Source organism: Ranitomeya imitator, chromosome 1 (assembly GCF_032444005.1).
Source record: "Ranitomeya imitator isolate aRanImi1 chromosome 1, aRanImi1.pri, whole genome shotgun sequence".
Classification (NCBI taxonomy): domain Eukaryota; kingdom Metazoa; phylum Chordata; class Amphibia; order Anura; family Dendrobatidae; genus Ranitomeya; species Ranitomeya imitator.
Genome location: NC_091282.1, coordinates 1144626564 through 1144770742, shown reverse-complemented (window position 1 = coordinate 1144770742; position 144179 = coordinate 1144626564). Strand labels below are relative to the sequence as shown.

At 45.4% G+C, this 144179-nt stretch overlaps 1 protein-coding gene across 1 annotated transcript; it reads right to left on the bottom strand.

Moving 5' to 3' along the window:
* Positions 1 to 75541: 75541 nt before the first annotated feature.
* On the bottom strand, positions 75542 to 110694 carry SMIM14 (small integral membrane protein 14). Its single transcript, XM_069744579.1, has 5 exons — positions 110570 to 110694; positions 89355 to 89456; positions 89065 to 89113; positions 86030 to 86181; positions 75542 to 82132 (listed from the first exon to the last, which is right to left on the bottom strand). Exons 2-5 carry the CDS (start codon positions 89427 to 89429, stop codon positions 82094 to 82096), a joined length of 315 nt encoding a protein of 104 aa, XP_069600680.1. The 5' UTR covers positions 89430 to 89456; positions 110570 to 110694; the 3' UTR covers positions 75542 to 82093.
* Between the last annotated feature and the right edge of the window lie 33485 nt (positions 110695 to 144179).

Genomic DNA, 144179 nt, shown 5'->3' with positions numbered 1-144179 from the left:
ACGTACCGACCCCATAGTGTACGGAGAGCACGTACCGACCCCATAGCGTACGGAGAGCACGTACCGACCCTATAGTATACGGAGAGCACGTACCGACCCCATAGTGTACGGAGAGCACGTACCGACCGCATAGTATACGGAGAGCACGTACCGACCCCATAGTGTACAGAGAGCACGTACCGACCCCATAGTGTACGGAGAGCACGTACCGACCCCATAGTGTACGGAGAGCACGTACCGACCCTATAGTATACGGAGAGCACGTACCGACCCCATAGTGTACGGAGAGCACGTACCGACCCCATAGTATACGGAGAGCACGTACCGACCCCATAGTGTACGGAGAGCACGTACCGACCCCATAGTGTACGGAGAGCACGTACCGACCTCATAGCGTACGGAGAGCACGTACCGACCCCATAGTGTACGGAGAGCACGTACCGACCTCATAGCGTACGGAGAGCACGTACCGACCCCATAGTGTACGGAGAGCACGTACCGACCCCATAGCGTACGGAGAGCACGTACCGACCCCATAGTGTACGGAGAGCACGTACCGACCCCATAGTATACGGAGAGCACGTACCGACCCCATAGAGTACGGAGAGCACGTACCGACCCCATAGTGTACGGAGAGCACGTACCGACCTCATAGCGTACGGAGAGCACGTACCGACCCCATAGTGTACGGAGAGCACGTACCGACCCCATAGCGTACGGAGAGCACGTACCAACCCCATAGCGTACGGAGAGCACGTACCGACCCCATAGTGTACGGAGAGCACGTACCGACCCCATAGTGTAGGGAGAGCACGTACCGACCCCATAGCGTACGGAGAGCACGTACCGACCCCATAGTGTACGGAGAGCACGTACCGACCCCATAGTATACGGAGAGCACGTACCGACCGCATAGTGTACGGAGAGCACGTACCGACCCCATAGCGTACGGAGAGCACGTACCGACCTCATAGCGTACGGAGAGCACGTACCGACCCCAGAGTGTACGGAGAGCACGTACCGACCCTATAGTATACGGAGTAGGGTTGAGCGAAACGGATCGTTCATTTTCAAAAGTCGCCGACTTTTGGCAAAGTCGGGTTTCATGAAACCCGACCCGATCCCTGTGTGGGGTCGGCCATGCGGTACGCGACTTTCGCGCCAAAGTCGCGTTTCGTATGACGCGCTTGGCGCCATTTTTTTCAGCCAATGAAGGGGCGTGGGCAGAGTGATGACATAGGCGTCCACGCCCCTAAGACCTATCGCCATGTTGTCGCTTGTGCGCTGTAGCGATTTGCAATGGACGGAGGAGAGAGAGAGAGAGAAAAAAAAAAAAAAAATCCCATTGTCTTTGCATTGGGTTTCGTGTTTCGGTCGATCCTCGACTTTTCGCCATAATCGGCCGATTTCACTCGACTCGACTTTTGAGATAGTCGGGTTTCGCGAAACCCGGCTCGACCCTAAAAAAGTCAAGGTCGCTCAACCCTAATACGGAGAGCACGTACCGACCTCATAGCGTACGGAGAGCACGTACCGACCCCATAGTGTACAGAGAGCACGTACCGACCCCATAGTGTACAGAGAGCACGTACCGACCCCATAGCGTACGGAGAGCACGTACCGACCCCATAGTGTACGGAGAGCGCGTACCGACCCCATAGCGTACGGAGAGCACGTACCGACCCCATAGTGTACGGAGAGCACGTACCGACCCCATAGTGTACGGAGAGCACATACCGACCCCATAGTGTACGGAGAGCACGTACCGACCCCATAGTGTATGGAGAGCACGTACCGACCCCATAGTGTACGGAGAGCACGTACCGACCCCATAGTGTACGGAGAGCACGTACCGACCCCATAGTGTACGGAGAGCGCGTACCGACCCCATAGTGTACAGAGAGCACATACCGACCTCATAGTGTACAGAGTAGGGTTGAGCGACCTTGACCTTTTTAGAGTCGAGCCGTGTTTCGCGAAACCCGACAATCTTAGAAGTCGAGTCGAGTGGAATCGGCCGATTATCGCGAAAAGTCGGGTATCGCTCGAAACACGAAACCCAATGCAAGTCAATGGGGGAGCATAGTCGGCAGTGAGTGGAGGCCAGGAAAACACCTACACTGCCCATTTTAATGGCAAAAACATCCATTCTTGTTAAAGAAGCTTGTCAATCGTAATGTACCTTATAATAATTGGAAGGCATTTGAAATTGGGGGTCATTTGGCTAAAGTTGTGGTGGGTAGGGCTGGTTCAAGTAATTAGTGGGCCCAGTAAATCTGGACCACGTCACGGCAGTGGAGCAGGGAGAGGTAAGTATTTCAACTTTGCAAGTACTGTGATCCTGAGCAAGCAGGGGGGGCCCACTCGTTGGCACTGGCACAGGGCCCCTCAAAGTACAGCGGTGTGTTTGCACGGCGGGGGCGCCTCCCACCGGCAGCAACACTTTTGCGTACTATGAGAGGCCCTGTGCCAGTGACGTCGCCAACTAGTATTCCTCCCCCCACCTGATGAAGGAACCTGCACTTTCATCTGCACCTTCCTCTTTGTCCCCATGTAAGGTGGTATGGTATGCGGGAAGAGGAACCTGACTTTCAGCAGGGTCACAATCTTGCTGTGTAGCGTGCACGGGGAATTTTGCGTTATGGGTCAATGTACCAGCAGACTCATCTATCACTGGCTGGGCAATGGGCAGGATGAGGAGGAAACACAGATATAGGCCCAAAGAATAAAGTTGGCTAAATGCAGTTCAAAATTGGTAACACAGGACTAACCAGGGGGCATTGCAGTGGAGGACAACTGGAATGAGAGGCTGACACAGAGAGTAGGCCCAAATCAGTAAGTAGTCGAAATGCAGTTCAAAATTGGCAACCGTAGTAAACAGGCGGCACAGCTTTGTTCAGTGGAGAACAGCAAGGAGTGGCAGACACCGATAGTAGGCCCCAACCCAACTAGTAGGCCAAATGCAGTCTAACATTAACAACTACTTAACGAGAGCCTGAAAATGGAATTTCAGGACAGGAAACCAGGAGAACAGCAAGGAGTGGCAGACACCGATAGTAGGCCCCAAACCAACTAGTACGCCAAATGCAGTTGTTCCATTTAACCACAATTTAATGAGAGCCTGAAGATAGAAGTTCAGGAAAGGCAACCTGGAGAACACCTTGGAGTGGAACACACCATCTCTCTACACCCCATACCCAATTTGTAGGCCTAATGCAGCGTAGTTTCCAAGAACTACTAAACGAGAGCCGGAAGATCGAAGCTCAGGAAAGGCAACCTGGAGAACACCTTGGAGTGGAACACACCATCTCTCTACACCCCATACCCAATTTGTAGGCCTAATGCAGCATAGTTTCCAACAACTACTAAACGAGAGCCGGAAGATCGAAGCTCAGGAAAGGCAACCTGGAGAACACCTTGGAGTGGAACACACCATCTCTCTACACCCCATACCCAATTTGTAGGCCTAATGCAGTGTAGTTTCCAAGTACTACTAAACGAGAGCCGGAAGATCGAAGCTCAGGAAAGGCAACCTGGAGAACACCTTGGAGTGGAACACAACATCTCTCTACACCCCATACCCAATTTAACATAGTAACATAGTAAGGCCGAAAAAAGACATTTGTCCATCCAGTTCAGCCTATATTCCATCATAATAAATCCCCAGATCTACGTCCTTCTACAGAACCTAATAATTGTATGATACAATATTGTTCTGCTCCAGGAAGACATCCAGGCCTCTCTTGAACCCCTCGACTGAGTTTGTAGGCCTAATGCAGTGTAGTTTCCAAGAACTACTAAACGAGAGCCGGAAGATCGAAGCTCAGGAAAGGCAACCTGGAGAACACCTTGTAGTGGAACACACCATCTCTCTACACCCCATACCCAATTTGTAGGCCTAATGCAGCGTAGTTTCCAACAACTACTAAACGAGAGCCGGAAGATCGAAGCTCAGGAAAGGCAACCTGGAGAACACCTTGGAGTGGAACACACCATCTCTCTACACCCCATACCCAATTTGTAGGCCTAATGCAGTGTAGTTTCCAAGAACTACTAAACGAGAGCCGGAAGATCGAAGCTCAGGAAAGGCAACCTGGAGAACACCTTGGAGTGGAACACACCATCTCTCTACACCCCATACCCAATTTGTAGGCCTAATGCAGTGTAGTTTCCAAGAACTACTAAACGAGAGCCGGAAGATCGAAGCTCAGGAAAGGCAACCTGGAGAACACCTTGGAGTGGAACACACCATCTCTCTACACCCCATACCCAATTTGTAGGCCTAATGCAGTGTAGTTTCCAAGAACTACTAAACGAGAGCTGGAAGATCGAAGCTCAGGAAAGGCAACCTGGAGAACACCTTGGAGTGGAACACACCATCTCTCTACACCTCATACCCAATTTGTAGGCCTAATGCAGTGTAGTTTCCAAGAACTACTAAACGAGAGCCGGAAGATCGAAGCTCAGGAAAGGCAACCTGGAGAACACCTTGGAGTGGAACACACCATCTCTCTACACCCCATACCCAATTTGTAGGCCTAATGCAGCGTAGTTTCCAACAACTACTAAACGAGAGCATGAAGATCGAAGCATTGGCGAGGAAACCTGGGGAACACCTTGGAGTGGAACACACCATCTCTCTACACCCCATACCCAATTTGTAGGCCTAATGCAGCGTAGTTTCCAACAACTACTAAACGAGAGCCGGAAGATCGAAGCTCAGGAAAGGCAACCTGGAGAACACCTTGGAGTGGAACACACCATCTCTCTACACCCCATACCCAATTTGTAGGCCTAATGCAGTGTAGTTTCCAAGAACTACTAAACGAGAGCCGGAAGATCGAAGCTCAGGAAAGGCAACCTGGAGAACACCTTGGAGTGGAACACACCATCTCTCTACACCCCATAACCAATTTGTAGGCCTAATGCAGTGTAGTTTCCAAGAACTACTAAACGAGAGCCGGAAGATCGGAGCTCAGGAAAGGCAACCTGGAGAACACCTTGGAGTGGAACACACCATCTCTCTACACCCCATACCCAATTTGTAGGCCTACTGCAGTGTAGTTTCCAAGAACTACTAAACGAGAGCCGGAAGATCGAAGCTCAGGAAAGGCAACCTGGAGAACACCTTGGAGTGGAACACACCATCTCTCTACACCCCATACCCAATTTGTAGGCCTAATGCAGTGTAGTTTCCAAGAACTACTAAACGAGAGCCGGAAGATCGAAGCTCAGGAAAGGCAACCTGGAGAACACCTTGGAGTGGAACACACCATCTCTCTACACCCCATACCCAATTTGTAGGCCTAATGCAGTGTAGTTTCCAAGAACTACTAAACGAGAGCCGGAAGATCGAAGCTCAGGAAAGGCAACCTGGAGAACACCTTGGAGTGGAACACACCATCTCTCTACACCCCATACCCAATTTGTAGGCCTAATGCAGTGTAGTTTCCAAGAACTACTAAACGAGAGCCGGAAGATCGAAGCTCAGGAAAGGCAACCTGGAGAACACCTTGGAGTGGAACACACCATCTCTCTACACCCCATACCCAATTTGTAGGCCTAATGCAGCGTAGTTTCCAACAACTACTAAACGAGAGCATGAAGATCGAAGCATTGGCGAGGAAACCTGGGGAACACCTTGGAGTGGAACACACCATCTCTCTACACCCCATACCCAATTTGTAGGCCTAATGCAGCGTAGTTTCCAACAACTACTAAACGAGAGCCGGAAGATCGAAGCTCAGGAAAGGAAACCTGGAGAACACCTTGGAGTGGAACACACCATCTCTCTACACCCCATACCCAATTTGTAGGCCTAATGCAGCGTAGTTTCCAAGAACTACTAAACGAGAGCCGGAAGATCGAAGCTCAGGAAAGGCAACCTGGAGAACACCTTGGAGTGGAACACACCATCTCTCTACACCCCATACCCAATTTGTAGGCCTAATGCAGTGTAGTTTCCAAGAACTACTAAACGAGAGCCGGAAGATCGGAGCTCAGGAAAGGCAACCTGGAGAACACCTTGGAGTGGAACACACCATCTCTCTACACCCCATACCCAATTTGTAGGCCTACTGCAGTGTAGTTTCCAAGAACTACTAAACGAGAGCCGGAAGATCGAAGCTCAGGAAAGGCAACCTGGAGAACACCTTGGAGTGGAACACACCATCTCTCTACACCCCATACCCAATTTGTAGGCCTAATGCAGTGTAGTTTCCAAGAACTACTAAACGAGAGCCGGAAGATCGGAGCTCAGGAAAGGCAACCTGGAGAACACCTTGGAGTGGAACACACCCTCTCTCTACACCCCATACCCAATTTGTAGGCCTAATGCAGTGTAGTTTCCAACAACTACTAAACGAGAGCATTAAGATCGAAGCAATGGCGAGGAAACCTGGGGCACACCTTGGGGAGGCAGACACCGTTAGTAGGCCCTACCAAAGTTGTACCCCCAATGCAGTTTTAAAATTCCTAGAGGCTGAAAACAAGACTATTGACGCTCAGCTTTTTTCAAAGGAACACAGCTGAATTGAGTGGCGCAGACAGACACAGGTAGTAGGACTTAATCCAAAAATGTGGCTCACTGCAGCTTAAAAAAGTTACAGGGGTACACAAGCAGCAGTGCTCTGGGCAGTGGAGGACAATTTCAATAGTGGACCGCAGACAGACTTTGTACGCCTACTATTAAAAAAAGGATGCTCAATGCAATTAAAAATAGGTTCCAGGGGTCCACGGGCAGCAGTGGTGTGGTCAGTGGACGAGTATTGGAAGGAGGGACCGCAGACAGGTGTAGTAGGCCTAACATAACAAAATTAGGCTGTAGACACTGTAAAATTGGTTCCAGGGGTACACGGGCAGCAGTGGTGTGGTCAGCGGAGGAAAATTGGAATTAGGGACGGCAGACAGACTTTGTAGGCTGTCCCCTGTGGACCATGCATCCAACACATTAACCCAGTGCGCCGTAATGGACACGTAACTTTTTGTGGACATGCTTACTGGTCCATGCGTCTCTTGTCAGGTGCACCTTTCTACTGTTTGATTGCCTGAGTGCTATGACAATGCAGACTTTTTCATGCCGGTGGAGGGCTGGGATGGCTTTTCTCGCAAAAAAAACGTCGACTGGGTAGCTTGAACCGTTGCACAGCGTAGTTCATCTGGGCTTTCTAAATATAAAACAAAGAAAAAAAGGAGGCTACATGCACTTTCAGCTGGGTTCCAGGGGTACATGGCCAGCATTGGTCTGGTCAGTGGAGAACTATTGGAAGGAGTGACCGCAAACAGGCATCGAAGGCCTAACATAATAACACATTGCTGTTGGCAATTTTAAATTGGTTCCAGGGGAACATGGGCAGCAGTGGCCTGGTCAGTGTAGTAGTAGTAGAAAGAACGGACCGCAGACAGGCATCAAAGGCCTAAAATAAAAAAATTGGGCTGGCTGTAGGCAATTTTAAATTGGTTCCAGGGGTACACGGGCAGCAGTGGCCTGGTCAGTGTAGTAGTAGTAGAAAGAACGGACCGCAGACAGGCATCAAAGGCCTAAAATAAAAAAATTGGGCTGGCTGTAGGCAATTTTAAATTGGTTCCAGGGGTACACGGGCAGCAGTGGTGTGGTCAGTGGAGGCATAGTGGAAGGAGTGACCGCAGACAGGCATCGAAGGCCTAAAATAATAACACATGGCTGTAGGCAATTTTAAATTGGTTCCAGGGGTACACGGGCAGCAGTGGTGTGGTCAGTGGAGGCCTAGTGGAAGGAGTGACCGCAGACAGGCATCGAAGGCCTAAAATAATAACACATGGCTGTAGGCAATTTTAAATTGGTTCCAGGGGTACACGGGCAGCAGTGGTGTGGTCAGTGGAGGCCTAGTGGAAGGAGTGACCGCAGACAGGCCTCGAAGGCCTAAAATAAAAAAATTGGGCTGGCTGTAGGCAATTTTAAATTGGTTCCAGGGGTACACGGGCAGCAGTGGCCTGGTCAGTGTAGTAGTAGTAGAAAAAAACGGACCGCATACAGGCATCAAAGGCCTAAAATAAAAAAATTGGGCTGGCTGTAGGCAATTTTAAATTGGTTCCAGGGGTACACGGGCAACAGTGGTGTGGTCAGTGGAGGCCTAGTGGAAGGAGGGAAGGAGTGACCGCAGACAGGCATCGAAGGCCTAAAATAATAACACATGGCTGTAGGCAATTTTAAATTGGTTCCAGGGGTACACGGGCAGCAGTGGTGTGGTCAGTGGAGGCCTAGTGGAAGGAGTGACCGCAGACAGGCATCGAAGGCCTAAAATAATAACACATGGCTGTAGGCAATTTTAAATTGGTTCCAGGGGTACACGGGCAGCAGTGGTGTGGTCAGTGGAGGCCTAGTGGAAGGAGTGACCGCAGACAGGCCTCGAAGGCCTAAAATAAAAAAATTGGGCTGGCTGTAGGCAATTTTAAATTGGTTCCAGGGGTACACGGGCAGCAGTGGCCTGGTCAGTGTAGTAGTAGTAGAAAAAAACGGACCGCATACAGGCATCAAAGGCCTAAAATAAAAAAATTGGGCTGGCTGTAGGCAATTTTAAATTGGTTCCAGGGGTACACGGGCAACAGTGGTGTGGTCAGTGGAGGCATAGTGGAAGGAGTGACCGCAGACAGGCTTCGAAGGCCTAACATAACAAAAATGTCAATACAATGGTATTGTCAGTGGCAGGCATTGAAGGATGTCAGCGCATAGACTAAACATTGGTGGAGCTGTGAGATAATTTTGCAAGTGGTAGAGCACTGTTTGAGCTGGGGGGGGGGGAACTGTCTTGTGGCCGGTGGTACAGGCCCAGGGCCCCTCATATTACAACGGTGTGTCTGACGTTGGGTTCGCACCACCACCGCCAGAGACACTTTATTGTACTAGGAGGGACCCAGTGGCAGTGCCGTCGACCAAAAGCGGGCACACCCACCTCTTCAGACAAACAGCACTCTCACGGGTGCTGTCGCCAAGTGTCGATACCACGGCCCCGTGTGGGGAGTTTGGCCATTTAGTGAGGTGTAAACATGTCGTATGCTGGACAATCAGGTGCAGAAAATTACGAGATTGGAAAAGGCATTCAGAATAGTCCACAGGCAAGACCTTTTCATAGGAAAGCTAGGTGTCAGCCGGGCAAGGTGGGGCAAAAGATTTCGAAATCCAGTTGTGGTTCATTTTAATGAAGGTTAGATCATCTACATTTTGGGTAGCCAGATGAGTCCTTTTTTCTGTTAGTATTGAACCTGCAGCACTGAATACTCTTTCTGATAGGACACTAGCTGCCGGGCAAGCAAGCACCTGCAATGCATATTCTGCCAATTCTGGCCAGGTGTCTAATTTGGATGCCCAGTAATCAAATGGGAATGACGGTTGAGGGAGAACATCGATAAGGGATGAAAAATAGTTTGTAACCATACTGGACAAATGTTGTCTCCTGTCACTTTGAATTGATGCTGCAGTACCTGTCCTGTCTGCGGTCATAGCAAAATCACTCCACAACCTGGTCAGAAAACCCCTCTGGCCAAAGCCACTTCTGATTTCTGCCCCTCTAACTCCTCTGGTCTGCTGGCCCCTGCAGCTCGTGTGAGAACGATCACGGGCGCTGTGTGCAGGGAATGCCAGAAGCAAACGGTCAACAAGAGTTGATTGTTTGGTTGCTAATATTAGTTCCAAGTTCTCATGTGGCATTATATTTTGCAATTTGCCTTTATAGCGAGGATCAAGGAGGCAGGCCAACCAGTAATCGTCATCATTCATCATTTTAGTTATGCGTGTGTCCCTTTTGAGGATACGTAAGGCATAATCCGCCATGTGGGCCAAAGTTCCAGTTCTCAAATCTGCGGTTGTGCTTGGCTGAGGGGCAGTTTCAGGCAAATCCACGTCACTTGTGTCCCTCCAAAAACCAGAACCCGGCCTTGCCGCGCCACCAATTTCCAGTGGCCCCGGAAAAGCTTCCTCATTAAAAATATAATCATCCCCATCATCCTCCTCGTCCTCCTCTTCGCCCGCTAACTCGTCCTGTACACTGCCCTGGCCAGACAATGGCTGACTGTTATCAAGGCTTTCCTCTTCCTCAGCTGCAGACGCCTGATCCTTTATGTGCGTCAAACTTTGCATCAGCAGACGCATTAGGGGGATGGTCATGCTTATTATGGCGTTGTCTGCACTAACCAGCCGTGTGCATTCCTCAAAACACTGAAGGACTTGACACATGTCTTGAATCTTCGACCACTGCACACCTGACAACTCCATGTCTGCCATCCTACTGCCTGCCCGTGTATGTGTATCCTCCCACAAAAACATAACAGCCCGCCTCTGTTCGCACAGTCTCTGAAGCATGTGCAGTGTTGAGTTCCACCTTGTTGCAACGTCTATGATTAGGCGATGCTGGGGAAGGTTCAAAGAACGCTGATAGGTCTGCATACGGCTGGAGTGTACGGGCGAACGGCGGATATGTGAGCAAAGTCCACGCACTTTGAGGAGCAGGTCGGATAACCCCGGATAACTTTTCAGGAAGCACTGCACCACCAGGTTTAAGGTGTGAGCCAGGCAAGGAATGTGTTTCAGTTGGGAAAGGGAGATGGCAGCCATGAAATTCCTTCCGTTATCACTCACTACCTTGCCTGCCTCAAGATCTACAGTGCCCAGCCACGACTGCGTTTCTTTCTGCAAGAACTCGGACAGAACTTCCGCGGTGTGTCTGTTTCCTAGACCGTGGGCTAGGCAGAACTGTCCGAAACTTGCTGTCCCCTGTGGACCCTGCATCCACAACATTCACCCAGTGTGCCGTGATGGACACGTAACGTCCCTGGCCATGCCTACTGGTCCATGCATCTTTTGTCAGGTGCACCTTTGTGCTCACAGATTGCCTGAGTGCATGGACGATGCGCTCTTTAACATGCTGGTGGAGGGCTGGGATGGCTTTTCTGGAAAAAAAGTGTCGACTGGGTAGCTCGTAGCGTGGTACAGCGTAGTCCATCAGGGCTTTGAAAGCTTCGCTTTCAACTAACCGGTAGGGCATCATCTCTAACGAGATTAGTCTAGCTATGTGGGCGTTCAAACCCTGTGTACGCGGATGCAAGGCTAAGTACTTCCTTTTTCTAACCATAGTCTCATGTAGGGTGAGCTGGACTGGAGAGCTGGAGATCGTGGAACTAGCGGGGGTGCCGGTGGACATGGCAGACTGAGAGACGGTGGGAGATGGTATTGTTGCCGCCGGTGCCCTAGATGCAGTGTTTCCTACTACGAAACTGGTGATTCCCTGACCCTGACTGCTTTGGCCTGGCAAAGAAACCTGCACAGATACTGCAGGTGGTGCGGAAAATGGTGGCCCTACACTGCCGGAAGGGATGTTGCGTTGCTGACTAGCTTCATTGGCCGAGGGTGCTACAACCTTAAGGGACGTTTGGTAGTTAGTCCAGGCTTGCAAATGCATGGTGGTTAAATGTCTATGCATGCAACTTGTATTGAGACTTTTCAGATTCTGTCCTCTGCTTAAGGTAGTTGAACATTTTTGACAGATGACTTTGCGCTGATCAATTGGATGTTGTTTAAAAAAAATGCCAGACTGCACTCTTTCTAGCATCGGATACCTTTTCAGGCATTGCAGACTGAGCTTTAACCGGATGGCCACGCTGTCCTCCAACAGGTTTTGGCTTTGCCACGCGTTTTGGGCAAGATACGGGCCCGGCAGATGGAACCTGTTGCGATGTTGATGCCTGCTGCGGCCCCTCCTCCTCCGCTTCAGAACTGCTGCCGCCTGCACCCTGTTCCTCCAATGGCTGCCAATCGGGGTCAAGAACTGGGTCATCTATTACCTCTTCTTGTAGCTCGTGTGCAACTTCGTCTGTGTCACCGTGTCGGTCGGTGGTATAGCGTTCGTGATGGGGCAACATAGTCTCATCAGGGTCTGATTCTTGATCATTACCCTGCGAGGGCAATGTTGTGGTCTGAGTCAAAGGACCAGCATAGTAGTCTGGCTGTGGCTGTGCATCAGTGCACTCCATGTCAGATTCAACTTGTAATGGGCATGGACTGTTAACTGCTTCACTTTCAAAGCCAGGGACGGTATGTGTAAAGAGCTCCATGGAGTAACCCGTTGTGTCGCCTGCTGCATTCATCTCTGTTGTTGTTTTTGCTGAAGAGGACAAGGAAGCGACTTGTCCCTGACCGTGAACATCCACTAACGACGCGCTGCTTTGACATTTACCAGTTTCACGAGAGGAGGCAAAAGAGCTAGAGGCTGAGTCAGCAAGATAAGCCAAAACTTGCTCTTGCTGCTCCGGCTTTAAAAGCGGTTTTCCTACTCCCAGAAAAGGGAGCGTTCGAGGCCTTGTGTAGCCAGACGACGAACCTGGCTCCACAGCTCCAGACTTAGGTGCAATATTTTTTTTCCCACGATCAGCTGATGCTCCACCACTACCACTACCCTCATTACCAGCTGACAATGAACGCCCCCGGCCACGACCTCTTCCACCAGACTTCCTCATTGTTTTAAAAACGTAAACAAACTAATGGTATTTGTTGCTGTCACACAACTTACACGGTGAGCTATAACTTCAGTATGATTTAGCTACCCCTTTACAGGTGAGTGAGACCACAACGAAAATCAGGCACAATGTTACACACTCTGTTGTTGGTGGCAACAAATGAGAGAGATGCCACACACGCTGGACTGTCACTGAAGCACAAATGTAAATATTAATCTCCCACTGATTTTTTTATTTTTTTTTTTTCAGGGAGACTTTAGGAAAAAAAAATAATAGAATAAAATGATTTTTTCAGGAAGAATTTAGAAACCAAATAAAATAAAATGATTTTTTCAGGGAGAATTTAGAAAACAAATAAAACAAAAAAAGGCTTTCTATGGCCCACTGAGTGAGAGATGACGCACACAGGAGTCAGGAGTGGCACACAAGCCCAGAGGCCAATATTTATCTCCCACTGATTGATGTAGTGATTTTTTCAGGTAGATTTTGGAACCCAAATCAAGCTAAAAAAATATTAGGCTTTCTATGGCCCACAATTGGAGAGAGAGAGAGAGATGGCACACCCAGGAGTCAAGACTGGCACACAAGCAGAAAGGGCAATATTAATCTCCCACTGATTTTTTTTTTTTTTTCAGGGAGACTTTAGGAAAAAAAAATAATAGAATACAATGATTTTTTTCAGGAAGAATTTAGAAACCAAATAAAATAAAATGATTTTTTCAGGGACAATTTAGAAAACAAATAAAACAAAAAAAGGCTTTCTATGGCCCACTGAGTGAGAGATGACGCACACAGGAGTCAGGAGTGGCACACAAGCCCAGAGGCCAATATTTATCTCCCACTGATTGATGTAGTGATTTTTTCAGGTAGATTTTGGAACCCAAATCAAGCTAAAAAAATAATAGGCTTTCTATGGCCCACAATTGGAGAGAGAGAGAGAGAGAGAGATGGCACACCCAGGAGTCAAGACTGGCACACAAGCAGAAAGGGCAATATTAATCTCCCACTGATTTATTTTTTATTTTTTTTTTTCAGGGAGACTTTAGGAAAAAAAAATAATAGAATAAAATGATTTTTTCAGGAAGAATTTAGAAACCAAATAAAATAAAATGATTTTTTCAGGGAGAATTTAGAAAACAAATAAAACAAAAAAAGGCTTTCTATGGCCCACTGAGTGAGAGATGACGCACACAGGAGTCAGGAGTGGCACACAAGCCCAGAGGCCAATATTTATCTCCCACTGATTGATGTAGTGATTTTTTCAGGTAGATTTTGGAACCCAAATCAAGCTAAAAAAATAATAGGCTTTCTATGGCCCACAATTGGAGAGAGAGAGAGAGAGATGGCACACCCAGGAGTCAAGACTGGCACACAAGCAGAAAGGGCAATATTAATCTCCCACTGATTTGTTTTTGTTTTTTTTTTCAGGGAGACTTTAGGAAAAAAAAATAATAGAATAAAATGATTTTTTCAGGAAGAATTTAGAAACCAAATAAAATAAAATGATTTTTTCAGGGAGAATTTAGAAAACAAATAAAACAAAAAAAGGCTTTCTATGGCCCACTGAGTGAGAGATGACGCACACAGGAGTCAGGAGTGGCACACAAGCCCAGAGGCCAATATTTATCTCCCACTGATTGATTTATTGATTTTTTCAGGTAGAATTTAGAACCCAAATCAACCAAAAACATAAATAGGCTTTCTATTGCCCACTATTTGTGAGAGAGATGGCACGCTCAGGACTGGCACACAAGCCCAGAGGCCAATATTAATCTCCCACTTTTTTTTTTTTTTCAGGGAAAATTTATAAACCCAATAAAAAAATAAATAAATAGGCTTTCTATAGCCCACTATCTGAGAGAGAGAGATGGCACGCTTAGGACTGGCACACAAGCCCAAAGGCCAATATTAATCTCCCTTTTTTTTTTCAGGGAGAATTTATAAAACAAAAAAATAAAAAATAAATAGGCTTTCTATGGCCCACTATTTGTGAGAGAGATGGCACGCTCAGGACTGGCACACAAGCCCAGAGGCCAATATTAATCTCCCACTTTTTTTTTTTGTTCCAGGGAAAATTTATAAACCCAATAAAAAAAAATAATAAATAGGCTTTCTATGGCCCACTATCTGAGAGAGAGAGATGGCACGCTTAGGACTGGCACACAAGCCCAAAGGCCAATATTAATCTCCCTTTTTTTTTTCAGGGAGAATTTATAAAACCAAAAAAAAAAAAATAAATAGGCTTTTTATGGCCCACTATTTGTGAGAGAGATGGCACGCTCAGGACTGGCACACAAGCCCAGAGGCCAATATTAATCTCCCACTTTTTTTTTTTTTGTTCCAGGGAAAATTTATAAACCCAATAAAAAAAATAATAAATAGGCTTTCTATGGCCCACTATCTGAGAGAGAGAGATGGCACGCTTAGGACTGGCACACAAGCCCAAAGGCCAATATTAATCTCCCACTGTATGATTTATTGATTTTTTCAGGTAGAATTTAGAACCCAAATAAAGCAAAAAAAAAAAAAATGGGCTTTCTATGGCCCACTGAGTGAGTGATGATGCACACAGGAGTCAGGAGTGGCACACAAGACCTGGTACTGGCACACAAGGTTGGTACACAAAATGAGAATGCTTGGTCTGGGGGAAAATGTGTGTAAATGGGTTAGTAACTGGCTTAGTGATAGAAAGCAGAGGGTGGTTATAAATGGTATAGTCTCTAACTGGGTCGCTGTGACCAGTGGGGTACCGCAGGGGTCATTATTGGGACCTGTTCTCTTCAACATATTCATTAATGATCTGGTAGAAGGTTTACACAGTAAAATATCGATATTTGCAGATGATACAAAACTATGTAAAGCAGTTAATACAAGAGAAGATAGTATTCTGCTACAGATGGATCTGGATAAGTTGGAAACTTGGGCTGAAAGGTGGCAGATGAGGTTTAACAATGATAAATGTAAGGTTATACACATGGGAAGAGGGAATCAATATCACCATTACACACTGAACGGGAAACCACTGGGTAAATCTGACAGGGAGAAGGACTTGGGGATCCTAGTTAATGATAAACTTACCTGGAGCAGCCAGTGCCAGGCAGCAGCTGCCAAGGCAAACAGGATCATGGGGTGCATTAAAAGAGGTCTGGATACACATGATGAGAGCATTATACTGCCTCTGTACAAATCCCTAGTTAGACCGCACATGGAGTACTGTGTCCAGTTTTGGGCACCGGTGCTCAGGAAGGATATAATGGAACTAGAGAGAGTACAAAGGAGGGCAACAAAATTAATAAAGGGGATGGGAGAACTACAATACCCAGATAGATTAGCGAAATTAGGATTATTTAGTCTAGAAAAAAGACGACTGAGGGGCGATCTAATAACCATGTATAAGTATATAAGGGGACAATACAAATATCTCGCTGAGGATCTGTTTATACCAAGGATGGTGACGGGCACAAGGGGGCATTCTTTGCGTCTGGAGGAGAGAAGGTTTTTCCACCAACATAGAAGAGGATTCTTTACTGTTAGGGCAGTGAGAATCTGGAATTGCTTGCCTGAGGAGGTGGTGATGGCGAACTCAGTCGAGGGGTTCAAGAGAGGCCTGGATGTCTTCCTGGAGCAGAACAATATTGTATCATACAATTATTAGGTTCTGTAGAAGGACGTAGATCTGGGTATTTATTATGATGGAATATAGGCTGAACTGGATGGACAAATGTCTTTTTTCGGCCTTACTAACTATGTTACTATGTTACCTGAGGCCAATATTTTTCTCCCACTGATTGATGTAGTGATTTTTTCAGGTAGATTTTAGAACCCAAATCAAGCAAAAAAATAAATAGGCTTTCTATGGCCCACTGACTGAGAGATGGCACACACAGGAGTCAAGAGTGGCACACAAGCCCTGAGGCCAATATTTTTCTCCCACTGATTGATGTAGTGATTTTTTCAGGTAGATTTTATAACCCAAATCAAGCAAAAAAATAAATAGGCTTTCTATGGCCCACTGAGTGAGAGATGGCACACACAGGGATGGCACTCTAGCAGAAATGTCAATCTTAATCTCCCACAAAAAAAAAAAAAAAACAGGGAGTGTCCAACAATCACTATCTCCCTGCAGTAATCTCAGCCAGGTATGGCAGGCAGCAATAAGGAGTGGACTGATGCACAAATTAAATAAAAAGTGTGGACAAACAAAAAAGATAGCTGTGCAGAAAGGAAGGAACAAGAGGATTTGTGCTTTGAAAAAAGCAGTTGGTTTGCACAGCGGCGTACACACAGCAATGCAGCTATCAGGGAGCCTTCTAGGGCAGCCCAATGAGCTACAGCGCTGAGGGGAAAAAAAAAATAAAAAATGTAGCTTCCACTGTCCCTGCACACCGAAGGTGGTGTTGGGCAGTGGAAATCGCTACAGCACAAGCGGTTTGGTGGTTAATGGACCCTGCCTAACGCTATCCCTGCTTCTGACGAAGCGGCAGCAACCTCTCCCTAAGCTCAGATCAGCAGCAGTAAGATGGCGGTCGGCGGGAACGCCCCTTTATAGCCCCTGTGACGCCGCAGACAGCAAGCCAATCACTGCAATGCCCTTCTCTAAGATGGTGGGGACCAGGACCTATGTCATCACGCTGCCCACACTCTGCGTTTACCTTCATTGGCTGAGAAATGGCGCTTTTCGCGTCATTGAAACGCGACTTTGGCGCGAAAGTCGCGTACCGCATGGCCGACCCCGCACAGGGGTCGGATCGGGTTTCATGAAACCCGACTTTGCCAAAAGTCGGCGACTTTTGAAAATGAACGACCCGTTTCGCTCAACCCTAGTACAGAGAGCACGTACCGACCCCATAGTGTACGGAGAGCACGTACCGGCCCCATAGTGTACGGAGAGAACGTACCGACCCCATAGGGTACGGAGAGCACGTACTGAGCCCATAGTGTACGGAGAGCGCGTACCGACCCCATAGTGTACAGAGAGCACGTACCGACCCCATAGTGTACGGAGAGCACGTACCGACCCCATAGTGTACAGAGAGCACGTACCGACCCCATAGTGTACGGAGAGCACGTACCGGCCCCATAGTGTACGGAGAGAACGTACCGACCCCATAGGGTACGGAGAGCACGTACCGGCCCCATAGTGTACGGAGAGAACGTACCGACCCCATAGTGTACGGAGAGCACGTACCGAGCCCATAGTGTACAGAGAGCACGTACCGACCCCATAGTGTATGGAGAGAACGTACCGACCCCATAGTGTACGGGGAGCACGTACCGGCCCCATAGTGTACGGAGAGCACGTACCGGCCCCATAGTGTGTGTACCGGCCCCATAGTGTACGGAGAGAACGTACCGACCCCATAGGGTACGGAGAGCACGTACCGAGCCCATAGTGTACGGAGAGCACGTACCGACCCCATAGGGTACGGAGAGCACGTACCGGCCCCATAGTGTACGTACCGGCCCCATAGTGTACGGAGAGAACGTACCGACCCCATAGTGTACGGAGAGCACGTACCGAGCCCATAGTGTACGGAGAGCACGTACCGACCCCATAGGGTACGGAGAGCACGTACCGACCCATAGTGTACGGAGAGCACGTACCGGCCCCATAGTGTACGGAGAGAACGTACCGACCCCATAGGGTACGGAGAGCACGTACCGACCCATAGTGTACGGAGAGCACGTACCGACCCCAGAGTGTACGGAGAACACGTACCGACCCCATAGTGTACGGAGAGCACGTACCGACCCCATAGTGTACGGAGAGCACGTACCGACCCCATAGTGTACGGAGAGCACGTACAGACCCCATAGTGTACGGAAAGCACGTACCGACCCTATAGTGTACGGAGAGCACGTACCGACCCCATAGTGTACGGAGAGCACGTACCGACCCCATAGTGTACGGAGAGCACGTACCGACCCCATAGTGTACGGAGAGCACGTACCGACCCCAGAGTGTACGGAGAGCACGTACCGACCCCATAGTGTACGGAGAGCACGTACCGACCCCATAGTGTACAGAGAGCACGTACCGACCCCATAGTGTACGGAGAGCACGTACCGACCCCATAGTGTACGGAGAGCACGTACCGACCCTATAGTATAGTGTACGGAGAGCACGTACCGACCCCAGAGTGTACGGAGAGCACGTACCGACCCCATAGTGTACGGAGAGCACGTACCGACCCCATAGTCTACGGAGAGTATGTACCGACCCTATAGTATAGTGTACGGAGAGCACGTACCGACCCCATAGCGTACAGAGAGCACGTACCGACCCCATAGCGTACAGAGAGCACGTACCGACCCCATAGTCTACGGAGAGCACGTACCGACCCCATAGTGTACGGAGAGCACGTACCGACCCCATAGTGTACGGAGAGCACGCACCGACCCCAGAGTGTACGGAGAGCACGTACCGACCCCATAGTGTACAAAGAGCACGTACCGACCCTATAGTATAGTGTACGGAGAGCACGTACCGACCCCATAGCGTACAGAGAGCACGTACCGACCCCATAGTCTACGGAGAGCACGTACCGACCCCATAGTGTACGGAGAGCACGTACCGACCCCAGAGTGTACGGAGAGCATGTACCGACCCCATAGTGTACGGAGAGCACGTACCGACCCTATAGTATAGTGTACGGAGAGCACGTACCGACCCCATAGCGTACAGAGAGCACGTACCGACCCCATAGTCTACGGAGAGCACGTACCGACCCCATAGTGTACGGAGAGCACGTACCGACCCTATAGTATAGTGTACGGAGAGCACGTACCGACCCCATAGTGTACGGAGAGCACATACCGACCCCATAGTGTATGGAGAGCACGTACCGACCCCATAGTGTACGGAGAGCACGCACCGACCCCAGAGTGTACGGAGAGCACGTACCGACCCCATAGTGTACAAAGAGCACGTACCGACCCTATAGTATAGTGTACGGAGAGCACGTACCGACCCCATAGCGTACAGAGAGCACGTACCGACCCCATAGTCTACGGAGAGCACGTACCGACCCCATAGTGTACGGAGAGCACGTACCGACCCCATAGTGTACGGAGAGCACGCACCGACCCCAGAGTGTACGGAGAGCACGTACCGACCCCATAGTGTACAAAGAGCACGTACCGACCCTATAGTATAGTGTACGGAGAGCACGTACCGACCCCATAGCGTACAGAGAGCACGTACCGACCCCATAGTCTACGGAGAGCACGTACCGACCCCATAGTGTACGGAGAGCACGTACCGACCCCAGAGTGTACGGAGAGCATGTACCGACCCCATAGTGTACGGAGAGCACGTACCGACCCTATAGTATAGTGTACGGAGAGCACGTACCGACCCCATAGCGTACAGAGAGCACGTACCGACCCCATAGTCTACGGAGAGCACGTACCGACCCCATAGTGTACGGAGAGCACGTACCGACCCTATAGTATAGTGTACGGAGAGCACGTACCGACCCCATAGTGTACGGAGAGCACATACCGACCCCATAGTGTATGGAGAGCACGTACCGACCCCATAGTGTACGGAGAGCACGTACCGACCCCATAGTGTACGGAGAGCACGTACCGACCCCATAGTGTACGGAGAGCACGTACCGACCCCAGAGTGTACGGAGAGCACGTACCGACCCCATAGTGTACAGAGAGCACGTACCGACCCCAGAGTATACAGAGAGCACGTACCGACCCCATAGTGTACAGAGAGCACGTACCGACCCCAGAGTGTACGGAGAGCACGTACCGACCCCATAGTGTACGGAGAGCACGTACCGACCCCAGAGTATACAGAGAGCACGTACCGACCCCATAGTGTACAGAGAGCACGTACCGTTCCGACCCCATAGTGTACGGAGACCCCTGCCCCGGTCACCTCAGTCCCTGGCACTCTCAGTACTGGGTGTCATTGTGGCCCTTGGGCTCTGTGCACACCTTTACTATTCACAGTAGATTTTTCTGCTGCAAAAACCAGAGTGTTGGCGGCAAAAACACCGCATGAAATAAAAGGGTTTCCCTCCCTGAAATGCTGAGAGGGTCTATTCACATGTTCAGTATTTACAGCAGAAAAAAATCCGCGGTTCATAGTGTAGAGTTGGCAGGAAAATCGCTGTAACTGCAGATATCTGAGTGTTTCTGACTTGTTTCTTATCATTCATTTGAACTGGTGAAAATGCTGAAAGACCTGACATGGCGCAAATGTAAAACTGCTTCCCAAATAAGCAACATGTGAATGAGACTTCAGAAATTACTCACTTTGATGGGGCAGGAAAGCTCCTCCATACAGCACATCATGGGCCCCATGTAAGGCTAAGTTCTCATTGCGTTTTAGGGTGAGCACTAACAGCGTTGCACGGTGAAATTAACGCCGTGCAAGGCGTCCGTTGCCAGCAATGCTAAAGTGCATCACTAACGCGTGCCATTTTCGGCACGCGCTAGCGATGTGCCGTTCTTTTGTGGCGCGCCTCGGACGCTGCTTGCAGCGTCCGAGGCGCGCCCGAGGTCCGTTCCCTGCTCTTGCAGATCGGGGATCTGTGCTAGCAGGGACGTTTAACGCGACACCTAAAAAGACATTGCGTTAGCGCTAAACGGATTGCCCTAATGCAATGAGAACCTAGCCTAATGCTCCTCCATACAGCACATCACGGGCCCCATATAATGCTCCTCCATACAGTACATCATGGGCCCCATGTAATGCTCCTCTGTACAGCACATCACGGGCCCCATGTAATGCTCCTCCATACAGCACATCATGGGCCCCATGTAATGCCCCTCCATACAGCACACCATGGGCCCCATGTAATGCCCCTCCATACAGCACATCACAGGCCCCATGTAATGCTCCTCCATACAGTACATCACGGGCCCCATGTAATGCCCCACCATACAGTACATCACGAGCCACATGTAACGCCCCTCCATACAGCACATCATGGGCCACATGTAATGCTCCTCCATACAGCACAAGACAGGCCCCATGTAATGCTCCTCCATACAGCACATCACGGGCCACATGTAATGCCCCTCCATACAGCACATCACAGGCCCCATGTAATGCCCCTCCATACAGTACATCATCGGCCACATGTAATGCCCCTCCATACAGCACATCACAGGCCCCATGTAATACCCCTCCATACAGTACATCACGAGCCACATGTAACGCCCCTCCATACAGCACATCATGGGCCACATGTAATGCTCCTCCATACAGCACAAGACAGGCCCCATGTAATGCTCCTCCATACAGCACATCACGGGCCCCATGTAACGCCCCTCCATACAGCACATCACAGGCCCCATGTAATACCCCTCCATACAGTACATCATCGGCCACATGTAATGCCCCTCCATACAGCACATCATGGGCCACATGTAATGCTCCTCCATACAGCACATCACGGACCCCATGTAATGCTCCTCCATACAGTACATCATGGGCCTCATGTCATGCTCCCACATACAGTACATCATGGGCCCCATGTAATGCCCCTCCATACAGCACATCACGGGCCCCATGTAATGCTACTCCATACAGTACATCATGGGCCACATGTAATGCTCCTCCATACAGTACATCATGGGCCACATGTAACGCCCCTCCATACAGCACATCACAGGCCACATGTAATGCCCCTCCATACAGCACATCATGGGCCACATGCAATGCTGCATGCATAAAAAAATCAAATACCTGTCCCATTCTGGCCGCAGGTCCGGTATATTTAGCAACTCTCCCACCTCTGGACTGCTCAGGACAGAGAGGCTGGGCGCGCAGTGATGATGTCATCGCGCCCTCTGCCCTGAGACGTCTGTCGCAGAGTCAGAGGGTGCTGAAGATACCTCCCCTCTTTCGCGGCAGCTGCAGTATAAGGCTGCCGTCACACTAGCAGTATTTGGTCAGTATTATACATCAGTATTTGTAAGCCAAAACCAGGAGTGGGTGATAAATGCAGAAGTGGTGCATATGTTTCTGTTACACTTTTCCTCTATTTATCACCCACTCCTGGTTTTGGCTTACAAATACTGATGTATAATACTGACCAAATACTGCTAATGTGACGGCAGCCTTAGAGGGAGAGCCCATGCCAGCGCTGGCACTGGGCACCCCCCCATTCGCTGAGGGCCCAAGCACTTACCTGGGTTGGCCGAGTGGTGCCACCAGCCCTGGTGGTGGCAGCGGGTTGAGACCGCGTGCACATGCCTGCCTGTGCTTCCTCCACTTTTTTTTTTTTTTTTTAAATATTTTTATTGAAATTTTGCATAAGAAATGGTAGGGGATAAAGGGAAAGGAAGATGGGGAAGGGGTTAACATTGGAAAAAAAGGGTGAGGGAAAAGGGAATCAATATAATTAGAGAACCAAATATCTATCTCGAATAGACAAGAAAAAAAAGACATTAAATATGATCTTTTGAATAGAATATACTACAATTTTTCTTATGCAATGCATTGGAAAGAGATATAAAGTAACAATCTTTATCCACTTTGCATGACTACAAGAAATTTACTCTTTACAAAACTTGTCATTCCAAATCTTCCATTTTTTCAGATATTTTCTAATACCATTGGTGTTGGCAGCGAATCTCCATTCTAATGCACTATGCTGATAGATTTTATCCAGAATATCTGTAAAGCTGGGTGAATCAGATTTTTTCCACCAGAGTGCTATTGTACTTTTTACTACTAGAAATATATGTATTAGGATGTATTTGACCTGAGGATCAATTCCTTCCATGTCCAGAGAAAGGAGAGCCCTCTGGGGAGTAATCACAAAATTTTTAACAAATAAATTAATATGAAATGAAACTTTTGACCATAGAGGTTTTATTTTCGGGCAGCCCCAAAAAAGATAAAAAAGATTTCCTTGATATCCGCACTTCCTCCAGCACAAAGGAGAGTGATCCTGATATATATGCGCAAGTCTAATTGGTGTGTAGTACCAATGTGTGATCACCTTGAAGTAGGACTCCTGTAGAGCCATTGAAATGGTAGACATGTATGTATCCTTAATGGCCTTGTCCCATTGCTCAACTTGCAAAGAAATGTTGAGGTCCGATTCCCATTTTTTCAGGTATATATTTTTAAAACAAGAGGTATCTCTATTGAAGTGACTGTAGAGGTTATTTAGACTCCATATTATTATTATTATTATTATAGCGCCATTTATTCCATGGCGCTTTACATGTGAGGAGGGGTATACATAATAAAACAAGTACAATAATCTTGAACAATACAAGTCATAACTGGTACAGGAGGAGAGAGGACCCTACCCGCGAGGGCTCACAATCTACAAGGGATGGGTGAGGATACAGTAGGTGAGGATAGAGCTTGTCGTGCAGTGGTTTGGTGAATCGGTGGTTACTGCAGGTTGTTTGTTCTTTACACTACACAGTAATGAAGAAAGAATTTTTAAATTTAATGGTTGGCTAGTCAGTAATTTCTGTATATGCTCTTTTAGGGTTAAAAAGAATATTAATTCAGATGAGGGTAAAGGTACCGTCACACTAGACGATATCGCTAGCGATCCGTGACGTTGCAGCATCCTCGCTAGCGATATCGTCCAGTGTGACAGGCAGCAGCGATCAGGCCCCTGCTGTGCTGTCGCTGGTCGGGGAAGAAAGTCCAGAACTTTATTTCGTCGCTGGACTCCCCGCAGACATCGCTGAATCGGCGTGTGTGACACCGATTCAGCGATGTATTCGCTGGTAACCAGGGTAAACATCGGGTAACTAAGCGCAGGGCCGCGCTTAGTAACCCGATGTTTACCCTGGTTACCATCGTTAAAGTAAAAAAACAAACACTACATACTTACCTACCGCTGTCTGTCCTCGGCGCTCTGCTTCTCTGGTCTGGCTGTGAGCGTCGGGCAGCCGGAAAGCAGAGCGGTGACGTCACCGCTCTGCTTTCCAGCCGCTGTGCTCACAGCCAGACCAGAGAAGCAGAGCGCCGAGGACAGACAGCGGTAGGTAAGTATGTAGTGTTTGTTTTTTTACTTTAACGATGGTAACCAGGGTAAACATCGGGTTACTAAGCGCGGCCCTGTGCTTAGTAACCCGATGTTTACCCTGGTTACCGGGGACCTCGGGATCGTTGGTCACTGGAGAGCTGTCTGTGTGACAGCTCTCCAGCGACCAAACAGCGACGCTGCAGCGATCCGGATCGTTGTCGGTATCGCTGCAGCGTCGCTTAGTGTGACGGTACCTTAAGTTAAATTTAGTCTTAATTTCGCTAAAGGTGAGAAAATTCGTCCTGTTATAGATATGTCCATCTTTTTTAATGCCTGATTTGGCCCAAATTTCTGAAAGTGGAAGATCATATATCAATGCCAATAGATGAAGAAGAAATTTCATAATTTGCTCTGATTTGTCAACATTTTTTCTTGGAGGTTTAAGAAGAGATTTCCAGGCCTGTATTATAGCCTTGAAAATGGGATGAGATGATTCCTTTTTTGGTTTGTGAAATAAGAAACTGAAAAAAGTATCCTGTGCTAAATTAAGATTATTAATGTCACTTTCGATTTGGAACCATGCTGGGTATAGTTTTTTTTTATCAAACCACTGATGGCTTTGTTTTACCAGGGAAGCCAGATAATAAGCATGGACATTTGGGAGGCCAGCCCCGCCATTACGTTTGTGTTTGCACAATAAATCTGAAGACAACCTGGCCCGCTTACCACCCCATATGAATGAGTTTATCATAGTTTGAAGTTCATGCATAAATTGGTAGGGGAAGATCACTGGGAGAGTTCTAAAAAGATAAAGTATCTTGGGTAGAATGATTGTTTTGATAGTCATTGTTCTCCCGAATAAAGAAAGTTCCGATTGAGCAAATTGAGAGATGTCAAGAGAAATTGTTTTAAAAATGTTATCAGCGTTAGTTTTTATTACATTTTGTAGTCTGTTTGTTAAGATTATTCCTAAATACACTACTTTGTCGCCCTCCCCAGCTAGATTTATCTGATCCCTCAATTCTGCAACATGTGATTCATTCATATTAAAAGTTAAATATTTAGATTTATGTGGATTTATCTTAAAATATGATATCTTGGATAATGTGTCTAACTCTGAAGAGAGAGCTTCAATCGAGGCTACTGCATTAAGTAGTGTAAGAAAAATATCATCTGCATACATGCTAATTTTAAATTGACGGGATTGCATATCAACTCCAAGAATATCTATATGGATCTGATTCGCTCCGCCAAAGGTTCCATTGCAAGGACAAACAGCAGAGGTGACAAAGGACACCCCTGACGTGCGCCATTGGAAATGATGAACGGATCTGACATGAAATTATTGGAGTAGATCCTGGCACTAGGTCCCGAATACAGAGCAAAGATAGTGGACGTAAATCCCGAATCAAACCCAAACTTTTCAAGTGTCGCTCTCAAATAAGACCAGTTTATCCTGTCAAAAGCCTTTTCAGCATCTAAGGTTAGAAAGGCTGCTTTTGAATTTGAATTTTGGATAATATTGATTAAATTGATCACCCTCCTGGTCCCATCTGATGCTTGGCGTCCATCAATGACTCCCATCTGGTCATCTACCAGCAAACGTGGGAGAATATTTTTTAATCGATCCGCCAAAATCTTGGAATAAATTTTTGTATCACTATTTATTAGTGAGATTGGACGGTAGTCTCGCATCCTCTCAGGATCCCCCCAGTTTTGGGAATCATAACGATAACTGCTTCTTGCATCTGTTTAGGAAAGGAACCCTGAGAGGAGGCAAGAGCAAAAAGAGAAGCCAAGTGCGGGGCTAGAATTTTTGAAAAAGATTTAAAATATTCATTGGAAAATCGATCTGGGCCCGGTGTTTTTTGACTCTTCGAATTATTAATAGTATCGATTATTTCTTTTTCTGTAAAGGGACTATTAATAGATATTAAGTCAGATGGAGTTATTTTGGGGAGGTTAATACTAGATAGGAATGCATCAATGGAGTCTGGGTCGATACTGGGTGTGCATGGGTCATCTTTCAAATTGTATAATTGACAAAAAAAAGTCTGCGAAAGAGCTAGCAATGTCTTTGGGATGAATCATAACTTCACCTGACGAGGAAATAATTTTGTTAATTCTTCTGTTGATACATTCTTTTTTAATCTTTAGCATAATATATTTGGTAGGCTTGTTTAATGATGTATACCCTTTGAATTTTGAGGCCTTTATAACATAGTCATATTCTTGGAAAATCTTGGATTTCAATTTTCGCCTCAACTCCAAGATTTCCGCCTGTATATTTGAAGATGGTATTTGCAGATTGTTCTGCTGTAATTCTTTTGTATTGATTTGGATCTGTAGAATAGCAATTTTTTCCCTGTTTTTCTTTTTATATCTTGCAGCTAATTGTATGAGACTTCCCCTGAGGACTGCCTTGTGGGCGTTCCACAGTGTAAATGCATTTATATCTTCAGACACATTCTCTTTGAAGTAATTATTTAGTATTGTCTCTATTTCCTGCATATGATATGGGATTTTAAACAATGTAGGATTACATTTCCATAGGTAGTTATTTCCGAGTGGGGGTCCTAGAAGAAAATCTGCTAACACTGCGGCATGATCTGAAATAGTTTTTTTTTTTATTTGAAAACTCTTAAATTTGGAGAGGGTAAAAACATTTGTCAAAATTAAATCTATACGGGAAGATGTTTTATGCACGTCAGAATAGTGAGAATACTCACGGGAAGAAGAATTAAGACATCTGAATATGTCATAGAGTTCATTTTGGATCAACCACTTTTTTTAAAACTGGCGCCTTGTAACGGACTAGAGAGGAGGAATCCATAATACTGTCAGGCACAATGTTAAAGTCTCCTATCCATATGATATCTCCTAATTTAATTTTATTCACTTTTTTATGTAGATTATTTAAAAACTAAATGTGATTTGTGTTTGGAGCATATACATTCACCACTGTACAAGGTTTCTTGTTTAAATAACAAGTAAGGATATGGAACCTGCCCAAATGGTCTGTTACTTCATCAACAGGTTGGAATGGAACATCACTACTTATTAAAGTGACGACACCCCCTTTTTTAGACGAATGTAGCGATTTAAAGATATGTGGAAATTTTTTGTGCTGAAAAGTTGGATGATTGTCTTTCGCTAATTTCACCTCCTGTAGACATTCAATATTGGCACGAGAACGAATAATCTCTTTCCAAATGGTAAATCTTTTATTAGGGCTGTTGATGCCTCTAACATTATAAGAAAGGATTTTCATTATTAATTATGAATGAAACAAAACTGAGCGATAAAGATAAATACAACAAAACTGGTGGTTGGCCTATCTTAAACTAGCCAAAATACACAAGAACTAACTTAGGGGTTCTCCTGGAGGACTCCAAATTTATTGAGTCTCACCTAAAGGCCCCTTCACATTAAGCGACGCTGCAGCGATACCGACAACGATCCGGATCACTGCAGCGTCGCTGTTTGGTCGCTGGAGAGCTGTCACACAGACCGCTCTCCAGCGACCAACGATGCCGGTAACCAGGGTAAACATCGGGTAACTAAGCGCAGGGCCGCGCTTAGTAACCCGATGTTTACCCTGGTTACCATGCTAAAAGTAAAAAAAAACAAACACTAGATACTTACCTACAGCCGTCTGTCCTCCAGCGCTGCGCTCTGCTTCTCTGCACTCCTCCTGTACTGGCTGTGAGCCGGAAAGCAGAGCGGTGACGTCACCGCTCTGCTTTCCGGCTCACAGCCAGTACAGGAGGAGTGCAGAGCACAGCGCTGGAGGACAGACGGCTGTAGGTAAGTATCTAGTGTTTTTTTTTTTTTTTACTTTTAGCATGGTAACCAGGGTAAACATCGGGTTACTAAGCGCGGCCCTGCGCTTAGTTACCCGATGTTTACCCTGGTTACCAGTGAAGACATCGCTGGATCGGTGTCACACACGCCGATCCAGCGATGTCAGCAGGAGTCCAGCGACGAAATAAAGTTCTGGACTTTATTCAGCGACCAACGATCTCCCAGCAGGGGCCTGATCGTTGGTCGCTGTCACACATAACGATTTCATTAACGATATCGTTGCTACGTCACAAATAGCAACGATATCGTTAACAATATCGTTATGTGTGAAGGTACCTTTAGTGTGGGGTATACAAGACTTGTGGCTGAGGCCCACAAAGACACCTCAGAGTTAGAGGTCTAATGAAAGAATGAAATTATGAAAATAATAATAAGCATATTTTCTAATGTTTATCTTTAAAGGCAGGTTCTTCCATGAGGAATTTAATAAATCTCAAGCCTTCTTGATCGGATAATTTTTGCTGTTGTACCACACTAAGAGTTTTGTTGGGAAGCCCCATCTATAGGGCACTTTGAAGTCTCTAAGTTTAGCTGTTATGTCTTTAAAGGATCTACGCGCATCCATCGTCGCTTTGGAGAAGTCTGAGAACAATTTTATGTTCCTATACGGGTCAGGGAAGGAACCTTTTTCCCTGATGCCTTTCAAAATCTTTTCTTTTGTATTGAAGAAATGTACTCTAAGGATAGTATCCCTGAGCTTGTCTTGGGGTATCCGCTTAGGACGTGGCAGGCGATGGATACGGTCAATGTTCAGAGAGATTGGGGACCAGTTTTTTTAATAGATTTTTAGTGTAGTTTGAGAGGTCACCTTGCGGGACGGATTCAGGAATGCCTCTTATCTTTAAGTTATTTCTTCGACTATGATCTTCAAGGTCTGTTAACTTATTTTTGAGGGTAAGGATCTCAGCTTGAAGATTAGAATTCTGTTTGGATAGGTAAATGGTGTCTTTTTCAACAAGAGTTAATCTTTTTTCATTCTTCTCGAATCTTTGAATGAAATTGTTGCAAGTTTCCTGCAGGGTTTTGCTCTGTAATTCAAATCCTATCCTCATAGATTCATTAAATGACCTAAAAAGGCTAGCCAAGAAACCTTCAGTGGCAGGCTTGTTAGAACTAAAGGTACCTTCACACATAACGATATCGTTAACGATATTGTTGCTTTTTGTGACGTAGCAGCGATATCGTTAAGGAAATCGTTCTGTGTGACAGCGACCAACGATCAGGCCCCTGTTGGGAGATCGTTGGTCGCTGAGGAAAGTCCAGAACTTTATTTCGTCGCTGGACTCCCTGCAGACATCGCTGGATCGGCGTGTGACACCGATCCAGCGATGTCTTCACTGGTAACCAGGGTAAACATCGGGTTACTAAGCGCAGGGCCGCGCTTAGTAACCCGATGTTTACCCTGGTTACCAGCGTAAAAGTAAAAAAAACAAACACTACATACTTACCTACCGCTGTCTGTCCCCGGCGCTCAGCTTCTCTGCACTCCTCCTGCACTGACTGTGAGCGTCGGTCAGCCGGAAAGCAGAGCGGTGACGTCACCGCTCTGCTTTTCGGCCGCTGTGCTCACAGTCAGTGCAGGAGGAGTGCAGAGAAGCAGAGCGCCGGGGACAGACAGCGGTAGGTAAGTATGTAGTGTTTTTTTTTTTTTACTTTTACGCTGGTGACCAGGGTAAACATCGGGTTACTAAGCGCGGCCCTGCGCTTAGTAACCCGATGTTTACCCTGGTTACCCGGGGACCTTGGGATCGTTGGTCGCTGGAGAGCTGTCTGTGTGACAGCTCTCCAGCGACCAAACAGCGACGCTGCAGCGATCGACATCGTTGTCGGTATCGCTGCAGCGTCACTGAGTGTGAAGGTACCTTTAGAAATTCATCCAGGTTAATTAAGGATTTGGGATCTCTGCTATTGGTGGCACCTCTATGTGATCTGTTTTAACTCTTTGTCTGGGCTATTGTTCGGTGAATAGTCATCAGACTGATTGTCCAAATCTTCAGTGGAAGGGTCATTTTTACTCCCATGGTCACGAGGACCTTTTCTTTTAAATGATCTGGAAGTATCCATTTCATTAGGTGAGATGGTATTTAGAATTGGAAGTTTGGACACCCCATTGGGTTCTCCTTTACAGGATGACATGCTTATTGGCAATTTGGATGTTGAATTTTTTCGTATAGTCCCTTCCTTTGTAGCTTTACTGTATGTTAGGAATGAGGATTGTTTTATAAATGTAGAACTTGGTTCCCCTGACTTAACGGGGGACCTTGATCTAGTAGGACTAGGTGAGTTGGGGAAATCTTCATAAGATTTAGAGTGAGCCCTTTGTAGAGATTGTCTACTTGTTTGGGATTTATTTTTTGTTTTCCCTGTTCCTGTCTGCATTTTGGTCGGTCTCATTTATTGACACTTGGATAGATATAATAGTATGATACAATTAATTATAGTATATAGCCCTTGGAACTCAATATACAGGTAATTGCATGTAATATTGCTATATGATACAATATATTGATAAAAGAATAGCTGTCAGTCAAACAAATAAAGTTGGTAACCTGAAACACAAGATACTACACACAAAGGATCAGCATGCGAAGCTTACAAGTTAAAGTAGGCAGATAATTACCTCATAGGCCTCTCAAGTTTTGTAAAGAGTAAATAGGGTAATGTACCTTTTAGATCTAGAATCTTTGATGTGGCAGCGTAATGAGATTTATATCCAGCCAAAAAAGAGGTTAAAGATTAAATAAATAGCCTGTGTAACGTACAATGGGAGTATAGGAAGATTCTTGATTCCTTTATCAGGATGAAGAAAAGAATACAATGATTCCTATTCCTCAAATTTGCCCAAACAAACTGTGAGTAAGGCTACGTTCACATTAGCGTTGCGCGCCGCTGCGTCGGCGACGCAACGCACGACGCACAAAAAAACGCGCGCAAACGCACGCAAAAACGCTGAGTTTTACGACGCGTGCGTCATTTTTTGACGAAAATCGGACGCACGAAAAATGCAACTTGTTGCATTTTCTTGCGTCCGACGCTAGCGTCGGAAACGATGCACGTGTCGGAAAACGCAACAAAAAAAACGCACGCGTCCCCCATGTTAAACATAGGGGCGCGTCACCGCTGCGTCGCCGCCGACGCAACAGCGACGCACATTAGCGGAACGCTAATGTGAACGTAGCCTAACAGAGCTGAGCCTATTGATGACAGTAGGATTAGAAGATAAGGGGAGTAAAGTCTCTGACCAGATTGTTATATATTAAAAGAACAAGGCTCTGAGCTGCAGTTAATTAATATTATGTACCATAGGACACTTATAAGTCCCCTAATTAAATATATATGGGGCTTGGATGCCACTAACCAAAATGAAATAGGAACTATCTAATATATAATTGCCTAGAATACTACTTCCTGCAATTTGTGCCAACTTCCGTGGCTTTGTCCGGAGCTAATGTCCGGAGCTAATGTCCGGAGCTAATGTCCGGAGATTAATTGCCTAGAATACTACTTCCTGCAATTTGTGCCAACTTCCGTGACTTTGTCCGGAGCTAATGTCCGGAGCTAATGTCCGGAGCTAATGTGCGGAGATAATGTCCGGAGCTAATGTCCGGAGATAAGTGACGTCAACAGTGTCCAGTGTCTGATTGGTTGCCGTCTGCTGCGAGCGACCAATCAGAAACGTGCCGTACTGTGACACACTCCGCCCGCCATTTTGGTGTGATTTTTGAATTTTTACCTCACAGCAAGTTTCTACTGCGTGGAGGTGGGCCCAGTGACGTTGCTCTTCAAGCTCCTGCCGAATTTCGTCAAAAAAATGATAATACCATTTACCAAAACTATAGATATTTAGTTGTGAAGTGGTTCAGTGACATTTTCACACCAATTTTGAACTTTTGTTTGGTGTTTTCTCCATATACTGCCTATTATTCACTGACTGTTATACTGAGAGACTGCCGTTTATTAACCTCTTCTTTGCCACATTGGGTATATTGCTCTATTATTTGCCACATAAGGACATTGTCCATTATTGCCCAGCAATTTCTCTGCAATATAAACTGCCTATTTATTAATATCTGCATTCCTGCAAAGAACTATTGCCTATTATTAACTGGCTATTTTCATTTGGGTACACAAAAAGGCTTTTATTTCTGTTGTACCTATTAGAATTATTTAAAATGAAGGCTTAGCTAAGCCCAAGAGATGATTAAAAACGTTTCATACCAACCCATCAGATGTAAAATTACTGTGAAAATACCTGATGGGCACACAAGTATGCGCCAGTATGGGTACTAAGAGCCTTTCCACATAATAATGAAATATTTTAACCCCTTACCGGCATCGGACGTACTATACCGTCCGATGCCGGCTCCCCTGCTTTGATGCAGGGCTCCGCGGTGAGCCCGCACCAAAGCCGGGACATGTCAGCTGTTTTGAACAGCTGACATGTGCCCGTAATAGGCGCGGGCAGAATCGCGATCTACCCGCACCTATTAACTAGTTAAATGCCGCTGTCAAACGCAGACAGCGGCATTTAACTACCGCTTCCGGCCGGGCGGCCGGAAATGACGTCATCGCCGACCCCCGTCACATGTCCGGGGGTCGGCGATGCGTCTCCATTGTAGCCATAGAGGTCCTTGAGACCTCTATGGTTACTGATTGCCCGTCGCTGTGAGCGCCACCCTGTGGTCGGCGCTCACAGCACACGTGCAATTCTGCTACATAGCAGCGATCAGCAGATCGCTGCTATGTAGCAGAGCCGATCGTGCTGTGCCTGCTTCTAGCCTCCCATGGAGGCTATTGAAGCATGGCAAAAGTTAAAAAAAAAAGTTTAAAAAAATGTGAAAAAAATAAAAAAAACATAAAAGTTTAAATCACCCCCCTTTCGCCCCAATCAAAATAAATCAATAAAAAAAAATCAAATCTACGCATATTTGGTATCGCCGCGCTCAGAATTGCCCGATCTATCAAATAAAAAAAAGTATTAACCTGATCGCTAAACAGCGTAGCGGGAAAAAAACTCGAAACGCCAGAATTACGTTTTTTTGGTCGCCGCGACATTGCATTAAAATGCAATAACGGGCGATCAAAAGAACGTATCTGCACCGAAATGCTATCATTAAAAACGTCATCTCGGCACGCAAAAAGTAAGCCCTCAACTGACCCCAGATCACGAAAAATGGAGACGCTACGAGTATCGGAAAATGGCGCAATTTTTTTTTTTTTTTTTTAGCAAAGTTTGGAATTTTTTTTCACCACTTAGATAAAAAATAACCTAGTCATGTTTGGTGTCTATGAACTCGTAATGACCTGGAGAATCATAATGGCAGGTCATTTTTAGCATTTAGTGAACCTAGCAAAAAAGCCAAACAAAAAACCAATGTGGGATTGCACTTTTTTTGCAATTTCACCGCACTTGGAATTTTTTTCCCGTTTTCTAGTACACGACATGCTAAAACCAATGATGTCGTTCAAAAGTACAACTCGTACCGCAAAAAATAAGCCCTCACATGGCCAAATTGACGGAAAAATAAAAAAGTTATGGCTCTGGGAAGGAGGGGAGTGAAAAACGAACACGGAAAAATGAAAAATCCCCCGGTCATGAAGGGGTTAAAATGTCATAGAACATACCAATATACATAGTTATTGATACATATTATTTATTATTTACATTATTGTTCTTAAGCAAAGAACCGTTGTTGTGGCATTTGCCACAACACGCAAAGTTGTCGTCTGATGTCTTTCATCCCTCCCCTCATAAGCATGTTCATGGATCCTGTGTAACTGTACCTTAAATAACAAGAATTGTCAAGAGCTGGTGAGTGCAGCCATTTTTTGTTCTTTCTTACTATTATTTATTAATTGTATTATTCTTACATTTGAATAAATAAAGTATATATGGATTCTAGACTCCCGATTCTTTAGAATCGGGCTGCCATCTAGTAAGGTATAAACTTATAAGGCACTATTTATGAGATGGTCTATATACAACCCCTAAATCCTCTCCCTTTGCATTCTAGGTACAAGTAACCTTTAAAGTTCTCTGAAAGCCGTCAATTCCTTATGGGACTGAATCCCAAGACACCACCCAGGCAACCAGAGTCGCCTTTATTGTTTCAAAATGTCTTCACCTTGAGATTCTTATCTGGTTGATAGGGAAACAGGATCCTACAATGATGGGTGCTATTTAAAAAAAAAAAAAACTATCCTCCTCCTTTCTGGTGTTCCAAAATTGCAGTCTCCTTCCGTGTTCTGTCTTCAGACAATTCAGCCCCTTTGATCTTAGATAAGCCATGTATCTGTATTGATGATCGGCGTGGAAGCAAGTGCCTGAAGCGCTCCTGGATCTATAATCTTGCTGAAGCAGGAGCTTGCCACAGAAATGGAGCGGCCGGAACTACTTTCTACCTCAGGTGAAAATGCTGTTAAGCTGTGCGGTATTCCAGCCGGGTTTTACTGGTAAATCTCGGTTGTGCCACGTCTAATCTTTCAGATATATGTGTCAAAATGACAGGATGATAAATCTAAGTTGTCCACTGAGTGAAAACTAGGTGCACTGGTCATCAATTTAATTATATCCTGCAGTGAAAAATATATGAAGTGGGTATGCCTCCGCCTTTACACTGTAGGGAAGAATGCAGTTTCAGTGCACAAGAGACCCAAATAAAAAGAAATCTCAGCAATATGGGCACCCAAATGACAAGGGATAACTGTCCAATTGGCTCTTAGGTGGAAAATGCAAGCACTGACCTTAAAGTTGAATCCTGGTGTGAAAAAAAAAAAATAGGTAAAGGTATCCCTCTGTTTTTCAAAATGTCGTCTTCGGTTTTATCCCCTACATTCTATGAAGTAAAAATTCTTGATTGAAAGCGTTTTTTGACAGTAAAATGTTCCAATTCTGTTGTAGAGGGATAATAACTCAATAAAAATTATAAATAAATGCCTCTTGTGGATTTTTTTTCATCGCTTTTTGGGTTCTTTAGTGGGAGCTCAGAGCTCTTACCTCCTACATCGCCAGAGCTCAGGCCACGCCCCCAGACCTTCATGTTTCTATCTACTCTTGAAGGTTCACAAAAATTTGACTTCACCTCCTGGCAGACCCATAGTTTTCAGAAATGGGGGCCTATGCAAAACCCTAGGTAGGTACCTGGAACATCATCTGAAACCACTTGTAGTGTCACTTCCTTCTTATCTAAAGGACACAGGGGACCTTCTGAGAAAGATAGACAACATCACCCTAGAACCAGACACGTGGATAGTAACATTAGACGTCTATTAGACACCAAGATGGCCTCAAAGCTAGCAGTACTTTTTTATGCATGACCCCAAAGGATCATAGATTTATTCTATTCTTGATGTCTATTCTAGAGTTTGCCCTCACGTATAATTTTTTCATCTTTAAGGAAGCCCTCTACCTACAGGTTCAGACAACGGCTCTGGGGGCGGCTTTTGCCCTCTCATAAGCCAACCTTTTCCTGGAGCTGTGGAAGAAGGGTTTATTCCTTACAGATCCCTCCTCTCTGACTACCAAGATCCCTTCCTGGACTCGTTATATAGACAATGTTTTGGTTATCTGGCAGACCAAACAAGAGCTGCACATGCTGGTAAGACAACCTAATAACACCAATATCCAGTAGACCTATCAATACAGTCAAACCGAGATACTATTTCTAGATATTCGTATTTTTAAAGGCACAAATGGACTTTTACATACAGAAGTCCATAGGAAAGAAACAGCAGTGAACGCCTTGCTATATGTCTCATCATCTCACCCACAGAGCTTGAAGAACAGTATCCCCATTGGGCAATTTTTCTGAACTCAATGCATCTGCTCTGATGATTCTTCCTTTGACCAACAGGCTCAGGATTTAGCTGTAAGCAAAGGTGAAAAAGGCCGATGCGAGCAAGGCGACCTACAAACCTGGATCAGTTACACCAGTTTTGTCAGGCGGAATGGGCCCAAATTCCGACCAACTATTGAGAGAAGCTTGTGGAAGGAGATCCCAAACGTGTGACCCAAGTCATTCAATTTAAGGGCAATGGTACCAAATACTAAAGAAATATATGTAATCTTTTGACTTTGCAAGAAGTAATAAAAATGCCCTAAAACATTCTCCCTCTCTTTCACTATTCTGGCATTTGGCAAATATTAATAATTATGGTAATCCTAATTGACCTAAAACCGGAAACATTTATTTTGATTTCATGTCAGATATTGAGAAAAACATGCAGATGTGACTTTTTATATAGTGTATGTAAACTTCTGGTTTCACCTGTATATAACTAACCTTTTTAAACCAGTTACACCCTTTGTATTATTCTTACATTTCTTCTGCTCACGGCTCTTTTAAACATCTGCTCTAAACCAATTTTTTAACACAATATGTGTTCTAATAACATTTTGGTGGTGGTTTGTCTCACACAGTGTTTTGCACCTTTTGCATGTGTGTGCATGTGCTCGCATCCCCGTCACTGCCCCATTGTCACTCATCACTTCTGTGTATGGTGTATGTCTTCCCCGTACTCCCAGTTCCCACATCCTATTACATATCCACATCTACCGTTCTCCCACTGTCCTTATCCAGCGCAACTATTAGATTATTGTTACCACATTATTTATTATATATGTATTTAAGACCTGATGTTTTCTATATACCCATCAATCCCTCAATGTCTGTCCGCTATTTCATTCTTCTCTGCTAGATTTCTAAAACTTAACATGGACAAAACAGAATTCATTGTCTTTCCCCCATCTCACGCGACCCCCCCCCCCCAACGAACCTATCCATTACAGTAAACGGCTGCCCACTCTCCCCAGTCCCACAAGCTCGCTGTCTCGGGGTAATCCTTGATGGTGATCTCTCCTTCAAACCGCATATCCAAGCCCTTTCCACTACCTGCCACCTTCAACTCAAAAATATTTCACAGATCCGTATATTCCTAAACCAAGAATCTGCAAAAACCCTAGTCCTAGCCCTCATCATCTCCCGCCTCGACTACTGTAACCTCTTGCTCTGTGGCCTCCCCTCTAACACTCTCGCACCCCTCCAATCTATTCTAAACTCTGCTGCCCGACTAATCCACCTGTCCCCCCGCTATTCCCCGGCCTCTCCCCTCTGTCAAATCCTTCACTGGCTCCCCATTACCCAGAGACTCCAGTACAAAAGCCTAACTATGACATACAAAGCCATCCACAACCTGTCTCCTCCATACATCTGTGACCTCGTCTCCCGGTACTTTCCTGCATGCAACCTCCGATCCTCACAAGATCTCTTTTTCTCTTCTCCCCTCTTATCTCCTCTTCCCACAATCGTATACAAGATTTCTCTAGCGCATCACCCCTACTCTGGAACTCTCTACCACAACATATCAGACACTCACCTACCAAACGTGCAGCTGTCTCCGTGTATGTGCGTCCTGCTAAATATACTCACCGGCTTCCTTATCACACTTGATGCATATTTTCTCCTTCAGTCTAACGCTGTGCACGCAAACTCTGCATCTCACGCATGTGATGTACATTCCTATGGGTTGACCCTTATGCGGTTGTCATGGCAACACGTTCACACAGCGTCACACTCCCCATCTCCTTGGCCGACGCCTTGTGATGTGGTACGCCGACCCCATGACTTCCAGTCCGGTGTGGCCTCAGGAAGAGCCGCTTTCACCGCATAATTCCTTCCCACAGGCGTGTGCCTATATATGAAAAAAAAAAAAAGCTCCAGCAGGTCCCCTATGTATCCCTTCCACCCCCCCCCCCCCCCCCGAAGAATCTGACGCAAAACGCGCATTGGGGAAACCGTACCCCACTACTTCAAGTCTGTATGGATTAGTAATTTCTGCAGATATTCATAACACTTGTCTACATTAGCTTGTATGTACTTCTGTACCTGAGTACAATACCTCATATCCACTCTACCTTTATTCTTAAGAGGTCTCATTCATTCCTATACTTATGTCCCACTTGGGTATATGACTGTTCATTCATACTGATTTTTTTATACCAACTACTCTTCTTGCCAACCCCTTGTATACGAGACTTGCTCTGCCTTGGTTATACCTGACATACCTATATCTACTCCACAGACCTTGTTATTGGGCCTCTTTGTCACTTCCCATTGTTCACTTTTAATGACTTTTATTGTGTTTGTATATGTTGTGTGTGTGCGTATGCTTCCATGCTTTTTTGGTTTCTCTCATTTTGGAAGTGCTTCCCCAGTAGGCTGGGCTTACTCGGATTATCCTATACTTTCCTTGTATACCAACTTCTGCTCCGGCTCATATCTTAGGTTTTGCTACTGGTATGGGGAAGTCTGTGGCAGGCTCAGCATTGGATTCATACTGACCTAGGTGAGAATTTATGGACATTGAAATATCGCTTTAAATCTGATGACATTGTTTCTGCATTCTCTGAACTTTACCTATATTGCACATATTATATGTGAAAAGACACTAACTGCCATTACTTTTTTTCCAACAGATGTCATCATCAACTCAGCAAGTTTTTATGTTAAAAGCCTAAAAAATAACCCAGACAGGACCAAAGTGTAATCATTGTTTATTAAAGGGAACCTGTCACCCTGGTTTTTCAGTACGAGATAAAAATACTGTTAAATAGGGCCTGAGCTGTGCGTTACTATAGTGTATTTTGTGTACCAGATTCCACCCCTAAGCTGCCGAAATAACTTACCAAAGTCGCCGTTTTCGCCTGTCAATCAGGCTGGTCAGGTCAGATGGACGTGGCGACATCGCTGTATCTTCCCCCAGATCTTGCATGTATTTCCGTTGGTGGCGTAGTGGTTTGCGCATGCCCATCTTCTGAATCCACTGGGCAGGAGAAGAAAAAATGCGCGATCGGCGCTATTTCCCTCGTGATCTGTGGGGGTGGCCATCTTCCTGAGGCTGCGCGTGCGCATATGGAGTCTTCTGCTGCCCGGGGCTTCAGGAAAATGGCTGTGGGATGCCGCGCGTGCGCAGATGAAGGTCGCGGCGGCCATTTTCCTGAAGCCGAGTTCGCATCTCAACTTCAGGAAAATGGCCGCCGCGATCTCCATCTGCACACGCGCGGCATCCCGCGGACATTTTCCTGAAGCCCCGGGCAGCAGAGGATTCCATATGCGCACGCGCGGCCTCAGGAAGATGGCCGCCCCCACAGATCACCAGGGAAATAGCGCCAATCGCGCGTTTTTTCTTCTCCTGCCCAGTGGATTCAAAAGATGGGCATGCGCAAACCACTATGCCACCAACGGAAATATATGCAAGATCTGGGGGAAGAACCAGCGATGTCGCCACGCCCATCTGACCTGACCAGCCTGATTGACAGGCGAAAACGGCGACTTTGGTAAGTTATTTCGGCAGCTTAGGGGTGGAATCAGGGTACACAAAATACACTATAGTAACGCACAGCTCAGGCCCTATTTAACAGTATTTTTATCTTGTACTGAAAAACCGGGGTGACAGGTTCCCTTTAAGTCAATAGAAAGTGCATAGTACAAGCCCTTTACTCTGAATGATTTGTAATCCTCATGGCACAATCAGCAGCTTTTTGTTTGGCGTAATTACTATAAGCAACTGGAATAATTTCGATATTATTAACAAGGATAAATAATAAATGTAACACAGCATATAGTTCCTACATATAAGGTGAGAAGGCAGGGCTGGAACTGGAAGAGGACAATGAGAGCGACTCATCGGTCGTAGGTCTCCATAGACAGCAATCGAAATGTGATGATATGTCAGAGGTGAGTCACTGTAGCAGTATCAGACTAGTGATGAGCAAGCGTGATAGGACAAGGTGTTATCTGAGTATGCTCATAATAATATTAATAATTTTTATTTATATAGCGCCAACATATTCCGCAGCGCTTTACAAATTATAGAGGGGACTTGTACAGACAATAGACATTACAGCATAACAGAAATACAGTTCAAAACAGATACCAGGAGGAATGAGGGCCCTGCTCGCAAGCTTACAGACTATGAGGAAAAGGGGAGACACGAGAGGTGGATGGTAACAATTGCTTTAGTTATTCGGACCGGCCATAGTGTAAGGCTCGGGTGTTCATGTAAAGCTGCATGAACCAGTTAACTGCCTAAGTATGTAGCAGTACAGACACAGAGGGCTATTAACTGCATAAAGTGAATGAGAACATGATGCGAGGAACCTGAACAGGGATCGTTAGGTTAATGCATTGAGGCGGTAGGCCAGTCTGAACAAATGTCCTCGTTGAGTATTTTCGGTGTGCTTGAAAGGCATGATTGAGTCGCCACGGGTGCAGGTCTCAAGCCTGTCCGGCAGTGCACACCAGAGCAAGGGTGGGGTGGCTCGAGTCAGCCCCAACAAACTAATTGATATCTGATTTTTAGGGATAAGCCAAAAATATGAAAGTCCCACAAAACGTTCTAAGCTGTGTTACCATTCTTATGGTCGTTTTTAACTCAGGTCCCAAAGCTGGGGCTTCTCCATTTGACCCAAGACTACAACTCTCACCATGCAGCAACAGCTGGAGAGATACAAGGTTGGGACCGATGCTATAGAGACTGTACAGGCTTGGAGTACAGTAAAGTGTCCTACATTTTACAAGACACTTAAGGTACCTTCACACTCAGCGACGCTGCAGCGATACTGACAACGATGACGATCGCTGCAGCATCGCTGTGTGGTTGCTGGAGAGCTGTCACACAGACAGCTCTCCAGCGACCAACGATCCTGAAGTCCCCTGGTAACCAGGGTAAATATCGGGTTACTAAGCGCAGGTCCGCGCTTAGTAACCCAATGTTTACCCTGGTTACCAGAGTAAACGTAAAAAAAACCCAAACACTACATACTTACCTTCCGCTGTCTGTCCCCGGCGCTGTGCTTTCCTGCACTGACTGTGAGCACAGCGGCCGGAAAGCAGAGCAGTGACGTCACCGCTGTGCTTTCCGGCTGGCCGGCGCTCACAGCCAGAGCAGAGAAGCAGAGCGCCGGGGACAGACAGCGGAAGGTAAGTATGTAGTGTTTGTTTTTTTTACGCTTACGCTGGTAATCAGGGTAAACATCGGGTTACTAAGCGTGGCCCTGCGCTTAGTAACCCGATGTTTACCCTGGTTACCAGTGAAGACATCGCTGAATCGGCGTCACACACGCCGATTCAGCGATGTCTGCAGGAAGTCCAGCGACGAAATAAAGTTCTGGACTTTCTGCAGCGACCAACGACATCACAGCAGGATCCTGATCGCTGCTGCCTGTCAAACTGAACGATATCGCTAGCCAGGACGCTGCAACGTCACAGATCGCTAGCGATATCGTTCAGTGTGAAGGTACCTTTATACTGTTAGGTTGATATTGGCCTCTTGGGCAGATTTCTATTGTATTGAGATGATGCCATATGGAAATATTCCAAGACAAGACAGATATCTTATGAAGTGTTGGTCAAGTACATTAAGGCCATGTTCACACGTAGCGTTGGTTCCCTGCGGGTTCTCCCGCAGCGGATTTGATAAATCTGCAGGGCAAAACCGCTGCGGTTATCCCTGCAGATTTATCACGTTTTGTCCTGCGGTTTCCGCTGCGGGATTTCCTACTATTGATGCTGCATATGCGTGAGCCCCATCGCAGACAGTGATGATAATGTGTGCAAAACTGTAAAGCGCTGCGGAACATGTTAGCGCTATATAAAAATAAAGATTATTATTTATATGGTATTTTATTAATTGATTCACCATGTATCAGGATCACTTCATTTAGGGTCTTTTCTGTGCACAAGTCCGTTTATCTTATTAGTTTTTCTGTTCCATCTAAAACAAACAGAACTGGGATCCCTTGGTTTCCTATGGAAATAGAGGGGCCCCATTCATTCCTATAGAGTCCATCTGGTTTCCATTTATTTTTTTGAGCAGAAGCAAAAGCTTCTGATTCAGGACAGACACCCGATGGAAACCAGACAGACCCCATATAAAGGAACGATGGAAACCAGAAGGACCCCATATAAAGGAACGGGGCCCCTCTGCTTCAGTATGAAAGATAAACGCACAGAAATCCCAATTCTGTCTTCTTAATGGACTAACGGACATGTGAACAGGGCCTTACTGCCTCCATCACAGACTAGTCCGCTAAATTTGATGATAGCCTAATGTTTATGGGGGCTGACACCTCTCTCCCCCACTCCTTCTAATGATGTTGGGGGAGCAAAGTCTCCAGCCATTGGAATTTCAAGAGCTGATCCTTTTGTTCTTCCTGGAGATAAAGTGCTGGCAGAGTTGTCTGCAGCCATTGTCATACAGAAAGCAGGAGGAGTCGGGAGAGATAGCTGTCTAATGTGTATGGGGTGCTATCACTGTGAGCTCGGCATGATAAGATGAACCACCATAGTTTGTAATCTGTGGATAAGACCTGCAGGGGGTGGTCTGTGGCGTCCGGTCTTATCCTGATAATATCACTACACTGAGAAAAGCTGCCGCAAGGTGACGGGCTGCGGTGGTCTACCCCTACCATTGAGACACACACACTGGGCTGAACTGGCCTCTGGATATTGAGAAACTTCTCCTGGCTCTGTTTCGGTACTGACAAAACCTAAGATAGAAACAAAATGAGCATATACCCTTTAGTAAGTGAATAGTAACAGTATATATAAATAAGTCTACGTTCACATTGGCGTTCCGCCAATGTGCGTCGCTGTTGCGCCGGCGACGCAGCGGCGACGCAGCGGCGACGCGCCCCTATGTTTAACATAGGGGACGCGTGCGTTTTTTGTGCGGCGTTCTTCGACACTTGCGTCGTTTCCGACGCTAGCGTCGGACGCAAGAAAATGCAACAAGTTGCATTTTCTGTGCGTCCGATTTTGGTAAAAAAACGACGCACGCGTCGCAAAACGCGCGCGTTTTTGCGTGCGTCGCGCGTTGCGTCGCCGACGCAGGGCGGCTCAACGCTAGTGTGAACGTAGCCTAACAAAGGGTACTTAGTAAAAACACTATTTTTGATTAAAAAAAAAATGAAAAAGCCATCCTACTGTGACTAGGTGTACCCAATTAGGACGCAATTAGGACGGGTTCTATCCTGTACTATCAAAATTTTGCCTTGTGTCAGATGACCTCAATGTAGATTGGGGCAGAGCAGGATAGGGGCCCGACTGTTTCAGACACTTTCCCGAGGGAAGCTATATAGATGAAATGTCTAGCTCAAAAAAAGGGGGAGACACGTCACTGTTTGCACAAAGTAAAAGAAATTACAGCAAAACCAAAGAAATGAGCCGCAGCATAGGTTGGTATACCCACAAATAGGAGCATGCTCACATTGTGGCTATTTGACAAAACCTGGGCCAGTCACAATTGGGGTACATCTTGTCACAGTGGGATGGCTTTTTTTTTTTAGTGTTTACTAAGTATCCCATGTAATTTACATGTACTATTACAATTTACTTACTTTCGACAGGGTATATTCTCCTTTTGTTTCGATCTTAGGTTTCGTCTGTTAAATGGCCATTGTGTGAACATGCTCTTATACTCGCTCTAACGCTGTGCACGCAGACTCTGCATCTCACACATGTGATGTGATCTCCTGTGGTCTGACCATTATGCGAAGCCGGGAGGAGGGCCGTGTGACATGTTATGCCGACCCTGTTACTACCGATCTGGTGTGGCCTCCGGAAGCGCCGCTTTCACTGCGTCATTCCTCCTCATTGGTGCATGCCTACATAAAAAAGCTCCTGCTGGGCCCCTATGTACCCCCCTGAAGAAGCTGACGCGAAACGCGCTTTGGAGAACCCGTACCCACTACTTCAAGGTTGTATGGATTAATAATTATTGCAGCTATTCATGACACTTGTCTACGTTAACTCACATGTACTTCTGTACCGGAGTACAATACCTCATATCCACTCTACCTTTATTTTTGCTGATCTGTACACTTTATAAATGTCTCTGAATAACTGATTTGTAAGGCAGAGGTTCTCTCAATTCAAGAGGTCGCATTCATACCCATACTTATATCCCATTTGGGTATTTAACTGTTCACTCATACTGATTTTTTTTTATACCATCTACTCTTCTTGCCAACCCCTTGTATATGAGATTTGCTCTGCCTTGGTTATACCTGACATATCTAGATCTACTCCACAGACCTTGATGTATGAGGCCTCTTTGTCACTTCCCATTGTTCACTTTTAATGACTTATTGTGTATTTAATAAAATTACAGTTGTGCTCAAATGTTTACATACCCCGGCAGAATTTTTGCTATCTTGGCCTTTTTTCAGAGAATATGAATGATAACACCAACGCCAACACCAACGCCTCAGCAAATACCATGAGTGGAGAAAAACTTTTGGTGTTATCATTCATATTCTTTGAAAAAAGGCCAGGAAAGCAAAAATTCTGCCGGGATATGTAAACTTTTGAGCACAACTGTATACCCGTTTACATTTATTACTGTGTATGCTTCCGTGTTTTTTTTGGTTTCTCTCATTTTGGAAATGCTGCCTCTATAGGCCGGGCTTACTCGGATTATCTGATTTCCTGCTGTTTGTTGTTACAGTGTTATTTCAGTCATGGATATAAGAGGAAGGGATCAAGCTTGGCTTGCTCATGTTGACATGATTTTTAACGGTGAAGTGGCATCGAGTGTGGATGGAGAAAATGGGCCCTCGATTGATTTTAAGAACTCTCAAATTTCTTTTAAAAAAATGTGCACGTGCTGGAATAAAGCCTCCCTAGAGAACTATCTGGCCAAAAGTATGATTCCAAGAGGCCTAAGGATCCATATTCCCCCTTCTTCCCTGTGGAACATACCTTCTTCAAAAAAAATCGGTAGGAAGAGGCATGTATCATTTGCTGTAGATCCCTCACAGAGTTACTAATTGCCCTCAACAAGAAAAGCCCCGAGTCCCTGGAAACTGAAATTGAGATTACCCAGAACAAACTGAAAGACATACTCCCCTCTGCCCAAATGGACTCCTTCCGGAAGGATTTGGACAAACAATTTCTGATTTGGGAGAAAGAGGTACAGGACACTAAGACAAAGAAATTTTCTCATGATCTACAAGATTGTTTTTATAATCATGTCTACATAGATATGGCACCAAATGCAAGTCCGACATAGATCATCCTCTCCATACCTCAATGGAGGATTCCACTTCAGATAACCAAACGCCCCTACCCACATACCAGGTGCAAGAGGAAGGAATAGGGACCAGCTAAGAATAAAGGTACCGTCACATTTAGCGACGCTGCAGCGATCTAGACAACGATCCCGATCGCTGCAGCGTCGCTGTGTGGTCGCTGGAGAGCTGTCACACAGACAGCTCTCCAGCGACTAACTATGCGAAGTCCCCTGGTAACCAGGGTAAACATCGGGTTACTAAGCGCAGGGCCGCGCTTAGTAACCCGATGTTTACCCTGGTTACCAGCGTAAACGTAAAAAAAAAAAAACACTACATACTTACATTCCGGTGTCTGTCCCCCGGCGCTGTGCTTCTCTGCACTGACTGTGAGCGCCGGCCAGAAAGCACAGCAGTGACGTCACCGCTGTGCTCTGCTTTCTTGCCAGCGCTTACACAGTGCAGAGAAGCACAGCGCCGGGGGACAGACACCGGATTGTAAGTATGTAGTGTTTGTTTTTTTTTACGTTTACGCTGGTAACCAAGGTAAACATCGGGTTACTAAGCGCGGCCCTGCGCTTAGTAACCCGATGTTTACCCTGGTTACCAGTGAAGACATCGCTGAATCGGCGTCACACACGCCGATTCAGCGATGTCTGCGGGAGTCCAGCGACGAAATATAGTTCTGGACTTTCTGCTCCGACCAACGATGGCACAGCAGGATCCTGATCGCTGCTGCCTGTCAAACTCAACGATATCGCTAGCCAAGACGCTGCAACGTCACGGATCGCTAGCGATATCGTTCAGAAGTTAACTCTTCCAACAAAAGGACACCTGGACCTGTGAGCGGACAATCAAGACTCCAGGTGATCAATTTATCCAAAGTGGTACTTACTCATGTACAGATTGAAATTCTGAGTCTAGGCCTCACTTTCTCTCCGGTCTCTCCCTTTGATTTGTAGCCGTAAAAGACCTCCACCTGTTCGCACAGAAGTTGGTACTGAAGAAGTTGAATGAAAAAACATCAACTGAAGACTACTGGACCCCCAAAGAAAAGGAGTCCATAGCGATTCTTGAAGAGCTGAGTGGTGAAAGGGAACAGACACCTGATAAAGGTAAGTTTGAGATTAGCAAACCCAAGAAATCCCCCCCCCCCCCACAATCTGTTCCCAAATGTAGATCTCCTTCTCAGATTCGTCACAGACCAACTTAAGGTACCGTCACATTTAGCGACATTGCAGCGATCTAGACAACGCTGCAGCATCGCTGTGTGGTCGCTGGAGAGCTGTCACACAGACAGCTCTCCAGCGACCAACGATGTCGAAGTCCCCGGGTAACCAGGGTAAACATCGGGTTACTAAGCGCAGTGCCGCGCCTAGTAACCCGATGTTTACCCTGGTTACCAGTGTAAATGTAAAAAAAAAAAACACTACATACTTACATTCCGGTGTCTGTTGCGTCCCCCGGCGTTCTGCTTCCCTGCACTGTGTAAGCGCCGGCCGTAAAGCAGAGCGGTGACGTCACCGCTGTGCTCTGCTTTATGGCCAGCCGGTGCTGACACAGTGCAGGGAAGCAGAACGCCGGGGGACGCGACAGACACCGGAATGTAAGTATGTAGTGTTTGTTTTTTTTACATTTACACTGGTAACCAGGGTAAATATCGGGTTACTAAGGGCGGCCCTGCGCTTAGTAACCCGATGTTTACCCTGGTTACCAGTGAAGACATCGCTGAATCGGCGTCACACACGCCGATTCAGCGATGTCTACGGGAGATCCAGCGATGAAATAAAGTTCTGGCCTTCTAGCTCCGACCAGCGATGTCACAGCAAGATCCAGATCGCTGCTGCGTGTCAAACACAACGATATCGCTATCCAGGACGCTGCAACGGATCGCTATCGTTATCATTGTTAAGTTGTTCAGTGTGAAGGTACCTTTAAGCAAATCCCTAAAGGCATCTAAAATGACAATCTGACAAGGGAACAAAGGAAAGATTTACGTGATTTAAAACAACTTAAAGGTGTCATCGTAAAACCTGCCGACAAAGGGTTGTCATTAGAGTTGAGCGACCTTGACCTTTTTAGAGTCGAGCCGGGTTTCGCGAAACCCGACTATCTCAAAAGTCGGGTCGAGTGAAATCGGCCGATTATGACGTAAATTCGGGATCGACCGAAACACGAAACCCAATGCAAGTCAATGGGGCAGCATAGTCGGCAGTGAGTGGGGGCCAGGAAAACACCTAGAGTGCCCATTTTAATGTCAAAACCATCCATTCTTCTTAATGAAGCTTGTCAAGCGTAATTTACCTTATAATAATTGGAAGGCATTTGAAATTGGGGGTCATTTGGCTAAAGTTGTGGTGGGTAGGGCTGGTTCAAGTAATTAGTGGGCCCAGGAAATCTGGACCACGTCACGGCAGTGGAGCAGGGAGAGGTAAGTATTTCAACTTTGCAAGTGCTGTGAACCTGAGCAAGCAGGGGGGGCCCACTCGTTGGCATTGTCACTGGCACAGGGCCCCTCAAAGTACAGCGGTGTGTTTGCACGGCGGGGGCGCCTCCCACCGGCAGCAACACTTTTGCGTACCATGAGAGGCCCTGTGCCAGTGACGTCGCCAACTAGTATTCCTCCCCCCACCTGATGAAGGAACCTGCACTTTCATCTGCACCTTCCTGTTTGTCCCCGTGTAAGGTGGTATGGTATGCGGGAAGGGGGACCTGACTTTCAGCAGGGTCACAATCTTGCAGTGTAGCGTGCACGGGAAATGTTGCGTTATGGGTCAATGTACCAGCAGACTCATCTATCACTGGCTGGGCAATGGGCAGGATGAGGAGGAAACACAGATATAGGCCCAAAGAATAAAGTGGGCTAAATGCAGTTCAAAATTGGTAACACAGGACTAATCAGGGGGCATTGCAGTGGAGGACAACTGGAATGAGAGGCTGACACAGAGAGTAGGCCCAAATCAGTAAGTAGTCGAAATGCAGTTCAAAATTGGCAACAGTAGTAAACAGGCGGCACAGCTTTGTTCAGTGGAGGAGAACAGCAAGGAGTGGCAGACACCGATAGTAGGCCCCAACCCAACTAGTAGGCCAAATGCAGTCTAACATTAACAACTACTTAACGAGCGCCTGAAAACGGAATTTCAGGACAGGAAACCAGGAGAACAGCAAGGAGCGGCAGACACCGATAGTAGGCCCCAAACCAACTAGTACGCCAAATGCAGTTGTTCCGTTTAACCACAATTTAATGAGAGCCTGAAGATAGAAGTTCAGGAAAGGCAACCTGGAGAACACCTTGGAGTGGAACACACCATCTCTCTACACCCCATACCCAATTTGTAGGTCTAATGCAGCGTAGTTTCCAACAACTACTAAACGAGAGCATGATGATCGAAGCATTGGCGAGGAAACCTGGGGAACACCTTGGAGTGGAACACACCATCTCTCTACAGTGGAACACACCATCTCTCTACACCCTATACCCAATTTGTAGGCCTAATGCAGCGTAGTTTCCAACAACTACTAAACGAGAGCCGGAAGATCGAAGCAATGGAGAGGAAACCTGGGGAACACCTTGGAGTGTAACACACCATCTCTCTACACCCCATACCCAATTTGTAGGCCTAATGCAGCGTAGTTTCCAACAACTACTAAACGAGAGCCGGAAGATCGAAGCAATGGAGAGGAAACCTGGGGAACACCTTGGAGTGTAACACACCATCTCTCTACACCCCATACCCAATTTGTAGGCCTAATGCAGCGTAGTTTCCAACAACTACTAAACGAGAGCCGGAAGATCGAAGCAATGGAGAGGAAACCTGGGGAACACCTTGGAGTGTAACACACCATCTCTCTACACCCCATACCCAATTTGTAGGCCTAATGCAGCGTAGTTTCCAACAACTACTAAACGAGAGCCGGAAGATCGAAGCTCAGGAAAGGCAACCTGGGGAACACCTTGGAGTGTAACAAACCCTCTCTCTACACCACGGAAGGGCTGATTCTTAGGAAGGAAGGCTGTCGGAAAGAAGCAGGGCGCGTCCGAGGGTGATTATATTCTTATTAGGTATATACTCACCCTCGGACGCGCCCTGCTTCTTTATTTGTAATGAATGTTTATTTCCAATGTGGTTTTGACTTACTCTATTTTTTTGGTAAATAATGATTTTATTATTTTCATTGTTTTGCATCTTCTTGGCAATAATATAAAGAAGACGCGACAGGACAACACTCGGTGGATGCCATATCTGTGTTTAAAATTGAAAAAACCTTTCAGTTAACTACTTGCAGGAGAAAGTTATTGTAGCTGGTGGCCATTTTTAATACTGTACCAGATTTTTGTTGTATGTGTTTGTTTTTAATGTTAAAATGTCTGCATTTGATATCTCTCCAGTATTTTCTTTTTTATAAGCAAAATACTTATTTTTATATTTTCTGATGTTGGTTCCAGGGGTACACGGGCAGCAGTGGTGTGGTCAGTGGAGGCCTAGTGGAAGGAGTCACCGCAGACAGGCATCGAAGGCCTAAAATAATAACACATGGCTGTAGGCAATTTTAAATTGGTTCCAGGGGTACACTGGCAGCAGTGGTGTGGTCAGTGGAGGCCTAGTGGAAGGAGTGACCGCAGACAGGCATCGAAGGCCTAAAATAATAACACATGGCTGTAGGCAATTTTAAATTGGTTCCAGGGGTACACGGGCAGCAGTGGTGTGGTCAGTGGAGGCCTAGTGGAAGGAGTGACCGCAGACAGGCATCGAAGGCCTAAAATAATAACACATGGCTGTAGGCAATTTTAAATTGGTTCCAGGGGTACACAGGCAGCAGTGGTGTGGTCAGTGGAGGCCTAGTGGAAGGAGTGACCGCAGACAGGCATCGAAGGCCTAAAATAATAACACATGGCTGTAGGCAATTTTAAATTGGTTCCAGGGGTACACGGGCAGCAGTGGTGTGGTCAGTGGAGGCCTAGTGGAAGGAGTGACCGCAGACAGGCATCGAAGGCCTAAAATAATAACACATGGCTGTAGGCAATTTTAAATTGGTTACAGGGGTACACGGGCAGCAGTGGTGTGGACAGTGGAGGCCTAGTGGAAGGAGTCACCGCAGACAGGCATCGAAGGCCTAAAATAATAACACATGGCTGTAGGCAATTTTAAATTGGTTCCAGGGGTACACGGGCAGCAGTGGTGTGGTCAGTGGAGGCCTAGTGGAAGGAGTGACCGCAGACAGGCATCGAAGGCCTAAAATAATAACACATGGCTGTAGGCAATTTTAAATTGGTTCCAGGGGTACACGGGCAGCAGTGGTGTGGTCAGTGGAGGCCTAGTGGAAGGAGTGACCGCAGACAGGCATCGAAGGCCTAAAATAATAACACATGGCTGTAGGCAATTTTAAATTGGTTACAGGGGTACACGGGCAGCAGTGGTGTGGTCAGTGGAGGCCTAGTGGAAGGAGTGACCACAGACAGGCATCGAAGACCTAACATAACAAAAATGTCAATACAATGGTATTGTCAGTGGCAGGCATTGAAGGATGTCAGCGCATAGACTAAACATTGGTGGAGCTGTGAGATAATTTTGCAAGTGGTAGAGCACTGTTTGAGCTGGGGTGGGGGGAAACTGTCTTGTGGCCGGCGGTACAGGCCCAGGGCCCCTCATATTACAACGGTGTGTCTGACGTTGGGTGCGCACCACCACCGCCAGAGACACTTTATTGTACTAGGAGGGACCCAGTGGCAGCGCCGTCGACCAAAAGCGGGCTCACCCACCTCTTCAGACAAACTGCACTCTCACGGGTGCTGTCGCCAAGTGTCGATACCACGGCCCCGTGTGGGGAGTTTGGCCATTTAGTGAGGTGTAAACATGTCGTATGCTGGACAATCAGGTGCAGAAAATTACGAGATTGGAAAAGGCATTCAGAATAGTCCACAGGCAAGACCTTTTCATAGGAAAGCTAGGTGTCAGCCGGGCAAGGTGGGGCAAAAGATTTCGAAATCCAGTTGTGGTTCATTTTAATGAAGGTTAGATCATCTACATTTTGGGTAGCCAGACGAGTCCTTTTTTCTGTTAGTATTGAACCTGCAGCACTGAATACTATTTCTGATAGGACACTAGCTGCCGGGCAAGCAAGCTCCTGCAATGCATATTCTGCCAATTCTGGCCAGGTGTCTAATTTTGATGACCAGTAATCAAATGGGAATGACGGTTGAGGGAGAACATCGATAAGGGATGAATAATAGTTTGTAACCATACTGGACAAATGTTGTCTCCTGTCACTTTGAATTGATGCTGCAGTACCTGTCCTGTCTGCGGTCATAGCAAAATCACTCCACAACCTGGTCAGAAAACCCCTCTGGCCAACGCCACTTCTGATTTCTGCCCCTCTAACTCCTCTGGTCTGCTGGCCCCTGCAGCTCGTGTGAGAACGATCACGGGCGCTGTGTGCAGGGAATGCCAGAAGCAAACGGTCAACAAGAGTTGATTGTTTGGTTGCTAATATTAGTTCCAAGTTCTCATGTGGCATTATATTTTGCAATTTGCCTTTATAGCGAGGATCAAGGAGGCAGGCCAACCAGTAATCGTCATCATTCATCATTTTAGTTATGCGTGTGTCCCTTTTGAGGATACGTAAGGCATAATCCGCCATGTGGGCCAAAGTTCCAGTTCTCAAATCTGCGGTTGTGCTTGGTTGAGGGGCAGTTTCAGGCAAATCCACGTCACTTGTGTCCCTCAAAAAACCAGAACCCGGCCTTGCCGCGCCACCAATTTCCAGTGGCCCCGGAAAAGCTTCCTCATTAAAAATATAATCATCCCCATCATCCTCCTCGTCCTCCTCCTCCTCTTCGCCCGCTACCTCGTCCTGTACACTGCCCTGGCCAGACAATGGCTGACTGTCATCATGGCTTTCCTCTTCCTCAGCTGCAGACGCCTGATCCTTTATGTGCGTCAAACTTTGCATCAGCAGACGCATTAGGGGGATGCTCATGCTTATTATGGCGTTGTCTGCACTAACCAGCCGTGTGCATTCCTCAAAACACTGAAGGACTTGGCACATGTCTTGAATCTTCGACCACTGCACACCTGACAACTCCATGTCTGCCATCCTACTGCCTGCCCGTGTATGTGTATCCTCCCACAAAAACATAACAGCCCGCCTCTGTTCACACAGTCTCTGAAGCATGTGCAGTGTTGAGTTCCACCTTGTTGCAACGTCTATGATTAGGCGATGCTGGGGAAGGTTCAAAGAACGCTGATAGGTCTGCATACGGCTGGAGTGTACGGGCGAACGGCGGATATGTGAGCAAAGTCCACGCACTTTGAGGAGCAGGTCGGATAACCCCGGATAACTTTTCAGGAAGCACTGCACCACCAGGTTTAAGGTGTGAGCCAGGCAAGGAATGTGTTTCAGTTGGGAAAGGGAGATGGCAGCCATGAAATTCCTTCCGTTATCACTCACTACCTTGCCTGCCTCAAGATCTACAGTGCCCAGCCACGACTGCGTTTCTTTCTGCAAGAACTCGGACAGAACTTCCGCGGTGTGTCTGTTGTCGCCCAAACACTTCATAGCCAATACAGCCTGCTGACGTTTGCCAGTAGCTGCCCCATAATGGGAGACCTGGTGTGCAACAGTGGCAGCTGCGGATGGAGTGGTTGTGCGACTGCGGTCTGTGGACGAGCTCTCGCTTCTGCAGGAGGACGAAGAGGAGGAGGAGGGGGTGCGAACGGCTACAGCCAATTGTTTCCTAGACCGTGGGCTAGGCAGAACTGTCCCAAACTTGCTGTCCCCTGTGGACCCTGCATCCACCACATTTACCCAGTGTGCCGTGATGGACACGTAACGTCCCTGGCCATGCCTACTGGTCCATGCATCTGTTGTCAGGTGCACCTTTGTGCTCACAGATTGCCTGAGTGCATGGACGATGCGCTCTTTAACATGCTGGTGGAGGGCTGGGATGGCTTTTCTGGAAAAAAAGTGTCGACTGGGTAGCTCGTAGCGTGGTACAGCGTAGTCCATCAGGGCTTTGATAGCTTCGCTTTCAACTAACCGGTAGGGCATCATCTCTAACGAGATTAGTCTAGCTATGTGTGCGTTCAAACCCTGTGTACGCGGATGCGAGGCTAAGTACTTCCTTTTTCTAACCATAGTCTCATGTAGGGTGAGCTGGACTGGAGAGCTGGAGATCGTGGAACTAGCGGGGGTGCCGGTGGACATGGCAGACTGAGAGACGGTGGGAGATGGTATTGTTGCCACCGGTGCCCTAGATGCAGTGTTTCCTACTACGAAACTGGTGATTCCCTGACCCTGACTGCTTTGGCCTGGCAACGAAACCTGCACAGATACTGCAGGTGGTGCGGAAAATGGTGGCCCTACACTGCCGGAAGGGATGTTGCGTTGCTGACTAGCTTCATTGGCCGAGGGTGCTACAACCTTAAGGGACGTTTGGTAGTTAGTCCAGGCTTGCAAATGCATGGTGGTTAAATGTCTATGCATGCAACTTGTATTGAGACTTTTCAGATTCTGTCCTCTGCTTAAGGTAGTTGAACATTTTTGACAGATGACTTTGCGCTGATCAATTGGATGTTGTTTAAAAAAATGCCAGACTGCACTCTTTCTAGCATCGGATACCTTTTCAGGCATTGCAGACTGAGCTTTAACCGGATGGCCACGCTGTCCTCCAACAGGTTTTGGCTTTGCCACGCGTTTTGGGCAAGATACGGGCCCGGCAGATGGAACCTGTTGCGATGTTGATGCCTGCTGCGGCCCCTCCTCCTCCGCTTCAGAACTGCTGCCGCCTGCACCCTGTTCCCCCAATGGCTGCCAATCGGGGTCAAGAACTGGGTCATCTATTACCTCTTCTTGTAGCTCGTGTGCAACTTCGTCTGTGTCACCGTGTCGGTCGGTGGTATAGCGTTCGTGATGGGGCAACATAGTCCCATCAGGGTCTGATTCTTGATCAGCACCCTGCGAGGGCAATGTTGTGGTCTGAGTCAAAGGACCAGCATAGTAGTCTGGCTGTGGCTGTGCATCAGTGCACTCCATGTCAGATTCAACTTGTAATGGGCATGGACTGTTAACTGCTTCACTTTCTAAGCCAGGGACGGTATGTGTAAAGAGCTCCATGGAGTAACCCGTTGTGTCGCCTGCTGCATTCTTCTCTGTTGTTGTTTTTGCTGAAGAGGACAAGGAAGCGACTTGTCCCTGACCGTGAACATCCACTAACGACGCGCTGCTTTGACATTTACCAGTTTCACGAGAGGAGGCAAAAGAGCTAGAGGCTGAGTCAGCAAGATAAGCCAAAACTTGCTCTTGCTGCTCCGGCTTTAAAAGCGGTTTTCCTACTCCCAGAAAAGGGAGCGTTCGAGGCCTTGTGTAGCCAGACGACGAACCTGGCTCCACAGCTCCAGACTTAGGTGCAATATTTTTTTTCCCACGACCAGCTGATGCTCCACCACTACCACTACCCTCATTACCAGCTGACAATGAACGCCCCCGGCCACGACCTCTTCCACCATACTTCCTCATTGTTTTAAAAACGTAAACAAACTAACGGTATTTGTTGCTGTCACACAAATTACACGGTGAGCTATAACTTCAGTATGATTTAGCTACCCCTTTACAGGTGAGTGAGACCACAACGAAAATCAGGCACAATGTTACACACTCTGTTGTTGGTGGCAACAAATGAGAGAGATGCCACACACGCAGGACTGTCACTGAAGCACAAATGTAAATATTAATCTCCCACTGATTTGATTTTTTTTTTTTTTTAAGGGAGAATTTATAAAAAAAAAAATAAAAAAAAAATAGGCTTTCTATGGCCCACTATTTGTGAGAGAGATGGCACGCTCAGGACTGGCACACAAGCCCAGAGGCCAATATTAATCTCCCACTTTTTTTTTTTTTTTCCAGGGAAAATTTATAAACCCATTAAAAAAAAATAAAAATAAATAGGCTTTCTATGACCCACTATCTGAGAGAGAGAGATGGCACGCTTAGGACTGGCACACAAGCCCAAAGGCCAATATTAATCTCCCTTTTTTTTTAAGGGAGAATTTATAAAACCAAAAAAAAATAAATAAATAGGCTTTCTATGGCCCACTATTTGTGAGAGAGATGGCACGCTCAGGACTGGCACACAAGCCCAGAGGCCAATATTAATCTCCCACTGATTGATTTATTGATTTTTTCAGGTAGAATTTAGAACCCAAATAAAGCAAAAAAAAAAAAAAAAAAAAGGGCTTTCTATGGCCCACTGAGTGAGTGATGATGCACACAGGAGTCAGGAGTGGCACACAAGCCCTGAGGCCAATATTTTTCTCCCACTGATTGATGTAGTGATTTTTTCAGGTAGATTTTAGAACCAAAATCAAGCAAAAAAATAAATAGGCTTTCTATGGCCCACTGAGTGAGAGATGGCACACACAGGAGTAAGGAGTGGCACACAAGCCCTGAGGCCAATATTTTTCTCCCACTGATTGATGTAGTGATTTTTTCAGGTAGATTTTATAACCCAAATCAAGCAAAAAAATAAATAGGCTTTCTATGGCCCACTGAGTGAGAGATGACACAGACAGGGATGGCACTCTAGCAGAAATGTCAATCTTAATCTCCCACAAAAAAAAAAAAAAAACAGGGAGTGTCCTTCAATTACTATCTCCCTGCAGTAATCTCAGCCAGGTATGGCAGGCAGCAATAAGGAGTGGACTGATGCACAAATTAAATAAAAAGTGTGTACAAACCAAAAAGATAGCTGTGCAGAAAGGAAGGAACAAGAGGATTTGTGCTTTGAAAAAAGCAGTTGGTTTGCACAGCGGCGTACACACAGCAATGCAGCTATCAGGGAGCCTTCTAGGGCAGCCCAATGAGCTACAGCGCTGAGGGAAAAAAAAAAAAAAATGTAGCTTCCACTGTCCCTGCACACCGAAGGTGGTGTTGGGCAGTGGAAATCGCTACAGCACAAGCGGTTTTGTGGTTAATGGACCCTGCCTAACGCTATCCCTGCTTCTGACGAAGCGGCAGCAACCTCTCCCTAAGCTCAGATCAGCAGCAGTAACATGGCGGTCGGCGGGAACGCCCCTTTATAGCCCCTGTGACGCCGCAGACAGCAAGCCAATCACTGCAATGCCCTTCTCTAAGATGGTGGGGACCAGGACCTATGTCATCACGCTGCCCACACTCTGCGTTTACCTTCATTGGCTGAGAAATGGCGCTTTTCGCGTCATTGAAACGCGACTTTGGCGCGAAAGTCGCGTACCGCATGGCCGACCCCGCACAGGGGTCGGATCGGGTTTCATGAAACCCGACTTTGCCAAAAGTCGGCGACTTTTGAAAATGAACGACCCGTTTCGCTCAACCCTAGTTGTCATTGTATGGCCAGTTTCCTTGTATGAAAAAGAGGCTTTTCAACAGCTAATAGAAACCTCTTGTTGTAAAAGGTTGACATTCAATCCTACATCTCTCTTCCAGGGACAATTACAAGACCTACAGGACGAAGCCATTTGGGACAGCCTCATACCAAAAGATGTGAAGGATGGATTAATACTACAGTACCCCAGAACTCCATGTTTCTATCTACTCTTGAAGGTTCACAAAAATTTGACTTCACCTCCTGGCAGACACATAGTTTTCAGAAATGGGGGCCTATGCAAAACCCTAGGTAGGTACCTGGAACATCATCTGAAACCACTTGTAGTGTCACTTCCTTCTTATCTAAAGGACACGGGGGACCTTCTGAGAAAGATAGACATCACCCTAGAACCAGACACGTGGATAGTAACATTAGACGTCTATTAGACACCAAGATGGCCTCAAAGCTAGCAGGACTTTTTTATGCATGACCCCAAAGGATCATAGATTTATTCTATTCTTGATGTCTATTCTAGAGTTTGCCCTCACGTATAATTTTTTCATCTTTAAGGAAGCCCTCTACCTACAGGGTCAGAGAACGGCTCTGGGGGCGGCTTTTGCCCTCTCATAAGCCAACCTTTTCCTGGAGCTGTGGGAGAGGGGTTTGTTCCTTACAGATCCCACCTCTCTGACTACCAAGATCCCTTCCTGGACTCGTTATATAGACAATGTTTTGGTTATCTGGCAGACCAAACAAGAGCTACACATGCTGGTAAGACAACCTAATAACACCAATATCCAGTAGACCTATCAATACAGTCAAACCGAGATACTATTTCTAGATACTCGTATTTTTAAAGGCACAAATGGACTTTTACATACAGAAGTCCATAGGAAAGAAACAGCAGTGAACGCCTTGCTATATGTCTCATCATCTCACCCACAGAGCTTGAAGAACAGTATCCTCATTGGACAATTTTTATGAACTCAACGCATCTGCTCTGATGATTCTTCCTTTGACCAACAGGCTCAGGATTTAGCTGTAAGCAAAGGTGAAAAAGGCCGATGCGAGCAAGGCGACCTACAAACCTGGATCAGTTACACCAGTTTTGTCAGGCGGAATGGGCCCAAATTCCGACCAACTATTGAGAGAAGCTTGTGGAAGGAGATCCCAAACATGTGACCCAAGTCATTCAATTTAAGGGCAATGGTACCAAATACTAAGGAAATGTATGTAGTCTTTTGACTTTGCAATAAGTAATAAAAATGCCCTAAAACTTCAGGAACTATTCCCGGAGGAGGAAGCACCCTCCGCCGATTGGTTTTTCTACGAACAACTTAAAAGCTTTATTTACACGATCTCTAAACAAACCAATATTGGCAGACCGCTAACTCCTTTTGAGACGCTTTGTACATCACCGAACCCTCCGGATCATACTGTCTCGCTGTTATACAAAATATTCCAGGGGGGAGGGGCTCCACTGCAGGGTTCACCAGTATTCTTTTCAAAATGGGAGGGCGACCTAGGAAGGCAACTACTGCCTGAGGATAGAGAGAAAATTCTTCTCTTCACGTTTAGATCGTCACTATGTGCGGTGTCGCAGGAGAGGAGCTACAAGATCTTGACAAGATGGTACAGATGTCCCTCTATGGTGCATGCGGTGTTCCCCACGACTCCTGACACTTGTTGGAGATGCTTAAAGGAGACTGGTTCTTATATCCACATTTGGTGGGACTGCCCCCCCCATAAAAGCCTTATGGTTGGCCGTCTTTGAGCTCCACAACAAGATGTCTATCTCACAGATTCAACCCTCTTCAAGCCTAGCATTACTATCCCTATGTGATTTGTCGATTTCTCGATATAAGAAGGGCATCCTCAGACACTTTCTTACCGCAGTTAGGAACTTGATCCCACGCTTTTGGAAACAAGAAAAATTTCCTTCACGTGCGGAGTTCGTGGCAGAGCTCAACGACATCTATAGAATGGAACAACTAATAAATCAATCCCCAGGTAGTGTAGATAAAACCTATACTACATGGGCCCCCTGGATAGCTTTCAGGGAAACCCCTGACCTGGATCTCTGGATTTCTGGAGCCTGATGCAGTACATGGCTCGCTCTTGTTTATTACTAGTTCATTCTTCGGCTCGCGCTCTGACCGCTGGGATGGGATGGTAGCCATATTTCTACCCAACCTACCCCATTACCCTATCCAATCCTCTCCTCTTCTTTGTACACCCCTTTCTCTTCTTAATCTTAATCTTTTTGTTTGTCTCCCTCCCCTTCTTTAGTTTGAATAAACATTGCGATTGTTGAATAATCATAATGAGAATTATATTGGTTATTAACCACTCAAGTGGTTCTTAATTGTTAATATTTTATAATACCAATCAGTAGTATTATTCATCAGCTTGTTAAAGCGCAAGATACATGATGTTGTTGTAACGCATTTCTTGATTAACATGTAACTCTACTTGGTATCCTGTTGATCTACTTGATTGTACCTTTCACTTTTACTCTTTTTGCTTCACTCAATAAACATGATTTATACAAAAATGCCCTAAAACATTATCCCTCTCTTTCACTATTCTGGCATTTGGCAAATATTAATAATTATGGTAATCCTAATTGACCTAAAACCGGAAACATTTATTTTGATTTCATGTCAGATATTGAGAAAAACATGCAGATGTGACTTTTTATATAGTGTATGTAAACTTCTGGTTTCACCTGTATATAACTAACCTTTTTAAACCAGTTACATCCTTTGTCTTATCCTTAAATTTCTTCTGCTCACGGCTCTTTTTAAACATCTGCTCTAAACCAATTTTTTAACACAATATGTGTTCTAATAACATTTTGGTGGTGGTTTGTCTCACACAGTGTTTTTGTATGTGTGTGCATGTGCTCGCATCCCCGTCACTGCCCCATGTCACTCATCACTTCTGTGTATGGTGTATGTCTTCCCCGTACTCCCAGTTCCCACATCCTATTACATATTCACATCTACCGTTCTCCCACTGTCCTTATCCAGTGCAACTATTAGATTATTGTTACCACATTATTTATTATATATGTATTTAAGACCTGATGTTTTCTATATACCCATCAATCACTCAATGTCTGTCCGCTATTTAATTCTTCTCTGCTAGATTTCTAAAACTTAACATGGACAAAACAGAATTCATTGTATTTCCCCCATCTCACGCGACCACCCCCCCCCCCCAACGAACCTATCCATTACAGTAAACGGCTGCCCACTCTCCCCAGTCCCACAAGCTCGCTGTCTCGGGGTAATCCTTGATGGTGATCTCTCCTTCAAACCGCATATCCAAGCCCTTTCTACAACCTGCCGCCTTCAACTCAAAAATATTTCATGGATCCGTATATTCCTAAACCAAGAATCTGCAAAAACCCTAGTGCATGCCTTCATCATCTCCCGCCTCGACTACTGTAACCTCTTGCTCTGTGGCCTCCCCTCTAACACTCTCGCACCCCTACAATCTATTCTAAACTCTGCTGCCTGACTAATCCACCTGTCCCCCCGCTATTCCCCGGCCTCTCCCCTCTGTCAAATCCTTCACTGGCTCCCCATTACCCAGAGACTCCAGTACAAAAGCCTAACTATGAAATACAAAGCCATCCACAACCTGTCTCCTCCATACATCTGTGACCTCGTCTCCCGGTACTTTCCTGCACGCAACCTCCGATCCTCACAAGATCTCCTTCTCTACTCCTCGCTTATCTCCTCTTCCCACGATCGCATACAAGATTTCTCTCGCGCATCACCCCAACTCTGGAACTCTCTACCACAATATATCAGACACTCACCTACCACACGTGCAGCTGTCTCCGTGTATGTGCGTCCTGCTAAATATACTCACCGGCTTCCTTATCACACTTGATGCATATTTTCTCCTTCAGTCTAACGCTGTGCACGCAGACTCTGCATCTCACGCATGTGATGTACATTCCTATGGGTTGATCCTTATGCGGTTGTCATGGCAACACGTCCCCACAGCGTCGCACTCCCCATCTCCTTGGCCGACGCCTTGTGATGTGGTACGCCGATCCCATGACTTCCAGTCCGTGTGGCCTCAGGAAGAGCCGCCTTCACCGCGTAATTCCTTCTCACTGGCATGTGCCTATATATGAAAAAAAAAGCTCCAGCAGGTCCGCTATGTATCCCCCCTGAAGAAGTTAACGCAAAACGCACGTTGGGGAAACCGTACCCCACTACTTCAAGTTTGTATGGATTAGTAATTTTTGCAGCTATTCGTGACATGTGTCTACATTAACTTGTATGTACTTCTGTACCTGAGTACAATACCTCATATCCACTCTACCTTTATTCTTAAGAGGTCTCATTCATTCCCATACTTATATCCCACTTGGGTATTTGACTGTTCATTCATACTGATTTTTTTATACCAACTACCCTTCTTGCCAGCCCCTTGTATACGAGACTTTCTCTGCCTTGGTTATACCCGACATATCTATATCTACTCCACAGACCTTGTTATTGGGCCTCTTTGTCACTTCCCATTGTTCACTTTTAATGACTTTTATTGTGTTTGTATATGTTGTGTGTGTGCGCGTATGCTTCCATGCTTTTTTGGTTTCTCTCATTTTGGAAGTGCTGCCCCTATAGGCTGGGCTTTCTCGGATTATCCTATACTTTCCTTGTATACCAACTTCTGCTCCGGCTCATGTCTTAGGTTATGGGGAAGTCTGTGGCAGGCTGAGAATTGGATTCATACTGACCTAAGTGAGAATTTATGGACATTGAAATATCGCTTTAAATCTGATGACATTGTTTCTGCATTCTCTGAACTTTACCTATATTGCACATATTATATGTGAAAAGACACTAACTGCCATTACTTTTTTTGAACAGATGTCATCATGAACTCAGCAAGTTTTTATGTTAAAAGCCTAAAAAATAACCCAGACAGGACCAAAGTGTAATCATTGTTTATTAAGTCAATAGAAAGTGCATAGTACAAGCCCTTTACTCTGAATGATTTGTAATCCTCATGGCACAATCAGCAGCTTTTTGTTTGGCGTAATTACTATAAGCAACTGGAATCATTTCGATATTATTAACAAGGATAATTAATAAATGTAACACAGCATATAGTTCCTACATATAAGGTGAGAAGGCAGTGCTGGAACTGGAAGAGGACAATGAGAGCGAATCATCGGTTGTAGGTCTCCATAGACAGCAATAGAAATGTGATGATACGTCAGAGGTGAGTCACTGTAGCAGTATCAGACTAGTGATGAGCGAGCGTGATAGGACAAGGTGTTATCAGAGTATGCTCATGTCCTCGTTGAGTATTTTCGCGGTATGCTTGAAAAGCATGATCGAGTCGCCGCGGGTGCAGGTCTCGAGTCTGTCCGGCAGTGCACACCAGAGCAAGGGTGGGGTGGCTCGAGTCAGCCCCAACAAACTAATTGATATCTGATTTTTAGGGATAAGCCAAAAATATGAAAGTCCCACAAAACGCTCTAAGCTGTGTTACCATTCTTATGGTCGTTTTTAACTCAGGTCCCAAAGCTGTGGCTTCTCCATTTGACCCAAGACTACAACTCTCACCATGCAGCAACAGCTGGAGAGATACAAGGTTGGGACCGATGCTATAGAGACTGTACAGGCCTGGAGTACAGTAAAGTGTCCTACATTTTACAAGACACTTATACTGTTAGGTTGATATTGGCCATTTGGGCAGATTTCTATTGTATTGAGATGATGCCATATGGAAATATTCCAAGACAAGACAGATACCTTATGAATAGTGTTGAGCGATACCGTCCGTTATTTGAAAGTATCGGTATCGGATGGTATCGGCTGATATCCGAAAAATATCGGATATCGCCAATACCGATATCCGATACCAATACAAGTCAATGGGACACAAATATCGGAAGGTATCCTCCATGGTTCCCAGGGTCTGAAGGAGAGGAAACTCTCCTTCAGGCCCTGGGATCCATATTCATGTGTAAAATAAAGAATAAAAATAAAAAATATTGATATACTCACCCTCGGACGCGCCCTGGTTGTAACCACTGCAACCGCCATGATTCCCTTCCTAAGAATAAGCGCGTTAAGGACCTTCGATGACGTCGCGGCTTGTGATTGGTCGCGTGAGCGGTCATGTGACCGCGACGTCACCGCAGGCCCTGCTCGCATAGCAAACCTGAGACCGGACGGCCGCGTGCAGCGCTGAGAGGTGAGTATATCATTATTTTTTATTTTAATTATTTTTTTAACCACAAATATGGTTCCTGGGGCCTGGAGGAGAGTCTCCTCTCCTCCACCCCGGGTACCACCCGCACATTATCCGCTTACTTCCCGCATGGTGGGCACAGCCCCATGCGGGAAGTAAGCGGATGAATGCATTTCTATGGGTGCAGAATCGCTGCGATTCTGCACAAAGTGACATGCTGCGGGTTGTAAACCACTGCATTTCTGCATGGTTTTTCCCGCAGCATGTGCACAGCGGTTTCCTATTGGTTTACATGTTACTGTAAACGCAATGGAAACTGCTGCGGACCCGCAGCATCAAAATCGCCGCGGTTCCGTGGTAAGTGCGCACATAGCCGGAGTGTACCTTCACACATAACGATATCGTTAAGGATATCGTTGCAACGTCACGCTTTTTGTGACGTTGCAACGATCCCGCTAACGATATCTTTATGTGTGACAGCGACCAACGATCAGGCCCCTGCTGGGAGATCGTTGGTCATGGGGAATGATCAGGACCTTTTTTTGGTCGCAGATCACCCCGCTGTCATCGCTAGATCGGCGTGTGTGACGCCGAACTAGCGATGTGTTTACCTGTAACCAGGGTAAACATCGGGTTACTAAGTGCAGGGCCGCGCTTAGTAATCCGATATTTACCCTGTTTACCATTGTAAAAGTAAAAAAAAAAAAAAACAGTACATACTCACATTCCGATGGCTGTCACGTCCCCCGCCGTCAGCTTCCCTGCACTGTGTCAGCGCTGGCCATAAAGCAGAGCACAGCGGTGACGTCACCGCTCTGCTTTACGGCCGGCGCTGACACTTTTTTTTACTTTTACAATGGTAACCAAGGTAAATATCGGGTTACTAAGCGCGACCCTGCACTTAGTAACCCGATGTTTACCCTGGTTACCCGGGGACTTCGGCATCGTTGAAGACAGTTTCAACAATGTCGAAGTAGTTCCCCTGATCGTTGGTCGCTGGAGAGAGCTGTCTGTGTGACAGCTCCCCAGCGACCACACAACGACTTACCAACGATCACGGCCAGGTCGTATCGCTGGTCGTGATCGTTGGTAAGTCGTTTAGTGTAACGGTACCTTAAGGCCCACCATCCACCAGCTATTTACTGGGAATGGCCAGCTTTATCCTTTACCCACTGGCTCCTACAACATTAGATTGTCTTTGGATTTAAGGTACCGTCACACTGAGCAACTTTTGAACGAGAACGATAGCGATCCGTGACGTTGCAGCGTCCTGGATAGCGATCTCATTATGTTTGACACGCAGCAGCGATCAGGATCCTGCTGTGACATCGCTTGTCGGAGCTAGAAGGCTAGAACTTTATTTTGTCGTCAGGTCACCCGCTGTCATCTCTGGATCGGCGTGTGTGACGCCGATCCAGCGATGAGTCCCTGGGTAACTAGGGTAAACATCGGGTTACTAAGCGCAGGGCCGCGCTTAGTAACCCGATGTTTACCCTGGCTACCATTGTAAAAGTAAAAAAAAAAAAACACTACATACTTACATTCCGGTGTAGCGGCGTCACCGCTGTGCTCTGCTTTACGGCCGGCGCTCACACAGTCAGTGCGGGAAGCTGACGGCGAGGGACGTGACAGACACCGGAATGTAAGTATGTAGTGTTTTTTTTTTTTACTTTTACAATGGTAACCAGGGTAAACATCGGGTTACTAAGCGCAGCCCTGCGGTTAGTAACCCGATGTTTACCCTGGTTACCCGGGGACTTCGGCATCGTTGGTCGCTGGAGAGCTGTCTGTGTGACAGCTCCCCAGCGACCACACAAGGACTTTCCAAAGATCACGGCCAGGTCGTATCTCTGGTCGTGATCGTTGGAAAGTTGATCAGTGTGAAGGTACCTTTATGCAGATCATTTTGTTGGCAAAAGGCTTTTATAATCACAGGTAAAAGAGATGCCATGAATTGTATCAGATGCCCAATTTACATGTCGTTAGCCATTGATTTGTTCTAAGAGATGGTTATCCATTTAACACAATTGGACACTTTTAATGTGCAAATGAGCATGATAGAGCAGTCTTGTTTCCAGAATTCAGTGTGAAGGTACCTTAACACTACCCTGCAAACAACTTAGGCTACGTTCACACTAGCGTTGTGCGCCGCTGTGTCGGCGATGCAACGCACAACGCACGCAAAAACGCAGCAAAACGCACGCAAAAACGCTGCGTTTTGCGACGCATGCGTCGGTTTTTGCCGAAATTTGGACGCAAGAAAAATGCAAGTTGTTGCGTTTTCTTGGTCCGACGCTAGCGGCAAAAAAGACGCATGCGTCGCACAACGCAACAAAAAAAAACGCATGCGTCCCCCATGTTAAATATAGGGGCGCATGACGCATGCGTCGCCGCTGCGTCGCCCGACGCAAACTAGCATAACGCTAGTGTGAACGTTACCTAAGCCACTATTGTTTTTTATTCTTGTTTCATCAGCAAATTTGTCTTTCTAAGGGTATGTTTCCACGTGCAGGAAACGCTGCGTGTCTGACGCTGCATAGAGCCGCAGCGTCAGACACGCAGCGTCCAGATGTTACAGTATAGTGGAGGGGATTTAATGAAATCATGTCTCCACTATGCGTGGTAACACGCACGCGGCGGCCCTGCGACTCCGGACATGCTGCGCGTCTTTTCAGATCGCAGCATGTCCGTATATCTTGCGGCGACGCTGTGTCGCCGCAAGATATAGCACAGGGCCCTATGCGATGGGTGCGATGATGCCAGATGTGTGCTGTGAACACATCCGGCATCATCGCGTCCCAGAAGGGGGCGGGGCTTAGCGCAGAGCCGCAAAGCCGCTCCGACGATACCGCCGGCCATCCTGATCGTGGAAACATACCCTTATAGTGACCTCCCACTTCAGACCCTAAATATACTCGCTTGTATCCATGTTCTCAATATTTGCAAGCTCCTTTTGTCATAACGACTCTACAACGTTACCGCATCGAATCATAGAACGTTAATTACCTAATAGATTACATATATATTAGATCTAGATATCATCATGCATATTTTTGTAAAATAGTATTCTGTTAATATGACTTGTATATTCTTTATACAAGGGCAGCACGGTGTCGCAGTGGTTAGCACAGCAGCCTTGCAGCGCTGGGGTCCTGGGTTCTAATCCCACCCAGGACAACATCTGCAAAGAGTTTGTATGTTCTCTCCGTGTTTGCGTAGGTTTCCTCCCTCATTCCAAAGACATACTGATAGGGATTCTAGATTGTGAGCCCCATCGCAGACAGTGATGATAATGTGTGCAAAACTGTAAAGCGCTGCGGAACATGTTAGCGCTATATAAAAATAAAGATTATTATTTATATGGTATTTTATTAATTGATTCACCATGTATCAGGATCACTTCATTTAGGGTATTTTCTGTGCACAAGTCCGTTTATCTTATTAGTTTTTCTGTTCCATCTAGAACAAACAGAATTAGGATCCGTTGTTTCCTATGGAAATAGAGGGGCCCCATTCATTCCTATAGAGTCCATCTGGTTTCCATTTATTTTTTTGAGCAGAAGCAAAAGCTTCTGATTCAGGACAGACACCCGATGGAAACCAGACAGACCCCATATAAAGGAACGATGGAAACCAGACGGACCCCATATAAAGGAACGGGGCCCCTCTGCTTCAGTATGAAAGAGAAACGCACAGAAATCCCAATTCTGTCTTCTTAATGGACTAACGGACATGTGAACAGGGCCTTACTGCCTCCATCACAGACTAGTCCGCTAAATTTGATGATAGCCTAATGTTTATGGGGGCTGACACCTCTCTCCCCCACTCCTTCTAATGATGTTGGGGGAGCAAAGTCTCCAGCCATTGGAATTTCAAGGGCTGATCCTTTTGTTCTTCCCCAAGATAAAGTGCTGGCAGAGTTGTCTGCAGCCATTGTCATACAGAAAGCAGGAGGAGTCGGGAGAGATAGCTGTCTAATGTGTATGGGGCGCTATCACTGTGAGCGCGGCATGATAAGATGAACCACCATAGTCTGTAATCTGTGGATAAGACCTGCAGGGGGTGGTCTGTGGGGTCCAGACTTATCCTGATAATATCACTACATTAGGTGAGTGATTTAAAAAAAAAAAATTGCATGGAAATCAATATGTAGCCCTGAAGCAGGGTATACTCACATGTGAGCGGCAAAAAATAACTTTTGGAAAATGTAACGGGAAAAATGAGGTAAGAATATGTATTGGAGAACTGTGGCAAAGGGAAAAGTAGTCTTTGGGTATGTTGGATTTCAGTATGCCCGCTGTGAGAAAAGCTGCCGCAAGGTGACGGGCTGCGGTGGTCTACCCCTACCATTGAGACACACACACTGGGCTGAACTGGCCTTTGGATATTGAGAAACTTCTCCTGGCTCTGTTTCGGTACTGACAGAACCTAAGATAGAAACAAAATGAGCATATACTCTTTAGTAAGTGAATAGTAACAGTATATATTAATAACAAAGGGTACTTAGTAAACACTGTTTTTGATTAAAAAAAAAATGTAAAAGCCATCCTACTGTGACTAGGTGTACCCAATCAGGACGGGTTCTATCCTGTACAATCAAAATTTTGCCTTGTGTCAGATGACCTCAATGTAGATTGGGGCAGAGCAGGACAGGGGCCCGACTGTTTCAGACACTTTCCCGAGCGAAGCTATATAGATGAAATGTCTAGCTCAAAAAAAAGGGGGAGACACGTCACTGTTTGCACAAAGTAAAAGAAATTACAGCAAAACCAAAGAAATGAGCCGCAGCATAGGTTGGTACACCCACAAATAGGAGCATGCTCACATTGTGGCTATTTGACAAAACCTGGACCAGTCACAATTGGGGTACATCTTGTCACAGTGGGATGGCTTTTTTTTTAGTGTTTACTAAGTATCCCATGTTATTTACATGTACTATTACAATTTACTTACTTTTGACAGGGTATATTCTCCTTTTGTTTCGATCTTCGGTTTCGTCTGTTAAATGGCCATTGTGTGAACATGCTCTTATACGCGCTCCAACGCTGTGCACACAGACTCTGCATCTCACACACGTGATGTGATCTCCTGTGGTCTGACCATTATGTGAAGTTGGGAGGAGGGCCTTGTGACATGGTATGCCGACCCTGTTACTACCGATCCGGTGTGGCTTCCGGAAGCGCCGCTTTCACTGCGTCATTCCTTTTCATTGGCGTATGCCTATATAAAAAAAGCTCCTGCTGGGCCCCTATGTACCCCCCTGAAGAAGCTGACGCGAAACGCGCTATGGAGAACCCGTACCCACTACTTCAAAGTTGTATGGATTAATAATTATTGCAGCTATTCATGACACTTGTCTATGTTAACTTACATGTACTTCTGTACCGGAGTACAATACCTCATATCCACTCTAGCTTTATTTTTGCTGATCTGTACATTTTATAAATGTCTCTGAGTAACTGATTTGTAAGGCAGATGTTCTCTCAATTCAAGAGGTCTCATTCATTCCCATACTTATATCCCATTTGGGTATTTAACTGTTCATTCATACTGATTTTTTTTTATACCATCTACTCTTCTTGCCAACCCCTTGTATATGAGATTTGCTCTGCCTTGGTTATATCTGACATATCTATATCTACTCCACAGACCTTGATGTATGAGGCCTCTTTGTCACTTCCCGTTGTTCACTTTTAATGACTTATTGTGTTTGTATTTAATAAAGTTACAGTTGTGCTCAAAAGTTTACATACCCCGGCATAATTTTTTGCTTTCTTGGCCTTTTTTCAGAGAGTATGAATGATAACACCAACGCCTCAGCAAATACCATGAGTGGAGAAAAACCTTTGGCGTTATAATTCATATTCTTTGAAAAAAGGCCAGGAAAGCAAAAAATCTTCCGGGGTATGTAAACTTTTGAGCACAACTGTATACCCATTTACATTTATTACTGCATATGCTTCCGTGTTTTTTTTTGGCTTCTCTCATTTTGGAAATGCTGCCTCTATAGGCCGGGCTTACTCGGATTATCTGATTTCCTGCTGTTTGTTGTTACAGTGTTATTTTGGTCATGGATATAATAGGAAGGGATCAAGCTTGGCTTGCTCATGTTGACACGATTTTTAACGGTGAAGTGGCATCGAGTCGATGCAGAAAATGGGCCCTCGATTGATTTTAAGAACTCTCAAATTTCTTTTAAAAAAATGTGCACGTGCTGGAATAAAGCCTCCCTAGAAAACTATCTGGCCAAAAGTATGATTCCAAGAGGCCTAAGGATCTATATTCCCCCTTCTTCCCTGCGGAAGATACCTTCTTCAAAAAATCGGTAGGAAGAGGCATGTATCATTTGCTGTAGATCCCTCACAGAGTTACTAATTGGCCTCAACAAGAAAAGCCCCAAGTCCCTGGAAACTGAAATTGAGATTACCCAGAACAAACTGACTGACATACTCCCCTCTGCCCAAATGGACTCCTTCCGGAAGGATTTGGACAAACAATTTCTGATTTAGGAGAAAGAGCTACAGGACACTAAGACAAAGAAATTTTCTCATGATCTACAAGATTGTTTTTATAATCATGTCTACATATGGCACCAAATTCAAGTCCAACATAGATCATCCTCTCCATACCTCAATGGAGGATTCCACTTCAGATAACCAAACGCCCGTACCCACATACCAGGTGCAAGAGGAAGGAATAGGGACCAGCTAAGAATAACTCTTCCAACAAAAGGACACCTGGACCTGTGAGCGGACAATCAAGACTCCAGGTGATCAATTTATCCAAAGTGGTACTTACTCATGTACAGATTGAAATTCTGAGTCTAGGCCTCACTTTCCCCGGTCTCTCCCTTTGATTTGTAGCCGTAAAGACCTCCACCTGTTCGCACAGAAGTTGGTACTGAAGAAGTTGAATGAAAAAACATCAATTGAAGACTACTGGACCCCCAAAGAAAAGGAGTCCATAGTAATTCTTGAAGAGCTGGATGGTGAAAGGGAACAGACACCTGATCAAGGTAAGTTTCAGATTAGCAAACCCAAGAAATCCCCCACCCAATCTGTTCCCAAATGTAGATCTCCTTCTCAGATTCGTCACAGACAAATTTAAGCAAATCCCTAAAGGCATCTATAATGACAATCTGACAAGGGAACAAAGGAAAGATTTACGTGATTTGAAACAACTTAAAGGTGTCATCGTAAAACCTGCCGACAAAGGGTTGTCATTGTATGGCCAGTTTCCATGTATGAAATAGAGGCTTTTCGACAGCTAATAGAAACCTCTTGTTGTAAAAGATTGACATTCAATCCTACATCTCTCTTCCAGGGTCAATTACAAGACCTACAGTTAGGGCCAGAAATATTTGGACAGTGACACAAGTTTTGTTATTTTAGCTGTTTACAAAAACATGTTCAGAAATACAATTATATATGTAATATGGGCTGAAAGTGCACACTCCCAGCTGTAATATGATAGTTTCCACATCCAAATCGGAGAAAGGGTTTAGGAATCATAGCTCTGTAATGCATAGCGTCCTCTTTTTCAAGGGACCAAAAGTAATTGGACAATGGACTCTAAGGGCTGCAATTAACTCTGAAGGCGTCTCCCTCGTTAACCTGTAATCAATGAAGTAGTTAAAAGGTCAGGGGTGGATTACAGGTGTGTGGTTTTGCATTTGGAAGCTGTTGCTGTGAGCAGACAACATGCGGTCAAAGGAACTCTCAATTGAGGTGAAGCAGAACATCCTGAGGCTGAAAAAAAAGAAAAAATCCATCAGAGAGATAGCAGACATGCTTGGAGTAGCAAAATCAACAGTTGGGTGCATTCTGAGAAAAAAGGAATTGACTGGTGAGCTTGGGAACTCAAAAAGGCCTGGGCGTCCACGGATGACAACAGTGGTGGATGATCGCCGCATACTTAATTTGGTGAAGAAGAACCCGTTCACAACATCAACTGAAGTCCAGAACACTCTCAGTGAAGTAGGTGTATCTGTCTCTAAGTCAACAGTAAAGAGAAGACTCCATGACAGTAAATACAAAGGGTTCACATCTAGATGCAAACCATTCATCAATACCAAAAATAGACAGGCCAGAGTTAAATTTGCAGAAAAACACCTCAAGAAGCCAGCTCAGTTCTGGAAAAGTATTCTATGGACAGATGAGACAAAGATCAACCTGTACCAGAATGATGGGAAGAAAAAAGTTTGGAGAAGAAAGGGAACGGCACATGATCCAAGGCACACCACATCCTCTGTAAAACATGGTGGAGGCAACGTGATGGCATGGGCAAGCATGGCTTTCAATGGCACTGGGTCACTTGTGTTTATTGATGATATAAGAGCAGACAAGAGTAGCCGGATGAATTCTGAAGTGTACCGGGATATACTTTCAGCCCAGATTCAGCCAAATGCTGCAAAGTTGATTGGACGGCGCTTGATAGTACAGATGGACAATGACCCCAAGCATACAGCCAAAGCTACCCAGGAGTTCATGAGTGCCAAAAAGTGGAACATTCTGCAATGGCCAAGTCAATCTCCAGATCTAAACCCAATTGAGCATGCATTTCACTTGCTCAAATCCAGACTTAAGACCGAAAGACCCACAAACAAGCAAGACCTGAAGGCTGCGGCTGTAAAGGCCTGGCAAAGCATTAAGAAGGAGGAAACCCAGCGTTTGGTGATGTCCATGGGTTCCAGACTTAAGGCAGTGATTGCCTCCAAAGGATTTGCAACAAAATATTGAAAATAAAAATATTTTGTTTGGGTTATGTTTATTTGTCCAATTACTTTTGACCTCCTAAAATGTGGAGTGTTTGTAAAGAAATGTGTACAATTCCTACATTTTCTATCAGATATTTTTGTTCAACCCTTCAAATTAAACGTTACAATCTGCACTTGAATTCTGTTGTAGAGGTTTCATTTCAAATCCAATGTGGTGGCATGCAGAGCCCAACTCGTGAAAATTGTGTCACTGTCCAAATATTTCTGGCCCTAACTGTACATGACGAAGCCATTTGGGACAGCCTCATACCAAAAGATGTGAAGGATGGAATAATACTACAGTACCCCAGAACTCCATGTTTCTATCTACTCTTGAAGGTTCGCAAAAAATTGACTTCACCTCCTGGCAGACCCATAGTTTTCAGAAATGGGGGCCTATGCAAAACCCTAGGTAGGTACCTGGAACATCATCTGAAACCACTTGCAGTGTCACTTCCTTCTTATCTAAAGGACACGGGGGACCTTCTGAGAAAGATAGACATCACCCTAGAACCAGACATGTGGATAGTAACAGACGTGGAATCTCATTATACGTCTATTAGACACCAAGATGGCCTCAAAGCTACCAGGACTTTTTTATGCATGACCCCAAAGGATCATAGATTTATTCTATTCTTGATGTCCATTCTAGAGTTTGCCCTCACATATCATTTTTTCATCTTTAAGGAAGCCCTCTACCTACAGGGTCAGAGAATGGCTCTGGGGGCGGCTTTTGCCCTCTCATAAGCCAACCTTTTCCTGGGGCTGTGTGAGAGGGGTTTATTCCTTACAGATCTCACCTCTCTGACTACCAAGATCCCTTCCTAGACTCGTTATAGGGACAATGTTTTCGTTCTCTGACAGGAGACCAAACAAGAGCTACACATGCTGGTAAGACAACCTAATAACAACACCAATATCCAGTAGACCTATCAATACAGTCAAACCGAGATACTATTTCTAGATACTCATATTTTTAAAGGCACAGATGGACTTTTACATACAGAAGTCCATAGGAAAGAAACAGCAGTGAACGCCTTGCTATATGTCTCATCATCTCACCCACAGAGCTTGAAGAACAGTATCCCCATTGGACAATTTTTCTGAACTCAATGCATCTGCTCTGATGATTCTTCCTTTGACCAACAGGCTCAGGCTTTAGCTGTAAGCAAAAGGTGAAAAAGGCCGATGCGAGCAAGGCGACCTACAAACCTGGATTAGTTACACTAGTTTTGTCAGGCGGAATGGGCCCAAATTCCGACCAACTATTGAGAGAAGCTTGTGGAAGGAGATCCCAAACGTGTGACCCAAGTCATTCAATTTAAGGGCAATGATACCAAATACTAATGAAATGCATGTAATCTTTTGACTTTGCAATACGTAATAAAAATGCCCTAAAACATTCTCCGTCTCTTTCACTATTCTGGCATTTGGTAATTAATAATTATGGTAATCCTATATTACCTAAAACCAGAAAGGTTTATTTTGATTTCATGTCAGATATTGAGAAAAACAAGCAGAAGTGTATTTTTATATAGTAACATAGTTAGTAAGGCCGAAAAAAGACATTTGTCCATCCAGTTCAGCCTATATTCCATCATAATAAATCCCCAGATCTACGTCCTTCTACAGAACCTAATAATTGTATGATACAATATTGTTCTGCTCCAGGAAGACATCCAGTCCTCTCTTGAACCCCTCGACTGAGTTCGCCATCACCACCTCCTTAGGCAAGCAATTCCAGATTCTCACTGCCCTAACAGTAAAGAATCCTCTTCTATGTTGGTGGAAAAACCTTCTCTCCTCCAGACGCAAAGAATGCCCCCTTGTGCCCGTCACCTTTCTTGGTATAAACAGATCCTCAGAGAGATATTTGTATTGTCCCCTTATATACTTATACATGGTTATTAGATCGCCCCTCAGTCATCTTTTATCTAGACTAAATAATCCTAATTTCGCTAATCTATCTGGGTATTGTAGTTCTCCCATCCCCTTTATTAATTTTGTTGCCCTCCTTTGTACTCTCTCTAGTTCCATTATATCCTTACTGAGCACCGGTGCCCAAAACTGGACACAGTACTCCATGTGCGGTCTAACTAGGGATTTGTACAGAGGCAGTATAATGCTCTCATCATGTGTATCCAGACCTCTTTTAATGCACCCCATGATCCTGTTTGCCTTGGCAGCTGCTGCCTGGCACTGGCTGCTCCAGGTAGTGTATGGAAACTTCTGGTTTCACCTGTATATAACTAACCTTTTGAAACCAGTTACACCCTTTGTATTATTCTTACATTTCTTCTGCTCACGGCTCTTTTTAAACATCTGCTCTAAACCAATTTTTTAACACAATATGTGTTCTAATAACATTTTGGTGGTGGTTTGTCTCACACAGTGTTTTTGTATGTGTGTGCATGTGCTCGCATCCCCGTCACTGCCCCATGTCACTCATCACTTCTGTGTATGGTGTATGTCTTCCCCGTACTCCCAGTTCCCACATCCTATTACATATCCACATCTACCGTTCTCCCACTGTCCTTATCCAGCGCAACTATTAGATTATTGTTACAGTATTTATTATATATGTATGTAAGACCTGATGTTTTCTATATACCTATGACACCCCTCATCGTTTTGTGCACTGTTACTTTAAATCTGTGTATGTCCCTTCCCCTCATTTGTCTTTCTGCACCCACATATGCATATATCAAGAGGAGGCCGGTTCCGCTGTGCATACGAGCCACACGTGCAGCTGTCTCCGTGTATGTGCGTCCTGCTAAATATGCCCACCGGCTTCCTTATCACTCTTGATGCATATTTTTTACTTCAGTCTAACGATGTGCACGCAGACTCTGCATCTCACGCATGTGATGTGCATTCCTGTGGGCTGATCCGTATGCGGTTGTCATGGCAACACGTCCAAACAGCGTCACACTCTCCATCTCCTTGGCCGACCCCGTGACTTCCAGTCCGTGTGGCCTCAGGAAGAGCTGCTTTCACCACGTAATTCCTTCTCACTGCCATTTGCCTATATAAAAAAAAGCTCCTGCAGGTCCCCTATGTATCCCCCCCTGAAGAAGCTGACGCGAAACGCGCGTTGGGGAACCGTACCCCACTACTTCAAGTTTGCATGGATTAATTTTTAAAGCTATTCATGACACGTGTCTACATTAACTTGTATGTACTTCTGTACCTGAGTACAATACCTCATATCCACTCTACCTTTATTCTTAAGAGTTCTCATTCATTCCCATACTTATATCCCACTTGGGTATTTGACTGTTCATTCATACTGATTTTTTTATACCAACTACTCTTCTTGCCAGCCCCTTGTATACGAGACTTGCTCTGCCTTGGTTATACCCGACATATCTAGATCTACTCCACAGACCTTGTTATTGGGCCTCTTTGTCACTTCCCATTGTTCACTTTTAATGACTTTTATTGTGTTTGTATATGTTGTGTGTGTGTGCGCGTATGCTTCCGTGCTTTTTTGATTTCTCTCATTTTGGAAGTGCTGCCCCTATAGGATGGGCTTACTCGGATTATCCTATACTTTCCTTGTATACCAACTTCTGCTCCGGCTCATGTCTTAGGTTATGGGGAAGTCTGTGGCAGGCTGAGAATTGGATTCATACTGACCTAAGTGAGAATTTATGGACATTGAAATATCGCTTTAAATCTGATGACATTGTTTCTGCATTCTCTGAACTTTACCTATATTGCACATATTATATGTGAAAAGACACTAACTGCCATTACTTTTTTTGAACAGATGTCATCATGAACTCAGCAAGTTTTTATGTTAAAAGTCTAAAAAATAACCCAGACAGGACCAAAGTGTAATCATTGTTTATTAAGTCAATAGAAAGTGCATAGTACAAGCCCTTTACTCTGAATGATTTGTAATCCTCATGGCACAATCAGCAGCTTTTTGTTTGGCGTAATTACTATAAGCAACTGGAATCATTTCGATATTATTAACAAGGATAAATAATAAATGTAACACAGCATATAGTTCCTACATATAAGGTGAGAAGGCAGTGCTGGAACTGGAAGAGGACAATGAGAGCGAATCATCGGTTGTAGGTCTCCATAGACAGCAATAGAAATGCGATGATACGTTAGAGGTGAGTCACTGTAGCAGTATCAGACTAGTGATGAGCGAGCGTGATAGGACAAGGTGTTATCGGAGTATGCTCATGTCCTCGTTGAGTATTTTCGCGGTATGCTTGAAAAGCATGATCGAGTCGCCGCGGGTGCAGGTCTCGAGCCTGTCCGGCAGTGCACACCAGAGCAAGGGTGGGGTGGCTCGAGTCAGCCCCAACAACCTAATTGATATCTGATTTTTAGGGATAAGCCAAAAATATGAAAGTCCCACAAAACGCTCTAAGCTGTGTTACCATTCTTATGGTCGTTTTTAACTCAGGTCCCAAAGCTGTGGCTTCTCCATTTGACCCAAGACTACAACTCTCACCATGCAGCAACAGCTGGAGAGATACAAGGTTGGGACCGATGCTATAGAGACTGTACAGGCCTGGAGTACAGTAAAGTGTCCTACATTTTACAAGACACTTATACTGTTAGGTTGATATTGGCCATTTGGGCAGATTTCTATTGTATTGAGATGATGCCATATGGAAATATTCCAAGACAAGACAGATACCTTAGGAAATGTTGGTCAAGTACAGGCTAGGCTCACATTGCGTTAGCGTATGCGCAAAACGGATTGCACTAACGGATTGCGCTAACGCAATGTCCAAAAAGGGATTGCGTTTGGCAATCCCGCTAGCGCAGATGCCCGATTTGCGCTAGCGCAGAACGGACCCTGAACGCTGCAAGCAGCGTTCGAGGTCCGTCCAAAACTAACGGCACATCGCTGATGCATGCCGAAAAAGGCATACGTTAGTGATCCGTAAGCACATTGCAGTCAATGGGTGCGCTAACAGATCTGTTACATAGAATTGCGCCAATTTCGCCATGTAACGGATTCCGTTAGCGGACACCCACTAACGCAATGTGAACCTAGCCTAAAAAGGCCCACCATCCACCAGCTATTTACTGGGAATGGCCAGCTTTATCCTTCACCCACTGGCTCCTACATTAGATTGTCTTTGGATTTATGCAGATCATTTTGTTGGCAAAGGGCTTTTATAATCACAGGTAAAAGAGATGCCATGAATTGTATCAGATGCCCAATTTACATGTCGTTAGCCATTGATTTGTTCAAAGAGATGGTTATCCACTTAACAGAATTGGACACTTTTAATGTGCAAATGAGCATGATAGAGCAGTCTTGTTTCCAGAATTCAAAGAGGTTGTCCTCTATTTTAAAACTGATGTCTGATCTGTGGGGGTAGGACACCCGACACCACCCCCCAACCTATCCTATGGACAGACCATCAATGTTAAAAGTAGAGGATAACCTCTAAAGGTACCGTCACACTGAACGATATCGCTAGCGATCCGTGACGTTGCAGCGTCCTGGCTAGCGATATCGTTGAGTTTGACACGCAGCAGCGATCAGGATCCTGCTGTGCCATCGTTGGTCGGAGCAGAAAGTCCAGAACTTTATTTTGTCGCTGGACCTCCTGCAGACATCGCTGAATCGGCGTGTGTGACCAGCGCTGGGGGACAGACACCGGAAGCACAGCGCCGGGGGACAGACACTGGAATGTAAGTATGTAGTGTTTTTTTTTTTTTACAGTTATACTGGTAACCAGGGTAAACATCGTGTTACTAAGCGCGGCCCTGCGCTTAGTAACCCGATGTTTACCCTAGTTACGCGGGGACTTCAGCATCGTTGGTCGCTGGAGAGCTGTCTGTGTGACAGCTCTCCAGCGACCACACAGCGACACTGCAGCGATCGGGATCGTTGTCTAGATCGCTGCAGCGTCACTAAATGTGACGGTACCTTAAGATAATCAGACATAAAATATGTCATTACTGATCACTGGATTTTACCTGCCCTATACTACATTACTGTCCAGTGCTACATTGTTTAGACTTGATTATCAGTAATCTCGGCTTTTCCGACTCTCATGACCGCATAGGAGCCGTATTTTACAGTCTTGTTATGACCTGACTGTGGGTCTCCTGAGACTTTTAGGGTGGATTTCCAGCGGCTGTTAATCGAGAATCCTAGGAATGCTCATTCACAAATATCAGAAGATCTAAACAGGCTGCCAACCAAGAGACAAACAAGAAAAACACTCATTGAATGGGTAAAATGATTAGCAAGCTTTCATTAAAAATAAAATCGTTCTCGGCAGCACATTGCCCTTTGTAAACAGATGTGCTGCAGAGACAAATGATACGATATGGGCACAGGACAATCGGTCACTAACAGCTGCTCCTGGCCAGTGTGAGGGTATGTGCACACGTTCAGGTTTTTTCGCGATAAAAACGCTAGAAAAACTCATTAAAAACGCATACATTATTATCATTTAGAATGCATTCTGCATGTTTGGTGCACATGATGCGTTTTTTTCCGCAAAAAAAACACATCGCGGTAAAAAAAGCAGCATGTTCATTAATTTTGCGGATTTTCTGCGTTTTCCCCACTATTCTATGCATTTGGAAAAAAAACGCGTCAAAAACACATGAAAAAACGCATGTGGATTTCTGGCAGAAATGTCCGGTTTTTGTCAGAAAAATTTCTGCAAGAAATCCTGACGTGCGCACATAGCCTAAATGTACAGGTGTCGCTGTTAGTTTGTGTTAGGAGACCCATGATCAGGCAGGCCGGGGATTGTGGCTGCTTTGCAGGTGTGTGGGTCTAGTGTTATTGGAATTGCTCACATTTTGTACCAGGACTCCGCATTCAGCATTTTGGCAGGTATCATTTTGCTGGTGTGTAATATTTAGTCAACCTAATGGTTACAGACAATGACCCATAATGGCGTACATCCAAGACACAACATGACCGGCACACAAGGACAGATTGGTACAGATATCACCCTATCCCCCATCAAAGGGCTCGTCTAAGTTCACATTGCGTTAGCGTATGTGCTGAACGGGCTGCTGCTAGCGCAAGTGCAGACACTACATCGCGCTAGCGGAGATGGAGCATCTGCTAGCTCTATCTGCACTAGCAGTGACGGACCCGGAAACGCTGCAGCCCGCGTCTCGGGTCCGTCACTCAAATGACGGCACATCGCTAGCGCACGCCCATTGTGGGCGTGCGCTAGCGATGCGTCCAACATTGCATTCAATGGCGGCGTTAACGGACTACGTTACACCGCGTTATGCCGCGGTGTAACGTAGTGTGTTTAACGTAGTCACTGAACGCAGTGTGAACTATACCCCTCACAACTAAGAACTTATAGGTTTCACTGCCATACAGATTAAGCTGAACGTGCTCAGCCGACAATCTAATGTGTATGGGGGTCTCCAGACTCTTCCCAACAGATGATGGTGGAGGAAGAGAAGATCCGATAACTTCCTAGAGATAAGCACCAGTCGGTGGGGTCTGCTCTCATGGAGGACACAGGAGCGCTCCGCCAAGCATTCCTTTGTATGGGAGAGCTGTCGAGATAGCGGTTTGTCACAATCGTTTAGCAGATAGCCATCTAATATTAGTATGGGGGATTAGGATAAAAGAAGCAGCTCTCGCATGTAGGAATTGTTACTTAGGTAATAATATCGTTAAAGCCTAATTCAGACCAGCCAAGAATGAAAAATCATATCATAAAGTAACATTAGATCTCGGCATTAATGGAATGTTCCACAGTCTCTTAATGATTCGGAATGTCACATAGAATTAGTACAAGTAATAGGGGTCAGGTTTACCAGCCACAACCAACACAATCTCGAAAATAGACTATTCTATGGAAGATCACAAAATCTTCATATCAACACATCAATTGTATTCAGTTAAAGGGATTGTCCAGGAATTCTATCCCAGGGATAGGTCATCAATATCAGAATATCAAACAGCACTCCATAATCAGCTGGTTGCCACAAAACATCATTACTGCATCTTTATGGATCCAAAAAGACACTACACTCATAAATATACCTTCTTGTGAATGCAACATTTTGGGTCACAGACCCTTCTCCAGGCTGGATGGAATGTCAGGAGATATCCGATGATCATGGTGGTCTCAATGAGATGACATAGTGGGTGGTGCAGTGTGCCAGTCCCTGAGATAGATTATCAATATCAGATCGGTGGGGGTCCGCCATTTTGCAGCTCTTTCAGTAGCCCAATGTATACAGTGTATGGTGCTGGCACAGAACAGCTTCATATACCGTAGATTAGATCTCATTCTATCTAACACTGATTTTTTTCATCGACAGAGCTGAATGACCATTTTGTGGTCTTGTGGTCCACAAGTCGTGTGATAGGTTTTAGGTTTTTTTTTTTGGGGGGGGGGCGACTGAAATTGTAATTGTACTGGTTTTTTTTTTCGCTCATTATGGCATTTTAAAATTGGGTTTATTAATTTTATATATTGCTACATTGGGCTTTTATGAACACAGCGATGCAAAATATGTATTTTTTTAATTTCTTAATTTTTAACGAGGGAAAAGGGGGTTGTGATTCATTTCTTTTTTATTTATTGTTTAGACTTGAACCCATGATTGTTAGCTCATAGTATATTCTGCAATAACACAATATTGCAATATATAGTGTAAACCAGAGTCTCCTCTGAAACTCAGCATACAGCTTCAGCGGGGTAGTAAGATGGCAGCAACAGGTACAGTTGTCATAGTAAGCCATTAGTGACCCGTGATCATATTGCGGGAAACTGATGAGACAGTGGGGGAAAATCCTGTCTGTGACGTCAATTAAATCCAGCTGTCAGATATTGACGAGACATCTAGCTGGCTAGCAGCCGTGGCCGTAGAGATATGCTGGCCATTTAATATAGCTAGCTTTACCCTGTATAGGGGAGCCCCCCACACACAGTCACCCCAGTGCAGGATGTAGTTACTCCATATGTGGGGTTTATAGGAGCTGAGCTGCAGTACCTGGCACTGGCCACTACACAGTATGTGGCGCTGTACTGTTCCAGCTCCTCACTGTGTACATCAGACTTCTGCAGAACCTGTAATTGACCAATCGGCGTGGATGTTGGACCCCCACAGTCTGAGGATATATTTAATCAATGTACAAGTGCTGGACGATCCCCTTTACCAGACAAAGATAACAATCTACAGTATATTACAATATACAGTACCATTAGTAAATTTACCACCCTCTATGAGCGTCTAGATTTGAAGGTGACAGTATATAATCGGTTAATGTAAACATTACGTTAAGGAAGATGCGTAACAATTTGACATTGATGGCTATGACAGTACAAAGGTCTACACAGAGAAATGTATAGATCATGGGAATGGTTCTATATTTTGCAGGAGGCTGGTTGCAGACTTCCCTAATCCGGGAGCTAACACTGCAGTTATTTTCAAACAACCCTCGGTGTCAGGTCCAGGGTCTACGAGGGGCTTGGCACCCCAAGATGTCAGGCCGAAGCGGTCTCATCTCGGTATGATCTCGTAACCTCCATGTTTGAAGGACCTTCTAATGGAGACCATATGTGACCACTTATGGCCTCACCAACCTGTCTGGTCATGGTAATTATCATTTACCATTTCATGTCTTCAGTTTCAATGACCGTTGTTTGTGTTCTTGGGGTAACATAGAATAGGCATCTTCAGCAGGGGGCCACAAATGCAACTTTGTGTTGAGATACACCCTACCGGGTAATGGATCCTCTATGGATAGGATGGTCATCGCCCAGTAACGTGACACTTCAGCTACCGGTATGTAGGTGGGATTACACGGATATAGTAAAGACTCACGAGATAGGGTGTAAGAAAGCAACCGTGAAGTAATAAAAAGCAATGCCGTATACTGTCATGAATCCGAACGATATTTGTATGCTAATCGCATAATCCTGGAGGATACCACAAGTCAGGAATACGGGCCCGGAGCTACATGTCCGGCCGCTAGGACATGGTTAAATATCGTGGTCTTTTAGGAAATGTGTAACCACCAATTATAGGGGAATTCATTAAAATCAGACAAACTCACACGGCAGTAAACATTGACATATATGATGCGAAATGACAAAACCCAAACTCTAAAGGTTATAGTAAGGCTGAAAAGTCCAGACAAGGGATTACTTAAAAAAAAAAGAGTTTACAGTGCTGCGTTCGGTCTAGATTTACAAGAAAAGAGTTATCCTACTGCAAGGAAATCTGGAACAAGACGACATGCTCCAAACATCCCAGATCCGCCATGTATCTCAGGATATGCAATGCCCAATATCGATAGGCGTTAGTAGAAAGGAAATGAAAGAATAATCATCCGCTTCAGAGTAGTCTGGCCAGTCATGATTCATTTGGTCGTGCAAATCTTCTATGAGATGCCCGGGGTGCTAGTCTACTGGTGGAGCTGGAGGTTCATGGCTGCGGTCCTGTGAATAAAAAGATACAGTTATACTAGATTTTTTTTTTTTAGCGTTCTCCCTATGAACCAGTTCTTCAATCATGGCTAGTATACTCATTTTCTACTGTAGGTTGAATATGTACTGGAAACCCTATTTGCATATTTATTGTATGTAAAGCACCCTGATATTAAGAAGAATTAAAAAAAAAATTTAAATTGATAGTATTAATAATTATAAAGGTGATTATTTTCGTGCAGATGTAGCAGGACTGGAGCTTATGTTTGTGAAAAAAGTAGACCTGTATTTTGAATATATATTATTTTGTGCAATTATGATGTGAAATTACTGAAAACGTGGAAGGAATCACTGGGATGTGTCACTAACAAACAATCTTTACTAAATCACTAAGGCAATGGTCACATGGAGCTGATCCACTGCCTGGGAAAATCCAAGCCTGAAGATGGAAGCTCTCGCCCTTTAGCACCGGAGGATGGCGCTTATACCTTAAGGTACCTTCACACATAACGATATTGTTAACGATATCGTTGCTTTTTGTGACGTAGCAACGATATCGTTAAGGAAATCGTTATGTGTGACAGCGACCAACGATCAGGCCCCTGCTGGGAGATCGTTGGTCGCTGAAGAAAGTCCAGAACTTTATTTCGTCGCTGGATCTCCCGCGGACATCGCTGGATCGGCGTGTGTGACACCGATCCAGCGATGTCTTCACTGGTAACCAGGGTAAACATCGGGTTACTAAGCGCAGGGCCGCGCTTAGTAACCCGATGTTTACCCTGGTTACCATCCTAAAAGTAAAAAAAAAAAACAAAACACTACATACTTACCTACCGCTGTCTGTCCCCGGTGCTCAGCTTCTCTGCACTCCTCCTGCTCTGACTGTGAGCGTCGGTCAGCCGGAAAGCAGAGCGGTGACGTCACCGCTCTGCTTTCCGGCCGCTGTGCTCACAGCCAGTACAGGAGGAGTGCAGAGAAGCTGAGCGCCGTGTGACAGCTCTCCAGCGACCAAACAGCGACGCTGCAGCGATCCGGATCGATGTCGGTATCGCTACAGCGTCGCTTAATGTGAAGGGGCCTTTAGAGGCATGTAGTCAGTGACCATGCTGGAGACACATTGTGATCTAAAGCCCCCGTCACACATAGCGAGATCGCTGCTGAGTCACAAGTTTTGTGACGCAACAGCGACCTCAGTAGCGATCTCGCTATGTGTGACACGTAGCAGCGACCAGGCCCCTGCTGTGAGATCGCTGGTCGTGTCGGAATGGCCTGGACCGTTTTTTGATCGTTGAGGTCCCGCTGGGTAGCACACATCGCTGTGTTTGACACCTTACCAACGACCTCGTTGACAGGACGTCCCATTGAATCATCATGAAATAGCATCGTTGTACAGGTCGCCGCATCCCTGACAGGTCGTATCGTTGTCGGGATCGCTTAAGCGTCGCTATGTGTGACGGGGCCTTAAACTCTGCCAGATGTCTCAAAGACCAGCTTTGTCAGACAGATAAATGTTCCACTCAACGCCTGCCATACATTTATTACCATACACACATTTTTTTCTCATAAATTGGTATTTTTTCCCTAATCAGAAGTCTTCTTGCATCTATGGGGCTCAATAGACACAAAATGTTCTTTATTAAAATTCTGCTCAGTCACAGCTACATGCCAGCATCTACTTCATGAATAATTATTCATCAGCCCCGAGGACCAAGCGTGACCTCCCTTTACAGTGTTGCCAATAAAAATAGGCGTTTTGTACATTATGAAAACCCAGTCCTGGTTCTGAATAAATTGTCAAAGTGTCAGATTTCCTGTAGTTGTAAAGTCTGAGGAAGGACATATCTGTAGGAATATTGGAGTATACAAAATAGAAGATATAATGTTGCATCTCATACTGGGCAATTAATCAGACCTTACTCAAGAGGATAATGATCTTTTTAAAAAGGATCTGCCGGGCAGTCCGTACACAATTGAGGTCATCACAGCCTTGTGTGCTTCCCTTGCATCAGTCACTGTTAGGAGAGGTTGATGGTAAAAAGTGCTACATACATCAGAGGAAATATGGCTGCTCGTATGTAACTTTACTGATAGAGGGCCCACAAAAAGAATGGGGACGACACGTGATCAAGGTTGGAGAGAAAGCCCTCCTCCCGCCGGCCAGCCAGGCAGGCCGAGACGAGAGGGAGCCCTCCTCCCGCCAGGCAGGCCGAGACGAGAGGGAGCCCTCCTCCCGCCAAGCAGGCCGAGACGAGAGGGAGCCCTCCTTCCGCCAGGCAGGCCGAGACGAGAGGGAGCCCTCCTCCCGCCAGGCAGGCCGAGACGAGAGGGAGCCCTCCTCCCGCCAGGCAGGCCGAGACGAGAGGGAGCCCTCCTCCCGCCAGGCAGCCAGCCAGGCAGGCGGGCCGAGACGAGAGGGAGCCCTCCTCCCGCCGGCCAGCCAGCCAGGCAGGCAGGCCGAGACGAGAGGGAGCCCTCCTCCCGCCGGCGAGCCAGCCAGGCAGGCCGAGACGAGAGGAAGCCCTCCTCCCGCCGGCCAGCCAGGCAGGCCGAGACGAGAGGGAGCCCTCCTCCCGCCGGCCAGCCCGAGACGAGAGGGAGCCCTCCTCCCGCCAGCCAGCCAGGCAGGCCGAGACGAGAGGAAGCCCTCCTCCCGCCAGCCAGGCAGGCCGAGACGAGAGGGAGCCCTCCTCCCGCCAGCCAGCCAGACCGAGACGAGAGGAAGCCCTCCCACCGACCAGGCCAAACCGAGACGAGAGGAAGCCCTCCTGCCGGACAGGCCAGGCCAGACCAGACCGAGACGAAAGGAAGCCCTCCCGCCGGCCAGGCCGAGAGGGAGCCCTCCATCCAACCAGGCCGAGACGAGAGGGAGCCCTCCTCCTGCCAGCCAGCCAGGCAGGCCAAGACAAGAGGGAGCCCTCCCGCCATCCAGGCCAGACCAAGACGAGAGGGAGCCCCCCCCTGGCAGCCAGGCCAGACGGAGACAAGAGGGAGCCTTCCCACAGGCCAGACCAAGAAGAGAGGGAGCCATCACGCTGGCCAGACCGAGAAAACCTTACCAGGGGTGCCAAGTTAGCAGTCACAGTAGGTTTCTAAGCTTAAGAAGATCCAAAAGGTCCGTTTATCATTCATGAGATGAGTAATACTATTAAAGACCCATGATAGTTGTGGGCATTGTTGGAGATTTTGCTTTGGGATTCACAAACATTAAGTCACGTCACCGAGTCCTTTCATGACATTTGTGTGTGCACAACCATCCTGTTACCTGACTGGAACATGGTGTAAGTCGTTAGATAGATGAATAGACTCTAGATAAAGGCAGAGAAACTTTAAGAAACATCACAATTCCTATTTTGAATGACTCCTGGAGTTACAGCTGGCATTTGGCTACCATTAGGTGCCGCACACATTTTACACCAGCAATTTTGCTAAAGATTTTACCATTTGGCCTTGTAAAGTGTGAGTTGCAAAACAAAAGCATAACATATAGGGCATGCTGTGGATTTTAGAAAATCTACTTTCTGAGTGAGGTTTTGTCAAATCCCATTCACTTGCCATGCCCTGTACATTTTACCTACAGAATAGGCACATAACATTTTCAGCATATCTACCGTGCCCATATGTAACCTCATAGGCCAGAGCAGTATTCCCAATTCGGTTACTATAAATTGTAAGCAGAGTGCGCTGAACATTTAGACACAATGCAGAATGGATAATGGCAGGACAAGCTGTGCAGCGCCAGCAAGAAATGCAGAGAGATTTCAGTAGGGAAGTCTGCAGAATTTGAGCAAAAACAACCTGAAGTTTGGAATTTGCATTTTTCCCCCTTCTTCGAATTCTGTATAAAAATAGTTAAAGATGGTCTACAACATGATACAAACCAAAAAACACTCAGTGGTTTCCAGCACTCACATTATGTGGCGTAGTGGGTTTTCCAGTAGCTCTTGATCCTCGGAGACTTCTGGGTCTCAGCAGATACAAGGTAAAACCGATGACAAGCCAGGCCATGACGATCATTGCAATACTTACACCTCCATCACTGGAAGAAGTACTGGGTCCAGGTACTGGTGAGAAGATAAAACAATTGGATAAGGCTAGTTTCACACTAGCGTTTTGAGGAGCTGCGGAGGGCTGCAGACTTCCTCCATGAAGCCCCACCCTCGGCTGCACCTCTGCCGCTAGCTCCGCCTACTTCTGCATGCGGCCTGCGTACCTATCAAACATTAGGTACACAGGTCGTGCCACTGTATGCGGATGCTTCCGCATGCGTCGTTTTGACGAAGCGGAGAAAAAAAAAAAATTGCTACAAGCTGCGTCCTACGCTGTTCGCCGCATCGTCAAAGCGACGCATGCAGAAGCATCCGCATACAGCGGCACGACCTGCGTACCTAATGTTAAAGATCGGTACGCAGGCCGCATGCAGAAGTAGGCGGACCTAGCGGCGGAGTTGCGGCTGGGGGTGGGGCTTCACGGAGGAAGTCCGCAGCCCTGCGCAGCTCCTCAAAACGCTAATGTGAAACCGGCCTAATATATGGATTAAAGATTGCTTGAAATACATTTTTACAATTGAAATGTAAAAATAAATCCATCAAATACGTTGGCGTTACATAAAAGATTATAATAAACATCTTCTATGACCCAGAATGGAGAGCAGCCCCATGAGTGCTTAGACTGCCATTCATCTGAAGGCCCCCTGCAATATGGCATCTTCCCTGCTACTCCATGTCTAACGCATGGCTGCCGGTGGCTTGTCCCAGGAGAATTCAGCAATTTGCTCTGGGGGCTGGCAACAATCACCTGATCATCATGTCCCTTAGACCACTTTAAATGTCGCCCTTTAAAACAAGGACCGATAACCCTTTCCTTGATGGTTATAGGTTGTGAACTTTTTTTTATAAAAAGGTTAATATAGAAACAGCAGTGTGCAGACATTCTTGGACACACCTGTCAAAAGCAAAGTAACTTTCGTCACATACTGTCAGACGTGTAGGACAATGGCTATTACAGCGTTTCATTTAACCATTTGAGGACCGCTGAATGACTAAAGTTATATACAGACCAGCCTTATCGTATCAATGGACCTTAGGACGTCACGTACCCCGTATGGGCTATAGTAGTATAAGAGACTCAGGTCAACTCTAGAGACCCCTATACATATTAGATAAAACCCGCAGATTTAGGCAGACTGATGTGTAGGGGGTCTCCGTTCTCTAAAGGTCAGCCGCCAATCCTTTTGTTCAGCGCGTAGACAAGCCGCTAACAGAGGATTGTAGCCGTGACACGTAAAGAACGCAGGAGCCCCCGACTGAGCGTTCCTGCCTATAGGGGAGTTGGGAGAGAAACTTGTCAGCCAAATGATCGTTCAGCCGACAGAAATCTAATGCCTCCTGCCAACTAAACGTAAAGATGAAATTATCGGAGAATTTAGGGGAATGAGGGAAAGAGACAATTGTGATTTTTAGAGAAAATGGATTCCTTTTTCCGTTACGGTCATTTTAACATTTGGCACGAGGAGAACACTGTAGTTTGGATGGGCAGTTGCAGTATCTTTATCATTTTTTTTTTCCTTTTCTAAAACTTCCATTTTTTGGTACAATTTTCCCTTTATTGTGAAAAAAATAAATAAAAATAAAGTATGCAAATTCCCATAAAAAGAGAATACACAGTTTCTAAACCTGCCTGTACTGAAAGTTGTCCAGCTCAACATTAATAGGGGAAATGCCCTGGTAGTGAAGTGGTTAAGAGATTATATGGAGCACATTAAAACATGATATTTTCAGACAAGCCAGGTCTTATTTTTATAGATTGTATGTATTTCCGCTGTATTTTCTACCAGAAACTAAACGAATGCCGGCGTTTCTTCTCCACACATCTGTAACAGGACATAGAAAATGTGCACATTTCTTATAAAGGGGATGCAGGAAATGGAGCTTTAAAAACGGCTATTTCTAGAGACTCCTCATCTATTGGCTGGACTAAGCTTTGCGTGAACCGTTTCGCTTTCATTCTCTGTGGTCGCATGTGATGATGCGGATTTCAACGGTGAGCTGCATCTTCGTCACTCGCCGTATTTGTATCAGTCATGTAAGCAGTCAGAGCCCATGAAGGAGCCCATCATGAAGGAAACCCGGTAAAGTAGTAACAGCCTCATAGATTATGCCAATCGCTTGGTACCACCCTCCTGTATCTACGCAAGAAACGTCCATTTACAGTCAGCTCCCGGGTATGTCAGTGCTGTCACTAAGCTCCCACCACGAGATTTCAGAACAGGAGTGGAAACCAGTCCATCTCGTTCCCCATTCATTCTGGTGGAAACTGAAAATTCCTGAGCGCACCTTTATACCTCATACCGGTGTGTGACTAACACCGTCCTCACTCTCCAGAGACGACACATGGATGGCCAACACCTGCCCTCCTTATAGAGCACAAACCCAAGGCTCAGGACTGAACTAGGAGGGCGACCAACCCCTTTACCAGGGTTAACATCCTAAATTAAAGTAATAAACCATCCGAGGGAAAATATTTCCAACAGGATGTTCTAAATTTGTCAAGATGTGAAATTTTTGAAGTCCTCGCTGTTTCCACCCTTGTGGTTTGGGTACCCTGAATCAGAGTAAGAGGCTATGGAGGACACGTCGTCACCACAGCCGGATTTTAATTGCTGCTCTGCTTATGGGCAGCTCTTCAGTAGATGAGATGTCGTTACATAGGCTTGAATTACGCTTGTAATAAGACAAAACATTGCATTTTATTTTTATGTGATCTGTTGCCTTTGGTCGACGTGTATCTCATTTTGCTGGGGGGGGAGGGGGGAATAGCATCGCTTTCTGTGAAGATTATTTGTGGCAAAAATGAGAGAACCTGCAACGGAGGCCAAACAATCCAGATGTGAATTGGAATTTCACCTAGAAAAACCTGATGCTGAATAGAACGGTAAATATACTCACGTTCCTGTAAGCACTCTATGTCCGTGCAGTAAGACTGAGACTGCCGCAGCTGCAGAAAAGGGGGGAAACGGGAAAATAGGGTATATGGAGATGAAAACAGTTACACAAGTTACTGTACGAAGAAGAAAACCGGTCATAAGGCAACTCTTATCCCCGATCCTACACCTCTGATGTCAATAATTTAATTGGACACATTTCTTAATATTATTACACTTACTACATATTGGGATAGGGTCTTATGGATGGAAAACCCCTTTAGGTTGAGTTATAGAATCAGGTGTTATCCTTACCAGATTTATCAGTCTTCGCATTGCATAGTCATGGGAGCAAATGCACTCACAGGGATCAAAATTGCCGTCTGCCATTTTCACGGCGAGTGCGTCTACAGCAACCTGTGAAAAGTACAGATGCAAGTTATTTATTGTAAGAAGGAGATATCAAACAGAACAGAAGATATACACAATGTGCATCATGCAAAAAGCAGCCTACTCGTGTAGATTGAGGGAATACTTACACACTGCTCGATTTGCAGGTTTAACCTAATTTTCCCAAAACTGGAGGATTTTTTTTTCCTTCTGCAAAACTGTGATGTCTGCAAAGTACACACACTACAAATCGAGATGACGCAGTTTGCTGCTTGGATATATTCTTAAGGTACCTTCACATTTAGCGACGCTGCAGCGATCTAGACAACGATCCCGATCACTGCTGTGTGGTCGCTGGAGAGCACAGACAGCTCTCCAGCGACCAACTATGCGAAGTCCCGGGTAACCAGGGTAAACATCGGGTTACTAAGCGCAGGACTGCACTTAGTAACCCGATGTTTACCCTGGTTACCAGCGTAAACGTAAAAAAAAAAAAAACACTACATACTTACATTCCGTGTCTGTCCCCTGGCGCTGTACTTCTCTGCACTGACTGAGCGCCGGCCGGAAAGCACAGCGGTGACGTCACCGCTGTGCTCTTGCTTTACAGCTGGCCGGCGCTGACAGTGCAGGGAAGCAGAACGCCGAGGGACAGACACCGGAATGTAAGTATGTAGTGTTTTTGTTTTTTTTTTACATTTACACTGATAACCAGGTTAAACATCGGGTTACTAAGCGCGGCCCTGCGCTTAGTAACCCGATGTTTACCCTGGTTACCAGTGAAGACATCGCTGAATCGGCGTCACACACGCCGATTCAGCGATGTCAGTGGTTGATCCAGCGACTAAATAAAGTGCTGGCCTTCTAGCTCCGACCAGCGATGTCACAGCAGGATCCAGATCGCTGCTGCGTGTTAAACACAACGATATCGCTAGCCAGGATGCTGCAACGTCACGGATCGCTAGCGATATCGTTAAGTTGGTCAGTGTGAAGGTACCCTTATGTGCAACGGTTAAATTTAACTAATATGTTATGTCCCTGAGTCTGCAAATATTTAATAAAGACATTAAAAAAATGAAAACACAATGTGCTATACATTTTTAGCAGAGACACTATCATCAGAGGCAGGATTACAATGGCAGATAACACCTCTTTATACAGCTGGCAAGAAATGACCCATCAATCACAATAGGTGATGGCACAGCCCCCCTTCCCTTGACAATGACCTGTGTATATGCTCATTACATGCTTCAATACAAAAGATGTGGTTGGGGGTCTATGCACATATGTTGTTTCCAGAAACAGAATTTTTTAAGATATCTAGAATGAATGGCGCTAACGGTGTGAAAATTGCAATATTTCCCTTTAATATAGACTGATATTAGACAAAAGTTACTACATTCATTTTTATTTCTATATCGCCAACGTATTCCACAGCACTTCACATTACAGAGACGATGCGTACAGACAATAAAGACATATATACTTCCATTGATTTCACCGTTTTTTGTTTTTTTCTTTAAATAAATGTAACAGAAAAACCTGACTTTCTGATGTCAGATTCCATTAAATGTATGTGTTGTCAGATACACACTGAAGTGAAAGGGTTAAGAAAGGAAAAATCACTTTTACCTATGTATGTGTGTGTGATAACAATACAGGGTCCTAAACAATGACTGATAATTGTACTGTACACAGGCTAAAGGACAACCTTTAGTGCAGGGCAACCAGATAAATCTTCTAGACAATGCCCTTAGGATGTTACCTGCGAGTATGTGCAAAACTACGACTATTTCCAGAAATCTGCGACCCGTGTGCGCCCTCTAGTGGCAGCACATATACACAGCGTGACTATAACAGCTGGACATGGAGCACAGAAGTATGAGGCTACTGGTGTCAGAAACAAGGAAAACAGGATTCTCAACAGAACACTCACCCACTCAGGGTGCACATACATACACTAATATATTTATTACACACATACATACCATAGGTACAATACAAGGTAAACCACCACCTATGTGGCTCAGCAGCCTGCAGGTAAATATCAGATTAGCGACATTCACTAACGATCAGCATTTTTTGATGCCGGGCAATTAGACGCACAGCTCGTCTTGTGTACCGGCCGGACAAAGAATACGTAATACAAGCCTGGGTTATTCGGTTACTTCTGTGTATTTTCTATAACTGGATTATACACAGTCTGCATGAACATTACACAAGATTAGTGCGCATAGAGATGGAGAATTCGATCCATATGGATGAGCGCCCGCTCGCACTCACAGATGGGATCCTAACACTCTGTATATTGGCTCCATATATCAAGTGACCAAAAAGGCGTCTGGAACTTGTCTACTACTTGCTGCCAACCAACAATTTTAGAGTAGCGATGTCTGGAAAAGACCCCAAAACATTCAAATCACCACAAGTGGAAGAACTGCAATTACATGAAGTTAAAGGGTTAAAGTTGTGGGAGCTAGACCATCGCCCTTCAGTGTCGGACCACTGCAGAATTGCCCGACACCTGCTGCCGCCACACTACTTCTAAGTACATTCTGACTATAAGACGCACCCCCATTTTCCCCCCAAAATTTTGGGGGACAAAAAGTGCCTTATAGTCGATAAAATACGGTACTTTACTGGCTGCAGCAGTTGTGACAACCGGAGTTTTAAGATTTAGCAATACAGCAGAGCTAATAAAGCTAATCCTGCCCACACCAGGCTCTATATATAAAATGTCCATAGACAGTGAGCTGCTAATCACAGAAAGGGGCGGAGTCGGACTAGCAGTAGTCTGCACATCAGACCTGGCAATGATAATCTTCTGGTAATAAATCCTTAAAGGGACACTGTCACCTGAATTTGGAGGGAACAATCTTCAGCCATGGAGGCGGGGTTTTTGGGTGTTTGATTCACCCTTTCCTTACCTGCTGGCTGCATGCTGGCTGCAACATTGGATTGAAGTTCATTCTCTGTCCTCCATAGTACACGCCTGCGCAAGGCAAGATTGCTTTGTGCAGGCATGTACTACGGAGGACAGAAAATGAACTTCAATCCAATATTGCAGCCAGCGGGTAAGGAAAGGGTGAATCAAAAACCCTAAAACCCCGCCTCCATGGCTGAAGATTGTTCCCTCCAAATTCAGGTGACAGTGTCCCTTTAACTATAAGTAAACAACAGCACTGATAACTGAAATAAAACTGACAGATTCCCTTTAAATGTAATTTCACAATGCGAGACAAGCCAACCAATACGTGTCACCATGAGATATACTTGTATAAAATTATAGAGCATTTCTGCTGAAGTCGGCAATCATCAATCGCGTTGGTGAGTCGTCCTGTAATGAACAAGCCATAAGGGAGCAGATGATGCATCAGGTCGCACCTAGGCTTATATTTTATGGTTCCCCCACAAGGGATGCAAATTGTGCAGATAAAAACCTCAAGAAATCTGCAGCAAAAGCCACGAGGCACATGCCAATCTGTTGGGAGATTTTACTCCAAATCCACATTACTAAGGGTGAAATCCGCTGTATTAATGAGCAGGGTACGCCAGCACGCTGCAGAGAACATCCACACTGAGTCTCAATTTCATCTTTTTTTTTTCTGCACCATGTAGATAAGATTCCATGAAAGCTCAGCCGCTGTGGTGACCCTTTATTATGCTGCGGATTTTCCACCTACAAACTCCATATGAAAAATCTGCAGCATATCCACCATGTGTGAACACGACCCTTCCATAAGAATAGTGCCTGGCCATCACGTAAAGCAGATCACCCTAAAACTGGACAGAAAGACGGCTGTGCTACACTGCCTAAACAATACTGCTATACAATGGCCAAACAGTGGAGGAGTTGATGCCAAAATATTAGGCGGTACAGGGCAGTGCAGGGGTTAATGATAAAATCCCTGTTGACCCAAGGATTTTAAGGAGAGCTGCTGCTCCAATGAGAGAAAGATACGTGGATGAGCCGCACTGGGCAAACAAATCATCACATTCACCCGAGGACACCGGATGCACCCGAGGCCAAGCTGCCTAAAATAAAGCTCCCGGTTCCAATCCCAGCAGCAGAATAATGAGAGTTGGAAGATTTTGTACATCATATACAATTTATGGAGCCAAGAAATGCCATAAGTGCCTGCATAAACTTTCTTTGTCTCGAAAGTTTGTAGGTTTACACAAATCAGGAGGGGTAAGAAAAAAAAAAAGTCCCAAAATAGACTGAAGCTGAGCTCTATGATGAAAAATAAATAATGGACGCCTTAAAATTTATTTACGGACAGGGCAAAAAAGTGCCCTATTTTTTTTTTTTTTTTAACAGGTCTTATAGAACTGCAGCAAAGAAAACTGATTGCGTGAAAATAACAGCAAGCACCACAAGAAAGGCTATTACTGGAATCAGGGTCTCAGTCCCTACATCATCTGCTCTCGGATTACATAGCAAAATCCTGGTGACTGATTCCCTTTAATGATCGTTATGTTCATTGGGAAACACAGTCAGCCTGTCCGAACAGAAGATTAAATTACCACTGGGTAAGGCCGGTTTCACACGTCAGTGGCTCCGGTACGTGAGGTGACAGTTTCCTCACGTACCGGAGCCACTGACACACGTAGACACATTAAAATCAATGCATCTGTGCAGATGTCATTGATTTTTTGCGGACCGTGTCTCCGTGTGCCAAACACGGAGACATGTCAGTGTTTGTGGGAGCGCAAGGATTACACGGACCCATTAAAGTCAATGGGTCCGTGTAAAACACGTACCGCACACGGACGTTCTCCGTGTGCCGTGCAGGAGACAGCCCTACATTAAGCGCTGTCCCCCCCACTGGTGCTGAATCCGCCATTCATATCTTCCCTGCAGCAGCGTTTGCTGTAGAGAAGATATGAATAATTGTGTGTAAAATCAAGATCCAGGTGTCCTGGTCGCACCTTGTACTGTATGAGCGGTCACATGGGGCCGCTCATTTACAGTAATGAATATGCGGCTCCACCCCTATGGGAGGTGGAGCCGCATATTCATGATTGTAATCGGCGGCCCCACGTGACTGCTCATACAGTAGAAGGTGCGGCCAGGACAGGAAGCAGCGCCAGCCAGCGAGGGAGCCGGGTGAGTATTTTAATCACAGCGGGGGAGGGGCGCTCAGGGGGTGCGAGGGACCTGGATCTTGATTTTACACACAATTATTCATATCTTCTCTACAGCAAACGCTGCTGCAGGGAAGATATGAATGGGGCTTCAGCAACAGATGCTGGTGCGTGTGGTACCCAGCACGGTGCGTGTGGTACCCAGTGGGCACATGGGGGGCACACGTGTGCCACACTGATGTGCCACAGAAACGCACCGGCACACGGACACGGATAATTCCGGTACCGGAATTATCTGGACGTGTGAGACTGGCCTAATGTTGTGATTGTGCAACATTAATGTAGAATCTAAAGACCCCTGTATGAATACAAGGCCCTGTGGACTATTAGGACAGGGCAGAACCACCCTATTCTGAGCCGACAGGGGATCACTCAGTCAGAGAACAGGAAAGCAGCGGTTAACGAAGACAAACAATATTTATCCCAACGTAAGAGAATAACCGCGGACTGTAAGAAGCTACAGTTCCTCTTTTTAGCTTTGAAAGTTATCAGACTAGAAATTAAATTTACATAGACTATAAAATGTATAAAAAAAGTAACGTAGCTGCAAGATGTTATGTCAGCAGCCAAGAAGACTCCGATACAAAAGTGTAAGAAACAGACAATGCGCGCGGTTCTGTCTTTAGAGGAACTAGTTTTTTTAAATTTTATATAAAGACCGTTAGGCCGGCTTCACACTCAGCGTATGAAAATACGGTCCGTATATTACGGCCGTAATACGCTGAAAAGTCCCGAAAATAGTGGTCCGTAGCTCCTCCGTAGGCAGGGTGTGTTAGCGTTTTTTTCGCATGGCATCCTCCCTATGTAATCCGTACTGCGTGGTTTTCTCGCAGGCTTGCAAAACTGACATACTGCTATAGAAGTAATCCATGTGTCCCAAAAAGAATGTGTGTGTGTGTGTGTGTGTGTGTGTGTGTGTGTGTGTGTGTGTGTGTGTGTGTGTGTGTGTGTGTGTGTGTGTATATATACATATATATATATATGTCAGTAGACACATATGTATATATATTAATATTTATTCCAGCGCTATACAGCTTGAAAGCCGGTAATTCAATTACCGGCTTTTTCTTTCTCCTTCCTAAAACCCGACATGATTTGAGACATGGTTTACATACAGTAAACCATGTCTTCTCTCCTTTTTTTTTTGCAGATTCCACACTACTAATGTCAGTAGTGTGTATCTGCAAAATTTGGCCGTTCTAGCTAGTAAATTAAAGGGTTAAATAGCGGAAAAAATTGGCGTGGGCTCCCGCACAATTTTCTTCGCCAGAGTAGTAAAGCCAGTGACTGAGGGCAGATATTAATAGCCTGGAGAGGGTGCATGGTTATTGCCCCCCCCCCCTGGCTAAAAACATCTGCCCCCAGCCACCCCAGAAAAGGCACATCTGGAAGATGCGCCTATTCTGGCACTTGGCCACTCTCTTCCCATTCCCGTGTAGCGGTGGGATATGGGGTAATGAAGGGTTAATGCCACCTTGCTATTGTAAGGTGACATTAAGCCTAATTAATAATGGAGAGGCGTCAATTATGACACCTATCCATTATTAATCCAATTGTAGTAAAGGGTTAAATAAAACACAAACACATTATTTGGCTGGTCATAGATCGTGGGAACTTTCCTAGAAAGCCTGGGAGCTTTCTAGGTAAGTTCCCACGATCTATGAACAGCTAGCAGAGGGCGCCTCACCGCAAATGAAGCTAAATATAGATCATTGATCTATATTTAGCCTCATTCCCCGGGGTTTTGCAGCAAGGAGCAGCCTGCATTAGCGGAACTCCTTGCTGCAAAATGTTTTAACCCCTTCAGAAGGATTTACATCGTTGGACGTTACAGATCTGCGGAGGGTAAGGATATTGTTGGTTTATTATGCTTTTTTACTTACAGAACGAGGGTCTTCAGTGACTGGATTGGGCGTAGAATAAAATACTCCAACAACCATTGTTTTTATTTCATTAAAATAATTTTAAATAATGTGTTTGTGTTTTATTTAACCCTTTACTACAATTGGATTAATAATGGATAGGTGTCATAATTGACGCCTCTCCATTATTAATTAGGCTTAATGTCACCTTACAATAGCAAGGTGGCATTAACCCTTCATTACCCCATATCCCACCGCTACACGGGAATGGGAAGAGAGTGGCCAAGTGCCAGAATAGGCGCATCTTCCAGATGTGCCTTTTCTGGGGTGGCTGGGGGCAGGTGTTTTTAGCCAGGGGGGGGGCAATAACCGTGGACCCTCTCCAGGCTATTAATATCTGCCCTCAGTCACTGGCTTTACTACTCTGGCGGAGAAAATTGCGCGGGAGCCCACGCCAATTTTTTCCGCTATTTAACCCTTTAATTTACTAGCTAGAACGGCCAAATTTTGTAGATACACACTACTGACATTAGTAGTGTGGAATCTGCAAAAAAAAATGGAGAGAAGACATGGTTTACTGTATGTAAACCATGTCTCAAATCATGTCGGGTTTAGGAAGGAGAAAGAAAAAGCCGGTAATTGAATTACCGGCTTTCAAGCTGTATAGCGCTGGAATAAATATTAATATATATATACATATATGTGTCTCACTGACATATACATATATATATATATACCTATTCTATGTGTACACATTTATTCTACCTATTGGACTGTAAGCTGTCAGTGTGATTTTACTGTACAGCACTGCGTATTTCTCGCAAGTCACACTGCTTGTCCGTGTGTAATCCGTATTTTTCACGCTTCCATAGACTTTCATTGGCGTATTTCTTGCGCAGTACGGTGACAAACGCAGCATGCTGCGATTTTGTACGGCCGTAGAAAGCCGTATAATACTGATCAGTAAAATACGGCAGATAGGAGCAGGGGCATAGAGAATAATTGTGCCGTATTTTTTGCGAGTTTTACGGACGTAGTTTCTGCGCTCTTACGTCCGTAAAACTCGCAAGTGTGAAGCCAGCCTTAATGTGTAACTAGGTGGTGACCCGATTCTAACGCATCGGGTATTCTACAATATGCATGTCCACCTAGTATATTGCCCAGCCACATAGTATATTGCCCAGCCACATAGTATATTGCCCAGCCACATAGTATATTGCCCAGCCACATAGTATATTGCCCAGCCACATAGTATATTGCCCAGCCACATAGTATATTGCCCAGCCACATAGTATATTGCCCAGCCACATAGTATATTGCCCAGCCACCTAGTATATTGCCCAGTGACGTAGTATACAGCACAGAGCCACGTAGTATATTGCCCAGCCAGGTTTGTCACAGGTTAAAAAATAAACATATACTCACCTTTCCGAGGGCCCCTTGTAGTCCACGGCAGCTTCCGGTCCCAGGGTTGGTATGAGCGCAGGACCTGTGATGACGTCGTGGTCACATGACCGTGACGTCATGGCAGGTCCTTCTCCAATACCATCTTTGACACTGGAACCTGCAATGGAAGATGGCGGCCGGCGCAAGCGACTACGGAGGGTGAGTATAGCAGGTTTTTGTTTTTTTCTTAATTATTTTTAACATTACATTTTTTACTATTGATGCTGCATAGGCAGCGTCAATAGTAAAAAGTTGGGGACACACAGGGTTAATAGTGGCGGTAACGGAGTGCGTTACCCGTGGCACAACGCGGTCCGTTACCGCCGGCATTAACCCTCTGTTAGCGGTGACCGGAGGGGAGTATGCGGGCAACTGGCACTGACTGCGGGGAGTAAGGAGCGGCCATTTTCTTCCGGACTGTGCCCGTCGCTGATTGGTCGCGGCAGCCATGACAGGCAGCTGGCGAGACCAATCAGCGAATGAATAACCGTGACAGAAGGACAGACAGACGGAAGTGACCCTTAGACAATTATATATAAGACTAGATGGTGGCCCGATTCTAACGCATCGGGTATTCTAGAATATGCATGTCCACGTAGTATATTGCCCAGCCACGTAGTATATTGCCCAGCCACATAGTATATTCCACAGTCACGTAGTATATTGCCCAGCCACGTAGTATATTGCCCAGTCACGTAGTATATTGCCCAGCCACATAGTATATTCCACAGTCACGTAGTATATTGCCCAGCAACGTAGTATATTGCCCAGTGACGTAGTATATTGCCCAGTGACGTAGTATACAGCACAGAGCCACGTAGTAAATTGCTCAGCTACGTAGTATATTGCCCAGCCAGGTTTGTCACAGGTTAAAAAATAAAAAATAAACATATACTCACCTTTCCGAGGGCCCCTTGTAGTCCACGGCAGCTTCCGGTCACAGGGTTGGTATGAGCGCAGAACCTGTGATGATGTCGCGGTCACATGACCATGACGTCATGGCAGGTCTTTCTGGCGCAGGGCCTGTAATGACGTCGCGGTCACATGACCGTGACGCCATGGCAGGTCCTTCTCCCATACCATCTTTGCGACCGGAACCTGCAACGGAAGATGGCGGCCGGCGGGAGCGACTACGGAGGGTGAGTATAGGTTTTTTTTTTATTATTATTATTTTTAACATTACATTTTTACTATTGATGCCGCATAGGCAGCGTCAATAGTAAAAAGTTGGGGACACACAGGGTTAATAGCGGCGGTAACGGAGTGCGTTACCCGCGGCATAACGCGGTCCGTAACCGCCGGCATTAACCCCGTGTTAGCAGTGACCGGAGGGGAGTATGCGGGCGACAGGCACTGACTGCGGGGAGTAAGGAGCGGCCATTTTCTTCCGGACTGTGCCAGTCGCTGATTGGTTGCGGCAGCCATGACAGGCAGCTGACGAGACCAATCAGCGAATGAATAACCGTGACAGAAGGACAGAAAGACGGAAGTGACCCTTAGACAATTTATATATTTATGCCCATAAATTGTAGGTTTAACCCAGAGTGACATGTTTGTCCAAAGTTGTAGGCCGGTGGCCCAAGAGTGGCATGTACGGTAGAGTAGGACCCATCAGAGGGAGATAACCTTGCCGTGGTTGATGGGCACACATGAATTGGCCAATTTATGCGCTAAGAATCTTCATTTTATTTATAGCGAAGTTTAATGAAAAAGAAATTTTTGAAAAATTTTTTATGAAAAAATATTTTTGAGAAGTATGATTCATATCGAACATTTGTCTGTGTTTCCACATGGCCTAGATTCATGTACATGTGCTGCTGTGTTCTTTTATATCTATATGATACAGCTTGCATGTGTTCACATTGGGAGTGTTGGTTGGCCTTTTTTTCCCCTCTATATATTTTGGACATTTTATTTTACGATGGAATAAATAAATCACTGGTTTGATCCATTCCGTACCAGGAGCTGGATCATTTCTTCCTTCTTTACAATAAGTAAAGCACCCCTTACCTAAAAGGGTTCTGACTTCTGCATGGGGAGGAGAGACAATGACTTTGGGCCAACGTGTGCCTGTCAGGTCCCGACTGAAAGGCATCCTGCATCTGTCATTCAAGGGAGTAGGATGTGTGCAAGATAGCAGCCGACAATGCAAGCTCCTGCTGACGCAGTACCATCTCCCACCCATGCAAAAGTGAGAGGTGTACATCCCTTAATGGGAGAGTCAGCACAGCATGACTGACTAGTGAAGCCAAGTGTACAGGCGCTCAGCATACCCTCGGAATGGCCTAATAGTTACGTGCACCTTCCCAGCCACATATTTTCCATCCTGCCTCTATAAAGCCAGAGCTGTCAATCAAAGAAGATGAAGAGATGGCGATAGAGAGAAAACAAGTATTTGGGGAGAGGCCATTAAATGTTTGGCCACACCAAGGGTGCACCGAGCACTCAGGACCTAAATCAAAGGAGAAGTTGGCATGAATACCTGCACGACCCAAAATCATTAATGAAGCACATACTGTCTAATGAGACATCTTTATGACCAAGCGCTCAACGGTCAGCTCTTCATGGCATGTATTTGAGGGATATTAAGGCAAGGATTTTATGGAAGGTTTCCCAACATCTGCTACAGATCATCAGATCTATGTGAACTTTAGGACTTGAACCTTCGAGTTAAATATTTACTTCTCTACAATTTAGCATTCCTGGATAGACACTGGTTTTCAGATATGGAGCATACATTTAAGAGAATGGGTCATCCGAAAATTACTTCTTTAAATCAAATTTTTGTGGTAAATGTATTTTTTTTTTACATGTCAAAATCTGTATTAAAAATAATAGAAAATAAATCCTGCAATTTCCACACTGGCCTCTCAGGCGTTTTTAGACCTCAACTTCCTATTTTTTCTGGAAATAACACATTTACGTAGGCTCAGAGGGTCGGGATCAGAGCAAACATTTCTATTGTTGCGTCAAATAAGCCCGTGCAAGAGTCAATGTGAAGTGAGGGAGAGCAGATTGGGTGTAAAATCACCTATAGTGACTAGGGGATCCTGTGTTATCATCTGTGTATAGAAATGTCATTGAAATCCTGCCTCTGCTGATAATGAGCAAGCTGAAAACTCTTCCTGAAAGTACAGAAAGTAAAAGTTTAAAAAAAACTGAAAATTGCGGGATTGCTATACATTTTTTTTTTTTATGATACATTTCACAAAACCTGAAGTCATTTTCTAGTTATACACCCCTCTTTAAGCTTCAGGGACCACTCTCCAGATCCAATGTGACATGCAGGAAGTAAGACGGGTACGGAATATTCTGGTATTGCTTGTGCAGTCTCCTCCCAGAAGATAGGTCAGAGAGCGTTTCTATACCTACCTCTTCATCTGTACCTCTAAAACATGACATTTTGCAGTAATACATCAAATCTAAAATTTGGCATACCTGTTACCTCTAAGAGGGTTCTTCGGCAAAATACAAATATTTTACATGTTTATAAAATTGTAATTAGCAAATATTTTATCAAAACGCCACCAATTTGTAAACTTTGGTTCTGATCTCAGGGCTTAGGAAGCTTCAGCTCTGCTTCTAGTCTGACACAGCAGAGATCGTGTACCCGATGTGTTGGCTCCATTCATTAGCCAAGTCAGCCCCCTCCTCCATCCCAGCGGATACAGAGACTGTGGAGGAGTAAGGCTGCCGTCACACTAGCGTCGGAATTCTGACGCTAGCGGTGTATGCGCCGCACAACGGAGGCAGCGGATGCATTTTTCCTTCGCATCCGCTGCCCCATTGTGAGGTGCGGGGAGGTGGGGGCAGAGTTCCGGCCGCGCATTTAACGTTTTTTGCTCCCGGCGGTCCGCCACAACACGTCGCACGACGGTTGCGACGTGTGGCAATGCGTCGCTAATGTTAATCTATGGGGCAAAAACGCATCCTGCAAACAACTTTGCAGGATGCGTTTTTTTTGCCATAAACGACGCATTGCGACATATTGGAAAAAACGCCAGTGTGAAAGTAGCCTAAGGCAAGCAATACAAGTTTGCTGGGAACCCATGTGCAGATCAATTCCTCCGGGCTTATTTTTGACATTGTAGATTGTCAGTATTTTATGACTTTTTTTTTCTTTTTCCCCCCTACACACACAACCCTGAGTGTATAAGAAAATAAATAAAACAGACAAGTATAAAATGCTTCCTGTGTGTTTAGGTTTTTATAGGAGTGAAATCCACCCGGGGCAAAGCTAAACTTAATATATGAAACCAGTTCCGGGAATGAAGTTGCATCACTCTGGGACAAGAAGGACAAATACGGTAACTTTAATCTCACAGAATGTATCATGTCAGAAAATGTCTGGAGTTCCACTAAATTATGGAATTGGACATTTCTTATCCTCAAATACATTCAGCATTTCGTTAGCTGGAAAACAAGAATAAAATGCAAAACCTTGAATTATCCAGTTCTCACAATTCTTAATGGGAAAACTACACACAAAAAACGTGCAGTGCACAATCCGGAGGATCCTCCGCCTATCAGTCCCCTGTGGACACACCATCATGGGGGCTACTTTATGGTGTCACTTCTACAATACACGGAAGGTAGAAATAACCCAAGAAAATAAAGGATTTATTCTTTTGGGGGAAGGGATATAGTCTTATGCACATTATCCTATAATGTGAAACATTAGAGACATGATAGAGGAACCAGGAAGGGAATGGGTGCTGGGACCCTAAAAATCAATAGACTTTAAATAATGGACCTGAGATTCCCATATCTTCAAAGATAATCCATAGACTGCCAATGACTGTAACCCCATCAATGCCAGGAAGATGGACTAAGTCTTCATTACTAAACCTAATACAAGTCTTGTTATGCCTTATCTTTTAATTTATGCACAATATGAAATGATTAGACGAACAATGGTCATCTGAACAAAGCCATGAAAAAAACAAAGAAAGGAAGACCAAGTTCCCGAGGAGACACATTCTTCCACATCTTGAGCAAGCAGCTGCCTCTGAGGAATCACTGCACAGCTGTAGCCCCCGCTCTGTTCTTCACTTACAGGCCAACATTTTAAAGTAAAACGAACACAGAACAACAAGGAGACGTTTCTCCTGCAACTCAGGGATCCTGCTCCAGACACCAACCCCGGCACAAAGAGGTTGTCAGAAAGACTAAGTGTACCGTCACACTAAGCGACGCTGCAGCGATCCAGACAACGATCCGGATCGCTGCAGCGTCGCTGTTTGGTCGCTGGAGAGCTGTCACACAGACAGCTCTCCAGCGACCAACGATGCCGGTTCCCTGGTAACCAGGGTAAACATCGGGTTACTAAGCGCAGGGCCGCGCTTAGTAACCCGATGTTTACCCTGGTTACCAGCGTAAAAGTAAAAAAAAAAAAAAAAAAAACACTACATACTTACCTTCTGCTGTCTGTCCTCCGGCGCTCTGCTTCTCTGCACTGTGTAAGCACAGCGGCCGAAAAGCACAGCGGTGACGTCACTGCTGTGCTCTGCTTTCCGGCTGGCCGGCGCTGACAGTGCAGGGAAGCAGAGCGCCGGGGACAGACATCGTTGTCGGTATCGCTGCAGCGTCGCTTAGTGTGACGGTACCTTAAGTAGACCACACACATTAATATTCGTGGAACTTGTTTACTATTTTATTGTATATATGGAGGTGTCTCCACTTTCCCCCCATGGTAGATGTTCGTAGAAAGTATAGTCAGGCATATTGGATTTCAACATGTCCAGTCCTTTGATGATGCGCTAGTCATGCACATTTTCTATCCATGTTTTCTACAGATAGAACATGCATGCATGAGCATTTGATCTAATTTGCAGATTAAACTTACCCATTCAAATGAATCAAGTGAACAGACCCATCAAAAAAGTAGATAGCTCTCAGGCACCATGTTGCTAGAAAAATTGGTCTCGCAGGTCAAAAATGAATACAAATTGGAACTAGCAAGCTATGCAAAAATAGTCATTTTTCCTCATATGCAAAAATAAATAAAAAAGAAATACAAATAAAATACAAAAAACAAAACATACAATCAAACTAACTGTGCATCTGAATGAGGCCTTAGCAGGAGTATCTGGCAGTGTCTTGTTCACCTACCCCCATTAGGAACACATGCATGCGAATGAGGGGGGTTGTGAAGACCTGGTGTCCTGTCTCCTTTTGCTCCCGCTTGTCCAAGGGTCCTTATTATTTTCCAATGATCACTTTTTTATTCTATCAAACTAATATAGACCTCTACTATTCTACCAAATCCCTTCCAATAGTAACTTCAATACAATTAAAGCTAAATTCAGACACTTATGAAAGACAGTCTGTGTATGGACTGGCCTTGAGTCTCCCCCAGCCCCTATATACTCATTACAGGAGACGTGCAGCCAGTCCATACACATTCTGTTTCACAGATGTCTGAATTTGGCCAAAGAAGACCTAAAAAAAAAATATAACCATTTTTTTTTTTTTTTAAAGGCCTGGCACACAGTAAATAGCGCCACTGCAATGGTCAGATCCGCTGACTGAAGCTGTGCACATACAATGGTAGTGCTGGGGTCTAAACTGGGAATTGATTAAAAAGGACAAAGCAGAATAGTCTTCTGATACGTCTCCTCCTTGTCACATCTGGTTATGGAAAAATAGATTAAAAAAAAGATGTCAATCCCCAGACTGATCACTGAAAGGGAACCTGTCACACTGAAGATGCTGGCCAGTCTGCAGGTAGCATGGTGGGGACAGGAGAAGTTCAGCAGATTACTAGATAGTTTTGTGGGAAACGATTCACTACAACTAATCTCTATTTTTTAAAGATTACCAGTAAAGGAGGCGGTAATAGACAATGATTGCCAGAGATAGCAGTCAATCACTGATCAGGACCACCCACTGGACCCCTGAGCCTAGAAGTAGAGATTAAAATTAATAAAAAACAAGTTATACTAAATCTTTTCCAATGAAGCTGCAGAGTATTCTGCGGAGCTCCTCCTGCTCTATAAGGCTATGTGCACACGTTGCGGATTAGCCTTAGGAATTTCTGGTGCGGATTCTGCCTCTCCTGGCAGAAAACGCACCTGCGGATTTGTCGCGTTTGTGCGGGTCCGCAGCTTTTGTGCGTTTTTGCTGCGGTTTTTACCCCTGCGGTTTTCTATAATGGAATGGCTACAAAAACGCTGCAGATTCACAAGAAAGAAGAAGTGACATGCTACTTCTTTTAAACCGCAGCGTTTCCGCAGTGGATTTTCCGCAAAGTGTGCACAGCATTTTTTTTTTCTCATTGATTTACATTGTACTGTAAATCAATTGCGAATCTGCAGCGTTTCTGCACCGCAAAAAACGCTGCAGATCCGCAGAGAATCCACAACGTGTGCACATACCCCAACATGGTGCCTGCAGAATGAACTGCATTTCCTATGCGACAGGTTCCCTTTAAAGAAGACCTGTCACCAGGGCAATCAAGGGCAGTTTTTACACTTGTTTTAAAGGGAATCCGTCAGTAGTATCGTCCTTCCTAATCTAATCTATATGGGCATGTAGGTCATAGGAAGAGGAATAAAAATGATATCTTAATATCTGCAAACCTTTTACTTATTCCAGAGAAATCCATGATCTTAATATGTAAAATAGTCTGTTAACACCTATGTGCCGGACATAGATCTCCCCGAGAATCTGCCTCCAGAGATTATTGTAAACGAAAGAGGATGTTACCAGAGTGAGACATGTAGATCAGGATAGCAAACTGTCAGTAATTACATGTCCCACACTGGTAACGCCCCTTTCATGTACAATATATATATATATAAATCTATGGAGGCAGATTCTAAGGGAGACCAGAGTCTGGTTGTCACGGGTGTACCATGACAGAGGAGCCAGAAGACTGCTGCATTTAATTTCTCCTACTCCTGCACTCATTAGAAGCACTTAAAGGGACACTGTCACCTGAATTTGGAGAGAACAATCTTCAGCCGTGGAGGCGGGGTTTTGGGGTTTTTGATTCACCCTTTCCTTACCCGCTGGCTGCATGCTGGCTGCAATATTGGATTGAAGTTCATTCTCTGTCCTCCATAGTACACGCCTGCGCTGTGCAAGATTGCCTTGTGCAGGCATGTACTACGGAGGACAGAGAATGAACTTCAATCCAATATTGCAGCCAGCATGCAGCCAGTGGGTAAGGAAAGGGTGAATCAAACACCCGAAAACCCCGCCTCTGTGGCTGAAGATTGTTCCCTCCAAATTCAGGTGACAGTGTCCCTTTAACATTCTTACTTACTTACAAGGTGTAAATTTTTGGGGGCAGCGCAAGGGTTAATCTGCTTAGTTGAGAGCTCCTGGAAGCTTTCCTGCCTTTAGGCTCTCAGCTGTGCACTGTTAGCCGCTTCCTTCTCTTATATAAACTAGACCCTGGCTAATACTCATTGTGAGAGTTAACATTTGCTGCATGGCTGGAGGTTGTTGTTGGAGAAGGCGTTTGGTGGATTTATCGGTGACTGTTGCTAGGTTTTGAGTGTGTGATAATCGCCCTCCTTCTCCTACTTTGGTTTAACTCCATCCTCCACTCCCCGATGCATCCCTCTGTTACTTATGTGAGTATATTTGTATGATCAGTATTTTCCTTTATCCCTGTTTGTATTACCTTGTTAGTCTGGTTGGTGTATTACGGTATACTACTACTCCCCTCTTCCCTGTGTGGGGGAAGGGTACAGACTGAGGGTAGATTCAGGAACCAAGACAAGGTACGTAGCCCCAGGGTCTTCACAATCAGAAATAATCCGAGGAACAGGGCGAGCTAGGGTGCCCCTAGTGTTAGGGACAGGGAAGGAGCCCCTGATTCCGGGACACCCGACAACAGTCGTGACACCAGCCCATAGATCTTAACAGCTCATTTGCATATAAGAAAGTGTGGATTTCTCTGGAATAAAACATCAGATCGCAGATATAAAGGTGTCATTGTGTTCAGATTCCTATGACCTGTATGCCCATATAGACTGTTTATGAGGGATGATCCTACAGACACATTACCTTTAAACCCACCATGTGGTTCCATAGATATGGGACTTGTTTTTATTTAGTGCTAATTTTTAACCCCTTCATGTCGGAGCCCTTTTACATTATCGTTTTTCGCTGCCCTCCTCCCAGAGCCATAACTTTTTTTATTTTTCCCTTAATTTGGCCATGTGAGGGCTTGTTTTTTGTGGGACGCGTTGTACTTTTTAACAACACCATTGGTTTTACCATGTCTTGTACTAGAAAATGGGAAATAAATTCCAAGTGTGGTGAAATTGCAAAAAAAGTGCAATCCCACACTTGTTTTTGTTTGGCTTTTTTGCTTGGTTCACTAAATGCTAAAACTGACCTGCCATTATGATTCTCCAGGTCATTGCGAGTTCATAGACACCAAACATGTCTATGTTCCTTTTTATTTAAGTGGTGAAAAATTATTCCAAACTTTGCTAAAAAAAAGAAAAAAAATTGCGCAATTTTCCGATACCCGTAGCGTCTCCATTTTTAAGGATCTCAGGTCGGGTGAGGGCTAGTTTTTTGTGCGCAGAACTGTTTTTAATGATACCATTTTAGTAAAGATACATTGTTTTGATCGCCCACTATTGGATATTAAAGCAATGCTGCAGCGACCAAAAAAAGTAATTCTGGCGTTTTGAGTTTTTTTTCCATGGGAGACTAGAAGCTGGCACAACTCGATCGGCTTTGCTACATAGGAGTGATGCATAGATCGCTCCTATGTAGTAGAATTACAGACTTGCTATGAGCGCCGACCACAGGGTGGCACTCATAGCAATCCGGCATCAACAACCATAGAGGTCTCAAGGAGACCTCTGGTTGTCATGCTGACGAATCACTGACCCCCGATCATGTGACTGGGGGCAGCGATGTGCGCATTTCCGGCCCGATGGCTGGAAGCGCTAATTAAAGGGAATCTTACCTCAAATTGGTGATATACGTAAATGCCCTTTTTCTGGTCCGATGGGCGGCGTTTGGTCTTAATCTCTCGTCCCTGTTGTCCGCAATGTGTTAGAGAATTAGAGTACTTGTTCTCCATAGTTCACGCGTGCGTAATGCAATCTTCGGTCGCACAGTATACTTTGCCCAACTGCGGGCAAAGCCAAAAAGCATTACTATGCATGCGCCCTATGTCCCGGAAGTATTTTGCTGTGTTCTGGGACATGGTGCGCATGCGCAGTAATGCTTTTCGGCTTTGCCCACAGTTGGGCAAAGCATACTGCGTGGGCGAAGATTGCATTGCGCACGCACGAACTATGGAGGACAAGTACTCCAATTCTTGAACACATTGCGGACAAAAGGGACGGATGGGGTGGAGAAATGAAGACGAAACGCCGCCTATCGGACCAGAAAAAAGGCATTTACATATCCCGCCAATTTGAAGTGACAGATTCTCTTTAAATGCTGCTGTCAGCATTTGACAGCGTCATTTAACAGGTTAATAGTGGCAGGTGGATCGCGATTCCACCTGCCGCTATTGCACGCACATGTCAGCTGTACATAACAGCTGACAAGTCACGGGCTTTGATGTGGGCTTACATCAAAGGGGGAGACATGCGCAGTCCTAGGTGTTTAACAAGAGGAGCGTGGCTCATAGGATCCTCTTCTGTAGTGGTGTCTTTAGGCTCCTCTGCATGATTACCTTGAGAGAAACATCCTCTTGTGAGGACCAGACTAAATAGCACTAAATATAAAAACGGCCCATGCAACTGGAACCATATGGCAGATAAAAAAACAAAAAAAAACGCAACTGGAACACTTAGGAAGTAGTGCGTATAAAATAAGAGCAAGAACTCTCTACTTATGACAGGTCCTGTTTAAAAGGGCTGTTCACTTCTGAGACGCTCCTTCTTAAAGGGAATCTGTCACCCCTGGACGATTTTGAGCTATTACTATGGGCATACAGGTAATGGAATGGTTTAACAATTCTTACCTGTATGCCTCATAGCAGCAGTGTAGATCTTGAGAAATACAGTTATAATGTTTTCCGTCAATGATTTCTTCCAGGCTCCGGGTCGTGTGGTGCCTGGAAGATATCCCTGCCTCCATTATAATGGCACCCCCCTTCTGATGCACGTCACATTGACCTGTTGTGCAGTTGCGGCACTGTAATCCCGCGCATGCGCCGGCCCCTTGCTCAGTTACATGAGCCTTACCCGCCCTTCTACGTGCAGAGTCTTCATCGTTCTTCTGTGCAGGTGCTGGTGAGTCTCTGCGCCGTAGCAGACGCTACTGAGCTCTCACTTCCTCCAGGTGACTCTCGGGGGGAGGTACAAGCACTGCAGGCCATGAGCAGCCGCTGATCGAAATACCATGTGAGCTCTGCAGCCAGTGTCATGCGGTCATCAAACCTGGCGTCGTCATGGGAGGCGAGGAGATGGGGACTATAGCATTTAATAAGGAGTTGTCCAAGGAGTGGACAACCCCTTTAAGTTTTCCATATAAAGCACAAAAGTCACCATAATCATGTAAATAACTCCAAGGATATTCGAGGAAATATAATTTAAGTCTGCATCGCCTAATTGGTCCTTGGGCGGTGATCTCACCAGGTGCTGACAAGTGGGGGCAGTAGTGATCAGTGTAGAATCCCTCAGCATAGGAAATCTACTGTCTCACTGGAAACTGACAGGTGGCATAAGGTATAATGGGTCAGGTGACGCAATGACAGGACCTCCAGGTATTACATACATATCCAGCATACCCACCATGCACAGCATATACACTATGCCCAGCATACCCACCATACCTCATCATACACATCACATCCACCATGCCTAGCATACACCATACCACTATGCACAGCATACCCCACCGTGCACAGCATACCTACCATACACCTTACCCAGCATATCCACTATGCACAGCATACCCCACAGTGCACACCATACCTATCATACATCTTACCCAGCATACCCACTATGCCCAGCATACCCCCACCATAGACAGCATACCGAGTATACAGCATACAGCATACCCCCACCGTGCACAGCATACCCAGTATACAGCATACCCCCACCGTGCACAGCATACCCAGTATACAGTATACACACCATACCCAGTATACAGCATACCCCCACCGTGCACAGCATACCTATCATACATCTTCCTCAGCATACCCACTATACCTAGCATACAGCATACCCCCACCGTGCACAGCATACCCAGTATACAGCATACCCCCACCGTGCACAGCATACCTACCATACACCTTACCCAGCATATCCACTATACACAGCATACCCCACAGTGCACACCATACCTATCATACATCTTACCCAGCATACCCACTATGCCCAGCATACCCCCACCATAGACAGCATACCGAGTATACAGCATACCTAGCATACAGCATACCCCCACCGTGCACAGCATACCCAGTATACAGTATACACACCATACCCAGTATACAGCATACCCCCACCGTGCACAGCATACCTATCATACATCTTCCTCAGCATACAGCATACCCCCACCGTGCACAGCATACCCAGTATACAGCATACCCCCACCGTGCACAGCATACCCAGTATACAGCATACCTTGCACACCCACAGTGCAGGAAGGGTAGAAAATGATCGCTATAATAACAGAAACCCCTGAAGGAACATCCAGCAGCGCTGACTATGCGCCCCATACAGGCCGGGTCCCGGCAGTGTGCGGAGCCCTCACCTCTGTACAGGACTCCGCCGGCCGCCTCCGCTGTGCAGGACCTGCTCTGTTTTGGTTCGGTTGTACACGTCATGCTCGTCCACAAACCCGGATCTCCCCAGAGTCCCCGCCTACGAAAGCGCCTGCGCGACCCCGGGGGCTCCAGCTGCGGTGAGGACACGCCCCCTTCACGTGATGAGCCCCAATCCTAACAATAAACGTAGGGCGCGTGTGGGAGAGGCTGTAATTAGCCAATCGGAGGCTGCCAGAGCCGGCTTGGCCGGAGAGTGGATCTAACATGTGGCCACTAGGGGCCGCTGTGGATTGTGTGAAGTGTTTATTGGGGGAAATGCTGAGCACTGTGCAGTATGAATGCTCAAAGAGCAAGACTAGTGGCAGCAGTGCCAATCATAGAGTAGTGTATGGCTAGTGCTGTGCCAATCATAGAGGAGAATAGTAATGTAAGCTAGTCCTGTGCCAATCATAGAGGAGAATAGTAATGTAAGCTAGTCCTGTGCCAATCATAGAGGAGAATAGTAATGTAAGCTAGTCCTGTGCCAATCATAGAGAATAGTAATGTAAGCTAGTCCTGTGCCAATCATAGAGGAGAATAGTAATGTAAGCTAGTCCTGTGCCAATCATAGAGGAGAATAGTAGTGTAAGCTAGTCCTGTGCCAATCATAGAGGAGAATAGTAGTGTAAGCTAGTCCTGTGCCAATCATAGGGGAGAATAGTAGTGTAAGCTAGTCCTGTGCCAATCATAGAGGAGAATAGTAATGTAAGCGTGTCCTGTGCCAATCATAGAGGAGAATAGTAATGTAAGCTAGTCCTGTGCCAATCATAGAGAATAGTAATGTAAGCTAGTCCTGTGCCAATCATAGAGGAGAATAGTAATGTAAGCTAGTCCTGTGCCAATCATAGAGGAGAATAGTAATGTAAGCTAGTCCTGTGCCAATCATAGAGGAGAATAGTAGTGTAAGCTAGTCCTGTGCCAATCATAGAGGAGAATAGTAGTGTAAGCTAGTCCTGTGCCAATCATAGGGGAGAATAGTAGTGTAAGCTAGTCCTGTGCCAATCATAGAGGAGAATAGTAATGTAAGCGTGTCCTGTGCCAATCATAGAGGAGAATAGTAATGTAAGCTAGTCCTGTGCCAATCATAGAGAATAGTAATGTAAGCTAGTCCTGTGCCAATCATAGAGGAGAATAGTAATGTAAGCTAGTCCTGTGCCAATCATAGAGGAGAATAGTAATGTAAGCTAGTCCTGTGCCAATCATAGAGGAGAATAGTAGTGTAAGCTAATCCTGTGCCAATCATAGAGGAGAATAGTAATGTAAGCTAGTCCTGTGCCAATCATAGAGGAGAATAGTAGTGTAAGCTAATCCTGTGCCAATCATAGAGGAGAATAGTAGTGTAAGCTAGTCCTGTGCCAATCATAGAGGAGAATAGTAATGTAAGCTAGTCCTGTGCCAATCATAGAGAATAGTAATGTAAGCTAGTCCTGTGCCAATCATAGAGGAGAATAGTAATGTAAGCTAGTCCTGTGCCAATCATAGAGGAGAATAGTAGTGTAAGCTAATCCTGTGCCAATCATAGAGGAGAATAGTAGTGTAAGCTAGTCCTGTGCCAATCATAGAGGAGAATAGTAATGTAAGCTAGTCCTGTGCCAATCATAGAGGAGAATAGTAGTGTAAGCTAATCCTGTGCCAATCATAGAGGAGAATAGTAGTGTAAGCTAGTCCTGTGCCAATCATAGAGGAGAATAGTAATGTAAGCTAATCCTGTGCCAATCATAGAGGAGAATAGTAATGTAAGCTAGTCCTGTGCCAATCATAGAGAATAGTAATGTAAGCTAGTCCTGTGCCAATCATAGAGAATAGTAATGTAAGCTAGTCCTGTGCCAATCATAGAGGAGAATAGTAATGTAAGCGTGTCCTGTGCCAATCATAGAGGAGAATAGTAATGTAAGCTAGTCCTGTGCCAATCATAGAGAATAGTAATGTAAGCTTGTCCTGTGCCAATCATAGAGGAGAATAGTAATGTAAGCTAGTCCTGTGCCAATCATAGAGGAGAATAGTAGTGTAAGCTAGTCCTGTGCCAATCATAGAGGAGTAGTGTAAGCTAGTCCTGTACTGTACCAATCAGTGAGGAGAATAATAATGTAAACTAGTCCTGACAATACTAAGTGCCATTATACCACAGGAGCTATGTATATAGTGTACAGTATAGTGTATAGTGTCAGTGTACAGGTAATACAGTGATCACTGGTGACATTATACACAGGAGCTCTGTATATAGTGCATAGTGTACAGCTATTACAGTGATCACTGGTGACATTATACACAGGAGCTCTGTATATAGGGTACAGTATAGTGTCAGTGTCCAGCTAATACAGTGATCACCAGTGACATTATACACAGGAGCTCTGTATATAGTGTCAGTGTACAGGTAATACAGTGAACACCAGTGACATTATACACAGGAGCTCTGTATATAGTGTCAGTGTATTGGTAATACAGGGATCAACAGTGACATTATACACAGGATCTCTGTATATATACTGTAGTGTCAGTGTACTGGTAATACATTGATCACCAGTGACATTATACACAGGAGCTCTGTGTATAGTGTAATTGTACTGGTAATACAGTGATCATTAGTGACATTATACACAGGCGCTCTGTATATAGTGTTAGTGTACAGGTAATACAGTGATCACCAGTGTTAGGGTATGTTTCCACATTCAGGAAACGCTGCGTGTTTGACGCTGCGTAGAGCCGCAGCGTCAAACAACGTCCAGATGTTACAGCATAGTAGAGGGGATTTCATGAAATCCCGTCTCCACTATGTGGTAAAACATGCAGGCGGCAGGCCCGCGTAAACGGACATGCGGCGCGTCTTTTCAGAACGCAGCATGTCTGCTTACAATGTGGCAACGCTCCGTCGCCGCGCTATAAATTTACCATAGACAATCATTAGATGCGGTAAAACCGCACCTAATGATTAGTCACATGCGTAGTAACTGCGCAACCGCAGCTTACTACGCATGTTCATGCTGGCTCATCAGTCCCGCCGCCAGAAGTCCCTCGTCCACTGCAGTTCTCGCGATAACTTATCGCGATAACTGCCGTGCACGTGACCGGGAGTTATCTCTGGTCACTAATCTGGTTCTCACCCACAGCTGATCAGCTGATTGTCAGAACGCTGCAGTGTAGGTGATCGCTGGAGAGTTATCGCCGGTGATCATCTACAGGCTCTGCTACATCTGGATGTCAGGCATCCAGATGTAGCAGAGCTGGACTCGTCTAGAGTGTGTGCACATACAACACACAACATACACCATACAACACACACCATGCAACATACGACATGCACCATGCAACATGTACCATGTGACATACAACATGCACTGTGGTGAAATGTGTGTGTGTGTATATATATTAGTATATATGTGTGCAGTGGACTATGCATAGATTTATTGTGTCACTGGCAATAATGTAACATCTGTCTTGAAAAGCTGCAGGTCGCACCCAGGTGTTAATATGTACTTTCCTGGGACAAGTAGACTCTGTCCCCAATCTCACCAGGGAGTCCTACGGGAAGCCAAGAAGAAAGGTAACATTTGGCACCTCCAGGTCTTGGAGGCGAGATGTTAATTGTGGCCTGATGGTATCTATCCATGAGAACCTTAACACAGGGTGTCTCAAGAGAAAAATAATATATTCATTAGTAGCGCGGCCGTGGCCCAATCAAAAAGCCAACAATTATGATTAGGGTTGAGCGACTTTTAGTTTTTTAGGGTCGAGTCGGGTTTTGCGAAACCCGACTATCTCAAATGTCGAGTCGAGTGAAATCGGCCGATTATCGCGAAAAGTCGGGGATCGACCGAAACACGAAACCCAATGCAAGTCAATGGGGAAGCATAGTCGGCAGTGAGTGGAGGCCAGGAAAACACGTACAGTGCCCATTTTAATGGCAAAAACATCCATTCTTGTTACTGAAGCTTGTCAATCTTAATTTACCTTATAATAATAGTAAGGCATTGGAAATTGGGGGTCATTTGGCTAAAGTTGTGGGGGGTAGGGCTGGTTCAAGTATTTAGTGGGCCCAGGAAATCTGGACCACGTCATGGCAGTGGAGCAGGGAGAGGTATGTATTTAAACTTTGCAAGTGCTGTGATCCTGAGCAAGCAGGGGGGGCCCACTCGTTGGCATTGGCACTGGCACAGGACCCCTCAAAGTACGGCGGAGTGTTTGCACGGCGGGGGCGCCTCCCACCGGCAGCGACACTTTTGCGTACTATGAGGGGCCCTGTGCCAGTGACGTCGCCAACGAGTTCCCCCCCCCCCCCACCTGATGAAGGAACCTGCACTTTCATCTGCACCTTCCTCTTTGTCCCCGTGTAAGGTGGTATGGTATGCGGGAAGGGGAACCTGACTTTCAGCAGGGTCACATTCTTGCTGTGTAGCGTGCACGGGGAATGTTGCGTTATGGGTCAATGTACCAGCAGACTCCTCTATCACTGGCTGGGCAATGGGCAGGATGAGGAGGAAACACAGATATAGGCCCAAATAATAAAGTGGGCTAAATGCAGTTCAAAATTGGTAACAGGACTAACCAGGGTGCATTGCTTTGTTCAGTGGAAACAAGTTTAAACAAATCCACAGAACACAATGGTATTATATTTGCATACGCATGTCAGCATAGGCCATAATCTATGTAAAATAATCTTGTGAAAGTGACCAGTGCGCTGTGGAAGGAATTGTGGAAAACCCACTTGACTAGGGATAGGTGCAACCAAAACCAGTATATGGATGAAAGCAAGATGTAACACCAGACAGGAAGTATATATTAAAAAAACGCCTTTATTGAATACAGTGGCAATAAGATGTATATTTTACATACTCATAAAAAATCCACACAAGGAAAAAACAAAAAATGACAATAATATAAAAATTAAGAGATTATAAAAGACCTAGAATAAAGGCTGACCCCAACAGTATATATAAGACAAGGGGTGTAGCTCCCACAGAATGTATATAGCCCAACTGAAGACTTATAAAAATAAGCAACACAAAAAGTCCGTATATATATACAGTGGGGCAAAAAAGTATTTAGTCAGTCAGCAATAGTGCAAGTTCCACCACTTAAAAAGATGAGAGGCGTCTGTAATTTACATCATAGGTAGACCTCAACTATGGGAGACAAACTGAGAAAAAAAAAACAGAAAATCACATTGTCTGTTTTTTTTATCATTTTATTTGCATATTATGGTGGAAAATAAGTATTTGGTCAGAAACAAACAAGCAAGATTTCTGGCTCTCACAGACCTGTAACTTCTTCTTTAAGAGTCTCCTCTTTCCTCCACTCATTACCTGTAGTAATGGCACCTGTTTAAACTTGTTATCAGTATAAAAAGACACCTGTGCACACCCTCAAACAGTCTGACTCCAAACTCCACTATGGTGAAGACCAAAGAGCTGTCAAAGGACACCAGAAACAAAATTGTAGCCCTGCACCTGGCTGGGAAGACTGAATCTGCAATAGCCAACCAGCTTGGAGTGAAGAAATCAACAGTGGGAGCAATAATTAGAAAATGGAAGACATACAAGACCACTGATAATCTCCCTAGATCTGGGGCTCCACGCAAAATCCCACCCTGTGGGGTCAGAATGATCACAAGAACGGTGAGCAAAAATCCCAGAACCACGCGGGGGGACCTAGTGAATGAACTGCAGAGAGCTGGGACCAATGTAACAAGGCCTACCATAAGTAACACACTACGCCACCATGGACTCAGATCCTACAGTGCCAGACGTGTCCCACTGCTTAAGCCAGTACATGTCCGGGTCCGTCTGAAGTTTGCTAGAGAGCATTTGGATGATCCAGAGGAGTTTTGGGAGAATGTCCTATGGTCTGATGAAACCAAACTGGAACTGTTTGGTAGAAACACAACTTGTCGTGTTTGGAGGAAAAAGAATACTGAGTTGCATCCATCAAACACCATACCTACTGTAAAGCATGGTGGTGGAAACATCATGCTTTGGGGCTGTTTCTCTGCAAAGGGGCCAGGATGACTGATCCGGGTACATGAAAGAATGAATGGGGCCATGTATCGTGAGATTTTGAGTGCAAACCTCCTTCCATCAGCAAGGGCATTGAAGATGAAACGTGGCTGGGTCTTTCAACATGACAATGATCCAAAGCACACCGCCAGGGCAATGAAGGAGTGGCTTCGTAAGAAGCATTTCAAGGTCCTGGAGTGGCCTAGCCAGTCTTCAGATCTCAACCCTATAGAAAACCTTTGGAGGGAGTTGAAAGTCCGTGTTGCCAAGCGAAAAGCCAAAAACATCACTGCTCTAGAGGAGATCTGCATGGAGGAATGGGCCAACATACCAACAACAGTGTGTGGCAACCTTGTGAAGACTTACAGAAAACGTTTGACCTGTCATTGCCAACAAAGGATATATTACAAAGTATTGAGATGAAATTTTGTTTCTGACCAAATACTTATTTTCCACCATAATATGCAAATAAAATGTTAAAAAAACAGACAATGTGATTTTCTGGATTTTTTTTTTCTCAGTTTGTCTCCCATAGTTGAGGTCTACCTATGATGTAAATTACAGACGCCTCTCATCTTTTTAAGTGGTGGAACTTGCACTATTGCTGACTGACTAAATACTTTTTTGCCCCACTGTATATATGCTAGACTGCCAAAGTGCAACGTGGCAAAATATATACATGAGAAAATATAAAAAGGGGAAACACAAATATCAACAGTGTGCAAAAATAAAGTGCCAATAATGCAACAACATTTACCAAGATTGGTGAGAAACTAAGCACAAAAATACGGTCTATTCAGACTAGCTACTTGCTATGAAGCAAAAAAGCAGAACAAAAAGTGCCAAAGTGCAATGCAGAAAAGAATAGGGGGTACTACAACAAACAATGCAGTAAATATAAAGAAACCCCACTGACAGATATCCTAGTGGCTATATACATACAGCTAAAAAGATGTCACATATATCACTTGAGGTATAGTGTGCTCCCCATATTACCATTTTACATGCTAGGATTATTCAGGCTGCTGTGATCCTCTTGGTCAATGGTGGATTTGAGTGATTCCTACTGCCCCCAACAAATAGTGACATTATTTCCCGTATTTAATATTGTACTGCGCACTTTTTCTGCCGTTCAGGCTATATTGCACTTTGGCACTTTTTGTTCTGCTTTTTTGCTTCATAGCAAGTAGCTAGTCTGAATAGACCGTATTTTTGTGCTTAGTTTCTCACCAATCTTGGTAAATGTTGTTGCATTATTGGCACTTTATTTTTGCACACTGTTGATATTTGTGTTTCCCCTTTTTATATTTTCTCATGTATATATTTTGGCACGTTGCACTTTGGCAGTCTAGCATATATATATATATATATATATATATATATATACGGACTTTTTGTGTTGCTTATTTTTATAAGTCTTCAGTTGGGCTATATACATTCTGTGGGAGCTACACCCCTTGTCTTATATATACTGTTGGGGTCAGCCTTTATTCTAGGTCTTTTATAATCTCTTAATTTTTATATTATTGTCATTTTTTGTTTTTTCCTCGTGTGGATTTTTTATGAGTATGTAAAATATACATCTTATTGCCACTGTATTCAATAAAGGCGTTTTTTTAATATATACTTCCTGTCTGGTGTTACATCTTGCTTTCATCCATATACTGGTTTTGGTTGCACCTATCCCTAGTCAAGTGGGTTTTCCACAATTCCTTCCACAGCGCACTGGTCACTTTCACAAGATTATTTTACATAGATTATGGCCTATGCTGACATGCGTATGCAAATATAATACCATTGTGTTCTGTGGATTTGTTTAAACTTGTATTACTGTGTTTTGCACAGGCCTTTTCTTCCGCAGCTGGATATGGATTTTAAGTCAAGAGAGGCATCTTGGCAGGGACAAATAAACGCGGTATTTTCTAATAATGATGTGGCACCTAATAATACTGATGGTTCAAATTTTGATGAAATTTTTAAAAATATCAAAAACCTCACTCACAAAAGAACTCGCTGCTGGTGGAGCAGAGCATTTCTAGAGAACTATATCCAGCACAATTTGATCCCAAGGGGTCTGCGGATACACGTCACTCCATCCTTCCCTGTGGGTGACGAGGAATTCATCAAGAACTGGGAGGAAGTGTGTAATCAGACCTCTAGACAATTGATGGAACTTCTGGTCAGATATAACTCCAAGAACTTGATGGAGACAGATAAAACGTTGGATGATATGTACATTAAGGCCAAGGCATGCCTGTCCACCGAACAGATTGGTACACTGGATGGTCAGCTGGAGAAGCTTATGGACCAATGGATCAAGGATATCCGTATAAATCAAACCAGTAAACTACTCAGGGATCAAAAGGATTTCGCCATTGGAAAGGTCTATAAATTGGCGCAGACCCAACACTAATGGTGGAGGCCATGAACGGAGTGCCTCAGTCTCCTCTAATTTAGCCCCGAGTGATGTTTCTGGTGCCTCTTGTTCTGCCTCTGTGGTTGCATCAATTGCATCAACACCAAAACGGAAACGTGAACCTCGTTATGCACCCGCCAAACGTAACTTTGGATATTCTCCAGGAAACCCAAATCTTAAGGTGATTAATTTGAGTAATCATGTGTTAACCAATATAGAGATTGACATCCTTCAAAAAGGCCTCATGTTCTGTCCTGTAGCTCAATTTAATAAATTTACTGCGATAAAAGATTTACATTTATTTGCCAGGAAGCTCCTGTTCAAAAAACTGTTTCATAATGAGGGTACATCACAATTGTTTCCCACAGAGGCGGAACAGGAGGCACTGATCATACTTGAGGAATTGGCTAAAGAACACAACGAACCTATTGGAGGTAAGGTTCCGCCCTCTATCCGGCCTAAATCGCGTAAATTCCCTCCTTTGTCGGCTTGTCCCACGATTGCCGTATTTGTGAGGACGGTGAGTAAAGATTTTGATCATATACCACGTTTTCCTAATGGTGAAAATTTGAGTAACAAGGAGATTATTGCACTCCGTGGATTGCAGGATTTGAAGGACGTGGTGTTTAAACCCGCCGACAAGGGGGGGAATATCGTGATATGGCCTAAAACCTTGTATGAGGGTGAGGCTTTCCGGCAGTTGGGGGATAGTGTATGCTATAGAAAAATGACCTTCAACCCACTCGCCAAGTTCAAAGGGGAACTAGAAATAATCCTTAAAACAGCCCTTGAATCAAATACTATCACCAAGGAACTATTCGTAGCCTTGTGTGTACCTGAACCAACAATACCTACCTTATACCTATTACCAAAGGTTCACAAAAATCAGTCCAAACCACCTGGTAGACCTATAATTTCCGGTTGTGGAAATTATTTGGAGAAAATTAATAGATTCATAGACTCTAAATTGCAGCCAATGGTCACTGAACTCCCTTCTCATATAAAAGACACAAACGATTTTCTTAAAAAGATTGATGGGCTACATGTTGGTGTGGGGACTCTCCTGGTGTCCTGTGACGTGGAGAGCCTCTACACTAATATCCGCCATGATGACGGGGTTCAGGCAGTCAAGTATTACTTGGAGTCCTCAGTACTACCCGAGTCTATGAGGGAGTTTGTGGTTCGGCTGCTTGAGTTCTCGTTGTCTCATAATTTCTTTTTATTTAAGGGGTCCCTCTACCTACAGCTCCAGGGCACTGCAATGGGTGCTTCATTTGCACCATCTTATGCAAATTTGTTCCTGGGGCTGTGGGAGAGGGACATCTTTATGTTAGGACTTATGCCTTCGGTGGACCGCATCCCGTTGTGGGTGCGGTTCATCGATGACATATTTTTTATTTGGCAAGGTCCTGTAGACGCATTACAAGAATTCATGGGACAGTTGAACCACAACTCACGCAATTTACATCTGACATATAAGGTCCACACTGACGAGATGGAATTCTTGGACGTACGTGTGAATAGGGACGCTGACAACTGTCTCTCCACAAATATGTTCCGCAAAAGCACAGCGGCTAATACTTTGTTACATGCAACCTCATCTCACCCCCCTCCAATGGTCAATGCTATTCCAATTGGTCAATTCCTACGACTACGGAGAATATGCTCCAATGACGTCGACTTTGAAGAACAGTCGATTCTATTGAAGGAGAGATTCATTGAGCAGGGGTATAGTCGGCGTTCCATCAAGAGGGGCTACAACAGAGCTAAGCATACAACACGTCATGAGGCCCTATACGGGAGTCGCCCCCAAAAATCCAATCAGAAGGTGAGATTCATTACCCAGTATAACGGCCAAACTGAAATGATGAGATCGTTACTCTCTAGATCCTGGGGCATATTACAATCCGATCCCATCTTGTCTCAATATGTGGGTAAGGGTCCGAACATCACGTATCGGAGATCCAAGAACTTGGGTGACTATTTGGTTAAAAGCCATTATGATTGTAAACCAACAATTCCCACGTTTCTGGACAACGGCACACCAAAAAATGGATGTAAAGCATGTGGTAAATGTGTAGCCTGTTCAAATGTAGTACGGGCCGAAACATTCACTGATTCCAGTGGGACTCGGACTTTCAAGATCAAACACGCTATTACATGTGCCACAAAGGCGGTAATTTACTATGCGGTGTGCCCATGTTCATTAATTTATGTGGGAATGACAACAAGGCAATTCAAAGTACGTGTTCGTGAACACGTAAGAGGTATAATGGCTGCCGAGACGGTTGAGAACATATCAGAATTGAAGACTTTGCCAAAGCACTTTAAAATCCACCATAAGAGTGACCCCTCAGGCCTAAAATTTGTGGGAATTGACACCATCACTCCAAATGAACGTGGTGGGGAAATTGGTGTACCACTTGCTAAACTTGAAACTAAGTGGATTTGGTTGCTGGATACAGTTACACCAAAGGGGTTAAACGAAAATATAAGTTTTGCCCCATTTCTTTAAATTTGACCATCAGATTATATGTATATTTTATCTTTTGTTATTTTTCGGCTATTGTGTGTTTTTATAGATGTATTTTTAGATTTTTATCTTTTTTATTTATTTATGTCCCTTTATCTGGTTCCTTTTTTAATTTTTCCTATTTATTTTCCTTTAGTGATCTACTTACCTGTCTTGATTCCATGCAGCTGTGGGATGCGTCGTCCATCATGGTGTCTGCTGTTCTGGAGAAACTTCTTGTGATCTGGACTCGTTGGATGGCTGTGTTAAAATAAATTTAGATATACTATATATACATATATATGTTTATAAAAACATTACTTTAATATGGTATCAGAGTGATATATGTGACATCTTTTTAGCTGTATGTATATAGCCACTAGGATATGTCAGTGGGGTTTCTTTATATTTACTGCATTGTTTGTTATAGTACCCCCTATTCTTTTCTGCAGCATTCTTATAATATCAATATAGGGTATTTGGATCATTGGATATTTCATTTCCTTGTTATTCCTTTGGGGTATATGCCGCCTTGGCCCATCTGGGGTTAATCAATTAATATATATATTTATATATTTTTTTATTATTTAATACTTGTTATTCCCCCTTTTCTAATAATTTTTATGATCTTCCTCACCCATATTATATGGATGGTCTTGCCTTGATAATGTCACAATATTCCACTTCCTAGTTATTTTCCCTCAGAAGTTTGCGGTCCAAGTGCGTTACCATAACTACCTAGACGCGGCCTCTGGTGGTGCGCATGCCCGGTCGGCATGAAGGGACTCGGCCGTTCCGCGTCTTTGCTGCTATGGAGACGTCGGGTACTCTGCCCTCGTACGTCCGGCGGCATGACGCGGTCGGCGGAAGTGCCGGAATGAAGGGACCGCGCATGCGCCACCTACACCCGGGCCGTGGCGCTAGTTAAGGGGACATTATATAACGGCGCTCCTGCGCCTTAATAGCCACCCCCCTGACGAAGGATTAATATCCGAAACGCGCGTCGGGGCGCGTTCGCATGAGGACTGGGCTGACCCCGCTGATCTGGTCGTATAATTGAGGTATAGTGTGCTCCCCATATTACCATTTTACATGCTAGGATTATTCAGGCTGCTGTGATCCTCTTGGTCAATGGTGGATTTGAGTGATTCCTACTGCCCCCAACAAATAGAGTGACATTATTTCCCGTATTTAATATTGTACTGCGCACTTTTTCTGCCGTTCAGGCTATATTGCACTTTGGCACTTTTTGTTCTGCTTTTTTGCTTCATAGCAAGTAGCTAGTCTGAATAGACCGTATTTTTGTGCTTAGTTTCTCACCAATCTTGGTAAATGTTGTTGCATTATTGGCACTTTATTTTTGCACACTGTTGATATTTGTGTTTCCCCTTTTTATATTTTCTCATGTATATGTTTTGGCACGTTGCACTTTGGCAGTCTAGCATATATATATATATATATATATATACGGACTTTTTGTGTTGCTTATTTTTATAAGTCTTCAGTTGGGCTATATACATTCTGTGGGAGCTACACCCCTTGTCTTATATATACTGTTGGGGTCAGCCTTTATTCTAGGTCTTTTATAATCTCTTAATTTTTATATTATTGTCATTTTTTGTTTTTTCCTCGTGTGGATTTTTTATGAGTATGTAAAATATACATCTTATTGCCACTGTATTCAATAAAGGCGTTTTTTTAATATATACTTCCTGTCTGGTGTTACATCTTGCTTTCATCCATATACTGGTTTTGGTTGCACCTATCCCTTTGTTCAGTGGAGTACAACTGTAATGAGAGGCTGACACAGTGAGTAGGCCCAAATCAGTAAGTAGGCTAAATGCAGTTCAAAATTGGTAACAGAAGTAAACAGGCGGCACTGGTTTGTTCAGTGTAGGAGAACATCAAGGAGCGGCAGACACCGTTAGTAGGGCCAACAAAATAAGTAGGCCAAATGCAGTGTTATATTAAAAAACAATTTAACGAGAGCCTGAAGATAGAAGCTAGGGAAAGGCAACCTGGAGAACCTTGAAAATGGAAGTTCAGGACAGGAAACCAGGAGAACAGCACGGAGCGGCATACACCGTTAGTAGGCCCCAACCCAATCCAAAGACTCCTTAATATAGCTCCTCATGGCGGTATGTTCAGGCACAGACAGGTTGAAAAGTCGGCCCTTAGGGAACTTACAACCTGGAATCAAGTCAATAGCACAATCACAGTCCCTATGCGGTGGAAGGGAACTGGATTTGGGCTCATCGAATACATTCTGGAAGTCAGACAAAAACTCAGGAACTTCAGAAGAGGGGGAAGAGGAAATTGACATCAAAGGAACCTGATCATGAACCCTCTGACAACCCCAACTAGTCACAGACATGGATTTCCAATCTAACACCGGATTATGTAGCTGCAACCATGGAAAACCCAGCACAATATCATCATGCAAGTTATGCAACACCAGAAAACGACAATCTTCCTGATGGGCTGGCGCCATGTCAGCTGTGTCCAAAACTGAGGTTTATTTTTAGATAACGGTGTAGCACCAATGCCCCTCAAAGGAATAGGGTTCTACAAAGGCTGCAAGGGAAAACCACAACGTCTGGCAAATTCTAAGTCCATCAAATTCAGAGCGACGCCTGAATCCACAAATGCCATGACAGAAAATGATGATAATGAGCAGATCAAGGTCACGGATAACAGAAATTTAGGTTGTATAGTACTGATGGCAACAGAACTAGCGATTCTCTTAGTACGCTTAGGGCAATCAGAAATAACATGAGCAGAATCGCCGCAGTAAAAACACAACCTATTCTGATGCCTGAATGTTTGACGTTCAGCTCTAGACAAAATCCTATCACACTGCATAGGCTCAGGGCTCCGCTCAGAGGGCAACGCCACAGTTGCACAACTCTGCGCTCGCGCAAGCGCCAATCAATCTGAATGGCCAGAGACATAGAATCACTCAGACCAGCAGGCGTGGGGAACCCCACCATAACCTCTTTAACGGATTCAGAAAGACCCTTTCTGAAAATTGCCACCAAGGCATCCTCATTCCATTTAGTCAGTACAGACCATTTTCTAAATTTCTGGCAATGCAATTCTGCCGCTTCTTGACCTTGACACAGGGCTAACAAGATTTTTTTCAGCCTGATCCACAGAATTGGGCTCATCATACAACAACCCCAATGCCTGAAAGAACAAATCAACATTAAGCAAAGCAGGATTGCCAGATTCCAGGGAAAATGCCCAATCCTGTGGGTCACCACGCAGCAGAGATATGATGATTTTAACCTGCTGAATTGGATCACTAGAAGACCGGGGTCTTAATGCAAAAAAGAGTTTACAGTTATTTTTGAAACTCAAAAATTTGGATCTGTCACCAAAGAATAAATCGGGAATACCCTGTACCCTAGCAGCAAGCTGATCCACCCGAGAAACTAACTTCTGAACATTCATGTTACTACTAGACTCCGTAGCCACCCAGAGGTAAAGAGGGAGGAAAATACCAATCAGGCTAAGGAAAAAAAAAGGCTCAAAAGCTTTCCGCCCTTCTTCTGAGATGCAATTAACTCATTGTTGGCCAGTTGTACTGTTATGATCTGGTGGCCTAGGAGCAGCATGAGACGGACTCTAGAGAAGGTGGTCCCTGTACTGACCGCAAACCCTGAACCTAGCAGCGCAACTAGAAGTAGCCGTGGGGGGTACCTAACACTCCCTAGACCCCTCGGCACAGCCTAAGATCTAACTACCCCTGAAGACAGAAACAGCAAACCTATCTTGCCTCAGAGAAATTCCCCAAAGGATAGATAGCCCCCCACAAATATTGACTGTGAAAGGAGAGGGAAGTAACATGCGCAGATATGAAATCAGATTTTAGCATAGGAGGCCATACTAGCTAAAAAGAAAGAATAGAACAGCGTACTATGCGGTCAGTATAAAAACACTAGAAAATATCCACCGCAGAAAATACAGATCACCACATCTGACTAAAGACATGGGGGGTATGTCTGCATCTCCAGAAAAATATCTAAGCTGCAAAAAATCCTTCACAGACTAAGCAGGACAAAACAAAAACATGAAAATGCACAGAACTATAATGTCCACTGCAGGTGGACAGCGAAAACCAAACCAGGACTTATCTTTGTAGAAAAGCACAGCAAACTGGAGAGACCAGCAGGAAGGTGAATCCTTCCAGAACAATGGACAACTGGCACCGACCAAAGGATCCTGCAAAGCTATATACCCCAGTCAGTTTTGCAATTAGTAGATACACCTGTCCACTCCTGCAGTCCAGGCACAACTGCAATACCCTCTACAACCACTTCAGGGAGCCAAAAAGCTGACTTCACAACAGGAGGGACCGCAGAAACACTTAGTAGGCCTAAAATAAAAAAAAGTAGGCTCTGTGCACTTTTAAATAGGTTCCAGGGGTACACATGCAGCATTGGTGTGGTCAGTGGAGGACTATTGGAAGGAGGGACCACAGACAGACTTAGTAGGCCAAAAATAACAAAATAGGCTCAATGCAACTTCGATTATGTGGCAACCTGGAGAACACCTTGGAGCGGCAGACACAGTCTCTACAACCCAGACCCAACTTGTAGGCCTAATGCAGTGTTGTTTCAACAACTACTTAACGAGAGCCTGAAAATGGAATTTCAGGACAGGAAACCAGGAGAACAGCACAGAGCGGCATACACTGTTAGTAGGCCCCAACCACATAAGTTGGCCAAATTCAGTGTAATATTAACAACTACTTAACGAGAGCCTGAAAAAGGAAGTTCAGGACAGGAAACCAGGAGAACAGCAAGGAGCGGCAGACACCATTAGTAGGCCCCAACCCAACTAATAGGCCAAATGCAGTTGTTCCGTTTAACAACTATTTAACAAGAGCCTCAAGATAGAAGCTCAGGAAAGGCAACCAGGAGAACACCTTGGAACGGCAGACACTGTTAGTAGGCCCCAACCAAACTAGTAGCCCCACTGCAGTTGTAAAATTCCGATAGGCTGAAAACCTGATAATTGCAAGTAATGTTTTTAAAGAGGACAGCTGTATTGAGTGGCGCTGCCAGACACTGTTAGTAGGCCTTACACCACAAAGTTGGCTCGACGCAGGTTTAAAAAAGGTTACATGGGTACACTGTCTGCATTGGTGTGCTCAGTGGAGGACAATGGAAGGAGGGACCGCAGACACACTTAGTAGGCCTAAAATTTAAAAAAATAGACTCAAAGCATCTTCGATTATATGGCAGGGGTACACAGGCAGCATTGGTGTGGTCTGTTATGACATGGTGGTCAGGACAACAATGGACCTGGTGGTTAAGAGCACACGGAATGACCTGATAGTTACTGATAATATAGGACGAGCTCTGGGACGTGGGAACTCTGCTGACCGCAATCCCTAATCCTATCAACCACACTAGAAATAGCCGTGGATTGCTCCTAACGCTCCCTATGCAACTCGGCACAGCCTAAGGAACTAGCTAGCCCTAAAGATAGAAAAATAAAGCCTACCTTGCCTCAGAGAAATTCCTCAAAGGAAAAGGCAGCCCCCCACATATGACTGTGAGTAAAGATGAAAATACAAACACAGAGATGAAATAGATTAAGCAAAGTGAGGCCCGACTTACTGAACAGACCGAGGATAGGAAAGGTAGCTTTGCGGTCAGCACAAAAACCTACAAAAAGACCACGCAGAGGGCGCAAAAAGACCCTCCGCACCGACTCACGGTGCGGAGGCGCTCCCTCTGCGTCCCAGAGCTTCCAGCAAGCAAGACAAAAATCAAAATAGCAAGCTGGACAGAAAAATGACATACCAGGGAAAAAACAAGCAGTCAGTTAGCTTCTGCTGGGAAGACGGGTCACAAGAACGATCCAGGAGTGAACTAGACCAATACTGGAACATTGACAGGTGGCATGGAGCAAAGATCTAAGTGGAGTTAAATAGAGCAGCAGCTAACGAATTAACCTCGTCACCTGTGGAAGGATACTCAGAAACACCCACAGCCACCAGAGAAAGTCCATGGACAGAACCAGCCGAAGTACCATTCATGACCACAGGAGGGAGCCCGACAACAGAATTCACAACAGTGGTCAGCGGAGGACGATTGGAAGGAGTGTCTGACACAGTTAGTACTCCCCAAACAAAAATAGATGTTAATGTCTCGCAAAACAACAAAACCAAAAAAAAAAAGAGTGGCATACTTAGGTACAGGGGTGGGCTCCTCTGCTGAGTTTCAGACATAGTAATTTGGCGCTAAGTATTTACTGGTGTCAATATAGGACACTATTTTAACTAGCATCACACATGTCAACAAATTGGTATTGTCAGTGCCAGGCATTGAAGGATGTCAGCGCATAGACTAAACAGAGGTGGAGCTGTGAGAGATAATTTTGCAAGTGGTAGAGCACTGTTTGAGCTGGGGGGGGGATGGGGAAACTCTCTTGCGGCTGGCGGTACAGGCCCAGGGCCCCACATGTTACGACGGTGTGTTTGACGTTGGGTGCGCGCCACCAACGCCAGAGACACTTTATTGTACTATGAGGGACCCAGTGGCAGTGCCGTCGACCAAAGCGGGCACACCCACCTCTTCAGACAAACGGCACACTCACGGGTGCTTGCGACAAGTGGCGAGACCACGGCCCCGTGGGGGGAGTTAGCCCATTTAGGGAGGTGTAGACATGTCATATGCTGGACAAACAGCTGCTGCAAATTAAAAGATTGGAACAGTCAGTAAGACCAGTCCACAAGCAAGACCTTTTTATAGGAAAGCTAGGTGTCAGCCGGGAAAGGTGGGGCAAAATAATTAGAAATCCATGAGTGGTTCATTTTAATGAAGGTTAGATCATCAACATTTTGGGTAGCCAGACGAGTCCTTTTTTCGGTCAATATTGAACCAGCAGCACTGAATACTCTTTCTGATAGCACACTAGCTGCTGGGCAAGCAAGCTCCTGCAAGGCATATTCTGCCAATTCAGGCCAGGTGTCTATTTTGGATGCCCAGTAATCAAATGGGAATGACTGTTGAGGGAGAACATCGATAAGGGATGAAAAATAGTTAGTAACCATACTGGACAAATGTTGTCTCCTGTCACTTTGAATTGATGCTGCAGTACCTGTCCTGTCTGCGGTCATTGCGAAATCACTCCACAACCTGGTCAGAAAACCCCTCTGTCCAACGCCACTTCTGATTTGTGCACCTCTAACACCTCTGCTCTGTTGCCCCCTGCAGCTCGTGTGAGAACCACCACCGGCGCTGTGTGCTGTGTTATGATCTGGTGGCCGAGGAGCAGCATGAGACGTACTCTGGAGAAGGTGGTACCTGTACTGACCGCAGACCCTGAACTTAGTACCGCAACTAGAAGTAGCCGTGGGATGTACTTAACGCTCACTAGACACCTCGACACAGCCTAAGAGCTAACTTCCCCTAAAGATAGAAACGGGAAAACTATCTTGCCTCAGAGAAAATCCCCAAAGGACAGACAGCCCCCCACAAATATTGACTGTGAGAGGAGAGGGAAATGACATACGCAGACTGAAATCAGGATTTAGCAAAGGAGGCCATTCTAGCTAAAAAGAAAGAATAGGACAGAGTACTATGCAGTCAGTATTAAAACACTAGAAAATATCCACCACAGAAAATACAAATCTCCACATCTGACTAAAGACATGGAGGGTATATCTGCATCTCCAGAGACACAGCTTGGTTGCAAAAAAATCCTTCACAGACAAAGCTGGACAAGACAAAACATGAAAATGCACTGAACTATAAGGTCCACAGCATGTGGACAGCAAAAACAAAGCCAGAACTTATCTTTGTAGAAACAAACAGCAAAACAGGAGAGACCAGGTATGGATGTGAATCCTCCAAAAACAATGGACAACTGGCACTGACTAAAGGATCAAGCAAGACTAAATAACCCAGTCCAAATTGCAATAAGTGGACACACCTGATAAATGCTGCGATCCAAAGACAGCAGCACTACCACTCATAACCACCGGAGGGAGCCCAAGAGCAGAATTCACAACAGTGCTGGGAATGCCTGAATCAAACGGTCTACAAGAGTTGCTTGTTTGGTTGCTAATATTTGTTCGAGGTTCTCATGTGGCATAATATTTTGCAATTTGCCATTATAGCGAGGATCAAGGAGGCAGCCCAACCAGTAATCGTCATCGTTCATCATTTTAGTAATGCGTGGGTCCCTTTTGAGGATACGTAAGGCATAATCCGCCATGTGGGCCAAAGTTCCAGTTGTCAAATCTGCGGTTGTGCTGGGTTGAGGGGCAGTTTCAGGCAAATCTATGTCACTTGTCTCCCTCAAAAAACCTGAACCCGGCCTTGCAACGCCACCAGTTTCTATTGGCCCCGGAGAAGCTTCCTCATTCAAAAAAATACTCATCCCCATCATCCTCCTCCTCTTCGCCCGCTACCTCGTCCTGTAGACTGCCCTGACCAGACAATGGCTGACTGTCATCAAGGCTTCCCTCTTCCTCGGCTGCAGATGCCTGCTCCTTTATTAAGGGGATGCTCATGCTTATTATGGCGTTGTCTGCACTAAACAGCCGTGTGCATTCCTCAAAACACTGAAGGATTTGACACAGGTCTTGTACCTTCGACCACTGCACACCTGACAACTCCATGTCTGCCATCCAACTGCTTGCCCGTGTATGTGTATCCTCCCACAAATACATAACAGCACGCCTCTGTTCACACAGTCTCTGAAGCATGTGCAGTGTGGAGTTCCACCTTGTTGCAACGTCGATGATTAGGCGATGCTGGGGAAGGTTCAAAAACCGCTGATGGTTCTGCATACGGCTGGAGTGTACGGGCGAACGGCGGATATGCGAGCAAAGCCTGCGCACTTTGTGGAGCAGGTCGGGTAACCCCGGATAACTTTTCAGGAAGCACTGCAACACCAGGTTAAAGGTGTGAGCCAGGCAAGGAATGTGTTTCAGTTGTGAAAGGGCTATGGCAGCCATAAAATTCCTTCCGTTATCACTCACTACCTTGCCTGCCTCAAGATGTACAGTGCCCAGCCATGACTGAGTTTCTTTCTGCAAGAACTCGGACAGAACTTCTGCGGTATGTCTGTTGTCGCCCAAACACTTCATTGCCAATACAGCCTGCTGACACTTGCCTCTAGCTGTCCCATAATGGGACACCTCGTGTGCAACAGTGGCAGCTGCGGATGGAGTGCTTGTGCGACTGCGGTCTGTGGACGAGCTCTCGCTTCTGCAGGAGGACGAGGAGGAGGGGGGGGGCGAACACCTACAGCCAACTGTTTCCTAGACCGTGGGCTAGGCAGAACTGTTCCAATATTGCTGTCCCCTGTGGACCCTGCATCCACCAAATAAACCCAGTGTGCCGTGATGGACACGTAACGTCCCTGGCCATGCCTACTGACCCATGCATCTGTTGTCAGGTGCACCTTTGTACTCACAGATTGCCTGAGTGCATGGACGATGCGGTCTTTTACATGCTGGTGGAGGGCTGGGATGGCTTTTCTCGAAAAGAAGTGTAGACTGGGTAGCTTGTAGCGTGGTACAGCGTAGTCCATCAGGGCTTTGAAAGCTTTGCTTTCAACTAAAGGTACCTTCACACATAACGATATCGTTGCTTTTTGTGACGTAGCAACGATATCGTTAAGGAAATCGTTATGTGTGACAGCGACCAACGATCAGGCCCCTGCTGGGAGATCGTTGGTCGCTGAGGAAAGTCCAGAACTTTATTTCGTCACTGGATCTCCCGCTGACATCGCTGGATCAGCGTGTGTGACGCCAATCCAGCGATGTCTTCACTGGTAACCAGGGTAAACATCGGGTTACTAAGCGCAGGGCCGCGCTTAGTAACCCGATGTTTACCCTGGTTACCAGCGTAAACGTTAAAAAAACAAACACTACATACTTACCTTCAGCTGTCTGTCCCCGGCGCTCTGCTTCTCTGCACTCCTCCTGCATCCTGTGTCAGCGCCGGCCAGCAGGAAAGCACAGCGGTGACGTCACCGCTCTGCTTTCCGGCTGACCGGCGCTGACAGTGCAGAGGAAAGCAGAGCGCCGGAGGACAGACAGCTGAAGGTAAGTATGTAGTGTTTGTTTTTTTTAACGTTTACGCTGGTAACCATGGTAAACATCATGTTAATAAGCGCGGCCCTGCGCTTAGTAACCCGATGGTTACCGGGGACCTCGGGATCGTTGGTCGCTGGAGAGCTGTCTGTGTGACAGCTCTCCAGCGACCAAACAGCGACGCTGCAGCGATCGACATCGTTGTCGGTATCGCTGCAGCGTCGCTTAGTGTGAAGGTACCTTAACCGGTAGGGCATCATCTCTAATGAGATTAGTCTAGCAATGTGGGCGTTCAAACCCTGTGTACGCGGATGCAAGGATGAGTACTTCCTTTTCCTAACGAGAGTCTCATGTAGGGTGAGCTGGACTGGAGAGCTGCAGATCGTGGAACTAGCGGGGGTGCCGGTGGACATGGCAGACTGAGAGAGGGTTGGAGATGGCATTCTTGCTGGTGCCCTACATGCAGTGTTTCCTACCACGAACCTGGTGATTCCCTGACTGCTTTGGCCTAGCGACAAAACCTGCACATTTACTGCAGGTGGTGCGGGAAATGGTGGGCTTACAGTGAGGGAAGGGATGTAGCGTTGCTGACTAGCTTCATTGGCCGAGGGTGCTACAACCTTAAGGGACGTTTGGTAGTTAGTCCAGGCTTGCAAATGCATGGTGGTTAAATGTCTACGCATGCAACTTGTATTTAGACTTTTAAGATTCTGACCTCTGCTTAAGGTAGTTGAACATTTTTGACAGATGACTTTGCGCTGATCATTTGGATGTTGTTTAAAAAAATGCCAAACTGCACTCTTTCTACTATCGGATACCTTTTCAGGCATTGCAGACCGAGCTTCTTTAACCGGATGGCCACGCTGTCCTACAACTGGTTTTGGTTTTGCCACGCGTTTTTGGCCAGATACGGGCCTGGCAGATGGAACCTGTTGCGATGTTGATGCCTGCTGCTGCGGCTCCTCCTCCTCCGCTTCAGAGCTACTGCCGCCTGCACCCTGTTCCCCCAATGGCTGCCAATCGGGGTCAACAACTGGGTCATCTATGACCTCCTCTTCTATCTCGTGTGCAACTTCGTCTGTGTCAGCCGGTGGTATAGCGTTCGTGATGGGGCACCATAGTCTCATCAGGGTCTGATTCTGGATCAGTACACTGCGAGGGCAATGTTCTGGTCTGAGTCAAAGGAACAGCATAGTAATCTGGCTGTGGCTGTGCATCAGTGCACTCCATGTCCGATTCAACTTGTAATGGGCATGGCCTGTTAACTATTTCACTTTCTAACCCAGGAACGGTATGTGTAAAGAGCTCCGTGGAGTAACCCGTTGTGTCGCCTGACGCATCCTTCTGTTGTTCTTGGTGAAGAAGACAAGGAAGCGACTTGTCCCTGACCGTGAACATCCACTAACGACGCGCTGCTTTTACATTTAGCAGTTTCAGAAGAGGAGGCGAAAGAGCTAGAGGCTGAGTCAGCAAGAAAAGCCAAATTTGTTCTTGCTGCTCCGGCTTTAAAAGCGGTTTTCCTACTCCCAGAAAAGGGAGCGTTCGAGGCCTTTTTGTAGCCAGGCGACGAACCTGGCTCAACAACTCGAGACTTAGGTGCTATATTGCTTTTCCCACGACCACCTGATGCTCCACCACCACTACCATCATTACCAGCTGGCAATGACCGCCCACGGCCAAGACCTCTTCCACCAGACTTCCTCATTGTTTGAAAAACGTAACCAAACTAACGGTATTTGTTACTGTAAAACCAGTTACAAGGTGAACTCAAACTTCTGTTGGATTTATATATCCCTTTATAGGTGGGTGAGACTGCAGGGAAAATCAGGCCCAATGTATAACAGTACACAGCTTCAGGGCAGTCTCACACGTCCAGAGATTTCCAGTACCGGAAAAATCGGTACCGGAATTATCCATGTCCGTGTGCCGGTGCTTTTCTGTGGCACATCAGTGTGGCACACGTGCGGCACACGTGTGCCGCCCGTGTGCCCACTGGGTACCACACGCACCGTGCCGGAGACAGCGCTAAAGTTTAGCGCTGTCCCAGCATCGTGCTGAAGCCCCATTCATATCTTCCCTGCAGCAGCGTTTGCTGTAGAGAAGATATGAATATTAGTGTGTAAAATCAATATCCAGGATCCCTCGCAGCGTCCTCTCCTGGCCGCACCTTGCACTGTATGAGCGGTCACGTGGGGCCGCTCATTCACAGTAATGAATATGCGGCTCCACCCCTTTGGGAGGTGGAGCCGCATATTCATGATTGTAATCGGCGTCCCCACGTGACCGCTCATACAGTACAAGGTGCGGCCAGGACAGGACGCTGCGAGGGATCCGGAAGCTAGGTGAGTATTTTAATCACAGGCGGGGGGGGGGGGGGGGGTACGCACAGGGGGTAGGAGGGGGATTGCGGACCTGGATATTGATTTTACACACTAATATTCATATCTTCTCTACAGCAAACGCTGCTGCAGGGAAGATATGAATGGGGCTTCAGCACCAGTGGGGGGGGACGGCGCTTAATGTAGCGCTGTCTCCTGCACGGCACACGGACTGCACAACGGACAATGTGTGACTTTAATGGGTCCGTGTAAACCGTGCGCTCCCACGAACACTGACATGTCTCTGTGTTTGGCACACGGAGACACGGTCCGCAAAAAATCAATGACATCTGAAAAGATGCATTGATTTTAATGTGTCTACGTGTGTCAGTGGCTCTGGTACGTGAGGAAACTGTCACCTCACGTACCGGAGCCACGGACGTGTGAAACCGGCCTCAGTGGCAGACAGATATGCCACTAACAGGACTGACGCAGATGCAGACACTACCAATAAAAATCTCCCCCTTTTTATTTTTTCTGGGAGAATATTGAAGAAATGTGGCCCACTCTTATACAGTATATGTTCTGTGGCATAAAATGAAAGACAAATGCCACACACAGGACTGGCTCTGAGGCAGAAATGCCAATCTTAATCTCCCACTATTTCTTTTTTTTTTCTGGGAGAATTGGCAAGAAATCAGGCCCACTGTTAGACTGTATGTTTTCTGTGCCAGAAAATGAGACACAGATGCCACACACAGGACTGCCACTGATGCAGATTTGCCAATTTTAATCTGCACCCTTTTTTTTTTTTTCTTCTTCAGGGAGACTAGTGAATAAATCTGGGCCACTGTATTAGAGTATATTTTCTGTGGCAGAAAGTGGCTTGAAGAGATATAATGAAAAAAAAGAAAAAAAAAAAGGGACTGTACTACAATTACTATCTCCCTGCAGTAATCTCAGCAAAGTATGGCAGGCAGCAATAACAAGGAGTGGACTGCTGCACAAAAAAGTCAAGATAGCTGTGCAGAAAGGAAGGAGCAACAGGATTTGTGCTTTGAAAAAAGAAGTTGGTTTGCACAGCGGTGTACAAACAGCAATGCAGCTATCAGGGAGCCTTCTAGGGCAGCCCAATGAGCTACAGCGCTGGGCAAAAAAAAATGTAGCCTCCACTGTCCCTGCTAAGAAAAGGTGGTGTTGGACAGTGGAAATCGCTACAGCACAAGCGGTTTGGGGGTTAATGTACCCTGCCTAACGCTATCCCTGCTTCTGACGAAGCAGCAGCAACCTCTCCCTATGCTCAGATCAGCAGCAGTAAGATGGCGGTCGGCGGGAACGCCCCTTTATAGCCCCTGTGATGCCGCAGAAAGCAAGCCAATCACTGTCATGCCCTTCTCTAAGATGGTAGAGACTGAGACCTATGTCATCACGCTGCCCACACTCTGCGTCCACCTTCATTGGCTGAGAAATGGCGCTTTTCGCGTAATTAAAACGCGACTTTGGCGTGAAAGTCGCGTACCGCGTGGCCGACCCCACACAGGGGTCGGGTTTCATGAAACCCGACTTTGCCAAAAGTTGGCGACTTATGAAAATGACCGATCCGTTTCGCTCAACCCTAATTATGATATTATCCTGAGGGGGCGGACTAGAAACCTGACCTCCAGACCAAGCTACAAATTAAGGCTGTATACAAAGAATTGTGTCCACATAATGGGGCAACCTGAGAAGCTGGTGTGATCCAATCTACATTCGTCCTACCCTCAGGGAGCAGAAGGCAAACTACCAGTTAGATGATTTCTGTAAGTTTCTCCTCTTTATTTTTATATACTGGTTTGCATAAATTGTATGTCTTTTTATTATCATATTTTTATATCTTTTTCTTACTGTAAGCATTAAACTTTTTGTATTAAAGTATAAAACTTTAACAAGTTGAACCTTGAATGTCCTAAAAGAATCCATAGCCTAAGGAGAGTGTGCCTTATGAGTGATAGACATTATTAGTATTAATATTTCCGGGACTCATCACCCATGTATTCGGTGATTGGTGGCAGCGTGTATGAGCGGGTGTGTGGCCTGGGTCGGTGTGTGATTTATGCTCCCATTACAGCATAGGACAGAGGTTGAATGCTGGACTGAGAGCAGGGAGATAGATTAACTAACCCAAGTCACATGCTGAGAGTGGGCACGTGACTAATTGGTGACACCACGGAGCAGGGATCCGTGACATGCACCATGCGACATGCACCATGCGACATACAACATGCACCATGCGACATGCACCATGCGACATGTAACATGCGACAATCAACATACAACATGTGACATGCGACATGCAACATACAGCATGCAAAATGCAACATACAGCATGCGACATGCAACATGCAGCATACAACATGCAACATACAGCATACAACATGCAGCATACGACATGCAACATACAGCATACAACATGCAACATACAGCATACAACATGCAACATACAACATGCGACATGCAACATACAGCATACAACATGCAGCATACAACATGCGACATGCAACATACAGCATACAACATGCAACATACAGCATACAACATGCAGCATACAACATGCGACATGCAGCATACAACATGCGACATGCAACATACGACATGCAACATACAACATGCGACATACAGCATACAACATGTGACATGCAACATACGACATGCAACATACAGCATACAACATGCAGCATGCAACATACGACATGCAACATACAACATGCGACATACAGCATACAACATGTGACATGCAACATACAACATGCAGCATACAACATGCGACATATGACATACAACATGCGACATACAGCATACAACATGTGACATGCAACATACAGCATACAACATGTGACATGCAACATACAGCATACAACATGCGACATGCAACATACAACATGTGACGTGCAGCATACATGTAACAGACAACATGTGACGTGCAACATCACATGCAACATGCTGCATGCGACATACCACATGCGGCATACGACATGCAATATACAGTACATACATACAGTACATATAGACATACTGTACATTAAACATAGAGTACATACTCACCATCACCTTGTCACCTTGATCCCCGAAGCCATTGTCACCTGTAACAAATAATAATAAACAAACAATATGCTCCCTGATCCGCAGATATCTAATTAAAACGAGTGTCCCACAGCGATCTCCCGTGGAGAGCAGCCACATCAGCTGATGTGACCGCTCTCCAGGGGCTCCAGGAATACAATGATGGCAGGTATCCTTCCACAATGTATTCCTCCGCCCCTGTGAGAAAATAGTCCCTAGTCTCACTTGTGGCACTGCTGTGTGGGAAAATTCCCACACAGCTTTGCCATAAAGTGAGACTCTGAACTAAGGTAACCTCAGTGATACACTGCAGGAGCCATTGTCTCCTGTCAGTGTGTCACTGGAGGCCTATAGAGCAGTGACATCACCCGATGTCACTGTTCTATAGGGGAGATTGTCGTAGGATATTCATTATTAATTGGACTACAGCGGAAAGTAAGTATACGTTGGTTTATTATTTTTACTTTTTTTGCAGGCGCTCAAGTATGATAGGTATGGTGAAATTAAGAATAATCAAATACTTTTTTCTAGCTGTGTCTTTAATTTTTTTTTACACTTTCACTACAATAGGATTAGTAATGGATAGGCGCCTTATTGACGCCTCTCCATTATTAACCGGGCTTAATGTTAACGTATTTTAGCAAGGTGACATTAACCCCTTATTACCCCATATCCCACCACTACAGGGGAGTGGGAAGAGTGGGGCTAAGTGCCAGAATTGGCGCATCTTACAGATGTGCCATCACTGGGGAGGCTGCGGGCTGGTATTTGTAGCGGGGGGGGGGGGGGGGAGGCGCAATATCCATGGTCCCTCTCTAGGCTATGAATATCAGCCCGCAACTGTCTGCGTAGCCTTTCTGGCTATAGAATTTTTTTTTTTTGGTCCCCCTATTTTTATAGCCAGTAAAGGCTACGCAGACAGCTGCGGGCTGATATTCATAGCCTGGGAGGGGCCATAGGTATTAACCCCTTCCCAGGCTACAAACCTCAGTCCCCCAGGCACTGGCTTTCCCTCTCTGGTGCAGAAAATTGCGCGGGAGCCCACGCCATTATTTTTTCTCAAAATTTTTTTTTTAAATTAAACATATTGCGTTTAAGGCTGGGGTCAGTACCCGGCACTGCCGCGGGCACTCGGGACCGAAGCGTTCAGCTGCATACAAAGACATGCAGCCGCACGCTCCGCTCCCGAGTGATGGTGGCAGTGCCGGTTATTGAAGCAAGAGACTATTGTGAGTTTCTCGCGAGTCTGACCCCGGCCTGTGTGTCTTTATTTAAGGCTGGGATCACACATTTGAGAAACTCGGACGAATCTGGCATCTTAATACCCGACACTGGCGCCACCACTCAGGAGCGGAGCGTGCAGCTGCATAGAAATACAGTGCCGGCGGCAGTGCCGGGTATTAAGATGCCAGACTCGTCCGAGTTTCTCGCTTGTGTGAACCATCTATCGTATCATCTATCTATCAATTATCTATCAATATATCTATATATAGATATATCGATAGATAGATACAATAGATGGATACGATAAATATGATAGCAACAATAGATGGATACAATAGATAGATAATAGGTAGATAATAGATATCATATCTATCTATCGATATATCTATATATAGATATATTTATAGATAGATATGTCGGTAGATAATAGATAGATATATCGATAGATAGAAACCATAGATAAATACGATAGATCCATAGATAGATAGATACGATAGATATCTATTGTATCTATCTATTGTATCCATCTATCTATCTATCTAGCTGTGTGTGTATATTCTTCAATGAGGTATGTAAATGAAGAGGTTGGACAAGAAACGACATCACAATTCTTTTTTTTTGTATATCTTTATTGAGCTTACAAAAACACACAAATCCGCATGAAAAACGCGTCAAAAACGCATGAAAAATTCAGGTGACCTGCCAGTGACCTCAGGTGCAGATTTGGTGCAGATTTTACCTGCATTAAATCCTGATGCAATACTGAATGTGGAAACATACCCTTAGGGCTAGCGAAATGCACCGAGCATAGATAGGTATACAAGGTGCGTTCGCAGCACGGGGTCCACCGTGCAGAGATATCTGCTGCTAAGTAACGGCGGATAAACTCAGAGCTCACACGTGGGTTAAGCTTCACCCCATGTGAACTGGAAGCGATCTGTTGCCTCACAGAGTCGCGCTGTACAGAAAACTATAGCCCTAACTAGGGTTGTGCTTGCTCTGGAATTCTTCTGTGCTAACCGCACACACATGAAGGAACCAGATGCTAAGCCAAGGCTAATTGCCCCCACTAACGCTAGCTGCCTGCCTGAGTGTACAGTCCCAAAGCTACAGCCTTGCACCACATATGTATAGAGTGGTATAGTATCCACTGGCATAAGCCAAACACATTTGACACTAGCTCATGGCCGTGCGGCCATGCAAACCTTTTATAGTTGCAGCTCTTCAGGACCTTCCTGGTGGACCAATGGGAGCTGCTACAGGACCTGAGCGTGTGACCCCCGATCTCCAATGAGAGGTCTTCCCGTGTGCATGCTCAGTGCGTGAAAAGCAGGACTTAGTCCCAGAAAAGTCTGCTCGCCGCTGACCAGTGCTGGCCACAAAGGCAGAGCCTGGAAAGGCAGCAGTAACCATTCGCACAGTATCAGGCTGAGCGAGACGCTGGGACCGACGTTTCTGCTGAGCAGGTTCCACTGCGGCTGAAGAATGGGAGACCGCAGTGGACATGGTTCGAGATTCCCCCCCGTGCAGCGGCGGGAACTTGACACCTAACAACCAGTAACATTATGCACAGGTGCTCTGTGTATAGTGTCAGTGTACTGGTAATACAGTGATCACCAGTGACATTATACACAGGAGCTCTGTGTATAGTGTCAGTGTACTGGTAATACAGTGATCACCAGTGACACCAGTGATTATACACAGGAGCTCTGTATATAGTGTCAGTGTACAGGTAATATAGTGATCACAAGTGTCATTATACACAGGACCTCTGTATATAGTGTACAGTATAAATACCACAATATCCAGACTCCTAGCGTGACCTGTGTGAATAACTTGGCCACTATGTATTTATCTATATAATCTAAGGGGTACTTCTGTCTGTCTTTCTGTCTGTAACGGAAATCCCACGTCGCTGATTGGTCAAGGCCCGCCGGCCGCGACCAATCAGTGACAGGCTTAGTCTGGCCGCGAATTGGCCCCTCTACTCTCCTCCAGTCAGTGCCCCCCTCTCTACTATCCTCCAGTCAGTGCCAGTGTGTCGCTCCATCCCGGATCAACTTTTTACTATTGATGCTGCCTATGCAGCATCAACAGTAAAAAGATATAATGTTAACCCCTTCATGACCCAGCCTATTTTGACCTTAATGACCTGGCCGTTTTTTGCAATTCTGACCAGTGTCCCTTTGAGGTAATAACTCGGGAACACTTCAACGGATTCTAACGGTTCTGAGATTGTTTTTTCGTGACATATTGGGCTTCATGTTAGTGGTAAATTTAGGTCAATTTTTACGTTTATTTGAGAAAGAAAAAGGAAATTTGGCTAAAATTTAGCAATTTTCAAATTTTGAATTTTTACTCTGTTAAACCAGAGAGTTATGTGACACAAAATAGTTAATAAATAACATTTCCCACATGTCTACTTTACATCAGCACAATTTTGGAAACAACATTTTTTTTTTTGCTAGGAAGTTATAAGGGTTAAAATTTGACCAGCGATTTCTCATTTTTACAACGAAATTTACAAAACCATTTTTTTTAGGGACCACCTCACATTTGAAGTCAGTTTGAGGGGTCTATATGGCAGAAAATACCCAAAAGTGACACCATTCTAAAAACTGCACCCTTCAAGGTGCTTAAAACCACATTGAAGAAGTTTATTAACCCTTCAGGTGCTTCACAGCAGCAGAAGCAACATGGAAGGAAAAAATGAACATTTAACTTTTTAGTCACAAAAATGATCTTTTAGCAACAATTTTTTTTATTTTCCCAAGGGCAAAAAGAGAAACTGGACCCCAAAAGTTATTGTACAATTTGTCCTGAGTACGCCGATACCCCATATGTGGGGGGGAACTACTGTTTGGGCGCACGACAGGGCTCGGAAGGGAAGGAGCGCCATTTGACTTTTGAATGAAAAATTAGCTCCAATCTTAAGCGGTCACCATGTCGCGTTTGGAGAGCCCCTGTGTGCCTAAACATTGTAGCTCCCCCACGTGACCCCATTTTGGAAACTAGACCCCCAAAGGAACTTATCTAGATGCATAGTGAGCACATTGCACCCCCAGGTGCTTCACAAATTGATCCTTAACAATGAAAAGTACTTTTTTTTTCACAAAAAAATTATTTTGGCCTCAATTTGTTCATTTCCACATGGGCAACAGGATAAAATGGATCCTAAAATTTATTGGGCAATTTCTTCTCAGTACAGTGATACCTCACATGTGGGGGTAAACCACTGTTTGGGCACACGGCCGGGCTTGGAAGGGAAGGAGCGCCATTTGACTTTTTGAATGAAAAATTCGCTCCAATCGTTAGCTGACACATGTCATGTTTGGAGAGCCCCTGTGTGCCTAAACATTTAAGCTCCCCCACATGTGACCCCATTTTGGAAACTAGACCTCCCATGGAACTAACCTAGATGTGCGGTGACCACTTTAAACCCCCAAGTGCTTAACAAAAGTTTATAACGCAGAGCCGTGAAAATAAAAAATCATTTTTCTTTCCTCAAAAATTATTTTTTAGCCCGCAATTTTTTATTTTCACAAGAGTAACAGGAGAAATTGGACCCCAAAAGTTGTTGTCCAGTTTGTCCTGAGTACGCTGATACCCCATATGTGGGGGGGGGGACCAATGTTTGGGCACACGTCGGGGCTCAGAAGGGAAGTAGTGACGTTTTGGAATGCAGACTTTGATGTAATGGTCTGCGGGCATCATGTTACGTTTGCAGAGCCACTGATGTGCCTAAACAGTAGAAACCCCCCACAAGTGACCCCATTTTGGAAACTAGACCCCCCAAGGAACTTATCTAGATATGTGGTGAGCACTTTGAGCCCCCAAGTGCTTCACAGAAGTTTACAACGCAGAGCTGTGAAAATAAAAAAATAATTTTTCTTTCCTCAAAAATGATGTTTTAGCAAGCAATTTTTTATTTTCACAAGGGTAACAGGAGAAATTGGACCCCAATAATTGTTGCCCAGTTTGTCCTGAGTACGCTGATACCCCATATGTGGGGGTAAACTACTGATTAGGCACACGTCGGGGCTCGGAAGGGAAGTAGTGGCGTTTTGAAATGCAGGCTTTGATGGAATGGTCTGCGGGCGTCACGTTGCATTTGCAGAGCCCCTGATGTGCCTAAACAGTAAAAACTCCCAGAAGTAATCCTATTTTGGAAACTAGACCCCCAAAGGAACTTATCTAGATATGTGGTGAGCACTTTAAACCCCCAAGTGCTTCACAGAAGTTTATAACGCAGAGCCGTGAAAATAAAAAAATAATTTTTCTTTCCTCAAAAATGATGTTTTGGCAAGCAGTTTTTTATTTTCACAAGGGTAGCAGGAGAAATTGGACCCCAACAGTTGTTGCCCAGTTTGTCCCGAGTATGCTGGCACCCCATATGTGGGGGTAAACCACTGTTTTGGCGCATGTCGGGGCTCGGAAGGGAGGGAGCACCATTTGACTTTTTGAATGCAAGATAGGCTGGAATCAATGGTGGCGCAATGTTGCGTTGGACACTCCTGATGTGCCTAAACAGTGGAAACCCCTCAATTCTACCTCCAACACTAACCCCAACACACCCCTAACCCTTATCTCAACTCTAGCCATAACCCTAATCACAGCCCTAACCCCAATACACCCCTAACCACAGCCCTAACCCCAACACACCCCTAACCACAGCCCTAACCCCAACACACCCCTAACCCTAATCCCAACCCTAAACATAATCGTAACCCTAACCCCAACATACCCCTAACCACAACCCTAACCCCAAGACACCCCTAACCATAACCCTAACCACAAGCCTAATCTTAACCCTAATTCCAACCCTAAGCCTAATTCCAACCCTAACTCTAATTCCTAACCCTAAGGCTATGTGCCCACGTTGCGGATTTGTGTGAGATTTTTCCGCACCATTTTTGAAAAATGCGTTTTACCTGCGGATTTACCGTGGATTTCCAGTGTTTTTTGTGCAGATTTCACCTGCGGATTCCTATTGAAGAACAGGTGTAAAATGCTGCGGAATCCGCACAAAGAATTGACATGCTGCGGAAAATACAACACAGCGTTCCCGCGCGGTATTTTCCGCACCATGGGCACAGCGGATTTGGTTTTCCATAGGTTTACATGGAACTGTAAAGCTGATGGAAAACTGCTACGAATCCGCAGCGGCCAAATCCGCTGCGGATCCGCAGCCAAATCCGCACCGTGTGCACATAGCCTAATTCTAAGGGTATGTGCACACAATGCGGAAAACGCTGCGGATCCACAGCGTTTCCGCCGCTGCGGGTCCGCAGCAGTTTCCCATGAGTTTACAAAAAACGCTGCGCGCATGCTGCAGAAAAACTGTGCGGAAACGCAGCGGTTTACATTCCGCACATTCCACTTCTTTCTGCGGATTGCGCAGCGGTTTTACAACTACTCCAATAGAAAACCTGTTATGAACAGGTAATTCAGAACCACAATGGACATTGAAGTTCAGAGCACACAAAGTGACCTGACAAATACCAAAAACAAAGGACGATCTCTGAGACGTGGAAACTCTGCTGACCGCAATCCCTAATCCTAACACACCACACTAGAGGTAGCCGTGGATTGCGCCTAACGCTCCCTATGCAACTCGGCACAGCCTGAGAAACTAACTAGCCCTGAAGATAGAAAAATAAACCTACCTTGCCTCAGAGAAATTCCCCAAAGGAAAAGGCAGCCCCCCACATATAATGACTGTGAGTAAGATGAAAATACAAACACAGAGATGAAATAGATTTAGGAAAGTGAGGCCCGACTTACTGAATAGACCGAGGATAGGAAAGATAGCTTTGCGGTCAACACAAAAACTTACAAACAACCACGCAGAGGGGCAAAAAGACCCTCCGCACCGACTAACGGTACGGAGGTGCTCCCTCTGCGTCTCAGAACTTCCAGCAAGCAAGAAAAACCAATAA

Coding starts and splice junctions, on each gene's coding strand:
- SMIM14 (XM_069744579.1), bottom strand. CDS start 89,429: ATGGCAGACGGCAATTTTGATCCCTGTGAGTGCATTTGCTCCCATGAC. Junction 89,114..89,354: donor TGCGAAGACTGATAAATCTG/GTAAGGATAACA, acceptor CCTTTTCTGCAG/CTGCGGCAGTCTCAGTCTTA. Junction 82,133..86,029: donor AACCCACTACGCCACATAAT/GTGAGTGCTGGA, acceptor TTTTATTCACAG/GACCGCAGCCATGAACCTCC.